At 40.8% G+C, this 144,179-nt stretch overlaps 1 protein-coding gene across 1 annotated transcript; it reads right to left on the bottom strand.

The window, feature by feature from the left end:
- Positions 1-37,589: 37,589 nt before the first annotated feature.
- On the bottom strand, positions 37,590-110,094 carry mindy4 (MINDY lysine 48 deubiquitinase 4). Its single transcript, XM_008112215.3, has 18 exons — positions 109,893-110,094; positions 108,177-108,296; positions 106,207-106,403; positions 98,339-98,570; positions 95,276-95,727; positions 76,778-76,830; positions 76,160-76,266; positions 74,513-74,629; positions 73,358-73,446; positions 67,890-67,991; positions 66,192-66,255; positions 65,482-65,547; positions 63,450-63,517; positions 55,018-55,081; positions 53,974-54,135; positions 47,249-47,429; positions 44,589-44,661; positions 37,590-39,064 (listed from the first exon to the last, which is right to left on the bottom strand). Exons 1-18 carry the CDS (start codon positions 109,953-109,955, stop codon positions 39,016-39,018), a joined length of 2,259 nt encoding a protein of 752 aa, XP_008110422.2. The 5' UTR covers positions 109,956-110,094; the 3' UTR covers positions 37,590-39,015.
- Between the last annotated feature and the right edge of the window lie 34,085 nt (positions 110,095-144,179).

The following is a 144,179-nucleotide window of genomic DNA, read 5'->3' as shown; positions in this document are numbered from 1 at the left end:
ACCTGCGCATTGACTTTTTAGGTGGGCTGAAGAAGCAATATACATAGCTTTACAGTAAGACTACCTCATCTTGCTAAATACATTTAAGGATCTCTAACTATAATTGATGATTGCAATGCTGAATGCCAGCCAATATTATATATCACAATCAGCCAACAATTTTGACTAGATCTTTGATTGGTTATTTGAACCCTGGCTGTGGCGCAAGCTGGTGAGCAGCCAGCTGCAGCCAGCTGAGACCAATCACTCTGACCAAGAGGTCATGAGTTTGAGGCCAGCTCGGAGCCTGCGTTTGTCTTTGTCTTTGTTCTATGTCATGGCATGGAATGTTTGCCTTATATGTGTAATGTGATCTGCCCTGAGTCCCCTTCGGGGTGAGAAGGGCAGAATATAAATACTGTAAATAAATAAATATGGGGAAGTTAGGAAGGTAAGAACAAGCTCATTGTTAACATCTTAGAGATGAGTCCTACAACACACACAGAATATAGGTTAAAAGGCTTTTGATGAACACACAAAGCAATCTACTCTAGCTCCATTATTAATGTTCCCCTGCATATAATGGAGAGATTGTCCATAGAAAATTGTAATGAAATGATCTCACTCAATTCTGGAAGGCTATGCACATAAGAGGATTTAGCAGGCTTTAATTAACTATATCAGAGGCTTTGGGCAAGTGATGGGTAAGCGAGGAGGTTAAGAGCACCCTAACAATATTATTCCAGGAAGGGCTACCTGTTAAATTAAATGTTGGCATGTACAGTATATGGAAAAAGCTGGGTTAAGGCACAATGTCTTTGCATCTCGATCGCACCACATTTCAGATAGATTTTTCCACTCATTATTCTTCAAATGTATCAAACTTGAAAGTTCCTTTTGTCATCTTATCACATTAACGGAGTAATTGGTTACATTTGATTGATTAAACTTTGAATTTGTACAGTTCACATTGACTGGAATCCTTTGGGTTACTACTGGCTAAAAGAGACTCAAAGAATCAACTATTGAATGATAAGTGAGCACATGTGTAAATCAAATAGATCCAATGAGTCTTCTCTAGACGGGAGAAATAGTGGAATTTGGGCCCTATTCGCTGTCTGTATGCACATGAAGCTTCCTGTGCTCTATAATAATAATAATAATAATAAAACTTTATTTATACCCCGCCACCATCTCCCCAATGGGGACTCGGGGCGGCTTACATGGGGCCACGCCCAAAACAATACAATGTAAACAGCATATAAAAGAACAGCACAACACAATACAATAAACAATACAGTAAATAATATCCATTACAAAATAAAACAAGGAGACAATAAAAACAAGGGCAGATCACATGAACATTAAGTTAAAACTCAGGGTGAGAAAGACATAAAAATAAAAACCACAGCGAACAGGGTCATAAGGGAGTGGGGTATTCTGGAGGATAGATATTAGGGGGAGCAACGGAAAAGAAATATAAAATGGTTACTCTCCAAAAGCGCAGCGAAAGAGCCATGTTTTCAAGTCTTTCTTGAAGGCTGCTAGTGTGGGGGCTTGCCTAATCTCCGCGGGCAGAGAATTCCACAATCGGGGGGCCACAGCAGAAAAGGCCCTCTCTCTTGTTCCCACAAGGCGGGTCTGGGATATCGGGAGTGGGGACTGGAGCCACAGCAGAACTGTGCCACCGAGCCCCATCCCAGAGAGCCTCCCCAGAAGGATACCATGGTCGATGGTATCGAAAGCCGCTGAGATGTCCAAGAGAACCAGCAGGGTCACACTCCCCCTGTCCAGTTCCCTGCGGAGGTCATCCACCAAGGCGACCAAAGCCAACTCGGTACTGTGCCCAGGCCTGAAGCCAGACTGCTAGCGGTCCAGAAAATCAGTGTCATCGAGGAACTCCTGGAGCTGCATGGCAACCACCCGCTCCAGAACCTTGCCCAAAAATGGGAGGTTGGAAATTGGTCTGTAGTTGTTACATACAGATGGGTCTAAAGAGGTCTTTTTTAGTAATGGTTTTACTACTGCCTGCTTAAAGCAGGATGGAACTGACCCCTGACCCAAGGAGGCATTTATAATAGCCACAAACCAATCCAACAACCCATCTTTGGCCAGCTTAACCAGCCAAGAAGGACAAGGATCCAGAGCGCAAGTGTTCGCCCTCACAGACCCAAGAATCCCCTCCACGTCATCAGGAAGAACAAGCCGGAAAGAATCCCACAAGATCGGACAGACAGGTACCTCGGTTACCTCCGCTGGAACTACAGTTAAGCTGGAGTCCAACTCACGGCGTATCTGAGCAACTTTGCCTGCAAAATGGTGCGCGAAATCGCTGCACCGAGTTGCCAAGTCATCAGGAAGCCCCTGGGTCTCGGGAGGCCGCAGGAGCTCCCCAACAACTCGGAACAACTCCGATGGCCTGTTGGCTGCAGACGCTATGCGGGCAGTCGTGAAAGCTTTCCTGGCTGCTCGCAGAGCCACGGAGTAAGCCTTAATAGCGGCTTTAGCCCGTGCTTGGTCAGACACATCCTGAGATTTCCTCCAGATGCACTCTAGTTCCCTCCTTGCACGCTTCATCACAGTCAGCTCCTCAGTGAACCAAGGAGTCGGCGTGACTCTACGAAGCGAGAGGGGACGTTCGGGAGCAATCGTGTCAAGTGCCCTAGCCAGCTCACTATTATAGCGATCAGCCAGGACATCAACAGGATCGCCAGTCTCCAGAACAGGAAGATCCCCAAGAGACCTCAGGAGTCCATCCGGATCCATCAGCCTCCTGGGGCGGACCATCTTAGTGGGTCCACCACCCCTGCGGAGGTTAGAAGACACGGCGAAACTTAAACAGATCAGATGATGGTCAGACCATGACAATGGAAGGATATTTTGCTCTTCCACTCTGACTGTCCCACCGTCCACAATAAAGACAAGGTCCAGCATGTGTCCTGCCTGATGTGTGGGCCCAGATATAACTTGAGTCAGCCCCATGGTCGTCATGGCAACCATGAAATCCTGAGCTGCACCTGTCAATGTGGTCTCGGCATGGATGTTAAAGTCTCCCAAAACTATGAGTTGTTGGGAGACCAGGGCCGAATTGGAGACCACTTCTGCTAGCTCAGACAGAGAGACTGCTGGGTCGCGGGGTGGACGGTACACCAGCAGAATCCCCAAGCTGTCTCGGGCTCCCACCTTCAAGAAGACACACTCGAACCTCGAAGATTGCGGAACGGCGCATCTGATCAGGGCGATGGACTGCCGAAAGATCACCGCGACTCCTCCTCCCCGCCCCCCAGCCCTGGCCTGCTGATGCACCCCGAAACCCGGTGGACACAGCTGGGTGAGATTCACTCCACCCAGCTCGTCCAACCACGTCTCGGTGATGCATGCCAGATCCGCCCCCTCATCCAGGATCAAATCCTGAATGACAGCTGTCTTACCGTTGACGGATCTGGCGTTCAAAAGCAGAACCTTAAGACCGGGGGGTCTGTCCTGGAAACTACCACACCTATTCCTCTCCAGGGTCGCAAGAACTCTGTTGCGCTCCCCAGTTCTTGATGCTTTACATATTTGAAGGCACGTTTAAAATTTAAGTCACTAACATTAACATCTACCCCTTGTCAAACAGGCAAATTTTCCACTCACCGAAAGTTCAAAGGGGAAGTCGTGACATAGATCAGAGGTAGGCACAGTGAAGTTGGTGGGACTGTTTTCAAAGCTCCTTCAAACATATCCTTATAACAGTGTTGGGTCATGGGGACAATTTTCTACCTCCTTTGTGTAAAACCCAAAACCATCTGAGAATCCATCTGCACCCTGTACTTTCCTATGGTCATGTAGTGGTTGGTGGAGAGTGAGGACAATGGACAAATATGTTGTCGAAGGCTTTCATGGCCGGGATCACAGGGTTGTTGTATGTCTTTCAGGCTGTGTGGCCATGTAGCGACTAGACTCCCAGTGTCCCATGTAGCGACTAGACTCCCAATTATGACATCAACTTCCAGGATCTCTGAAGGTCTCCCAGGTGGTCCCAGATCATTCCTTCATGATTAGGAGTCTATCTGGCTATAGCCATATAACCAGATTGCCATGTCTTTTGCCCGGAAGAGCCTTTTCATATGAAGGACAGAGTGAAAATGACAATCCACAGTTTGGATTCAGAGATGACTGTTCTGACAGTGCTGTCTTCCACGTGTCGCCAAGAGATTTGGAGGAGGAGACATAGACTGTGTTCCTTGTTCTCAGGCTTGCCATCTAAATAAGACAGGACTCATAAGGAAAAGATAAAGGGAATGGTGAAGGTAAGGGTAAGAGATTGGCTACTGTTCACTCTCTTAGAAAGCTAGATGGGATTATGATAGAGCTCTTCCAGCCAGCAAAAAATTTCCAGAGTGCTTCATCACTTCTTCTCAAGCCCAACCATCTTGGTTCCTTTAATAGAAGGTCAAATATTTGAGAAATGCACTTCTTAGGTTATCTGTTGTGGGAAGAGAAGAGCAACCATGATGATCCGAGTTCTGGACACTGAGCCTTATGTGGAATGTCTTAGGGAGTTGGGTATGTTTTACTTGGAGAAAGAAGACTGGAAAGCCACTTTTAAATACCTGAAGGGTATCATGGATTGAACTGACTTGTTTTATGCTGCTTCAGAGACTTGAACATGAAAAGAGATTCCAACAAAACAGTTAGAAAAACGTTTATATTATTATTGTAAGAGCTATTCAATAGAAAAGGTTGTGGGTTCTTTTCTTTGAAGGACTTTAAGCAGAGATTGGATGGGCATCTTTTAGGAATGCTCTAGTTGTATCTAAAGGTACCAAATCCCATCTGATCCAAAATCCTATCTAATCTCGGAAACAAAGCAAGGTCAGCTCTGGTTAGCATTTGGATGGATGACCATCATCAAATACCAGGTGCTGTAGGATATATTTCAGAAGAAGAAATCAACAAAACCAACTGTGTTGCCTTCTACTGTTTAACGGATTGCCATATGGATCTAACAGCCTAGGTGGAATTGCCACTAGAGAGGTTAGAGGGTATAGAATGACAGGGACCACACTTTCCTTCTAAAACAACTTTAGGCTTCAACAAACAAACCACACTAAACAAAATGTGCCAATTCTGATGACCGTCACCCCAGCTTTCAAATTGATTTAAAAAAACGCAGCAGAGAGTTCCGCCGGTCACCCACCAAAAGAACGGAGCGGGACCGCAACAGACTATTATTAAAAGACCTTTTTTTCTTCATTTTCCTCTTCCCTGAACTGTGTAACAAATCCCCCCAATAAAAGTAACATTTATTTTAACAGTAACACTCTCTATCTGGTTATTTTGTATCTTTTCTCTGACTCCCTCCTTTGCATGCAGTTTCTCTCCCTCCCGTCCCTTTAAATCCGGATGAGATTTCTCGGCCATAGATTAACATGGCGGTCGATATAAATTGGCTCATATCTCTATCAAAATTACCCCTAGAACGCTCCTCTTTTAGTCCTAACCCTTTCCAAGGCTCCTGACTCGAAGACAACCAGCAGAACCGGAATCGGTCCAGTTTTCAGCACCTCAACAGCTGACTGTCAAACGGGACCGACGGCTCCTTTCAAGCTAAACTGCTGCTTTATCCCGGGTTTTTCCTCTCCCCGCGACTCGCGGAATGGTTTTTAAGAGATCCCTAGCCCCTTTCTGTGAGTTGGGGATGGGGGGATCGCTCTCTCGCGGGGGAGACATAGTTCTCCAAGGACCCTCACCCTCTACAGCTGCCAAGGGGTGCCCGGACGGGTGCCCTCCACGCTTCATTCATACTTTTCATGATTTTTATGAAGGAGAAGAACACTCTTCCCCAAACCTACCCCTGGACTTATGGAAATCCTATGCTTCCAAAGACTGCAACCCCCATGCCATCTCTATGGATTCCTTATGAACTCTTTTCCTCATGTATTTGTGAATTTCCATATTCTATGTACTTGGACACTCTCATGACTCATTGTTGTATGAATTTCCATATCGGGTTCCCCAGATGTTGTGAACTTCGTCCTTATCAAATGTCTTCTATTGCTTATATCATTCATGATTCCCCTTTATGCAATGTCACCCACCTTTATGGATTCTCCTTCATTTCCTTAAAACCTATTTATCTGCCTATATGTATTTATACTCTTTGGGATCCCCGGAAAATATGTATTCTTCCCAGCAGGGTTTATGTTCCAACTTTATTTTAATTTTCATTTTATCCCATATAATTGTCAGAACATGAAATCAAATGGGAAATATTATGACCCCAACATGAACTCCAGCCCTATGACCCAGACCTCCCTTCCCAAAAACAAAAGGATAATCTGCCACAGTTTAATCCAATCTCATTCCGATCGCATGGACAATATAGGGCGAGCCACCAAATTCCTAAAGGTGACTCACCCCCAGGGCAAACATTGTCATATCCCAGGCCAGGACGCCGCAGGAAGGCACCCTGTGGGGCCGTCAATGACGGCTCATCACCAACCATCACCACTTCCCGTCTGATGCCCCAAAAGACATATCTAAAATCTGTGAACGTGACAGGACCCCGGACATCCTTGATGGGTGTCATAAATTCCTTTAGAAATTGGCTGGGCCAGAATTAATCTGACATTTCCTGTCCGGTCACCTCAATTGTCTCAATAGCTCCCGCCTCCTCCTCTCTGATTGGCCCGAATAGGGACAAAAAGCGGCTCCCCATTGGGCCAGCAGAGCAAGGCGGGAAACGAAAGCCCGCCTCGTTCAACCTCTCAGCCTATCCGCGATCAGATGGGCAGGGAAGCGGGGCGGGAAATTCAAAGGGCTGTCAGACCGAAACATTGTATAAATATGACTTTATTTGAAACATATGTTACGCTAGTAGATTGAATGATCACTATTAGCGTCCTTTTCAGCTGAATTGCTCAATAAAACCTCCTTGGCGGATTTTCCTTCAACTTGGCGGACCTTCTTCATTCCAGGCTTCAGGTTGTATTGCGGCTTATATTCTTCTTTTGGCTTCGCCAAGGTCCGTTCCCTCAGGACCGGATCGGCTTCCTTCTAAAGGGGCCCGATCCCCCAAACGCGGTCGATAACAATTCTATTCACAATTGAGACTAACTACAGTAGACTTAAGGGATTGATGGGATTTACTTATATTTTAATTCATAATTCAATAACTGATTCAACGGGTATATCCTTCTTGGAGCTAACCATTGAATCCTAGAATCCCAGGGCTGGAACAGACACTCAGGGCCATACAGTCCAACATCATTCTGTCATGCAGGAATACAAATTCCAAGCTCTCCTGACAGATGCCCATCCATCCTCTGTTAAAAAAAACCTCTAGAGCAGGAGACCCCACCATACTATCAGGCAGTATATTCCAGCCAATAGAATTCAGACTTTCTTGGAACCTTCTAATCTCAGATTTATCAAAATACAGATTTATCAAAATGTTTGGACTTTTCTTTAACAACTTGGGAAATTAACCAAAAAGCCATGTGGATGACATTAGATTTTAGTTGTTTACTGGTAATACTATATTATGTGGGTGGATAGAGTCATTCCATAGTTTAGTGGCTAGGTAACAATAGAGTTAGCAAATTCTGGGTGGAGTCAGGCATTTCCTATTGCTTCCCTGTTCTTGCATAAATGTGACAATAAAATTGTTGTCTGGTTTCTCATCCAGGATATCAAACTTTCCATGAACATGCTGAAACTGTAAAGTAGCTCATTTCCAATGATGTATAGATTTATTTATTTTATCCCATTGTTATACCAGTTTATTCTTTGACACATACATCTCATGTTTGTGCAAGGTTGTACTGGATGTTAGATATATAATAAATAAATAAATAAATAAATAAATAAATAAATAATATAGTAACATCACAAGGAGTCCAATCAATGATATGCCTTTAACACAGCAATTCTACTCTTCCAGCCTTTTCTTTGGACAGGAAAACTGATCCTGGGAGACACTCATAGGGGACATCTGTTAGATTGTTGAATGAAGTGTTGATAGAAGTGCTAATATTTTGTTGAAAAGAAATTAAGTCCTCAAAGAAATGACTCCGTGAGACTCGAACTGTCCTGTTTGCCTCTCTTGTGTTTTAGGAAGGAAATAAAATCTTTATCAAAAGAGTGGAAATTTGGAGAAGGCCCAGAGGAAATGTTATGTGTGTACTTTGGGTTCTGTTCAATGGGCAAGGTTCTGTTAAATGATCAGATGGAATGGAGTGGCGTTCGGGGAGAAATCTGTCAAGACAGATAATCCTGCCCTGAACTGATTTGAAAAATGAGTTGTCAGTTGCACTTTGCGAAATCAGAATGGTAAATAAGACTTAGCAAACTATATGAGAAGAGGTAACCAGAACTTTCCAGAGCTCTGAACATGACTCACAAGAGGAATCCCGACTTGCTATTTATTGTCTGCCTTCAAGTTGATTCCAACATATGACAATCTGAAGGTGAACCCTATCATGGGGCTTTCTGAGGCTGTGTGACTTGTCCCGAGTCACCCAGCGGGTTTACATGGCTGAACAGGAATTTGAACCTAGTCATTAAAGTCATAGTCCAACATTAAACCACTATGTTGTGGTTCAACCTGATGAAGATGAGGGGCTTGGGGTTTCAGGGCCTGCAAAAAAGTTGGGACCAGGTGCAGTTTCAAGGCCTGAGAGAATGCTGGAACCAGATGCAGCTGAGGAGGGGGGAAAGGAGGGGGTCTTAGGGCAAGATGCTGTCTCTGAGACTCCGCGTGAAAGTAGAGATGTTCTGGAATACAACAGCCAGAAGCAGTCCTGATAACATTAACTCAACCGAGAGAACAGTTGACTTAAATACAGATTCGAGACTGCTTCTGAGGAGACAGAAATTCAGGTGCAGAAGATCAGAAAGAATTTGTAGCGAGAGAGACAGAAGCGGGCCCCTCAAGGTCAGAGGAATGTGTTCATGTTTTGCAGTCCTTAAAGCAGAGAGAGCTCTGTTGGGATTTTAGATCAAGCAACGTTGCTATCCATGTGAAGTATTCCAGTCTCATTCCTTGTTCAGGCCTTAGCTCAAGACCCAAAATTCATGCTCATGTTTTGACTCCTTGTTTCATGGAATATTTTGGGATTCATATTCATGTTTTGCTCCTTTTCTGGATTTGTCTTGGGATTCATGTTTATGTTTTAAGCCTTGTTTCCTGGATTTATCCTGCCTTTGGATTGTTTTCCTGTCTACAGTTTGACCTGGCTTATTGCCTGTGAGATTTGCCTTGTATATTCACCCTTTACTTCCTTCATGGCGTTTTTCCCTTTTTATATGTGCGAGTTTTTTTTAATAAACTGTTTTGGCTATCACTTTGGTTTCTTGTTGGGTACTGTGAGCAAGGTGAAACCCCACTGAGGTGCAACACATTACACCACACTGGCTCTCTTTCCCACGCCATAAACATACCACATCAGAGGAACCCACATGGACCAGGCTTGCTAAAACAACTGGGCAATTTATGCCGAGGAGTACATAAACCAAAGCAACTCTTGATCCATTTGCTGCCTTATCTTATTCAGTGGCATACAGCATCTGAACATGGAAGTTGTGCTCTCAGCCATAATGGCAAGGACGGTGTTATGCTGCAAAGCTTTTAGAAAGCTGGTGGACAATGAAAAGATTACTGAATTGTGGGCAAAAGCAAAGCCGGCCCAATAAAGGAGACTTGATTAGAGTGACAAATTGTATATGCATTTACATGGAGGTAACACTCATGGAATGATTTTCTAAGAATGTGAGCATGGATTTAGCAATGCGGCTCAGACCAAAACCTACTCCAGCAGTCATTTGTGTACAAAGCTCTGCTCCAGAATTCCAGTGATGCTCCAGTGTATTCCCTGACTTTTATTAATGTGGTTCTAAACCAATTAACCCTGGGTTTACTGAGTGTTAAGGACTGGAGATCCCTAGGTGTCATCTGGACATACAAGAGCCACTTCTGGTCCATTTGGGGTTTTAAGACCTCCGTTGCTTCGACTGTAACCCAGCAAGCTCATAAGCCAATCCCCAAATCAGCACATCTCCCTGTTTTATTTTCGTTTTCCATTGCGGCTTTTCGGTGCCACTTGGCAGAAGACAAATCTCCAACTCTGCCTAACCATAAAAAAAGAATAAGTTTGTGAACTCAGAATTCCCACTCTGCTAAAAGCAGGATGGAATAATCTTCCATAAATAAACCCAATGACACACTCAGGTTTCCCAGTGGATTTTACTGGGTTTTTTTTCTCGTTTTGTTCTCAGCTGGATGAAGTTTCAATCAAATGTGAAGAAACAATTTGGACATGCTTTCGAGCACAGATACTGATTCAAAATTGTTAAGGGAGCTCAAAGAAAAGGGGCAAAGCTTGTTGAACTCAATGAAAGAAAGGTTTAGGGGATGTAGGTGCTGGATCCTAAAAGTTTTCTCTATGCAGAACTTGGAAAAATTACATTTTTGGACAGTGACAATTCCCAGCCATATCCGAACCATATTAAAAATATTACTTTGCTTTCAAAGTACTTTTACTTTGGAAATGTGATTTCATTATACTCTTGTTACCTGCAAACATTGGCAAATTGTGTTAAGAGAATTATTTCTATCTTTGTCCAGCTCAGTTCTGATTTTTGAGTTTTTCTCTTAATACATCTCTATATATATAAATGTAATGTAACCCTTTATTATGGAGTAAACAGCAAAACCACTGAACCCAATTACACCAAACAAGGATTCCCAAAAGAAGAAAACAGCCAGGCTTTGAGGCTGCAAGGCTATTCACTGCTATTCCACCTGGCCAACAAATGATTTCCATAAGCCACAGCAACGTGTGGCCGGGCACAGCTAGTGACACAATAAAACACTATCTCTTACATAAAATAGCAAAATCAAGCTTTGTTTGTTTTTATTTAAAAAATCCAAATTGAATTGGTAGAAACACAGCCCATGGATACGGAGGGCCAACGGTACTTCTTCACAAGGATGCATATTTATATAATAATAATAATAATAATAATAATAATAATAATAATAATAATAATAATAATAATAATAATAATAATAATAATTTTATTCCTACACCCCGCCTCATCTCCCCGAAGGGACTCGGGGCGGCTTACATGGGGCCAAGCCCGGACAGAACAATATAAAAACAAAACAATAAAACAAATCAATCAGACAATAAAAGCAAGTCATAAAAAACACATACAAGATAAAGTGATATTTATGCTTCTGCGCAGAATGGAGTAATTCAGCCTGAGCGGCTAAGAGATACTGAATCTTCACTCTCAGTTTATAAATCACATTGGTGGGGCAGGAGAAGCAAAATGAAGTCAAGCCTAGGCTGTTTAGAATCAGTCAGCCTGTTTGTGTTTAGCCTGATTAATTTGCAAAGCAGATGGAACTGTATTTCTCTCTCGGAGTTCAGCTTTCGTGACCCCACCTAATGCAACATGGCGAGCATCCCATCCCTGTCCCTGGGAAGAGGCCAAGACTCTCCTGACCAGACAAAGGTCTCCCCGGATCCATCAGTCTGGCTCTTGACATCTGTTTGGCAAGCGCTTGCTTGGAAATGCCGGAGATGCCTCTCCGAAAGCCCTCCGCCCCAAGGATCCCAAGTAAAAAAAACCAGGCAGGTTCGTGGCTTTTAAGGTTGCATAAGTGGGAACCTCTCCATGTTGTTTGGAGAGTTTAACCATTCAAATGAATAACATCATGCCAAGGTATTGAGCTTCATCAGCTCAGCAGAGAAATGCATGATGTTCCTGTTTCCTAAGGCGTGTTTGACATGTTTCCTGTACTTTCATATCTTGGGAAAATAGAGTGAAGCAGAATAAAAAAAGAAATGTTTAGTTCTTTGTATTGATATTTCCAAGAACCAGCATGGTGTTGTGGTTTGAGCGTTGGACTACGGCTCTGCATGTTTTTAACTATATGTGGCTTTACTTGTATTCCCTCTTCTATAAGACTTCTATTGAGTCTCACACTGGGGAGAAAAGCAGGACCTAAATAAAATCATCAATCAAACAAGGGGGAAGAATGTTGTCCTCTGTCAAAAGTAAACCATTGCAGGCTCTCCTGGCTTGTGAGTTCTTCCTTATTAATAACATTAGCCATAATGACTACTGTCTGTAGTTGTTTGGCCACATGTGGTTGGTTAGGTTTTAATCTGTGAAAAGTTGGCGGTATGAAAGTCCAGTTTGTCTATGGTTGAGACAGCCCTGCTCCAAGCTTACAGACATCGGAGAAGTGTTCAGCTGAAAGTGGGAAAAAATAAAAGCTGATACAGTTTTGTCCAGGATGGAGCAATAGCAGAGGAAGTGAGGGTCATTCTTCACCTTGTTGCACCCACACCTGGAAAATCCTATGACCACAGCACCACACACACACTGTGTCCAGTGTATAAGCAAACAGCATATTGTAAAAACACATCAAATATATGAAAAGTCAGGACAGAAGATGTATAATCCATGAAAGGGTCAGCAATAGGTTTTTTTCTTGTGTCAGGAGCAACTTGAGAAACTGCAAGTCGCTTTTGATTTGACAAAATTGGCCATCTGCAAAGATGTTACCCAGGGGATTCCTGGATGTTTTGATGTTTTTACTATTCTTGTGGGAGGCTTCTCTCATGTCCCTGCATGGAGCTGGAGCTGATAGAGGGAGCTCATCCATGCTCTCCCCAGGTTGGATTTGAACCAGCAACCTTCAGGTCAGCAACACAACCTTCAAGTCAGCAGTCCTGCCAGCACAAGAGTTTAACCCACTGCGCCATCGGGAGCTCAGCAATAGGTGATAACCAGGCAGTAATCTAAATGTTTCATGCGGTTCCCAAAGTTTTAGTCCAGGAATATCCAGAAAGTAACAAATATATCATAAATCCACAAGCAAAGGTATATTTAGTAAAACTTGACCAAGAATACAAAACAAGAACATAGAAAGCTTCCAGGATACTGGAATGCAAAACAAGAACCAGAGAACTCAGGCCTAGCTCCTCCCTGGAACGCTATGTTGCCTGAACTAACTCTTAAGAAAACAACTTGCTAATTAATAAGCAGCCATGAAGTCATTTTGTTTCCCATGAATTCTCTCCTCAGCTTTCCCACCTAGACTCTCTGACCAGAGATGTCTATTTTCTGCTCTAATCTGTAAGCAAAGTCTTTTGTTGACCTCCATAACTCCAGGTGTTTTTCCCTGGGTGCTTTCCTTATCGCTTAGTTCTTCACCTGACTCCTTATCTAATGTTGAAGTTTCTGGCTCCTCTGCCTGACCTTAGAGCCTTGTACTTTCTGGGTCAGGTTTTCCCCAGAGAGAACCATCACTTCTATTACAGTAGAGTCTCAGTTATCCAACACCTGCTTATCCAACGTTCTGGATTGTCCAACACATGTTTGTACTCAATGTTTTCAATACATCATGATATTTTGGTGCTAAATTCGTAAATACAGTAATTACTACATAGCATTACTGCGTATTGAACTACTTTTTCTGTCAAATTTGTTGTATAACACGATGTTTTGGTGCTTAATTTGTAAAACCATAACCTAATTCCATGTTTAATAGGCTTTTCCTTAATCCCTCCTTATTATCCAAGTTATTCGCTTATCCAAGCTTCTGCCGGCCCGTTTAGCTTGGATAAGTGAGACTCTACTGTACTTGAATTTTCATCACTTTGTGCCCCAGGAAATCTCACAAGAAATCCCACAATTCTCTCTAAATCATCAGTAAACCCATCAGCCTCAAGTTCAGGCTGTGCTACAACGCACCTCTCAAGTGACACACTAGTGTCCAATGCCACATATGGCATTGGCTCACTTCTGATTTTATTTCAGACTAATTTGTTGTCTTGTCTAGAATTTTTTCGGCTGTTGCATGGAATCTTGAGCACAATTTGCAGATGTCTTGAGTCACATTTTGCTAGTCAAAGCTGAGAATGGTCCATTAAATTGTTTTTATTTTTAAGGGGGGGAATGAAGGTGGCAACATGGAAATCCATGGGGTGTGTGTTGCCCAGATGGTGCTGTTTCCCCATGTGCCTGCATTATGGCAATCTTCCCTGGTGAAATGTGGGATGATATGATTTGCCTCCAAACACTAAGTGTGCAAATATTGTTCCTGTTGCAATCTTTTGTCCCCTTTACTTGCACACTTTAGAGTCTAGGATATTTTCTTCTTTCTCATTAGGACTCGAAGTTCTCTGATGTAAGCTGATGAAAGTCTTCTCAATAAAGTTTTTTTTTTTAAAGGCCTTTGAACCTGCTTTGTGCAGATCAGAGGCTTGAAACGTGCGCATCAAGGAAACTAATCGTATCCATTAATTGCCATTACCGACAGGCATCTTTGACGCATCAATATATCGAGTGGGCACTAAAAGCTTTGAAAAAACACAACACCAGTTGTGTTGGGGTGAGTGTTTTTGCACCCCTCCCCAAGGACGTCTGAGGCGAATCCACTATAGTTGTTGCTTAAATGTGTTGACAGTTGATCAGTTTTGGTTCCTCTGTGATTTCCTTCTCTCTCACTGTAATAATGCGATGCTGTGAAATGGGCTCTTTGGCCATTGCACTACTTATTGACTCATGGAGACCCTAGAAATGAGAGGTCAGATCTTGCAACCTACCGTATATACTCAAATATAAGCCAACCTGAATATAAGCCGAGGCACCTAATTTTATCACAAAACTGGGAAAACCTATTGACTCGAGTATAAGACGAGGGTGGGAAATGCAGCAGCTACTGGCAAATTTCAAAAATAAAAATAAAAATAGAAACTAATAAAATTACATTATTTGAGGCATCACTAGGTTAAATGTTTTTGAATGTTTACATAAAAATGTAATTTATGATAATAATAATAATAATAATAATAATAATAATAATAATAATAATACTTTAATAAGATAAGACTCTCTAAGTCTGGTTACCTATATACTTGAGTATAAGCCGACCTGAACATAAGCCAGCCAGGATCCTCACTCGAGTATAAGCCGAGGGGAGCTTTTTCGGCCCTAAAAAAGGACTGAAAAACTAGGCTTATACTCGAGTATATACAGTAAATCTTTTGCTTTCAGAGAACTGCTTCTTTACATTGGGAGAGTCAGTGTTACAGTAGAGTCTCACTTATCCAACACTTGCTTATCCAACATTCTGGATTATCCAACGCATTTTTGTAGTCAATGTTTTCAATACATCATGATATTTTGGTGCTAAATTCGTAAATACAGCAATTACTACATAGCATTACTGTGAATTGTACTACTTTTTCTGTCAAATTTGTTGTATAACATAATGTTTTGGTGCTTAATTTGTAAAATCATAACCTAATTTGATGTTTAATAGGCTTTTCCTTAATCTCTCCTTATTATCCAACACATTCGTTTATCCAACATTCTGCCGGCCTGTTTACGTTGGATAAGTGAGACTCTACTGTACTTAATTGGTGTCTAAAGCCAAAGGAAGGAAGGAAAGAAGGGGCAGGCTTCTCCAAGGTCTACAAAAAGCAAAGCTATCCATACTGTAGAATTAACCCAACTTGATACCACATTAACTGCCATGTCTCAATGGTATGGACTTCTGGGACATGTAGTTTGGTGAGCTATTTACCTTTCTTTGTCTAAGAGCTCTGGTGTCACAGCAAACCACAAATCCCAGGATTCCATGGAACAGAACCATGGCCATTTAAATATGATTGTAAAGGCATTGAGTGTTATCATTCTGTTGCGTGGATGGGAGGAATGAAGCCATGTTGCAACCAGTGCTCACTTGGTAGGCATTACTAAAACATAATTTTGCATCAAGTGCCTACCCAGTATCTCTGTATCTATGTGTAGAATAATAATAATAATAATAATAATAATAATAATAATAATAATAATAAACAACTTTATTTATCTACCGCTCCATTTCCTTGAGAGGACTCAGAGTGGTTTCCAACATGAATACAAAAAACATTCAATTATCAACAACATCATACAACAAACTTAAACATAGTAAGCATAATAAACAACATCATAAGACAGAAACCAAAACAATTCTATTAAAACAAACACAGTTACAACTCCAAATCAATATACTCCATCGATACTAATAGTTAAATTGTTGCTGTGTGGCTTCAGGGGATCTTTGACATAAGGTGAATTTATCATGGCTTTTATTTATGCAGAGGAGGTTTGCATATGATTTATGTAGAGGAGCCACAGAGGCCCTCTAGATTCCTTGGACCTTCTTCATTTGGTCCAAAAAGTGAATAAATAATTTTTGCATTCACAGTTAGGAAGTTCATCGTAATGTTCCACCTGAACATGAGAAAGAACTTCCTCACAGTGAGACCTGTTCAGCAGTGGAACTCTCTGCCTCGGAGTGTGGTGGAGGCTCCTTCTTTGGAGGCTTTTAAGCAGAGGCTGGATGGCCACCTGTTGGGGATGCTTTAAATGTGATTTTCCTGCTTCTTGATGGGGGTTGGACTGGATGGCCCATGGGGTCTCTTCCAACTCTATGGGGAGGAAAAAATCCCCGTTTTTCAAATGCAAGGGATTTGTGTCTTTTCACCCATTTTTGTCACTTTTGAGCTATCCCCGTGGACCACAGTGGCAGAAAAAATGCCTCCAAGGAATGCTGCAATTGCCCATCTCAGCCCATATGGAAATAGTTCATCAACCTGAACAATGGGCTAAAGAAAGCTTCTGTGGATCTTATTGTTGGATTCAAGGCCTGCGTTTGGTTCCGGCCTTTGGTCAAACACAATGCTTGTATGTGCAGATTCAAATGAATGCTAGGCCAGGCCTTAACTGATGGCCGACTTTCCATGCCTGGCAAGGATGGGAAGCACGTCCCTTGGTCCCTCGAGCGGTGAGTCTGTTTCTGCAGAGACTTCCTTCCCGATCCGTCCGCTAGAACAAGAGGCAGGTGACTCAGCTCAGCACGTGGATCACCTCTGTTTTTCTCCAAAACCGCTGGTTCCCCAGTGAATTGGCCATCGAACATTCCCAACCGACTTCGCCAAAGGGCTGATTTTAAAACAACAAAACTTTGCAAAAGGAGGAGGAATGGGAAGTGAGGCAGCAAAAATAGATCTCTCTCCCTCTTTTCCTTTTCTTCTTCTTGGGGAAAGAGAACATCATACACTCAAAATCAATTTAAAAACAACCTAAAACCTCTGCAGTGTTGTATGGAGTGGCAACTTTATCATCGGTGATGAAGCAAGTTTGGTGGTGAGATTCTAGGTGCAGCCACACTGCACAATTAACACAGTTTAAGCCCACTTTGCAATTACTATTTGGGTTAGGTAATTGGAATTCTCTGCCAGGAAGCTCCTAGACTTTATTCTGAGAAGAAAACTATAACTCTCTAGCAGAGAATTGTTTTATCAAATCCTAGAATTCCAAAGGATGAAGCCAGGATGTTCAGAGTGGAATCATAACAATATAATTCTGCAATTTAGATAGATAACTTCCCTGACTCCAATCCTGAGTTGCAGATCATATACTTGATATACCATGAGGTTCCCAGTTTGAGTATATTGCACTGAATGAAGCTTAACGTTCATGGATGTAACTTTTGCAAATTTGATTATTCCATCTATAAATAAGAAAAAAAAAACCTGGAGATTTATGGCTACTGCACAAAACAGCATGCCACCAGACTAGAAAATATAAAGATAACCTTTTAAATCTTTCCAAAGTCATAAAGTGTCCATGCTTTTGCCGTATATTATATAGCATTGTAAATAATTAACTATCATGAATAATACCAGATCACAAATGAGGCCAAAAGTGGGATCATGGGGAGGACAAATGAGGCTCAAGGCTGAACTTCTGTTAGAACAAATGAAGTCAAAATGAGCTTGTTTACTTTGGCCAAAAAACCCAGACTATTTGCAAATGGCAGTCTTCAAAACTCACAGGACCCTTGTACAAGGCTGTATAATCCAGTTTCTGAATCCAGATTATCTGCTTCGAACTGAATTATATGACAGTGTAGATTCATATAATCCAGTTCAAAATCTAGATTCAGAAACTGGGTTAAATAACAGTGTAGATCCAGCCAAAGTGACTACGGTGAGTATCCCAGGTTTTTCAGTTTCCCCGTATTAGTTGGGCAATACTCTGAAGTTTGCTTGAAATGCAGGGATATCTCAGGGCTTCACAGCAGTCTGGTCAGTTGGATTGATTTTGATTTGATCTGATCCTCTATCCACATGGATACTATTCCATCACCCTTTTCCATGCATGTTTCTTTTTGTGTCAGGAGTGATTTTGAGAAACTGCAAGTCACTTCTGGTGTGAGAGAATTGGTCGTCTGCAAAGACGTTGCCCAGGGGATGCTCGGGTGTTTTTGATGTTTTACCATCCTTGTGGCAGGTTTCTCTCATGTGCATGCATGGAGCTGGAGCAGACAGACGGCGCTCATCCGTGCTCTCCCTGGATTTGAACTGGCAACCTTCAGGTCAGCAGTCCTGCCAGCACAAGGGCACCACCGGAGGCACTATTTTCCATGCACTGATCAGAGCAGAGGAAAAGTATGGCCCATCCACACGTAGCCACTGTTGCTACTCATCATTGGCCATGGAGTTCTGTTTGAGTGTTAAACCATCTGCTGATTTTAGAACGAGATGTCTGAGCAACAAGAAAGAAGTAGGTGAGCCTGGCCTTCTCCTTCTTGCTCCATTCTGACATCCGTGGATGAGCAGGGACTCAGATGAATGACAAGGTGCTAGCCAGGGAGGCTGATGTGATCCTGACCCATCTAGACAATGACCATGATTCAGTACATACGTGATGGATGCAGGATTGCTCTTTACACCAGACTGACCTGCCCAGTGTAAACCAGCCCATGGAGTTAAAGGAGGAGGAGAGTTACAATCAAAAGAACAATACTGAAAGAAATCAAATTTGTTTGGAACAAGTGCTCCAAATCACTGAAACTAGAAAGAACTGTTTTGATTTTCATTATTCTTTGGCTCCGCTTTGCATGTTGGTCAGTGATGGATGATGTTCCTTGGACCTTTTCAGGACTTTTCACCCCATAACATCTCAGGGAAATATAGTGTTGTTTTGACAAGGGCTGGGTGTGTTCTTTTATGGATCAGATCATTCCAACCGAATGTTCACGGATAACCTTTCCTAGGAAGTTCACTCTGCAGGATATCTTTCGGAGCTTCGCCAGTGGATGCTGGGAGACGTCTTGAGTTGAAATTCCAGCGCCGCACGGATGTGCCAGAACTACTTTGAGATTGGAGTGGACCTAAGTGTTACCAGATGAAAGTGGACTTGGGAGAGAGAAATGCACTCATGTTTGGAATTACAAGCAAAGGGAGGCCTTATCAAGTCTACAGGTTTTCATCCAAGAATTTTCATTCAAGATAGCTGCAAAGCTCTGATACAAGAATCTGTGTAAAATCCTGTCAGAGTTGAAAGCAAGGCCATGGCCTCATTAAATCAGGACTGGGCAAAATAGGGTCTTTTGGGCCATCCGGGCAGTTATTGTCTGTGCCTCCAAATGTACACAATGGAGGCATCTCTGAGGACAAGAGTCTCTTCTCTTTTGGCTTTGCTGAACTTCCAGTAGGAAAGGAGATGATTTGTTATAAGAAGGAGGCATGCTATGGTTCAGGACAACATTCAAATGGCCTTTTCCACCATAAAGAGGAATACCAAGAGGAGATAAAATTGCCATATGATAGGAAAGGAGAAACTCTATGCTGCAGGAAGACACCAAGCTTCATCAGAGAAGTGCTGCAATTACTATCCAATTAGTATAGCAACTGGAACTGTGATGAACTGTGATTACAATTGAGTCTCCTTGTGGAGAGAAAAAGTGGCGTATAAATAAACATAATTCATCATCATCATCATCATCATCATCATCATCATCATCCGACCGCCATACTTTGGCAGTAATAGGGGGTGCATCTACACTGCTGAATGAATGCAGTTTGACACCACTTCGATTGTCATCTCACAATGGTATAAAGTTATGAGAGCTGCAGTTTGGTGAGGCTCCAGCTCTCTTTGCCAAAGAAGGCTAAAGACCTCATGATTCCATAGCATTCAGCCATGGCAGATAAAGGGGTGTAAAACTGCACTATTTCTTCAGTGTAGATGCACCCAGTGTGACTCATTGGGGAGTAGGGTCTACTGCGTATCTACCTTTATTCCCTCCCAATTGCACACTTCTGCATTACATGATTTCTGGAGGTTTGTGAATCCTATAATAACTGAAGGGAGAGGCTACTATTGACCTCCATGTTGGTGGGAATCCAAGCTTACCAGAACTATCCAAAGTGCTGAAATCTGTCCCTAAAACAAGTTGCGTCCCACTGACAGCGCTTTTAAAGTTCATGTCAGCAGCAAATTGAGAATACAGTTATAATGTATAGAAAAACCACAAGGTAAAGGTAAAGGTTTTCCCCTGACATTAAGTCTAGTTGTGTCCGACTCTAGAGGTTGGTGCTCATCTCCATTTCTAAGCCGAAGAGCTGGCGTTGTCCGTAGACACCTTCAAGGTCATGTGGCCAGCATGACTGCATGGAGCGCCGTTACCTTCCCGCTGGAGCAGTACCAATTGATCGAATCACATGTGTGTGTTTTCAAACTGCTAGGTTGGCAGAAGCTGGGGCTAACAGCGGGAGCTCACTCCACTCCACGGATTAGAACCTGTGACCTCTAAGTCAGCAAGTTCAGCAGCTCAGTGGTTTAACCCACTGCACCACCAGGGGCTCCTGTTTTCCTTTACTGAATAGCAACCAGCCCTGGTTTACGTTGCATGGCTACTAACCCTGGGTGCTTTCTTATATCAATTTGCTCTTGAGACCAAGGGATTCCCAGGTATTATGCTAAATTTCCTTTGACCAGAAGCTGGCCACTTGGAGTGCCTCTGGTGTTGCTATGAGAAGGTCCTCCATTGGGTGTGTGTCAGGGCTCGGGCTGCATTGTAGTAAGTGGTCTGTGGTTTGCTCTTCCTCACACTCTCATGTTGTGGACTCCACTTTGAATCCCCATTTCTTAAGGTTGGTTCTGCATCTCATGGTGTTAGAGCGTAGTCTGTTCAGTGCCTTCCAAGTCACCCAGTTTTCTGTGTGCCCAGGAGGGAGTTTTTCATCTGATCTCAGCCACTGATTGAGGTTCTGGGTTTTAGCCTGCCACTTTTGGACTCTTGCTTGCTGAGGTGTTCCTGTCAGTATCTTTGTAGATCTTAGGAAGCTATTTAGTGATTTAAGGCGTTGGCTTGCTGGCTGATATCTGAACAGAGGGTGGGCCGGAGATGTCAATGTCATGTGATAATGCATCATGTACATACTAAAACTCAGAGTATGGAAGGAGAATGAATACAAATTGACACCACTTTAATTGACATGGCCCCATGCCATGGAATCTAGGAATTGTAGTTTGGTGCTGCATCAGCACTCTTTGGAAGAGAAGGCTAAATATATGATGTAAAACTAGAACATCTAGCATTCCATAGTATTGAGCCATGGCAGATATAAAGCAATTGTACTTTCTGCCTTAAAAGCTTGCCTTTAGCTTAAACCCTTTGGTGTTTGTGGTAGCATCTTACCATCAAATTGTTAAATAAACTTTGCTTTGTTGACATTAAAGCCCTGAGTATTTTTTTTATTCCAACGTGGCACATTGCTTAATTTTTTAAAATGAATGGTCATGCTGGGAATATCATGTATAATTACTAAGAATGGCCAGCAAGAAGTAGGGTATGCAGAAAGGTTAATTGTTATGGAAACATTTCCCTGGTGTCGCTCAACAATTAAAAGAACACATTTTTGTCAGTATTATTGAAAGTCGTGACCCATTAAGGGCAATGGATTGGTTCTTAAGGAATCGTTTCCAAGCTATTTATGTTGCACAAAACACAATCATCTGTACATAAAAAAGTTGCTCCATTAAAATAATAAAGCAAAATTATCAAAGCAATGCAATGCAACCTGTGTCTACGCCAGGCATGGGCAAACTTTGTCCCTCCGGGTGTTTTGGACTTCAACTCCCACAATTCCTAACAGCCTACTGGCTGTTAGGAATTGTGGGAGTTGAAGTCCAAAACACCCGGAGGGACAAAGTTTGCCCATGCCTGGTCTACACTGTCTAATTAATTCAGTTTAACACCACTGTAATTTGTTAAAATGATTAGTCATGCTAGGAATATCATGTATAATTACTAAGAATGGCCAATGTGAAGTAGAGTAGTGAGAAAGGTTAATTGTTATGGAAACATTTGACAAACTGCATTAATTCAGCTGTGTAGATAGGAATTGGGCACACCATTCAGGAGCAAAACAGCAAATGAAATTATCAAGGGAATGCAAACATGTAGGTTCAAATTATTTTCAGCATCTCACCTTCTATATTGCCAGAAAATTGGAAAACTAGAGGAAAAATTAACTACCAGGAGACCTCTTATTTGGAGAGCATTGTCCCCATGCTATCCCTTCTAGCTGCATAAGTATTGTTAGCGTATAATGAAGACCAACACTAAGGGATTATGTTAAAGAAAAATCAATACAGTAGAGTCTCACTTATCCAACACTCACTTATCTAACGTTCTGGATTATCCAACGCATTTTTGGAGTCAATGTTTTCAATATATCGTGATATTTTGGTGCTAAATAATTCATAAATACAGTAATTACTACATAGCATTACTGCGTATTGAACTACTTTTTCTGTCAAATTTGTTGTATAACATGATGTTTTGGTGCTTAATTTGTAAAATCATAACCTAATTTGATGTTTAATAGGCTTTTCCTTAATGCCTCCTTATTATCCAACATATTCACTTATCCAACATTACATCTTGAAATGCTTACAAGGATTATGTAAGTTTATCACACTGTAAGATTTATGTTTTGATGCAACACTGCAAGCCTATGCGGTCGTTGTATGTTTTCCGGGCTTTATGGCCATGTTCCAGAAACATTCTCTCCTGACGTTTCACCCACATCTATGGCAGGCATCCTCAGAGGTTGTGAGGTATGCCTTACAACCTCTGAGGATGCCTGCCATAGATGTGGGCGAAACGTCAGGAGAGAATGCTTCAGGAACATGGCCATACAGCCTGGAAAACACACAACTACCCTGTGATTTTGGCCACGAAAGCCTTCAACAACATTGCAAGCTTATATTTGGACTCTGCTGTAAAGAGTAAAGTTTACTGCTTTTTTTCTTTTTGCAACTGTGCAAAATTATTGTGTCTTTGTTGGACTAGACTGAATTCCGCTTGAAGCGCAACAAGTATTGCCATTGACATTTTGTTGTGGGAAATCACAATGCTCCTTCTGCCAAATATAATCTTGGTGAAGAGGGTGCAAGAGGTGACCTGGAGTCAGACCTCCCCGGCAGACAAACGCCTGTATCCCCTTCACAAATGTTCCAATGCACCAGAACGATGTGTCCTCCAATACCTCTGTAGCTGAGTCCCAAACGTGGCACAAGACAGGGAGTCTCCTGTCAGCATTGAGATGCAACATTCAACACTGTTACCTTAAGGCTCTGTTTCTAAAGGAGAGCCTGCGGTTGGCAAAGGCTGGGAGAATCAGAGCATGAACTGTTCCAGCCGTAAAAGCGAGTTTGCAGGGTCCGGGAAGTGTGAAGAAATTGTTAATTACTGAATGTGGAAAGGAGGGAGAAGTCCTCTGGAGGTGCCAACCAATTAGCTCACGGTAATGAGTTTCCTTTTCAGAAAGAATGCGGCCAAAGCTGCATTTGTGGAAGAGAATGATGCCAGTGACAATTATTTACTCACAGTTTCAACCAATGGCTCTGTGTCTGTGTGTGAGAGAGGGAAAGATTGAGAAAGAAAAAAAAGGAATTCTTCCAGCACCAAAGCAATTGGAGTCCCCTCGGGGAGACAGGGAAGGCCACAAATAAAGATGTTTATTATTATTATTGTTATTATTATTATTATTAACAAAATGAAATGTCAGGAGAGAATACTTCTGGAACATGGCCATACAGCACGGAAAACATACAACAACCCTGTGATCCTGGTCATGAAAGCCTTTGACAACATATTATTATTATTATTATTATTATTATTATTATTATTATTATTATTATTATTATTATTATTTTATTATGACACAGCAAACAAGATAGATATGCTGGATTTCGTATCACAAAATCACAAATCGAACACTTCCCAAGTATTTAGGACTGTGTGATATATTTTCAGATGATGCATGCAGATCCCTGTAGGGTGGCCCTTTGCAGTTGGCAGATCGTAATTTTGTCAATGTCTATTGTTTCCAAATGCCGGCGGAGATCTTTTGGCACGGCACACAATGTGCCGATCACCACTGGGACCACCTGCTCTGGTTTCTGCCAGAGTCTTTGAAGTTCAATCTTGAGGTCCTGATAGCGGCTGAGTTTTTCCTGTTGTTTTTCGTCAATGTGACTGTCACCTGGGATGGTGACATCAATAATCCAAACCTTTATTATTATTATTATTATTATTATTATTATTATTATTATTATTATTATTATTTTATGACACAGTAAACAAGATAGATATGCTGGATTTCATATCACAAAATCACAAGTCGAACATTTCTCAAGTGTCTAGGACTGTGTGATGTATTTTCAGATGATGCGTGCAGATCCCAGCAGGGTGGCCCTTTGCAGTTGGCAGATCGAAATTTTGTCAATGTCTATTGTTTCCAAATGCCGGCTGAGATACACAACAAGATTCATACACAGCAAACAAGATCACTCTGCTGCCTGTTGTATTGGATCCCACATCAGACACTTCCCAAGTGTCTAGGACTCTGTGATGTATCAGCGAATAATGTATCATTTTGTATGGAATGTTAGGTTTTTTGTTTTGATCTTTGGTTGGACTCAAACATATTTCTGTACATTTCCCCAAAGAATGCATACTTAGCTCTGCGCATTTTCTGAAATGTAGACAAGGCTTTCTTGCAGGTTTTCCTCACTAGCCTTTCTAATGTCTGGATTTTCAAGGGAGAGTTTTCTTTAGATGTTCCCTTCTATTGGCAGCGTGAAGGGAAGCAAATTCTGCAAAGCAGGTTCTTGCGGATTGAAATGGAAATCCAGCAGATTTCTTCCCTGCTCCGATCCTATGAACAAAAGCACGCAACTTCCTTAGCCATCTTTCATTACAGTTCATGCAGGAAAAGGATTTATAGGTGCATTCTTTGGAAACCGAGGCTGGCGCCTTCCTCTGAAGTAAACAGGGGGGATAATGTATGCTGGAGGCTTCCTATGCGCATAGGAATGTATACAAATGCTGGTATTCCGAGAAAGAGTGCACGGAATTGTCCCCTAATGCTTTCACATAGCAGAGGTACATATTTGAAAATGGATTGCGTACATGACTGAGTTTGCATCTACATTGATCCCACTTGAACTGCTACGACTCAGTGCTATGTAATACTGGGATTTGTGGTTTTCCAAGGTCTTTAGCCTTCTTTTCCAGAATGCTGCTGCCTCACTAATGTGCAGCTCTCAGTATTGAGCCATGGCAGTTAAAGTGATGTTGAACTTCATTAATTTCTGTTTTAAGAGAGAAAAGTAGCCTATAATAATAATAATTCTCCTGCAAAGATCTACTAGAGTGGGATTGGACTGAATGGACCTTATGGTCTCTTCTATTATTCCGTTTTTTAGTATCATTCCATGATGTGCCCTTATGACAGAACATGTGCATTACTTCCAATTTCCTTCTGAGCTCGGCTCAAAATTTTTGGTTTTGATGTGCAAAGCCCTATCTTAAAAATCCCATTCAATGGTGAGGAGAAGCCAGTTAAACATGGCATGCAAATGTTTAAGTCTCGTTCTTTCCTATGTGAAATCTTTAATAATAATAATAATAATAAAACTTTATTTATACCCCGCCACCATCTCCCCAACGGGGACTCGGGGCGGCTTACATGGGGCCATGCCCAAGACAATACAATAAACCATAACATAATACAATTAAATAATACATTACATAAAATAAAACAGTACAACATAAGATCAAAACAGCAATATAACACGAGCGGGCCGCATGAATACTACATTTAAAAACTAGATTAAAAATTAAAACTCTGGGTGAGAAAGGGATCAGAATAAAACCTCGAGGGACGGGACATCAGATAGTGAACCAGTCTAGAGGATAAATATCGGGGGGGAGTAGCATAGAACATTTACTCTCCGAAAGCACACCGGAAGAGCCATGTTTTTAAATCTTTCCTGAAGGCTAAAAGGGTGGGGGCTTGCCTGATTTCAATGGGCAGCGAGTTCCACAAGCGAGGGGCCACCGCAGAGAAGGCCCTCTCCCTTGTTCCTACAAGGCGAGCCTGAGATATAGGTAGTGGCAGGAGCAGGAGCTGTCTGAGAAGCTGTCAGCTTTCCAAGACAATAAATATATTTTGTTTCTGGACCCTATTCAACATTTTGCAGCTGTGAAAACAGTGAGAGGGGGATAATGTGAGATTTACAAGCACACAGCTGCCTCCATACTCTAAAACCTTGCAGTATGTACATGTGGCATCAGAAATGATGGATAAATTTTACACTAAAACACCATGGCTTTACTGCAGTGATGGGAAATCTTCCTATTCTAATCTAGTCTAGGGTCCTCCAATGGCTTTTTCTACCAACCCTCCTTGGTCCTTACTTTTTTATACTTTGGAAAATAATAATAATAATAATAATAATAATAATAATAATAATAATAATAATAATTTTCTTACCTGCCCTCTCCAAGGTTCAAAGTGGGATACAACATGGATAAAAATGCACAAATCCATTTAAAGCACATAGGGTGCATCTACACAATACAATTAATATAGTTTAGCACTACTTTAACTGCTATATCTCAATGCTATGGAATCCTTGGAGTTGTAGTTTGTTGAGACACCAGCACTGTTTGGTAATGAAGGCTAAAGATCTTGTAAAACTACAGTTCCCAGGATTCCACAGCCCTGAGCCATGGTAGTTAATGTGGTGTCAACCTGCATTAATTCCATAGTATAGATGCACCCAAAGACATAGCTGTGTCAGTCTGGAATAGCAATGGGGCTGGGCTGTGGCGCAGGTTGGTTAGCAGCCAGCTGCAATAAATCACTCTGGCCAAGAGGTCATGAGTTCGTGGCCAGCCCATGTCGGGGTGAGCACCTGACAATTAAAATAAAAAAATAGCCCCAGCTCGTTGTTGACCTAAACAACCCAAAAGATAGTTGCATCTATCAAGTAGGAAATTTAGGTACCACTTATATGTGGGGAGGCTAATTTACGACACCATAAAAATCACCCAGCTGCCGTTGGAGTGAGGAAGTTGCCGTCGCAGTGGATGATGAAACAGCTGCTCCCCGTGGCCGGAATCAAGCATACCCTCAGGAAGCTGGAAGCTGGAGAAGGTTTAAATTGCCTCTGCATCTGTCTCTGTCTCTATGTTTATATGGCGTTGAATGTTTGCCTTATATGTGTACAATGTGATCCGCCCTGAGTCCCCTTCAGGGTGAGAAGGGCGGAATATAAATACTGTAAATAAATAAATAAAGTCTTCTTTTGTCCAAGATGGACACACAGCTCCCTAAACCATTCTTCATAGGGATTGGTTTCCAAACTTTGCAATATCGGGATTGCAGTAGAAGGACGTTATCACACAAGGAAGAGCAATAGAATAAAAGCAATATTGGATTCATTGATGGATTTCTTCTTTCAGTGAAAAGGGATGATCCGATCATGATTAAAATGTAATGTCAATCCAGGAAAGACATCATGTGGAACACTTCATCCAAATGGACATTTACCTTACTATGATTGCAATATATTCTCCTCCTGTGATAAAATCCTGGGGCCAATTGTGTCATAAATGAACAATTCAAAGCTGTGGTTATCAGTGACATGTTAACTTAAAAGGTAAAGGTTTCCCCTGACGTTAAGTCCAGTCATGTCTGACTCTGGGGGTTGGTGCTCATCTCCATTTCTAAGCCAAAGAGCCAGCATTATCCATAGACACCTCCAAGTTCATGTGGCCAGCATGGAGCGCCGTTACCTTCCTGCTGGAGCGGTGCCTATTGATCTACTCACATTGGCATGTTTTTGAACTGCTAGGTTAGCAGTTAAAGTTAATGTTAACTTAGTCTCTAGCAAAAAGGTTAGTATTTTTCCCTTGTAAAGAATAGAACTGTGAGGGGTCTTCTTTGCTTCCAATTTGCACATGTACACAATTTTTTCTCCCCCAGTCTTTCAAACAACATTCCAAGCAACCGAGCTCAAAACCTCTCTGTTGCATGGAATTTGGTTTGCACAAAAGAGAGGGCTGGTGAAGAGGAGCGGCAAGGCTGTAACCCCTTCTGAACATGGCTATTGTGTGCCCAGAGCATTCTCTGGCACGTGTTGAGCCGTGCCATGGAAAGGCGAATAGTGTTGCCAGAGGTTGTTTCCTACACCCTGGGCTCTGAATGTCCAAAAATGTCAGCAGGAAAAGGCCCCAGACCAAACCAACCGCCCCTTGTATAACCGTACAGCCGTTCCTCCAAATCCTGGAACAAGAAGTTCAGTCCTGTTCACTTGAAAGATGGAGTGGGGGCATGCGGGACTCTTTGAAGGTGTTTGAGAAAAGCAAAACAGAAAAAAGGAGGCATCCGTGATTTCACTCCCCTAAACGCTTAATTTTACAATCACCGCATCACAAAATCACAGACTTGGAGGGAAGCCCAGGGATCATCTAATTCCACCTCATGTCATGCAGGAATTTACAACTCATGATAAATAAATACTTAAGATGAAAGGTGTTTAATACAAGGAGTGGAATCCTGCTGGTGTTTAATCATCAACAGGATTCCACTCCTTGTATTAAACACCTTTCATCTTAAGTATTTATTTATCATCCTGTTGATGATTTAACACCAGCAGGAATCATCGGCTGGATCTACACTGCCATGTAATGCAGTTTGAATCTGCATATATGGTCAATGTAGAGACTCGTGTAATGCAGATTCAAGCTGCATTGAACTGCACTGTATGGGTCTACACTGACTATGTAATATAGATTCAAATTGCATTATATGTCAAGGCACTATAAATGGGGCCACAGAGCTTGAAGAGACCCCAAGAGCCATCCAATACAATTCTGCCATTCAGGAATCAAGGCTCTCACAACAGAAGACCATTCAACAATTTTGAGAGTTGTATTCCAAAGCAAAAACAACCATACATGTCATGAAAACTACCCTGAGTTCCCTGCTTTTATGCTCTGTTAGGTAAACCAACATTTTCCATTTCTGTCAACCACACATTAATGTTGTTGTTATAATAATTGATTCCTACTAGTCAAACAAATGTTTGTATACTGGTGAATAGCTACTATATAGACTTTTTAAAAGCTAAGTCCCCACTCTGAACTTGAATAAGTTACTTTGAGGACCATGTGTCCAAATGGGAGTTCAATACCAAAAAGTAACTGATGCAAAGCTGTATGGCTGGATGTAGTTGAGTTTTTGTGATGTTGTTTCCATGATGCAGTCCAACCTTCTGCCACTCTCCAAATATTTTGGACTACAGCTCCTATCAGCCCCAGCCAGCAAGATTAACATTTAATGTTAAGTCTTCATGGCAAACATTCTCTGGAATATTCTGGAATCACAGTGAACCCATCTATATTCTGTATAATACCCTGTCAATCATTGTTCTGCCTTTCCTCATAGAGCTGACTGAAGTTTCTGGAGAAAGTGTGTCAAATAAGTTCTGAAAATTCTAGAACATGGTTACCACTATCTCGGAGAAACATTCATTGTTGGTGGACAATCTGATTTACAAGAGTAAGCTCACATAACCCCAAAGCCAAAAGGAAACAGATTGTTGAAATGACAAAAAAGGGATTTAGTCTTTATAAACAAATCCCTGTCATGTTTATGTTAAAAGAAAGGTTTTTTTAAAATCTAAAAGGCAACGTGCGTACAACCCCCTCAGGAAGACGGGAGAGGCCAAACTTCCTAGAGAACAGTTGCCGAAATGTTGGAAATCTTTCGGGAAGGGCCCTGAAAAACACCAGCGCTTCATGATTAGGGTTTCCTAAATCAAACGTTGCTGGCATGACATGAAATGAACAATAAAGAGGAGGAAATACATTATGCTTTTGTCCCATCCAACTCCTGCCCAGTTATGTGTGAACACAATATGTCAAGCTGCAGGCACGCTTCTTCCTTCTCAGGTTAATCCCTGGCCTTGGGAGGTGGGAGTGAATCATGCAAAGAAAAGCACAAAAGCAGAGGGATCCCAAAATGCCACGACTGTAGAACTTTAGGTTCATAAACATTCCAACACAACAGTGGATTCTCTAAGTATTTTGGTTCATAGAAACATGGGGTAGATCCCAAGGGACATCCAGTTGTATTCAGGGCCGGCCCAAGGAAATTTTCAAGTGTAAGCGAAACAGGATTTTGGTCCCCCCCCCCCCAAAAAAAACCCCAATCACCGAGAAATAAAAGGTAGAAGGTAGAGGTGAATAGAATGGATAAAAGAGTTTACCTTACAACCAGAAGTTTATTAACAACATTATGTTCATATAGTAACATTACATAGAATTAACACCAATCTTGCATTTTAATAAATAAATATTTTAATAAACTTTGAAACAATTTTAATTTTTTTGTTATTTCTAGTCTACAAGTACTACACAAAGGTTTCCTGGTCATGATATCTCTTCAGAAGAATTTTCAGACTTCGGACTAGCTTCAGATCAGTTTTGTTTGGGAGAACGCAGCCCCAGGAGAATAGACACTTCCTTTCTCAGGAAGTGAACTCTTTTCCTTCAGAAGTGCCATGCCAGCGTGGACCATTGTAATGGGTGTAGCAAAGCAGGGGAAATCCAGTCATGAATCAATCAGGGCCAGCTAACACCTCCCAACAAAGTATTCCCATCATCAAAGTCTGGTAAATCCACTGTTTTCCAACGGCCACAGACGGCAGAAGCACATACCATATCGCAAAGAACACCACTCTGAAAACGGGAATTCCAGACAGGAAACAATCAGGGCCAGCTAACACCTCCCAACAAAAAATTCACTCAGAGAGGAAACAGCCTGGCTGTAAATCTGCAAAGCCATTACATCCTTATCATTTTTCCTAATTGCAGCATTCATACTTGCCTCTAACAGACAAAAAAAAACAATCAGAAATATTGTATATTCACAACCTTTAAGAAATAATATCCCCTGATGGCACAGCATGTGAAAGCACTGAGCTGCTGAAATTCTGGACCGAAAGGCTGCAGCAGGTTTGAATTGGGGGACCAGAGTGAGCCCTCACTGTTAGCCCCAGCTTCTGCCAACCCAGAAGTTCAAAAACATGCAAATGTGAGTGCATCAATAGGTACTGCTCCAGCGGGAAGGTAACGCCGCTCCATGCAGTCATCCCACATGACCTTGGAGGAGTCTATTGACAACGCTGGCTCTTTGGCTTAGAAATGGAGATGAGCACCAAACCCCAGAATCAGACATGACTGGACTTAATGTCAGGGGAAAAACATTTACCCTTTAGGGTTGTTGTATGTCTTTCGGGCTGCGTGGCCATGTACCAGAAGTATTCTCTCCTGACATTTCGCCCACATCTATGGCAGGCATCCTCAGAGGTTGTGAGGTATCCATACCTCACAACCTCTGAGGATGCCTGCCATAGATGTGGGCGAAACGTCAGAAGAGAATACTTCTGGAACATGGCCACACAGCCCGAAAGACATACAACAACCCTGTGATCCCGGCCATGAAAGCCTTCGACAACATGTTTACCCCTTTACCTTAACTACCACCAGTTCCTCAATACTTTATTTCCCATACCACCATACTTCGCCACAACAAAGCGTGGTCGGGCACAACTAGTATATATAATATATAATTATTAAAACTATAAATCCCAGCAACTACAACTCCCTACTCAATTAATTAATTAACAAAACATTCAGTCACCAACTACAACTCCCAAAACAAGGGATTAAACATTAAACATGTACAGTAGAGTTTCACTTATCCAACATAAGTAGGCCGGCAGAACGTTGGATAAGCAAATATGTTGGATAATAAGGAGAGATTAAGAAAAAGCCTATTGAACATCAAAATAGGTTATGATTTTACAAATTAAGCACCAAAACATCATGTTGGACAACAAATTTGACAGAAAAAGTAGTTCCATGCATAGTAATGCTATGTAGTAATTACAGTGGAGTCTCACTTATCCAACACTCGCTTATCCAATGTTCTGGATTATCCAACGCATTTTTGTAGTCAATGTTTTCAATATATCGTGAGAGGGCCAGCTAACACCTCCCAACAAAGTATTCCCATCATCAAAGTCTGGTAAATGCTCTGTTTTCTCAGGGCCACAGACGGCAGAAGCACATAACATATCGCATAGAACACCACTCTGAAAACAGGGGAATTCCATACAGGAAACAATCAGGCCCAGCTAACACCTCCCAACAAAAAATTCACTCAGGGAGGAAACAGCCAGGCTTTAAAGCTGCAAGGCCTTTACATCCTTATCATTTTTCCTAATTGCAGCATTCATACTTGCCTCTAACAGACAAAAAAAACAACAATCAGAAATATTGTATATTCACAACCTTTAGGAAATAATATCCCCTGATGGCACAGCGTGTGAAAGCGCTGAGCTGCTGAAATTCTGGACTGAAAGGCCGCAGCAGATTTGAATTGGGGGACCAGAGTGAGCCCTCACTGTTAGCCCCAGCTTCTGCCAACCCAGAAGTTCAAAAACATGCAAATGTGAGTGCATCAATAGGTACTGCTCCGGCGGGAAGGTAACGCCGCTCCATGCAGTCATCCCACATGACCTTGGAGGAGTCTATGGACAACGCTGGCTCTTTGGCTTAGAAATGGAGATGAGCACCAAACCCCAGAATCAGACATGACTGGACTTAATGTCAGGAGGAAAACATTTACCCTTTAGGGTTGTTGTATGTCTTTCGGGCTGCGTGGTCATGTTCCAGAAGTATTCTCTCCTGACGTTTCGCCCACATCTATGGCAGGCATCCTCAGAGGTTGTGAGGTCTGTTGGAAACTAAGCAAGAGAGGTTTATATATCTGTGGAAGGTCCAGGGTGGGAGAAAGAATTCTTGTCTGTTGGAGGCAAGTGTGAATGTTGCAATTAATCACCTTGATTAGCAGTGAAAAGCCTTGCAGCTTCAAGGTCTGGCTGATTCCTACCTGTGGGAATCCTTTGTTGGGAGGTGTTACCTGGTTGTTTCATGTCTGGAATTCCCGTTTTCAGAGTTTGTTTCTTTATTTACTATCCTGATTTTAGAGTTTTAAAATGCTGTTTGCCAGATTTTGTTCATTTTCATGGTTTCCTCCTTTCTGTTGATATTGTCCACTTGCCTCCTCCTTGCCCAATTCTCCCTTCCTGGACGCGGCCGCAGGTCGCCAGGGCGAGCTGCGGCCGCATCCAGGAACTAAGGGAGAATTGGGCAATCTCTGCTGTGGCGCTACGGGCTGCTGTCGACGCCTCGACAGCGCCCCTAGCGGCCAGCGCCCGAGGCCGCCGCTTCAGCAGCCTCATATGTCCAACCGGCCCTGGTTGTATTTTTCTGTACAATCTAAGCATTCCCAACCAATGGCCACCCAATTTTGGCTGACAAACTTCCAAAGGGATTCCAGCTAAACATAACGAAGAATGAGGTTAAGAGCAGTTCAACAGTGGAATGTGTTGATTTTCCACTATCAAACAACTCTTACTATCAGAAAGATCTTCCTCATGTTTAGGTGGAATCTCTCTTTCCTGTAGTTTGACATCATTGCTCCATATCCTAAATTCTGGAGAATCAGAAAAGAAGCTTGCTCCCTCCCCAATATGACATCCTTTCAAATACTTAAACATATATATCCCATCAACCTTCAGCCTGAACCTAACTAGCTCCCTAAGGATTTGTAGATTTTGGACCTATGGCCCTTTTAGTCTCCCTTCTCTGGACACGTTCCAGGTTGTCCATATTCTTTTTGAACTGGAATCCCTGGACATAGAACTATTCCAGGTGAGGTCTGACCAAAGCAGAATAGAGTGGGGCTATGACTTCCCTTGATCTAGACACTATGCTCCTATTGATGCAGCCTACAATCACATTGGCTTTTAAAGCTAACACATTGCAACATTCACCTTGTAGGAATAGGTCTTCACAATCATTTGTAGACCCACTACCAAGACTCTACCTCTGGAAGATAATCATACTGGACTACGCATGATTTCCCATGGTGGGAGTGCCAGTGCGGTGGTTTGAGTATTGGACCAGGGTTCAGGGTTCAAATCTCCACTCAGTTATGAAAATCTACTGGCTGGCCTTGGGCAAGCCACTCTCTCACCCTCATGGAAGCCTCATTTTGGCTCGGGTCACACAATCCCAATGGACACACTCTCATCCCTGAGTATTAGGGTATGGAGTATGGAAGGTGGTGGGGTAAGCATCTAGCCTTTCACTCAGGTGTTGTTCCTTACTTATACTGTACGTATACCCATATCTAGTCTTGAAATCAAAGTAGAGTTTGGATTTTGGTGAGCAAATGGTATAGGTAGAGAAATCAAACCAGATTCTTAATATTTCTATAACAATCTGTGTAGCCAATTCCAAAATTTCACACCAGAGTAAATATTGGAGCCTCCGGTGGCTCGGTGTGTTAAAGCGCTGAGCTGCTGAATTTGCAGACCGAAAGGTCCCAGGTTCAAATCCGGGGAGCAGAGTGAGCGCCCGCTGTTAGCCCCAGCTCCTGCGAACCTAGCAGTTTGAAAACATGCAAATGTGAGTAGATCAATAGGTACCGCTCAGGCGGGAAGGTAACGGCGTTCCATGCAGTCATGCCAGCCACATGACCTTGGAGGTGTCTACGGACAATGCCAGCTCTTTGGCTTAGAAATGGAGATGAGCACCAACCCCCAGAGTCAGACACAACTGGACTTAACATCAGGGGAAACCTTTACCCTTTACCTTTACTGAGTAAATATTTACAAGGGGCGATGTCAAACAAGGCTCTTCTATTTTGAACTGCAACTTGACACTGCTGTCCTGTGTTTCCGATGCAAAACTCTTTTATATGTGTGTGCAAGAAGCAATGTTCAATACGACCCCCACATCTATGGGGGATATATTCCAAGACAAATAGACCTACCCAGAACTGAAGCCATGATTAACACTAAATCCTCTATTTTGATTGTACTTGGGCAAGACCTGTACTATAGAATTGCACCAGAGAGAGTCCCATAGACACTTACTGGGAGAGGATATTTTTAGAGCACGGAAAATAAAGCCATGGTTATCAAATCCATGGATAAGAGGCTCATACTGTATTTTGTGCAAGAGACATGTGGCCTGCCATGAAAACTATTTTCTGCTTGTATTTTTTGCACAAATGAATTTTCCCCAGTAAAATCTGGAACTATTGTTAGTGTTCAAACATTTTTTGAGGAGAAAGGCAAAACGTTCTGATTCATTCTCCCATTCTTCCAGCCACACCTGCCTTCAGAATGACCACTTCCCATTAGCTTTGTAGTACTACCTGACCTTCCCAATTTTGCTGTTCAGATCCATCAAAACCTGGCCGCTAACTTCATCTGCTCCTCTTTGTATGCCAGGGCAGGTATTTTTGAAAATTACCAGCCTAAGTAATTATCAACAAGATTTAACCAAAGTCCGGAAGAAAGGATTAGGTTTCCTGGTCATAATTCAGGGAGCCTATTCTTTCTGTGTGTCTAGGGATGGCAGAAAGGGCAGTCTGTGTTTGCCCTATGCATTCTTCCATGGCATTTTGCAAACTAATAAATGCTTCTTGCAAAGCAGGGTGAGGGATGTCTGGCATATTTCCTCACTGGGGATTTGCAGGTCTGTGCCAAATGAGTTTAAGATGATTGGGCAACCGGCCCAACGCATAGCATATAAAATTGCACACTTGACATTCCTACATTTTGCCACCCTGCTCTCTTGAGAAGGCTTCAAGATTGCAAGGGAAAGGGCGTCTCCCACTTCTAAGGGTAACACAGAAGTTCAAAATTGCCACCTTGGCAAGAGGCCCAGATGTTGCTCCTAACTGGCTGATCAAGAGTGATTGGCAAGGGACTCAACCCCACTGCATTGACAAATGGCAGGGAAATCAGAAGAGGTTGGGATCGCCCAAGAGTTGTTTACCTCTGGCATAAAGCAACACATTCATGTAAACCTAAATACACATTTGGAGATTAAACATCTGGAACATCTTACCAAGAAAATCTGTGATAGGGTTGCTTTAGGGCTGCCCTAAATTGGAAATGTCTTCAAGGAATGCAGCCACAAAGCAATGCTCCTGTGGTTTTGTCAGAGTGTTTCGCTGGGGTGTTTTTGCTCACCTTGGGATTTTCTCAGTCCTGTTATATCCTCCCTTTTGTCTATTGGCTTCTCAGTGTAATTTTTAACAATAGAGAAGTAAGAATCAGAATGTGTACAGAGGATTATCTTTAGACTACAGTTCCCCAAATCCCCCAACCACTGAGTTCTGCTAAGTGGAGGCCATCGCAGAGATCTGTTTTCTTTAAATGCATGTCATCGATAAAGCTGAATATTCAACATCTGGAAGCCTGTATTTTCATCCTTGCTGTACTAGAATTTGAGTATTAGAAAGTGGTTATTGCGGATTACAATGCCCATAATCCCCCACCCCAAACAGCATGGTCAAGTGCCGATTAGATCCTTTCCCAAACAAATCATGAACTTCATTTTGTAATCCAACACAGATTGCTTCCTTATTTTGGTGATCGCAGCTGGAGGCTTTCAAAGAAAAATGAATATATACAAGACTGCTAATATGTAGGAAGTTCCTGTGCGCTGGAGCCAGCTGAGCCCATCATCCACGGTTTACACAGCCAACAGGAAGGCAGCATTGTATTTCGCAGTAGGAAGGATTGTTCTCTCCCTGGGAGTTGGCCTTGGTAGCAACTATTGTCAGCTCTCTCGACATTGAATAGAAGAATAAGGCAGCGAAGCGTCGACTAGTTGCAATATTAACTTGGAAAACAATGAGCTTTTGAGCTATATATGCACTAAGGAGTGAATGACACGCGTACACTATATAAATTGCAGTTTGAAGTAGTCTTAAAATAGATTTTTCTTCCATTATTTCATCATCGATTCCTGCTTTCCATTTGGTGGCAAAGATTTTTTTTTGGCCTGCCATTTTGATCATGTAACACCACTTTTGATAGCTCTTCATTGGTTGCCCATTGCAGTGTTTTCATTTTAACTTCTCCTATTTGACCTAACTCCCCTTTATCGTTCAGCCCTAATTTCTGTTTTATTTCTCCAATGTAGCGTATAGAGAAACGGTGGTGGCATAGGATGGAGGAAGAGCAAGTAAATGTTACCTCTGATGTTGTGGGAGATGTCCTTGGTCCCTATAATATTGCCCACAAAGGTAGATGTGGGGACAGAGTCGGCTGCTGGGCTTGTAGCAGGGTCTTGTTGTCCCTGCATTACGATCCATGTTGTGTGTAGTTGTTCAAGATGAATGTTTACTAGTGTATTTTATGGATTAATTCTGCAAATCACCTACATCCATCTTGAACACTACACTCAAGGGCAAAACTCAATCTCTTAATTTACCAGCAATGCAAAAACACACACAAATGCCCCACAATCCCTTTCAGGCCCACTTTTATTTACAAAATGACATTAAAAATACCCACCAAGTAGCTTCAAAGTTCCAAGGAGGCAGTGTCATACCAAATCACTATATTCCATTGCAAATATTACTCCTAAACAATGATACATTTCAGAAGGCATCTTTCAGTTCTAGGATCCTAAGGCACAAGTGAGGCACGGATAAGAAATGTGACACTTCTTGGCCCCTTTCTCCTGACCTCTTTCTTCCCAGCTGGGCATAATGCTAAAGGCAGAATATCAGCAGATATGAAGATTTTAGACCCAACTCTGCCTAGGACATGGATAGTCATGAACACAGGACTATGAACACATCTTGGAGCCACTGCTTTTGTAAACTTAGTTAATCTGACCAAACAAAGGAGAAACCACCCACCTGTGTCCTTCAGAGTGTATTCTGTATTGTCTTTATATATTAATTTCCAATGTATAAATTATTGGAAATGCGTCTCTGATGGACATCCAGTCTAGACATTTTAGTCATTGTAGAGATTGGTCTCCCCAGAGCAAATCCTCTCCCTGGACATATTTTCCGTTGTAACTGTTTCTTGAGTCAGGCATTTCACATAGTCTGTCTCCCTGCCTGGGATCTACATTCAGTATGTTTGGCAGCCAGGAAATACATTCACATGCAGTCATCTAATAATTGGAACCAATCACAATGGTTGTAGGGAAAGTATTGTGGAAGACCTGCTTGGTGATGAATGTCATTTCTGGACCAGCAAAAATGAATAGTTCTGAATCATAAAGTATCCTGTCCCAACACCAAGTGATCGATTTAGAGTATACCTTATAGTACCTCAGTTTCAATGGCTAGACCTCAGCTCTAAAATACTCATTGACAAACAATATCTTGACATAAGGTGGGCAACCCCTTTAAGTTTGGACCTTCCTATATTCAGAGGTCCAAACATAATGGAAGCAAATTATTAGCCACAACCTCCTTTCTTCTGGTGTTTTGGGTTGACACATAGGCACTAACTAAAGATAGGAATTACTCCATCTACACTTTGTGAGTGTATATCTTCTGTTTTCTTGATTTACAATAGAGGTGGTGGAAAAGAGCCATCACTAAAGCTCTGTCGGAAGGGTACCATCCATGTTGTGAAGTAGATACAATTGCAGGACGTGGGGGTGGATTCAGAAACCAGCATATTGACAGATTTACTGCTTCTTTCCTGCAGCCTGAATTTTGGCTGTCAGGGCAGGTTTTGCTGCTCTCCCACACTGTACATAGCAAAGGAAAGCAGGTTCACATGCACATGGCTAGTGTTTACACCAAAGAGTGACTAAGATGTAATCCCACTATCATCCAGTCCTATGGGAGGGTCCAACTGCATCTGCCCAGCTTCCTCCAAAGTGTGGGAACAAGTTTGCTCTCAGCTGATGATGGATCAGCTCACTCACAGGATGGGTTCTGTGCCGTTCCAGTCAACAACAGCTCCTTTCCACCTAAAGGCAAAACAGAAGGTTTTACTCCAATGAGGTTTCCATCATCTCATCTGCCCTACCTACTTCCTCTTGGAATTGCTGAGGTAGAAGTCCTATCGAAACCAGCAGAAGTCCATTATTGAGCAGGGCCAAGATCCTACAAAGTTTAGTTGCAGCAGAAGAGTTCTGAAAGTAGAAGTCCTCGATGGTTTCCCATCATCCACTCCAAGGCTCACAGCTTTACTATAATAGTCCCCCAAATGGCCATTCTGTGGCTTGGTGAGGAAGACTAGAGGATGATCTAGGTACAGATACATACTGAAAACATCTTCTGCCAGCAAAGACTTTTTGTATATATTTCAGATTTCAATATTAATGTCAAAAACATGTAGTATGATTTTACATAGAATTTGTGCTACATTAGAACAGTAAAAAAAATCACTTAAGTGAATAAACATTAAATATTAAATAATCAAAACAACAGGTATAAGATGTGCAATTTTGTTTTTTGGAACCATTAATTATTTGAATTTTACCAGAACTCTAGGAATCAGTGAGGTTATCTTGAGATAATATGAGATTTGCCAGTGTCTCCAGGTGTCCCAGTCCAACACTCAGCCCACTACACCACATTTACTCTCTGTAGTTTGGTTGTACTATTATATTGCTAAATGACAATTTTCATGCAGAGTTTGCAGATAAAATTCTGCTTGTGTGAAATCCTTTTCCAAAGAAAATCCATGCTAAAGATGTTAAAGAGTTCCATATGGCCCATGTTTTGAAGCTTTCTGATATTGTTTACATCTTTCATGTGGCAAAAAATGTGAGGGAAATATCCTTCCCACCTCCTCTTACTCTCAATTTTGCATTGTGTTTTCAGTTTTAAAAAGTCCATACAAATGAAATGTGTTATTTGTCCAAATTGCAAAATGCATACCTTAAAATAAAGTGCATGGAAAGTTTTGTTTCAGTTTCCCCAGGAAAGTGCAGATAACATGCAAGCAAGATGGAAGTAGCTTTTGAAACATCATTGCATGTGAAACTGAAATAGACTGAAAGCAGACTGATCTGATCTCCCCTAATCCATACTAACAACCATTTAAACAATAATATGGCAGAACATTATAATGATGTATGAGTATATTAAAAAGAGAATGTTGACTATGCCATTCCATTTTATTATGTTATTGATTCTAAGTACTTGTATATTGCCTTTCTGTAAAATGCTGGTGAGGTAATAAACTATTAATGCATTTAATAAACAAGGTTTTACAAAATGCCATAAGCATCAAGCCAGTATCATTAAAACATTAAAAACAACATTAATGCAACTTCTGAAAACAATGTTATGGAACTATGTAGTACTCAATGCTGTCTGACTTCTCTTTGTTATGATTCATGAGCTTTGCAATAATCTCAGAGCTGAATGCAGACAATTGACTAAACAAAAGTGGGTTTGGGTTGATTGGTCCTTATTATAACTATATATGGAAATCAAAAACACTCCTCTCATCAAAATGCATTTTAGGAGGATTTACTTGCAAACTATTTTCTCCTTGATGGTATTTGAGGTCATAGGATTAGCCTGTTTGGTGCCTGCATGCTCCTCCAAGACTCATGCATTCTAAATCTGAAGACTGATGAATCAATAAAGAAAATGTGGGAAAGGATTTGGTCAAGCAAATGCCCTAGTGGACACTGGAAGGTGGCTTGGTGCCCTGGGGGAGAAGAGCGGTATATATGCCATCTATGTCGCTCTTGATTATTGACTATGTTTTTTAGATTGTTGATCTTGTATTTTATACTTTGATATATTACTTGTTGTGTTTGGAATTGCTTTTTACTGTTGTATATTGTTGGGCCTAGTCCCCATGTGAGCCGCCCCAAGTCCCCTCGGGGAGATGGGGCGGGATACAAGAATAAAGTTGTTGTTGTTGTTGTTGTTGTTGTTGTTGTTGTTGTTGTTATTGTTGTTGTTGTTGTTATTAAAGGAGTCATTTAAGTTGATGGGAGGTACTTTGTAATAATTCATTTGATCCCTGAATAGCTCACACGTGGCCCAACAGCAATGGGATGGGCAAAGTGTGGACCTAGGATCTATCTGTATCAGAGAATAGCTTGAAAGAAGACAGGTCAATAGTGGTTTGCTGGTGAATTGGCTGGAAATCCACAAAAATATTTGAACTGCTTTGTGCTTTAAGTACACTTGTGTATATGTAAGGTATCTGTCTAAACAACAATCAACAGTGTTTTCTGAAAGCTTATTGTTTCTGAACTGGAGTTTGCCAATATATCACAGACTGCAATCCTATGTATGGAAGTAACCTTGTCCTGCCAATGGCCAGTTGCACTCATTATTGGCACATTTAAGAATGTACGTAATGGCACAGACATTTATTCTGCCCTAGTGGAAATGCAATGAATGAGATGCTCGGAGTCATTTCTACATTACTTTAGAAGGCTATCCTTATTGAGGGGAGTGAAGAACATCCCCCAGACTTCAAGCATGGTGCCAGATGACCAAAGTAAAAGAATCAATAGACAGGATAAGACCAAAGAGTTTGTCTTCCTATTGTAGGAACATGGAAACACAGGTTAAACATCTCTGATCTGAAATACTTGGGACTAGAAGTGTTCCCTATTTTGGATTGTTTTGGATTTTGGAACACTTGCATAAAAGTAATGAGAGATCATGGAGATGGGACCCAAGTCTAAACGTAACATTCATTTCTGTTTCAGATACACCTTAAATGCAGCCTAGGATGTAGCACACCATACCAGGTACTCTAATCATCAAATACCTTGCCTCCTGCAACTAATATTATATGCAGCCCTGTGGGCAATTTTGACTGAATATTCTAGTCAGATTGAAATAAGAGGCTTTGCATTCCACCCAGGTATGGCCCAAAGCAAGGCAAACGCTAGCAAAGGAAGGGTTTAGGGGCATAACAAAATACAGAGCTCAAGAAAGGAACAAAGGCTATCCCTTCCCACCACCTCAGGCAGAACTATCAAAGTTATTTCCTTTGGAGACAGAAAACAACAGAGGATTGGGACTGAGATATGAGTCTTGCTCATTTCCTTGGGGCCATGGAATCCATTAGGCCTCATGGCATTGGCCAAAAAGCTCACGAAACGCACATTCCTTTCAGCGCTTGGATTAGAGCATAGCTGCCTGCACAGATGTTTGGAAACACAAGTTGCAACGGATGGGTGGATGGATGCTTAGTTGGCAGTCTGAGGTTGGAAATGGCATGAAGAAAAGAAGCGGGTGGGTTGGTGGCTCTGTCTTTGATTAAGGTCTCGTAAAAGGTCAGGTAGAGATCAGCAGCTGGAATCTCCCTGGGACAAATCCGCCTTTCTGGGATAGGTTGGACCCCAACTTGGGGCAAAGGAAGGTACATTTTGGCAACTTAGCAACAACAAAACTTGGGAATGATTTCATTTGGGCCCCATTGCCAAACAAACTGACATAATTCACCCTTCCTAGATTCATTTATGGTTCAGAACATCATTATCTGGCTGTTAGACAACTGCCATGCCAAGTAGAAGCATCAAATAAAGGATATGTAAAGGACTAGGAGTCCTTCAAGGGGGGATTATTTACAGAGTTACTACTGAATGTCAGATTCTTGTGAGTCTGGGTTGTTACTAGTCAGGGCTTCTCAATGCCCCAAAAGCACATTTTTTCAATTATTTCAAAATATTTTTGAGTATTGTTCCCATCCTTTTTTTTCAGGGAACTGTAACTGGTTGATATACAAACAATCATTCCCTTCCTCTATCTTGCTATATTCCTTCTTGAAGCAGATTTTGCAAGAAACCTACCAAACCTCTGCACAAGATAAAGGCAGCTGTGGACTGCAAAATGATTTTCATCACATTGCTTTCAAGCTTCAAGAAAAAAGCTATCACCTGTGAGCAACAACATGAAATAAGACTAAAAGGGAAAGAGTGTTCATGACAAAAGGAATGGTGATGTTCCAACAAAGATTTTAATGATGGTGGAAACACAGTCCCTGAAAACGCATGAAACATAATGTCTGTGTGCAATTTAACTGCCAATGTTGAAGACAAGATGAAGGGAAGTTTGCTTGAAATTCCAGTCTTCATCTGACATTGCTTCCCAATGACATTTTGCAACAAAATATTTTCCCTATTCAAAACAGTGGCTCAGACAGTTTCTTCAGGAACTGTTACAGGGAGCTAGCCAAGGAAGATTGTACATGGCCTTCCTCTTGAGAAGGAAATGGGTCAGGAAAAACTTTTGTCAGGCCAACAGAAATGAGCTGGGAAATGACCACAGAGAGTAAATCTAACAGATTTACAGCTTGCATTCGAAAGGGCTGTGACCTTTTTAATAGACCTGGGGATCTGTGTCTTTAACAGCTGTCCAACAGACAGAAAACAACAGGCAAACATCCCCGAAACAGTGGAAGTAGTGAGGAAACACCCATTATAGCTTCGTGCCTATTAGGGATGGAAGCATATTTCCCATTTTTCAATACCTGGCAAAATAATGTCCTTCCCAATGCCCAGGAACTCCCCATTGGGAGTAGTAAGATTCTCTGCACTTTCCAAAGTCTTCTGAGATTTATTCTGATCAGAAAATGATTGGAGTTCTCCACACAGAATCTACTTCTTAGTACAAAAATGTATTCTGCATGCAGGAAACATATTTTTTAAATTTCTTTTAAAAAAACTAAACAAAATGTTGCTTATGTGTCTATTTTGAACTGTATGTAAATGCCTTTATGTCAAGTTGCTTTAAGTCTCCTTTGCAAGAGATAAAGAGTGATATAAGGAAGGCTGAGCGAAGGAAGATAGATGCTAGTCCATGAAGTCATGAAGAGTCGGAAGCAACTGAACGAATAAACAACAAATAACAACAACAGCAACAGCAGCAACAACATATTGTCTGTTCAAAAAGTATGAGCTATTTTTCCCTAAAGCATTAATTTCTCAAGTGGTTCCATACCATGTACAAAAGCATCTCAAGAACAGCATAAAAATATTTGTGGAGGTCCACCAGGGTCTTTTGAGCTGATATAAGAACTTTGTGTTTGGTTACAGGGACATAGCCAGACACTTCTGGAACCCCCTTCTCCCAATTTAAGAAACAAATTGACAAGGTTGAAGAGTTTCACCAGCTCTACAGGAGGTTTGCAGGATACAATTTTGATGGCTGCAAGTGGAAAAAGAGAATACCATCCTTCACAATGACCAAAAGTAGGCACGTGCAAGAATAGAATCCACTGACACGTGAATAGGTTAGGAAAGACTACCACCACCACACTGTTCTGGCAGGAAATGAAACATTTCCAACCTAAGATTATGGAAATGAACACAGAACTCCAAGGAATGAAAATTTGTGATGCCAGAATCTCCCTGGTTGTAGCACGTGTGACTTCTATAAACTGGAATTGATCATTTCTACCATGTAATTCTGAAAGAATATGCACATTGCAGAATTATTCTGTTAAGGAGACAGGGGTGTGGATTGGGGATAGGACTGTCTGCTTCATCAACAATGGTTTTGACTTACTTGGTGCGAATGCAGTGTTCAAGTGGAGGAACAAGATCATTCTCTTTGTCTTCAACATAGTGCTGTGATGTATCTGCAGAGAAAAGTCAGATATGAATGCACTGTCATCCCATAAACATGTGTTTGCCAAAATGCCTTGAGGTGGAATGTCCTAAGAATAGTCTATTCAACAGGTCAAAGGGAGAGGGTAAGTACTGAGAAAGATGTGCAGATAAGAAGAGAAGGGGTTATTTCCATCTACACCTGCTTTTCCTTCCTCTTACCAAACCAGGGACTATCTATTATTGCCTGAAACAGTTAATATTTTCACTTTTCATCCTGCTAAGCAAGATCAGGAGAGGTGTTTGAGCATTTTATGAATTATTGTTTAGAACTCTGGGATATTTATGAAAACCAAAAATGTGCAAATAATTTTTTTACACTTGTTTTGTTCTAGATATAGCTGCACACTGCCAGAAATCAACATCTAGCTGAAGAAAATTCCAGATCTCAGCACTGAATTCCACTCCTCCAAACCCTTTATTGTATATTTTACTAAATGACAGCTCTCAGTTTCAGAACACCCACTCCATTTCCCTTCGTAACCTTTATGAATAGCAGTTTCTCAGCTTTGGAGCACTAAGCTGTTGGAGGGGAGAGGATGATTAGACCTGTGGGAGTGTTATGAAAGCAAGAGAAGCAGTGGCTCAAGCACTACGTGGAAACCTGCAGGAGAATAAAAGGACTGGGAAGACATCAAGGCACTAACAGTGTTGGCTGGAGGTGGGTGGAAAAAGCCAAGGAGTTACAATTTCTTATAAAGGGAAACCCACACTTAAATACAGAGAGTCAACAGGGCAGAAATAAGGGAAAGTCATCTAGGAGTAAAGGCAAATGGCATTATATAATTAACTTGTTTAAAATAGGCTTTGAGAAATTTCATGATCACAAGTTATCCTAATTTGGGGAGGAAAAATTTATTTATTTATTTATTTACAGCATTTATATTCCACCCGTCTCACCCCGAAGGGGACTCAGGGCGGATCACATTACACATATAGGCAAACATTCAATGCCTTTTAACATAGAACAAAGACAAGACAAACATAGGCTCCGAGCGGGCCTTGAACTCATGACCTCCTGGTCAGAGTGATTCATTGCAGCTGGTTGCAGCTGGCTTGCTCTCCAGCCTGCGCCACAGCTTGAATTGTCATCTTTTTGTACTCCACTCAGCTCTCCATATCCATGGATTCTGCACCTGCAGAATTCAACTATCCACAGCTTGGAAATAAGTTTAAAAATCTAAATAAACAAGCCTTTATTTTTCCATTTTATATACGGGACCCATTTCACAATGCTATTGCATTTAATAGGACTTGAGCATCCTTAGATTTTGTATCCATGGGGGAACCAAATCCCAGTGGACACTGAGGGCACAACTGTATGTTCTTCTGCTCTTGATAAGGAAAAAGGTGACTTCCAGGATTGCCAAGGGAGGCCTTGACATTCCCTGGATAAAGCTATCTAAACTACAAGACAAGTGCTTCCATCTAAGCATTAGGAAGAATTTTTTGATGGTAAGAGCTGTTTGACAGTGGAATATGCTGCTGCCTCTCTAAGTGGTGAAGACTCCTTCTCAGAGGTTTTTAAACAGAGGCTGGATGGCCATCGTTCGGGAGGGCTTTGAATGTGTCCTCCTGTCTGGCAGAATGGGGTTGGACTGGGGGGCCCTTGGGGTCCCTTCCTACTCTATGACTTGATCAAACTCCTGGTGTGTCTGGGATTAGGAAGCTAGGACCCAATCAATCCACGTCCTTTATAACACCATGAGTCTACTTTTAACTACCATGGTTCCATCCTCCGGAACCCTTGGATGTTCAGTTGAGGATTCTCAGCAGCCTAGTTCTAGTGCCTCACCAAACAACAAATCCAAGAAGTCCAGAGAACCGAGTCATGACAAGTGATGTCAACATGCTCCAAATGGGTGGTGTGAAAAGGACTTAGGATCAAACTACAGTTCCAACATTTGGGTAGGAGGCTTTCTTGAGCTGCAGTTTGCTCTTGCCATGTGTTTTAGGCTCTGCATGTTCATGGAAGACAGACAGGGAGAAGGGAAAACATCATAGACCACAAGGACTATGTAGTCCAACCTGTTTCTATCATACAAGAAAACACAATCAAAGCACTCCCAACAGATGGCCACCCAACCTCTGCTTATAAATCTCCAGGGAAGGAAACTCCAGCAGACTCACAGGTAGCATATTTCACTGCTGAACAGCTTTTGTCATCTTGATGTTCTGTCTTATGTTTAGGTGGAATCTTCTTTCCTGCAGTTTGAATCCATGGCTCCATTGTGTCTCCAGAACAGCAGAAAATAAACTTGTCATCTCCTCTATGTAATCCCTTCAGATATTTAAACATAGCTATTATGTCCCCTCTCAGCCTTCTCTTCTCCAAGTTAACCTAACCAGCTCCCTAAGACGTTCCTCATAAGGTTTGGATTCCAAACCTTTGATCATTTTGGCCATCCTTCTGGACACCTCCCAGCTTCTCTTGCACTGTGGTGCCTAGAACTGGATATAGTGTTCCAGGTGAGGTCTGAAGAGAGTGCAACTGTGATCTGCACAATACCCACAAGGCAACAGGTTTCACAGAATCTTGAAAGAAGCTGGTCCCCATACCTATGGTCAGACAGATCTCCTCTTGTTGGTTGGCCAAGCCATCATAGTAATACAGGTCAAACCGCCGCTCTGTCCTCCAGTCCCCAAGTAAATCCTTCCTCAGGCAGAAAAGTATGCTGAAGTGGCTTTCACTGCACACAAGCCAAATGGGGAACTTGGGGGTCTTCAAATAACAACCAACCTAAGCAAAAGAGAGAAAGGGAGAAAAAATATGTAAATATGTTGATCATCAGTTAATATCTTGAAGATCAAATTAATACATTACGTCTCAAATATTACATTGGTAAAAGACTACCTGGATACTTTTCTTTCAATGTATTACTTAGATAACCATTTTCTATCTCTCTGGAAGGATCGACCATATTCTGCTTCCTTGCTTCATTATTTCCTATTTTTAAATCCATTGTCCCACACAATACTTTTTCTTTGTTTTTGTTTTGGATAAATTCTTGAATTGTGAACAAAGACCCAAAGTTATAAATATGCTGTCAGAGAAAGAGCAAAAGGTGGATTTCAATTGGGGGAAGATAATATCAGAAGGATTTCCTTTCTAAGCATATGCACATGGTAGCGTTTTGAAAAGTCATGGAAATTGTTTGCTTTTCTGCCTCACTTACACAGAAGAAATACATTCTTAAGAGTTGTCTTTTGATGTGAAATTAGAAACATAGCAACATCTTTCTCTGGAGTGAAACTACATAGATTGCCCAATTAAAGCAGTGGTTCTAAAACTTTATTTCTTTAGGGAAATTTTCCCATATTGCCTGGCCTTAAAAAAAAACCTCTCCCAACAATAATAAACCTTTTTCACCATCTTCAAATGCCTGCAAAACATTTTGGGAAATGGTTAAGGAAGAACTTGTGAGTCATATAGGACTCTGGCTAAAGATGCAATTTTTTCCTTATAGCATTCTTGCATGCAAGAACAAAGGATTTGAAAAATTTTCTCTCCACTGTCTGAGGTCACAAGAGGTTTTATGCAATTTATTTTTGATTTAGAGCCTATAAAATGTCCCCAAATATGACACCTGGCCATTTAAAAAGTATGTTGAAACACTCTTTTTATCACCAACAAGAAAAAATTCAAATATGTATTCAATTCTTACTCATTTTTCAGCTATATGACCCAATAGGGATCTTTACTGTACATCCAAAAAGAAATCTGACACACATCTGAATTGTACAGTACACTCAATAATGATGGACAAAACATATTTTAAGACAGAACTTATCTATGATAGGGTAGAAGTAGCCCTTTCAGTTCTCAGATATTATTACGAAGCTGTAGGTTTTAGTTGGTTAAAGAAGAGGATAAAGCTAGGAAACTGTACTTTACTCATTTTAGAGGGGCATAATCGAAGATTTGGTTGGCATGCCTACTAATGGTATGGGAAAGATAAAGCTAACAAAGATTTTAATAGACATCCGATAAGAACTAGCCTCGGAGCCCCCGGTGGCGTAGTGGGTTAAAGCTTTGTGACTTGAAGGTTGGGCTGCTGATCTGCAAGCTGCCAGGTTCGAATCCCACCCGGGGAGAGCGTGGATGAGCTCCCTCTATCAGCTCCAGCTCCTTCCGGGGACATGAGAGAAGCCTCCCACAAGGATGGTAAAACATCAAAACATCCGGGCGTCCCCTGGGCAACGTCCTTGCAGACGGCCAATTCTCTCACTCCAGAAGCGACTTGCAATTTCTCAAGTTGCTCCTGACACACAAAAAAGCACTAGCCTTTTAATGTTATGGAAAAGATGTAAGGAAGGGATGGAGTCAAAGACCCCATAATGGCTACAGCTTTGGAAGCAGTACTAAAACCAACATATAATGAGGAATGTCTACCTAATGGAAGGAGTAGTTATAAATCCCAAAATTCATGAAGGCTAGTTCAGAGAGCATGAAACCATTGTTTCTTATTATGATTGAAATGACAGTGTGTATGTGTGTGTGTGTATTGTCAGCTTTCGATAATTAGCGTGGATAATTATACAGAACTACAAGAACAAATGAGTTCTGAAATGAAAACTCAGAATATATTAATTTTCCCCAAAAATATATAGATTCTGAATCCTCACCCCAATTATCAGATACACATTATATGTTTGGCTACACTAGAAACATCATCAACGTCTTGCTTCCTTTTGATTGTTTCTGACATTTTCCCAGAAGTTCACAGCTGGGCAAAGATGGCAGACCCTGCAGATTTCAGTGTCCGTTTTAATATAGAACCTTTTTTCATGCATCTCAGTTGTGATTTTCATTTTTGTGCAAAATGTCAACCCATTTCGAAAGGGGGAGACTAATTTTCAACTCCTCGGGGGGGTCAACTAGAGGTGTTTCTACACATGTTTGGCTTTGTTTCATCTTCCCATGGTGGTAAAATTGATTTCCTTCAAAGCTGGGATGACCCGATCATTTCCAGCATGGCAGTTCATAACTTCTAAGCCCATTTCACACCTTGAGAAGAGTGGCGAGATTTTCCCTGCAGCTACTCAAAAAGTAGCAAAAATGAAAGACAGACCCTGCTCTTGGCACAGACGAGGGCTGCAAAATATGAAATGAAATAAATCTGTCCACAATTCCATTCATCAAGTTTGAAGGAAGAGGTAGGAGAAAATAGCAAGCAAGCTGATCAAAACTGTGCAAAGACAACTATCTGATTTATAAAATTCCTTATTTTAATTCTTGTGTGCTTTCAAGTCCTTTCAACCCTAAACGTATATGACTCGCCCAAGGGCACAAAGTGATACATTAGGGATACTGTTGCAGCCCAGCCGCCTACTTGATCCCTTTTTTTCACCCAAACACCACATTGATGAACAAGAATAATAAGTTTATTAAGGAAAGAGTATATAATATAAAAATAGCTTCAAAATACATCCATGAGTTAGATTTCCAGAAACTTAACAAAAGCATGATGCTGGGGAAAATGGAAGGAAAAAGGAAGAGAGGCCGACCAAGGGCAAGATGGATGGACGGTATCCTTGAAGTTACTGGCATGAACTTGAAGGAACTGGGGGCGGCGACAGACGACAGGGAGCTCTGGCGCAGACTGGTCCATGAGGTAATGAAGAGTTGGAAACGACTGACCGAATAAAGAAGAACAAAAGCAATGTCCAACTCTGAACAGAAATTCCAAAAATCACTTAAGGCAAAAGCAAGAAACTGAAATCTAAGGTTTGTTACACTTAAACTAAAATTATATCCAAAAGCCTGAAAGCATGAACATAATCCAGAGACTTGATATTTGAACTTAACTATAATCCTCAATGCTTGAAACTTGAAACAAGATTTGTAATCCAAATAGGAGGCATGGAACGTAAACAAGAAACAGAACAGAACTCCTAATTCAGAGCTCTCACCACCTGAGGAAGACTACACAGTCAAAACCGGTCGTGGATGGTGACTAACCTTGGACTTGTTTAAAACATTGGATTTCATAAAAGGATTCGCTTACTTGGACGTTTAAATTTGGACTCACAATTGGTGACTTATACAGTCCTTCATGTGGAACATGAACTCTGGTGGGCATTGGACTCACAAACTCTGAATATAAAATTTCACTTTCTATGAATGTATGTGTGTTGGTAACACATGGATTATATTTTGGTTTAATTACTGTTTTATAATTCATATTATTGGATTACATTTCTAGCTATAGTGGCCTCCTGCCTGTGCATTGCAGGGAATCCTTTCTTTGTATTCCAATACTCAGACCACAATGTCATGCTGACTTCATTTCTTATCTATACAAAATTTTCTTCTGAAAATCTTATCAGAAATTATAAAGAGGATGGAGAAGAAGGGGAAGAGGAGGAGAAGAAAAGGAGGAAATGAGAAGAAGAGGAAAAATAGGAGGAGGAGGTAACAGTAGAAGAAAATGGTCAAAGAAATAGGAGGATGGATGGAAGAAGGAGGGCAATTAAAATAGAAGGAGGAGATGAAGAAGAGGAGGTGAAGATGGCGAAAGGAAGAAAAGAGAAGAAAAATCAGAGGAGGCAGAAGAAAACAAGGGAGGAGGCGCAGGCTGGTGAGCAGCCAGCCAGCTGCAACCAGCTGTAACAAATTACTCTGACCAAGAGGTCATGAGTTCAAGGCCAGCTCAGAGCCTATGTTTGTCTTGTCTTTGTTCTATGTTAAAGGCATTGAATGTTTGCCTTATATGTGTAATGTGATCCGCCCTGAGTCCCCTTCGGGGTGAGAAGGGCAGAATATAAATACTGTAAATAAATAAATAAATAAATAAAGGAGGATAAATTTAAAAAGAAGGAGATGGCGAGGAGAAATTCAAATAAAATTGAACTTCCAGGGTATTTACTCTCTTCAGCAGGAAAGTCTATCTGCCCTCTCTTCACCTGACTATTTTCCTCCCTGTCTCTAATCCAGGACGGATGTGTAAGAGAAGCAAAGCCAATGCCAGCCTTGGTTATAAAAGGTTACACTCCTGGGAGAGATGTTCCAGAGGGCAAGTGGATGTGCCAAGAGCTAGGAGGAAAAAAAAACACCAGGTGGAATTGAGAATCAAGAAAGCTTTGGCAGAGCAAAATTTTTAAATTGCTGGCAACTTCAAAGAGGATGAAGGATTTGCCATTAATAAATCACACTACCCACATGAATTGGCCACATTTGAAAATAAAGAAAAGGATTAGACCCTTTTATGACCACTTGCGAAATTCAGGAGAGATAAAGAAAGGAATGAAAGGTAGCAAAGAATGCCAATAACATAGAAAAATGCAAATAGTTAAAGTAAGGCGTAACACATCAAGGAACATTGGCCTGAAAGTTATTGTTGATCCCATTAGAGTAGACCCATTGGCTCAAACAGAAAAATCGGTAAAAAAATATTCAGGGTGAGAGTCCAGAGACTCTTGGTCCCACAATAAATCACAGTGTCTTTCTAGAGATTGTAAGAAGAAGAAAGTAATTTTGATGTTTACCAATCTGATTATTGCTTGTATTGACCTAGGAAAAGGACCAGTACGGTGGGTCCCTTCGTTCTGCTTTGCAGACACACAAGGCTCCACATACCATTCTTGTTCTCTCATAAGACTCACTAAACTCTGCCTTTTTATTGATTAATCTCCATATCTACAGGACCGTTACCCAGTTTCATGTATCCACTTCTGGCCAAATATGCTTTCTCCAGGCACTTTCAAGGTCCTCCAGAGCAGCTCTATGGTATTCTTAGTCCAGAAGTATGGCCACCGCAGGACTAGTATTCTGGTTTGATGTATCCACAATGGACCAAATATGTGTCCTCTTCAGGCATTTTCCAGGTCTTCAGGCATGTCTGTATGGTACTTTTGGACTTCATGGCAATAGGGTTCATTTTTATCCACAGTTTCATGTATACACACAAAGTCTGGGAACAAATCCCCTGCAGATATGGGCACTGCATTGTATGCATCTATCTATCCATCCAACTATCCTTATCATTTTACCAATAGATCTTCTTGATGGTTGTGCATGGGCTTTGGAATGTGTTTCTTAGATAAGCTAGATTACTGACCACCTTCTTACCATTCTTGTAGGAAACTGAAGACCTTGTTTCAACAGACGTTTAGAAACTAACTACTCATAAGGTCTTTAATACTTTGATATATTTGATATTTTAATAATCATGATTTTAAATAGCTTTTTATTCAAATGATACTATACTTTTTGTATGCCTTTAGTCACATTAATTTATCTGTGTTTATTTTAACTCTGATAAGCACCTTGAGTCCTAGAGCCAGGGAATAAGTGGAAAATAAGTAATTTACCTATCGACCTACTCAATCCTAGGAACTCCAAATAATAAAACCCAAAAGCCAGATGATCTCTAGGACAGAATGACAGGCACACAAAATAGTGTAAATGTGTTGAAATGAATGAGGAACGTTTTCTGGAGAATACGATGGACATTCTTCCACGGTGCACTCTCTGTTCTGCATTCAGGCCTACTCATGGTACTCTCTACTTATTTTCTACACCTGGTTTCCATTACTACAAGCTAATCAAGTGTGGGCTGAGTCTATCTAAACTGAAATGCCAGAGAAGTGAAGTGTTTGTGTGTGCAGTTACAGCTCCAAAGACTTGGATTCATTTTTTCCTGACAAGCCAATATCAACATAGATTGGTCAAAAAGGGTATTATAGAGCTTCTTTGTGTTTACACAGCGGTGGTTGAAAGGAGACAGCCTTTTCCTCTCCCTTCTTAGCTTCAGAACCAAGCCATGGAAGAAATAAGCCCACTTTGGCTTTTTGTTGTCTTCCCCATGTGCTATAGGCATACTTGAACTCCATATGTTCTTAATAAGTCAGCCTTTTTCATTCTGGGAGTTTCATTACAGACAGTAGTCAAGACTGATTTGTCCTTTGGATTGCTGCAGTTCATTATGTCACTTACCTGAAGTCAAGTTTGCCCAGATGATGCACTTTAATACCATATTGAAAAAGAGTTACATACAAAATAATGGTACTTCATTAGCTGATTTGAAGTCATTTGGATTCAGGATCCTAAACTAGAGGGACTTGAAGCCCCAAAAGATTTGCCCCTTGAATCAACTGCTAAATGGTATGTCAAAACTTAGTAACATTTCATTGTTTCAATGGGTCTAGTAATTAAACTTAGACCAGAAAGTGGCTGAAGTATATCCTTTTTAGGCTACAACTTGCATGGGTGTCCTAATAGTTAAGTACTGAGTAAGAAATCATTAGAAACATTTTTTTCAGCTTCCATTGATATTAAGTACCTGACAGACGTCATAATGCTCAAAAAGAGACAGCAAGCCAACATCACTGCGGCCCCCGATGCCTTTTAAAACCATGATGTTGCCATTTCCAGAGTCCAGCTCCATCACGTCATTGAAAACATTGGACATGGCCATTCCAGTCAGAAGCAGGTTGACCAGTTCCTAGTTTAAGCAGAATAAAGAAGCGTTGGGATTAATATGGTCCTGGGAGTAAATCAGAACAGTGCAATCCTTTGTTAGAGGAGATCCCCAGATGTTACTGAACCACCATTTCATTGTTTTTAATGATCCACCAAGCAGACTGGGGGTAATGGGAATTGCAACACAACAGCTCTAAGGTTGGGGAAAGGGCAAAGGACATTTTAAGACAAGTTTCATATCTACAAGCCTTGTGTCTCAATTCAAACTGCAGCCTTCCAGATGTTACTGTATTACAACTCCCAACAGCTCTAATGATGTCTAATAATGAGGATCAGAGATGTTGTAGTCCAGCATCTGGGGGGCTACATCAAATGACATGGTGGGATGGATTCATGGGCCTTGAGTTTAACCCATGTGCTCTAAGCAAAAGCAAGCCCCTTAAACAAATCTTACCAAGAAAATCTTTTGATAGGTTCCCCTTAAGGTCCTCATAAGTCAGAGATTAAAGATACACCAAACCAATAATACAACATAAAGCGCTAGTAGACAGCAAGTGGAACACTTCCCTTGCATACTCTTTTCTTCCCACCAGCCATCATGAGCGGCATAGATTCCTTTAGAGCAGTGGTTCCCAACCTTTGGGCCTCCAGGTGTTTTGGGCTTCAACTCCCAGAAAACTCAGTCCTGTTAGGAAGTGTGGGAGCTGAAGTCCAAAACATCTGGAAGTCCAATGGTCAGGAACAATTGCTTTATAGGTAGATGCAGGTGTTTAGTTTAAACTCTGTGACAAAGTGAACCTCTGCTTCCCATGATCTGCTTATTTTACAACACTGTTGTTCCCTAACAGATAGTTTAATGAAACAACTCCTTTTGAGAGTGTATTGAGCCCTCTCCTGTATTTACCTGTGAACAGTATCCATGTATACCAATCAATTGGTTTGTGATGACATCAAAATCCCCACGAACTCTGGAAGAGAAAGGGGTGGGAGAAGTGAAATTTAAGAAAGCCATGCAGATTACTGTGTCTGCAGTAATCTTTGCACCTAGAAACACAAAGTTTGTCACTGTCTCCATATTTTCTCCCTCTGTTTGCCAGTTATCAATCAATCTGATTGCTATAATCTCATTTTTGTTTTGTTTTTTGATGTTTGACTGAAACTCAGCTTTTGCACTTTCTTCTTTCACCTTGGTTATAAGGCTCCTCAGCCTTTAATATTTTTCATGAAAACCTAATGTCGAAAAGGCATAGGAACATTAACCCATGTAGGGCTTTGGAAATAATGTCCAACAATGTCATGTGCCCCAAACGCTTCTAACTGACAAGACAATGTACAAAACCTGTTGAGATATATGATACCCCAAACCATTCACATAAGTAGAAGACCCCCATTGAAAAATATATCCAGTTCTTTCTTGTCCATGATATGTGACATTCTATAAAAGATACCACATTTTTGCTGTGAAATATGATCTACATTTTGATTTGCCTTGTCGCCTCAACCCTATTATTTCATCTCTGCTTAAAAAGAAATGAAAACAAATTTTATACATGTGCAATAATTAAGTCAAGACTGCAGAGAGATATGCAGTATTTAAGTGGGATTTGACTGAAAATCTGCTTGCAGAGTTGAATATTAAAATTGATTTTTTTCCTGGGTTTTATTTAAGAAAATCTAATCCCAGGAATAAGACCAGAGGATCATCAAAATGAAATGCAAGTGTTTTAGGTCGATTTAAATGTATATCGTGCAGCTAGTAAAAAATGACATCTCCATTTAGCCAACCCTTCTGCCTGTTGAAAATATTACAGAAAGATTGTGGGGAGGTGGATTGTAATACAAAAAGCCAAAGGAGTTGATGGGATTCCTGGAAAAAATAGGAAAAAAAGCTTGAGTGCAGTCTTAGGTTCTCAAAACTTTGCTCATAGGTGGTAATGCTCTGAGACCCTTAGCAAATGCCTTCAAAATCCTTAGCAGTTGCCACAAAAAACCTTTGGTCAAGCCTTGAGAAATACAGTGCAGGCATCCAAAGAAAAAGGGAAGGGAAAGGACCAAAGTATGAATGTTTAAAGGTGCCTGGTTCTTTACAATGCCAGAAATGTGGAGACAGATGAAATATTTCATTTGGGGGGGTTCAATACTTTTTGAGGCAATGCCTTCATTTTGTCCGATTCTGCACTAGCTGCACTCAGATCAATCTTATCCATACCCACATCTTAATGCTGATTAGATGAATGAATATTTCAAAGTATTTTCAAGAATTATTTGAATATGAATAGTGGAATATCCTAGGTATTATTGTTCCAGCCAGAATCATCTTTGGCCCCTGGCCATTTCTTAGCTCCAGGAACATTCACACCGTGGAAATCCCATAAGCTTTGCTCGAGACAACCTGACTGGTGCAACATGCGTCAATTAGGGGCTGTGGGACACAAAACCTGCACAATAGAAGGAAGTTCTAATTCCATCCTTGGGTTCAATGGGTATGGGAATGTTGCGTTTTGCCCAAGATGACGTTTCAAGGAGAAGCAACATCTGTGGTTCGCATCATGAGGAAGTGGCCATAAAGGACATGGCTGGAAGATTTATAGCCAGCTTGGCTTGGACTGAAACCCCCCACTTCTTCCAGGGTAAATACCATTGCATGCACACAACCTGGAAAAACAGGCACCCCCTCTAGAAAGCTGCGTGGGAACTGATAACTAATGATACACCTTAGACGGGAGCATTAGTCCATCCAAATAAGTACAGTACGACCCCCATAGCCAGACAGGACAAATTCCTGGATTTCACATGGATATGTGAAACCATGGATAATCCAAACCCTATTATTTTCACTGGGATGAACAACAGAGGAAAGGAGACTTGGGTGTAGCTTGTACAAGAGCCCCTAAGTGAATAAGTGAAACCATGGATAAGTGAAACCACATATACTGGTTCCGCAGATATGAGGATCTTACTCTACTACCCATTTTCTAGCAGTGGCACACTTGTGTCTTAGCTAACTTTCTTATCCTACCCATCTCTACTCAGCAAGGCTGACCCAAGGATCTTTAAATCAGCTTTTCCCAACCTTGCATTCCCCTATGTTGCAGGACTACAACTCCCATCGCTCTTGGTTGGTGGGGATGATCAGAGTTGCATGCATAAATATAATGCATTGAAGTCATAGACCAGCCTTTGCATAAATATTCCAAGATATCTACACAAGAAAAATAAAAATGTTTTCAGTGGGGGTAATTTTTAGGGCCTACATGTCCTGATATAACACAGAGATGATTTAACAAATTAATTCCAGGTAAGGCATACTGAAACCCACAAAATTGCCAATTTAAGGGTAATTTCACTAATAGAGATTGACAGAAGGGAAGGATGATTATGAGAATTGTATCCTGACAAGATCTGGAGACTTGAGGTTGCAGGAAAACCCGCTGTTCACATCTGCCGTTGGCACATCTGCCCTTACAGCCATTTTAACAGGTATCTGCTCATGGTTTTCATATAGACAACACAGAAGGATCTGTAGCTTTCGCTGGGGTGTAGTTATGTCGGAAGGCAAAATGAGGATATTCTCCCTCCATTCAGAATTCTGTCCCTCAGTGAATTTTAACTTCAGTCTAAAAAGGAATTGCAGTAACTGAGATCTTCAGTTGGGAATTAAGAAATATGGTTGAGGCATCCAAAGAAAAGAGGCAGGCATAGTGACCAAGAGAATGGCAATGTAACAAATAAAAGAGCCCTTCCAATGCTAGAAAATTTAAGGATTGAAAGGAAATTGTATTAGCAAGGCAGAAATATATGGAGGAGTTCCATAGTGACACCACTGAACATTTGGAACCAATGTTTCCCATAGCTTCTTTTTCGTTCCATAGTATGAACAAAAAATACAAGATTGGCATTTTCTTCTGCATACAGTGCCAACATACACATGCACAAGAAAGGCGATTTGCCCCTTTGTTTACTGTAAATTTTGCTCCTGTTTGCCATTAATAAAAATAAAAGTCGCATTGTGTGTTTAAAACGAGGTGGTGAGGTTTGGCACTTTCACAGCCTCTGTCCATGGGGTGAAAACGGCAATACTCCATGGCTGACCTCACACTCTTTCTTCATGGCAACAGACTGTTAAACATTAACAAAACACACAATTATGGGTCAGGAACCGAAATAGAACATGGGTTGGTACAGAGGAAAAAGATCTGAAATAATTACAAGGGAAATTTTTAAGCCAGTGCAGTCAAAATTAGAGAAGGAATGTTCCGTTTTGACATCCGTCCTTGCCACCAAGAACCGACCGTTGTTTGGCACCAAAGGCAAAAAGGTACAATGTATAAATGAAGGTGACCTTATAGGAATGAGGGCTGTTTGAGATGTTACATTCCTATCTGGCATCTTCACGATACCTTCCTGCCAACTCTAGCATCTGTCAGAAATGTGTTGGGTGAACTCAGCTCAGACTTCAGCCAAATGCTTAATTTTGGTATTTGCTTTCAAAGTAGCACATATGAAGTGGCTCAACAGATTATTTGGGAGAGGGAACTCATATCAGACATTCAGATTCCTTTTAAAGTATGTGTCCATATTTTTTCCAACCCAACTCATCCCTTCAAACAGAAAAGGAGCACATCTGGGTGAAGCATTCTAGTCCAACCATCTGTCCTCTCCAGGGCTGGTTGTCTTGAAATCTGAAGTGGCAAAATCCATTCCATCATCTGACGTTTCCTTGCCATCTTCTCACGTCATGCATCTCCATGCTACACATTTCTAGTGGGTTATTGGTATCTGCTTGGGTTTGGTTCCAGGACTCCCTGTAGATACCAAAATCCATGGATACTCAAAATCCATGGATGAATAACAAGGGTTGACTGTATAGTTTTAAGTTCTACGTTAATTGCCATGGTTTCATTCTATGTAATCCTAGGATTTGCAAGTATAATTGAGAGAATTTATAATTTGAAGCCACTGCCTCACTAAACTACAAATCCCTGCTCTGAGTCCCTCTGGGGAAAGAGGGCAGGTTAAAAATAAAAGTTTTAATACAGTAGAGTCTCACTTATCCAAGCTAAACGGGCCAGCATAAGCGAATATCTTGGATAATAAGGAGGGATTAAGGAAAAGCCTATTAAACATCAAATTAGGTTATGATTTTACAAATTAAGCACTAAAACATCATGTTATACAACAAATTTGACAGAAATAGTAGTTCAATACGCAGTAATGTTATGTTGTAATTACTGTATTTACAAATTTAGCACCAAAATATCACGATATATTGGAAACATTGACTACAAAAATGCCTTGGATAATCCGGATCTTGGATAAGTGAGTCTTGGATAAGTGAGACTCTACTGTATATTATTATTATTCTATAGGATGGAACCGGGCAGTTAAAGTGAAATAATAGCACTACTTCTTGTGCAGTGTGACTTGATCCCTGATCCCCCACTTTGTATGCAATGTGAAGATCTATTCAGAAAATATCTGGACTACTGAAGTCCTAACATCATTTGGATGAAGAAGGTTGCACCTTACATCTTAAGGAATGCACCAAAACTGAGCATATGCTGGAATGCAAACACTAAGAGAAACATAGTTCTGTTTAGAAGGGAGCCAGAAGCATTTTCAGGAAGGTAAGAGTAGTTGCAGAGGCACAATGACTTGAGTACTGAGACCGGGGTAACGTGACGGATGAGACAGAATCATATTTTCCATGGATTAGAATAGAGTTGGTTTAATGGACCAAGCAGCTTTTCTTGCTGACCTTCAGTGTTCCTGAGACTTGAAGCAGTTTTCTTGATGCTATTGTTTTCTTTTCTGAGCTTTTAAAAAAAGATGCACCCACTTTTCTTAATTAAACACAAAAATACCCCACCACACATTGTTTTCTTCATCCTTTGAGAAAAGTAATTCACGACAGAAGAAGAAAAATTTAAAAGTTTCAAGAAATCTTTGGAATTCTAAGCAGAGATGGTTATTTTTGCTCCACAGGCGACACATGGGGTCAGGAGAAATTTCTCATGTCACACATTCAGTGCCACCTTTGAACCATCTCAGTCCAAAAGGTGAAGTGGACTTGTTCTGTTGTTGCTTTATAGGGCAGGATAGAAGTGAATTGGAGGAAGCAGCAGGCAATCAGAATTTGGCAACAAACAACTTGTTTGCTCCTGGAGATGGTGGGCTCATCTTCTTTTGGAGGTATTTAAGTCGAGGTTGTGTGACCATTTGCCACTTCAGTTATATCTTCCATTCATATCTTGATTTCTCTTAAGTCCCACCTGATATTCTTGCAAGCAAGTTTATAAAATATGGGGTAGGGCAACACTACTGTTAGGTGGTTGGCCAATTGAATAACAGTGTCTACTAATGGTTCCTGGAGAGAAGTTTGAGGAGGAGCCCAATGGGTGCCATAGGGTTCGGTCCTGGGCCCTCTGATATTTCAACATCTTTATCCATTACTCGGATGATGGAATAAAGGGAATGCTTATCAAATTTGCAAATGACTTCAAATACACTAGAGGACAGGATCAGTTTTCAAAGTGACCTTGACAGATGGGCCAAACCCAACATAATTATTACAACAAACATTTTTAGGAGGTATGATAGGACCCAAAACGTATTGTGGAAAGGCATGAAACATGTTTGATCATATCATATGCTATTGCTAAGAAATCTTAAAAGATAATTCAGAGGTTGATGCAAAATATTTTTACAGCAAGGATACAGCTGAAGCCAGAGTTCTTTCTGTTGGGGATAGCTAATGAATAATTCAATAATGTGAAATTTAGGGTGATTCACTACATGATATTAGCTGCAAGATTGCTATATGAGCAGAAATGGAAATCTAAATGTCTCTCTACAAAAAAAAAGATTGGATTCTGAACATCTTTGAAATGGACAAATTATCTGATTTGATGAGAGAAGTTGTAAGATTTTTAAAGAGCACGGAGCTCCTCTTGTAAAGAAGGAAGGAAGATAAGATTGTGATTTTTTTGGATTTTGGAATATCTGCATATACGTTGTGAGATATATTGGGAATGAAAACCAAGTCTAAACACAAAATTCATTTATGTCTCGTATACACTTTACACATATAGCCTGAAAGTAATTTTATACATTTTACATAATTCTGTACTTGAAAGAAAGTTTATGTACATTGAACCATCAGAAAGAAAGATATTACTATCTCAGCCACCCATGGAAACAACTCTGGATTTTGGGGTATTTCAAAAGTCCAGATAAGGAACATTCAAACTGCATTTGTATTATTTATTATGTGTTTTTCGCTAAAATAAAACAAACATTATATATCAATAAATAAAGCCGAATTCTTTCTTGGATGTCCAGGCAACATTGATTTGGCCTTCATGTGAACCCACCTGCAAACACTCCAAGGGCTTTTCAGCACCCTTTCCAAACTATGCCAGCTATGTCTGATTCCTACCCCTCACTCCAGCTGTACCAGAAACTCAGTGGTACACATTTTTTCATGCAAGAAAAAGTGAAAAAAAATCTATCTTCCATCAGTTCTCTAACGTGAAGGGAAGATTATACTATGTGCAATTAAAAGACACTTAAGAAAGTACGGCTTGCTCCTTCCAGGGCTGGCCAGGCTCTTTGAAAAACAGCATTTTGTTCTCCTGAGTGAGAAGGGGAAATCTCATTAAACTTTCTTAATGTAAACAACAGATAAGGCCTGGAGTAGGTTTCTTCCCCTGTTTTTGCCCTCAAAATGCCAGAGTCATTTCCCAGGTATCTTTTCTTTTGCTACCATTTTCTCTGAAGGCAATATCTGGAGTCCTAGGGGTGCATCTACACTGTAGATCCCCCAAGCTACAACTCCCACGATTGCATAGCATTGAACCATCACAATTAAAGTGATGCCAAATGGTAATCATTCTACAGTGTAGATGTGCCCTTAGCCACAAAACATGCTAACTGGACATAAAATGAGTGCTGTTCTCTCTCAGCCATGCCCCAGTCCCGCTGTCTGTAATGAGGACTTTGAAAATATTTACTTGCTATCCCTGTTCTCAGTGTGGTAGTGATAATGAGTTCAAGACCTAATCCATGAGCATGAAAGGACCCATAGCATAGTAACCATGATGGGCCAGACACAGGTCATTAGTGATCTGTGTGAGGTTATTAAAGGATCACATAGAACAGCCTCTGTTGTTATAGCTACATATTCATTTTAGCCACTTTGGTCCCCTTTAAATTATTTCAAATTATGCACTTTGTCATCACTTTTATCACCATGACTCCACTAGGTACAAACTACAAATATGTCAGGATGAAGCGCTACAGATCTTCTGCAGAGAATTCCAAATTCCTCATGAATCTACAAATCCCACTATTTGTTAAGATGGTGGTATGAGAGTGCAACAAATACATGCTGAAGAACTGCAATAAAAAGTTCATAACCTAATGATGTGAATAACTTAATGTTTTCATATGAAAGTAAAAACACATCCTGATCTTGGTGTAGATGTATACTGCATATATTTGAAGATGTTGTTGCTGCTGCTGTTGTTATTGGATGCTTTGCAGTTTATTTATTTACAGTATTTACAACATTTTTACCCCGCCTTTCTCACCCGAGGGGACTCAGTTGTATCAATTATGATGTTTCTTCAGGAGAGGGACAATGAGAATATCATTGAAGCTCCATTTTGATCACAATTAATCCATTACAAAAATGTGCCCAAAATGATACACATATTCTTTGGAGGCTTTTAAGCAGAGGCTGGATGGCCATCTGTCGGGGGGTGCTCTGAATGAGATTTTCCTGCTTCTTGCAGGGGGTTGGACTGGATGGCCCATGAGGTCTCTTCCAACTCTATGATTCTATGATTCTATATTTGAGAATGCACATATGTGTGTATGTTTGAATTTTATGAAACAACTACATTTCCTACTTATAACAATACATACATTTAAAGTAGAGATCCGGAAAGTTTTGTGAACTACAAGGTTCAGAATTCCCCAGTGAAAAAAGCAACTGGCCATGATGATTGAGGAATTCTGGGACTTGTGGTCCAAAAGGACCCCCCCCCCCCCCCCGCCCACACACACACACATCTGTGATTTGGAACATGCACAAAAAAGCAGAGATTGGAAGGAAAATACACATTATTGGTATGCATCTGAGACCACAAATGCAGACATGCCCAGGAGGAAGGTCTAGGACAATCTGTTTTCTGAAAAGCCTGGCCTAAAGAATTCTGTCTATGGTGATCTGGAACATACATTGACACATCAGCCATGCCATCTATCTCCCCATTACATCCCAGAGGCTTAGGAGCCCATGACACCTGTCAGAAGAAATGCAAATATACTCACCGATCGATGGATCTTGACAATATCACAGACAACGTCAGAAGGATGCACCCGTATGGACCGGCTTCAAACTGGAAAGCAGGGAGTGGGGAGGAATGATATGGTGGTCAAGATACATTTCAAACCAAACTACCAACAGTCGATGTATTGATAATTTTAATTTTAAATAATATTTCACCATCATCCTTCAAATAAAAAAGCACCTAAGATATGCTGTAAATGATCGACTGTTTTCAGTATCACTTATCGCAATGTAGGGAAAACAAACAAGACATTTTGCTGGACTACAACTCCCATATACCTCCCCCCCAGGAGGCCATGTTGTTTGGAGCTCAAACTTAACAACTAGAAGGTGAAAGGCTTCCTGTCCTCTGGTTAAAGGCTTGTCTAGTGCCTCAAAGTATTTAATACAGATGTCTAATTTCTATTAAGGCCCTATATTTAGAAATGCAGAAAATTAAGGGCAAAACAGCTTTCCTCACCTGTTGGGGATTAGTGCACAGGGCCCCATGAATTGCATAGGGTTTTCTTAGGCAAGGAGGACTCAGAGTGGTCTTTCCAATTCTTTCCTCTAAAATATAGCCTATCGCACCTGGTTTCAAATGGTAGTCTCTCATCCAAGTATAACCAGGGCTGATCGTGCTGAGCTTCAAAGATCTGGTGTCTTTAGGGCATTTAGTAGACTTGGGCTCAAATCCTGTTTCATCTGTTTTTTTTTTGTGTTTTTGTACCATTCTGTCCATTTGGATGTCATGGAATGATACAACCCCCTCTGGAATGAAAGAAGCAGTGAAACGGAAATAAGGGGGAATGGTAGCTGTTTGATCGGCTGTTTTTCGGTGCTTGGCTGTAGGCTCTGGCGAGCAGGGCCTACAGCCGAGCGCCAGGCCCACTCGGATGTTGGCCCTGGCTGGCAGGCCCTGGCTGGTAAGCCAGAAAAATCTTTTGTTTTTTTAGACCTTGGATGGAAAAGCTCATTTGTATAGGCACCCATTTCCGTAAGTGGTGGATGGAAATGGGAAGTGATTCCATACAAATGCACAAGACTAGCATTTAGAGCCGATCCCAAATGAGTCCATCTATATACTGAAATGGCATGTGAAGAGCCTTCTTTGTATGTTTCCACCATCAGAGCACAGCCAGGTACTAATGCTATGATCTACTCTTTACTGACATCCTGTTTATGTGCTTCTTTGCTTAGACGACCTTTTAAACATGTATGTTTTAATCTGGTTTGATTTTTTAATGTTCAAGTTTGTTTTAACTTGCATACCTGTAGAATTATTTTAACAACGTCTTTTTAGATTGTAAACTGCTTTGAGCCCTAAAAGCAGTGGGACAGAAATAAAGCAACGTCACCCAGCATGGTGCAGTTGTTTGAGCATTGGGTTACACCTCTGGAAATAGGATTCAAATCCCTGTTTGTCAAAGAAAGCACACTGGGAGTCACATACTTTCAAACCCAGAAATCCCCGCAATATGTTTTCCTTAGGGTCACTATACATCAGAAATAATTTTAAGGCATAACAACACCAACACCAACAACAACAAGCAGCTTTTCCTATTTTTGGCAACATAAGGATTACTTGCTTCTTAAGAGCTTTTAATGGAGTTTGTTGAATGATGTTTGGTTACAGCAGCTGTGAAAAATTATTTCTTAACATTAATAGTCTCTGTTACAATTTTTATTATGTTCTGTTCTTTCATTATTTTACTTTTGGCTTTTACAGCTTAGTTCTGTAAGCTGTCATATAACTTTAGCTTATAAAGGATTAAAAGCAAGGAATAAACAGTTGAAATAAGCAAACAGAACAAAATGCTTTTGCACAAAATGCTTTTGCACTTTGTTCTGGTGAGGGCAAGACATGAGAACCTTACTTATATGGATGACAGAGATGCTATAATTTCTCTGCAAGCATGGTCAGTGACTTCCAAATTCTGAAAGCCACATTCCCCAATAATATCTTTTCTAGGTTGTGGGCAAAGTTATCAGAGAACTGAAAGAAGAGGCCCATTTCCTGGTTGGGTTCCATACCTGATGAGTATTTTGTTGCAGAAATGCCAGGAGGTCTTCATATCTTGTGAGAGTGTACAGCAGGAGCTGTGAAGGAAGATTTGGGAGATGAAATTTGTGGTGGGAAAAATGAAACGTGAAGATATAGATAGCAGCCCTTTTTTAAAAAGAGAGGCTGGATTAGCATGTCTTGCGGTAAAAATTCCTGTTGGCATTCACTATGATATAGTGGGCAACTGGTATCTGTTTCAACCAGACAGCAGCCACTTAATTTGAATGGGATTAACCACACCTTGATTACAAATAAGCATGGCAGTGTCACAATCTCAACATTTTGGGGGGGAGAGAAAGACAATCTGCCATTGTTCCATTACATAATGTGCAGCTGGAGAGAAAAGTGGTCAAATTCCTTTAGGAATGGCACTGTGAGATCCACCAACAGATGCCTATGCATGCACTAGGAATAACAGGAAATTGGGTAAGTCTGAAGACCTGTGGAAATGCCACCTAGCTTCTCACCATTTGCCAGATCTCTTACATTCCCTAGTTCTTCTTTGATCATTAAGGACTGGAAACATGCTTGCTTCGTTTGATGGATGGATGAGGTTCTGGGACGCAAGAGATAACAAATCCCACCCACTCTGAGTGAGAAGAAGAGCACCCCCGTCTCTGGTGTTTACGCGTACGTGAGAAACGGTTAAAACATATTCAAATAATGTGTTGAACTATACCGTTTCCAAGATGCCGTCTGTTTTGTATTTTCCTGCAGGGGTGAACTGTTGCATTCCTGAGCACCTACATGGATAAAGAAAACAGATGTAGAAAGCCATGAGCATCTGGTGGGTCCATCTCCTCTCCTCTCGATGACCAGAGATTTCAACAGGAATAGACCCCACCCTTAGTTTTCAGCATGCTCTCATGTGGCCCTGAGCCTTCTCATTTCCTCAAAACAGGGCTCTTAAGTCAAAAGGCTTTGCTTAAAATCTTAAAGATCTTCTAGAACACAGCCAACATGTGTGTCCAAAGGCCTGTTGACTTATATGGACCCTATGAATTTTATAGGGTTTTCTTAGGCAAGAAACATTGAAAAGTGGTTTTCTCAATTCCTTCCTATGAAATGTACGAAGTAATTGAGAAAATGATGGCCTTCTATCTAAGTACTAAGTACTTTGCTTCATAACATCAGGTGCAATCTGGTGCCTTTAGGGCCAGTTTACCAACTGTTGGGATTTCTGGGAGTTGAAAGCGAAAACATCTGGGGACCCACAGGTTGAGAACCACTGCTTTAGGGTCTTAGGTCCTTACACATCCCATTGCAAATCCTTTTTGCTCTCAACCCAGCACAGCTGCAACTAAATCAGCAACAATTTCTACAGCCAACACTTAGATGCACATTGCTAAAATTGCAGTGATTTGGGATGGGTGCACCTTTTGTTTCTTATACTATTACAATATACTATTATAGTACAATATATCAATATATAATGCTTATATTGTGCTATGTTAATAATATAATAGATTTATCTAAGTATAACTTGTAGACCGCCCTGAGTCCCCTTCGGGGTGAGAAGGATGGGATAGAAATGTTGCTAATAAAAAATAAGTCTAAGACTGATAGTCTCCTTTCACTTCAATGTTGTCTTCCTGAATATCACATTGATTCTGAGATGCTCTGTTAACAATATCACTTATCTATCCATCCAACCATCCTAAATATGATAACAAAAGATATATTCTATGTCAGTGAGTTGGACACTTGACGGGGTGAAAGATGGTATAGAAATCATATATATAATACAACAGCCATATCCACCTCAGGTATGTTTTTAATGTAGTACCCAAGTGATCCAACTTGGCATCAAGGTGGTGTTATAGATTAACAGCAAACTCTGGGGCAGTGGATTGGGGAAGGAGAATTTATTTTACAGAGGATTGCCTTGTGTATATGGGAAAACTTCAAACTTTCTTATTGACTGCAACCCCAATGAAATGCATCTCTGTTTTACCTACTCTGCCTCCAATTCCTTAGCCCTATAAGAGGTTTACTCCTGAGATTAAAAGTAGCTTGTGTGCCACTGGGTGTAGGGAATAATAGCTATTTTAACCTTGAGTAAACATGCATCTGGCAGTATAAAAGAAAGACAATAATAGGAGGAAGCTATCCTTGGAGGACACTTAACTATCAAGTCCTATTAGGTATTTTAAAATAGAAGCTACGTCATCACCAAGAGAAATGGCACAGTGGCATATTTCCTGCATTGGCAACAGTTGGCTGGACTGGATGGCCTTTGAAGATCAATTTAACTGTGCCATTCTTAGCCTGGAAAACAAGTTGACTGCAATGGGGGCTATGGGGCTTTCCCTGGAAAGTCCGCTAAGTGTGTGAAATATATACATTACATATACGTATAAATGCACCTTTTACTCACAAGGTAACGACTGCTTTCTCATTGCCACCAGCACGCCATAAAATGGCAGCGAGAGCCAAAGCGAGGCATCTGGTCCTTTGTCCATCTGAAGGCTGAAGGCTCCTGGTGGTTCAAGAAAAAAGAAAGAAAACATAATACAGATTAAGTATCCCTTGTCCAAAATTTACCATATTTACAATAATTTGCACATTTTTCAACTTTGACATAAATGAAATTAATTTTAAAAAGAAAAGTTCGGGCGGATGAACTGGGAGAAACCAGAACACATTTGTCAAGCCAAGGATGGGAATCGTGGCCCTCCAGATGTTCTTAGACAATAGCTTCTAGGATGAATTGTCCTGCTACACATCTGGAGAACATTTGGTGGGTTGTATAACTCCCACCCCTGTATTTGTATTTTTAACTATGTGTGTAATACTATAAATATTATGATGCACTTTGTTTTATGAGGGCTATGTTCTAGGTATGTACTGTACTTGTAAAACGTGCAGAGGGTATTGGCTTAACATGAATAAATTTGGTTTCACTTGACTTAAACTGTGTTTCTGCTGAGTTCTAACAGTCTCTGTTTTACCTCCAGACACCTAACATTTTGCAGCAGCTTGGCACACAAGTAGAACATGAGTTGCTATGAGTTTTCTGGGCTGTCTGGCCATGTTCCAGAAGCATTCTCTCGTGACGTTTCACCCACATCTATGACAGGCATCCTCAGCGGTTGTGAGGTCCGTTGGAAACTAGGCAAGTGTGGATTATATATGCGTGGAATGTCCAGGGTGGTAAAAAGAACTTGTCTGCCCGAGGCAGGTGTGAATGGTGTAATTGTGATTAAAATGGAATGGCCTTGCAGCATCAAAGGCTGCTTCCTGCCTGGGGTAATCCTTTGTTGGGAGATGTTAGCTGGCCCTGATTGTTTACTATCTGGAATTCCCCTGTTTTCTGAGTGTTGTTCTTTATTTACTGTCCTGATTTTAGAATTTTTTTTTTAATACTACCGGTAGTAGCCAGATTTTGTTCATGTTCATGGCTTCCTCCTTTCTGTTGGAATTGTCCACATGCTTGTGGATTTCTATGGCTTCTCTGTGTAGCCTGATATGGTGATTGTGAGAGTGGTCCAGCATTTCTGTGTTCTCAAATAATATGCTCTTTCCAGGTTGATTCATTAAGTGCTTTGCTAAGGCTTAATAGAACATGATCCTCAGTGTGTTGATTTCTTTTTACCATTTTTGAAGATTTTAAATTTTCCCAATTCTTTTTTAAAAAATGAAATACAAGAGGAAGCAAAACTTTTCAGATTTGACTATCTCCATCCCGTGAAAAAAGATTAAATTTTAGTTAGGCAGAAAGAAATGCTCCCAAAGATATTGAAATGTTCTCTTCCAGGCAGCTATGAAAGGTACAAGGGCCCTACCCTCCTCTGAGCCAGGAAACTATATCCTTAATGCCCTTTCTATTTTGGAGTTCCAGTTCAAAGAACAACACTTTGTTTTTCTATAAGCCCAATTGATTTCTACAAAGGACAAAGAAATCAGAGCAAGTGGAAAAAAAGGGTACACCAGGGTGGGGATAAACACTGTCTGTAAATAGCCAATGAGTCCAAATGAGAAAGGAAAGGAAGTGTTTAGCGTGTCCTAAAGGTTAAAAGCAGAAATAATAGGATGACATTAGGGGAGGGCCATTTCAAATGCCAGGAAATAACACAGCCTTGGACAGCGAGTTCTGTAGGATGTGGAAGCATGCGCTTGGGCTGTGGCAAAAAAGCTACATTACAAGAAGAGAGGTCTACATTCTGCAGGCAGGTTGTGGGGAAATAAATGGGCATTAATGGAAATGTTGGCCTGCTAGGTTTTGTATATCTCCACAAGCCTGTCTGTGGAGTAATTTAACAGACCTCTCAATACAGAGCGAGTGACACTAAAACTGAAGAACTCTGCACAGATTTACATTAGTCCATGATAAAACATGAGCTGTGACCTTACACCTTGTAGGTACAGATCGTGGATATGGGCTTCATACTCTCCTGCTCCCCCTTACTCCAAGCAGATGAGGGATGGAGAGCTTCTTATCCCATGGTTTCTTGTTCCCATAACCTTTGTGTAACATGGCATGGATCAATAAATCAGGTAGACTTGATTATTAAGCATTTAGTGAAACTTGAGGACTACTAATGACAACTGAGATCTACTCAGACCAGCCAAGACCTTCTTATGCCAATTACCAAAACCTGAAACTTTTAGCTGCCTCGCCACTGCCGCCTAGCCAACCAATGCCATGTTTTCCTTCCACACAGGTAATAGTAGGGTTGGGCAGGCACCATGGAAATTAGAGATGAGTGAAATATGGATTTGTTGGGCAGCTGGGTCTTCCCGTCATTCCCTGCGTTGTAATTCAGCCACAGCAGGCAGGGGGTGATGGTTCACTGATGATTTAGAATCAGATGGGATTGTGGGTTTTCCACAATCTGATGCAGGTCCTGGGATTCGTTCTCATTCAGAAGGCCATTCTCATGCAGAGCAAGAAAGTGAAACAGGCACAGATGGGCCTGAGAATATAATTTCTTCTGATTCTCCAGGCCATCAAGACCATTCATGGAAGTTGGAATCATCCTCTCCAGATAAGGAGTCTAGCAAAGAGGAATTAATGAGAAATTCTAATGGGAACACACCTGGTGACATTGACCTAAGCCAGGAGGTGGCTCGCCTGCAAATTTGAGCAGATAGCCAGCTTCATAGCTCAACACGCCTCTCAACACGCCTCCGTGAGAAGTGGAAGTTCCAGGGGAGTAGTAATGCTTTCATGTCTGTATATTAGCAGCTACAGGCTCTTCTTCAGATCAGGCAGTGTGGCTTTCAAGTTACAGTCAGGCCTGGGTTGTTTGGTTCTTGTCTTGGTTTTGGGATTCAAGTATTTTAGGAGTTTTTCCATGTTCTTGTTGTGTAACCTTGTTCAAGTTTTGCTTGTGGACTCAAGTTGCTTTTAGATTTTCGGATTGTTCTTTAACTGCCTTTCTTTTGAATTTACAAGAGACTACTGTAATTTTGTAAGAGATTACTGTATTTTTGGATTTTATACCTTTTTTTCCTTATTTCTGCTTATTGCTATATATCTTGTGTGTGCTTTTACAATAAACTGCTTGCCTTTATTCTGGACTACTGTCTGATGCTCTGGTCATAGATGGCTTCAGGTCTAGGGTGCAACACCCTAAGCCTGCAGAAGTTATTTGGACTTTTCCTCCCTGGCACCTACTATTTATAGGGAATTTTGTGTAATTAGCAGCAGAATGTAAAGTCCCCCCCTTCCCTTCCTTGCATCAAATGTATGTCTATGGTGGAGTGATAGCTCCTGTATGGGGAACTAACCCCTGTACCTACCAAGCCTGATTATTTTGTAATTCCATCTTTCAACCAGCAACTTCCCAGTGATGTAGAACACAGGGTAAGAATAGGCAACTGTCATATTCCAGATATTGAACTTTAGATCTCACCATTTCTCATCTAGTGGCTAAGCTGACTAAGGAGGACAAGAGCCAAGAACAACTGGAGAGCCACAGTTATCCACCCTGGTGTAAGACCATAGATCCCACCTTTTGCTTCTCCCAATGTACTGGACTTCCATCCTTCGGGATTCTGACAAATGCACCCCAACAACATCAGGAGAGGCCATCTTTGCTGCTGGCGGGGGGGGGGGGGGGGGGACAGAGACTTGGCCTGTAGAGCTCTTGACATGTGACACCTGATACTATAGATATAAATGTCCTCCTGAGGCATCAAGTTTAACACTGGGTGGTGCAGGATTTGGCTTCCTCTTACATTTGCCCAAACATCCAATGCCCTTCAAAGGAGGAGGAAGAAACTTCTCATTGCACCAAAGGCAGATGAATCAGACCAGAGTCTTTTCTTTCATGTCCATCGCTTTGATTTGATGTTTAGTCTTCTTAAATCATTAGATCTTTTAAGGCCTGCGGTGGGAACAGTGAGCAGCTTTACATCTCAGGCTGACGCACCCTATTGTCTGAGGTTCGCGTGGCGTCTTCATCGAAAGGAGCAAAGTCTCCAGTTTAGGACAAGGTACAAGGGAAACGTTTTGCAAGTCTGTACTTTTTGGCTCCAATCTTCCTTTTTTGTGTAACTGTATTGAATGGCATTTGGCATTGTTCTGCACTGTCCCAGTGTTTATCTCTGCATGTGTCTCTCTCATTCCTGATCAGCGGCTATATTTGAAAGGCAGCAAATCAGGGCAGGATAGTTTCCATACCCAAATCCTTAAAATAATGTGTGGTAAAGTTCACTTATCACAGATGTGAGTTTGCAGATAATTGGATAAGTAGGCATTGCTCCATGATAGGGATGTAATTATGCACTCATTCCATTCTTAAATGTAAGAAATGAAGGTTTTCTCCATCTGGGCTGAGAATATAAAAATATTCGCTCATTTTTGTGACTTTTCTGGCACGGCAGAACTTTTTGGTGAATATTTAATTTGCATTAAAATCCCCTTGATTTTGTATGAAACACAGAGCACAACACTCAACTGCAAGGAAATATAACACAAGCTGGCTGAGTTGGAAGCGGCAGAGATTTTGCTGACAACATGGATCACACAACTTCCTAGTAGTAACAACTCAGCTGGTAGCCCATTCGTTTCCAAGAACAATTCAAAGTTGTTGTGATGACCTATAAACCCCCGCATGGCTGAAGTTTAGGTTATCAGAAGAATTGTATTCACCCATATGAGCTTTCCCATATTTGGAGATCTCTATCCCACTACACGAGTGGTTCACAACCTGTGGTCTGTGGACCACCAGTGGTCTGCAAGAACCAAAATATGGCCTTAAAAGTTTCACAAAACTCTGAAAAGCAAAACCTTGATTTTGCTTTTTTATACAAGGGACACCAATTTCAGTTTCCATAGATTTTGGTATCCAATGAGGACCTGGATCCAACCTAATCAGCTACCATGGGCCTACTGTATATGCTTTCATTTTTATAAGCTACCCTGATTTCTGAAGTGGAAGGAAGAGGACACAATAACATCAGTAAGACAGACATAGTGATATTGTAGACTGAATGTTGGACTAGGACTTTCTGAGACCAGGATTCAAATCCCCACTTTGCCTTGGAAAGGAAATCTTGGGTATCACGCTCTCTCAGCTTCAGAGAAAGGCAAGAGTAAACTCTCAACTGAACAAATCTGACCAAGAAACCTCTGTGATAGGTCCATATTATATTGTTTATCATATGTATTATATAGGTTATTGTGTACAGCTTTTCATATTTGCAAACAATGAAATGGCATCAGAGTATTTCGAGGACTGGCGTCCATTTGCTTCCCGGTCCACGTGATCCCGTCAATTTGCAGTTTACCTCCCTTCAATGAGGTCAAGATCAGGAAGACCCCCTTTTCCCTTCACAACAATGGAGGGGGAGTTTTTTGTTCAATTTGAGAATTGGCCCTTGGAACTGTTGACTTACCGTGTATCACTGTTCCTGTTCCTGTCTCCGAAGATAAGGTGCTGCAGGACGCAGGCTTGAACCGCTGCCAGTACCCCGCACGGCCCACCCTGGAGGGTATCAGAAGGCAAAAGAGGTGAAGAAAACAACAACGCTGTTTCTTGCTGGTGGGAGAGGTGTCTGAAACCTTTATGTTCCAGACTGCTCCTCAACCTGTTTTGCTTTGCTTTGTTTTCCGCTGAAACTGTGACACTGCAGATAAAACAAGTGGCTGAAAATGTTGTGCTTCCAACAACATGTTGGTCCCTGATATGTTGTCGAAGGCTTTCACAGATGGAATCACTGGGTTGCTGTTAGTTTTCCGGGCTGTGTGGCCATGTTCCAGAAGCATTGTCTCCTGACATTTTGCCCACACCTATAGCAGGCATCCTCAGAGGTTGTGAGGTCTGTTGGAAGCTAGGCAAGTGGGGTTTATATATCTGTGGAATAATATCCAGAGTGGGGAAAAGAACTCTTGTTTGTTTGAGGCAAGTGTGAATGGTGCAGTTGGCCACCTTGATTACCATTAAATGGCCTTGCAGCTTCACAGTCTGTCTGCTTCCTGTCTGTGGGAATCCTTTGTTGGGAGGTGTTAACTGGTCCTGATTGTCTGGAATTCCCCGTCTTCTGAGTGTTAAGAACACAGAAATGCTGGATCACTCTAACAACCACCATGTCAGACTATACAGAGTAGCCATGAAATCCACAAGCATGTGGACAATTTCAACAGAAAAGGAGAAACCATGAAAATGAACAAAATCTGGTTACCAGTATTTTTTAAAAAACTCTTAAATCAAGGCAGTAAATAAAGAACAACACTCTGAAAACAAGGGAATTCCAGACATGAAACAATCAGGGTCAGCTAACACCTCAACTTTAGGAAACTCAGACTAGGAGAATCCTAAAATGATGTGATTTTTAGCAGTTAGGGGCCCATTCTGCACAAAAGGCACATATAACTTCTATTCTTCCCATCTCCCCTCATAAAATAGCATTTTAATGAGAGTATTGACAAACTCATATATTTAATTAAAGGACATATGAACCATCCATGCGCAGGTGACTAGGGGTCCAATCCAATGGGATGTTCTCTCATACACTACACAGACATCCAGGGATAGAAACACTTTTCTTTACCTTTTTTTGCACAATCCCATATTTCAGCAAAGGGTTATCACTAAAGGTAAAACTCTGGATTCGCCATTCTTCACTGAAGCAGCCAAGGCTGGAGCCAAACAGCAGAATCTTTAGGTCCTGAAGGAGGAAGAAAAGAAAAAATAAAGAAAAAATACAACCCAGGATAAAGTTGAGGTGAAAAACTAGAATGCAGTTTCCATTCTGTAATCAAACACTATAGTGTGCCTGTCTGTCTGTCTGCCTATCAATAATCTATCCATCCATATACAGAAGGAGGAAAGGGGTGTCTCAGTGCCCAGGCTGTCTAGATACCCTTTTAATTTCTGTTTTATAAATACTGGATCTACTTATTCACCCAGGGAATCATTTTTTCCTCCCCTTGCAATGTTCCCTTGGCATTAATGGTTATGTTTCACTGCAACAGAGTATGGGTTTGGCTACAGATCCATTGCGGCTCCAATCATCTTTAATCATTTGCAGGAAAGCTGTTGTCAAGTCCAACTTTATTGCTGCATAGGAATAGAAAATGAACCTAAAACTGCAAAACATACTCTTAAGTATGTTGCTAAACAACACCTCCCTCAGAACCACATATGCTTTCTGCTTCACTGTTGTTGTTTTTTTTAAAAAAAGACAGACAGAGAGATGCAGGTCTTAGAAAGTTACTTTTAAAAGTGATTAGTTGTTACAAGAAGGGCAGACACCTCTGGATTAAGGAGATAAAAACTGAATTACAGTTATTCTTTTTTCTTTTTTTAATCCAAAATGGGAGATATGTCTGAATTAGGCATAGTTGGAAAACAGTGGATAAGGAGGTGCTTTCTCCTCTCTCAAAAGAATTAGAAAAATACAGGTATACGTCAGTTACCAAAGTAGTACTCCTCTATGTAACAGTGACATTGTTCCATACGACTACTCTATAAAGGTGCCAAAGTGTGCTGATTCTCGCATATGTGAAGGCAAGATATACAGGAGAGTCTCACTTATCCAACATAAACGGGCCAGCAGAAAGTTGGATAAGCGAACATGTTGGATAATAAGGAGAGATTAAGGAAAAGCCTATTAAACATCAAATTTGGTTATGACTTTACAAATTAAGCACCAAAACATCATGTTATACAACAAATTTGACAGAAAAAGTAGTTCAATACTCAATAATGCTATGTAGTAATTACTGTATTTACGATTTTAGCACCAAAATATCATGAAATATTGAAAACATTGACTACTGCATTGGATAATCCAGAACGTTGGATAAGTGAATGTTGGATAAGTGAGACTTTATTGTATGAGCAGATCCTCCACCTCTCTGCCCAATCATTGAATTGAAAGATAGCAAGGTTGCTAAGCTTTGGCTGATTTGAACAATGTTAGATTTGACTGAGCCAATGTTTCTTTGAGATTAGCACTGTTGTGAGTTTGCTTATCTCCTGTCAGCCCAAACCTAGGCCATGAAATAGGATGAAACCTCTGAAGTAGATGTTTTCTTTTCTCAATTGTCTCCAGAATATACTGGGATAAAGTGAAGTTGCTGTAACTTGACAGACATTAAAGAAGAAGCAATACTCATCATATGCATGATTCAAACAACCACCTTGGTCTGCTTTCAATCTTTTTGATACAATGTTTTGACAAAGTGTCCCTTACCCTTGCGAGGAAGAAATCAATGGGCTTTGATGTAACTTTGAAAACAGGTAGAGATGAGTCCGGGATCTTGTATGCTTCCTCCAGTGTTTCTTCATCCTCAACATCAACTAAAGTGAGTAAAATGACTATTAAACATCTGAAACAAACACTGAGAAATTACTGCAAAAAGAGAACATGCCTCTCTCATTTTTAAGGCTACATTTTTTCATTTTTCAACAGAGAAGCCATACTTGCAATATCAAACTTTTTTCAAGCTTTTGTCGGCTACTTTTTTGGCAAATTTGAAAATATTGGGATGGAAGGAAGAAACATTATTTTCAGGGCACAGGAGAAAGTGGGAGACACTTTCAGATAGGAGGTGGGAGTTAATGATTATGGCAGTGGATATTTATTTATTTATTTATTTCACCAAAATGCTGATTTTTAAAAAATCCTCATGGAGCATGCTGCACAGGGATGGTGAGGTAGGTGGTCCAATACACCAGGATGTTTGGGAAAGGATAGTCCCTTATCCCATTTGACATATTTATTCTTCCAAATAATTTTTAAATACGAGTACAAAAATAAAATAAAATGAGGAAGACAAAATCAATGAAGACATTGCTGAGCTGGACCTACCTAGTTCCAACGCATCTCTGAGCATGCAATCTTTAGTGGATCCTGGAGTGTTTCTGCATTGAAGGAAAGTAAAAATGCACAAGTTAATAAATCACTGTTTCCCCAGTGAGGCTGCTATGTTATTTATTATTCTATTATTGTATTTATTTATATCCCACTTTTTCTCTCTACAAACAAGACTCAAAACAGCTTACAATACAACCAACTAAATACAATTTAAAACCCCAAAATATACAAACATTACAATAGAATTAAATATTAATGCTATTACAAATAAACAGTTTAAACCCTTAACACTGATTCAGAGCTAAAATCATGGCAGCTCCTGACTTGATCTTAAAAGCCTACTTCTTGAAAAGCCTGCAGGAATAAAAAGGCTTTATCCTGCTCCTGGAAGGACAGCAAGGACAGGGCCATTCCGGCTTGATCGCTGTTGCCCGTTTTTGGTCAAACATTATTTAGCCACTTGTGTTCCCTCTCATTCCACTCCCGGGATTTGAACCTGGAACGTTTCGGTCTGCACATTCAGCAGCTCAGTGCTTTAACACACTTCGCCACCTATTTGTATCTGTTTTATACTCACTTATGCAATGCTTTTGGCATGAAATAAATAAATACACCTCATTCTATAGGAGAAAGGAGAACCCAATCTCTCCTCCAGAATATTCCAAGGAGTGAGAATGAGTGGAGTACCAAATAACACCCTACAGAAATTCTTTCAAACAACAGCCAAGTTCTTCTCCTCTAAGCCCCCGAAATCAATACCCCATGATCTGATTTGTGGTAAGGAGGTTGCTCAAGTAGCTGCTTTATTCACAGAAGGTCCTATCAAAGCAATGTGACCAAGAACAGATGTGGATGATAACATGGCAGCTGCTAGTTCATGGACACTAAGAGAAACTCCATTGGAGGATAGTGGAAAAAGTTGCCCAAAATGACTCTCCTTTGCTGCCAAATGGGGTTCAGGTTGAGACCTGGATCAGGGTGGGCAACAACATTAGCAGATTGGGAGAAATTTCTCCCCTGCATACCCACACATTAGACATCATGTCATTTTATTCCTGGCAATTAACACTGGTCAAAAAAACGTCTAGGAGGAAAGTTTTAGAGAATTTGGAAAGGCCTGAAAATTGTGCTAGAACTTTTTTTGGAAAGGTTTTGTCATTTTTTGGAAGATTGAGGGATTACCATGGTCTTCAGTAGAGGCATGAATAGGATCTGAGGGGGCTACATCCAGTCCATAGGGATGGCCAACCTTTGGCCACCTCAATAATGCCTTTTGTATCTGGCAGCAAATTCCCAATTCTTATTTTGAATTTCTAAGAAATTCTTGTGTTCTTGATTGCATGCATCTATAGCTCTTCCATCCTGTATAATGACAGCAACAATACTATTTTAACTGTCCCAGCTCCATTCTATGGAAACCTGAAATTTGTAATTTGGCGAGATGCTAGAACTCTCTAGCTAAAAAAATGCTAAATATCAACTACAAATCCCTAGATCCCAGAGAACGGAGCCATAATAAGCAAGGGAGGACGAAGGTGCTATAACAATATAGTGTAAAAGAGACTCACCAGACTTAGTGATTTTTTAGTTTGCTTTGGATGGGGGATAATAATTGATATCCTGTAGCTAAACCCCAGCAGATTTGATTAATATCCATTATTGGCATCTGTTTGTCCCTTGGGAAAAAATGCCATCTCAGCCTTTACTGTAATGAAAGCTAATGTCTGCTATCTGGGACAGGAGGTACCATATGTTCAGAGGGTACAATGGTGTGACATCAGTAGTTGTTGACTTAACAATACCCTTCCTGTGTGTAAATTTCCTCTCCCAGGCTTTTGGCATGAGCTGTCCAAGAAGGAACACCTCTATGGCATTTCAGAGCTTCCTCATCTGAAGATGGCACTTGGTAAACCTTCGGTCTTCCAAGGACATAAAGCACTGGAGACCTTGTTTCCATTATAACAGAATGTGACTCAGTTGGCACACGGGGCTACACATGTGGGTATATGCTGGAGTGGAAAATGAATCACTGGTATTAGGGATGAGTCAAGACAGAAATGTGCCAACATCAACTATCAACTCATTCAAAAACTAGGTGTCATGGAAGTAAGAGGGTTAGAAATAAATACAAATTATCTTAAAATTACCTTTTATGATATACAGCACCTAAATACACACTCCCACAGTCTGGGAATGCAATTCTTTGCTAAATTGGTCCTTTTTTTCATGTCAGAAGCAACCAGAGTTGCTTCTGGAGTGAGGGAATTGGCCGTCTGCAAGGATGTTGCCCAGGGGACGCCCGGATGTTTTTGATGTTTTACCATCCTTGTGGGAGGCTTCTCTCTTTTTGCCCACATCTATGGCAGGCATCCTCAGAGGTTGTGAGGATGCCTGCCATAGATGTGGGCGAAACATCAGGAGAGAATACTCCTGGAACATGGCCATACAGCCCGGAAAACATACAACAACCCTGTGATCCCAGCCATGGAAACCTTCAACAACATATTTGATATAAGTTATCTTTTTAAACATCAGCAGTGTCATAATAGTACTAGAGTTTATAAGGCTGGTGTATCAGGACACGTTGAGAAGAATATATTACTATAATCTGCCACCATCTAGTTTATTTCCATACCTTCTCGTTCCCTTTGAGCTTAAGCTGAAATTTTTACTGTAATGTTGTGGGAAATAGATTTTTCTAATAACAAAATATTCTCGTGAACTGGTTCTGTAGCAACACAAAATATTTTGGGGCAGTTTGGCCTTCTATACATAATTATCAACTAGTTTTCCAAAAGCACTCCTTCTGCAGAAGAGAGCTACTAGAAAAGGTTGGTGGATCAATGCAATTGCCAACATTTTCGGGGAGCTACAAGGACTATCAAAAGGAACACAGGTTGGCACACAAAACGACAGGCAACAAGTCACAGGTGTTGGCACTCAACAAAGTTGGGGAACAAACTTGTTTAACCATCCGGAGACCGTTTGGGGAATTTTTACTGCTGTTCTCACTTGTAAAAGACCAATCACGCAACGCTAGTTCCTGTATATGTCGAACGAAAAGACATGACTCAAGCATGCTGGGAGAAGGAAACAATCTATCACGCTAGGAAAATGGGACAGGAAGAAAATCGGACTCATTATAAGTAAACCATACAGAGCTCTCTCCAAACCCTCAAGCCTTCGCCTTTGATCTCCAAGCATCGTGGACTCCAAGTTTACACAAATGGCAAAGCATGGAGAGAAAGTCCCTCTTCTCAAACAATAATGCACGCTTCCTCTACTGCTTCCTGTTTACAAGCACCCATGCTATATGACAAATGAACAAAGGGGTTTTAAAATAAGCAGCAGTCACCAGCCACTTCACAATAACAAAGTGTATTCTTTTATTACAGGAGAAACAGCCCCGTCATGTCTAGGCTCAGAAGCAGATGAAAGGCCTTCCTCCCAACTGCCACTGCCCTGGCCTTGGAGGGAGAAAAGAGGAGGGAAAGCTCTATCATGTATATCCCCTGAAGAAGATGAAAAGTCTCTTCCAAATTAACTGCCTAAAGCTTGATGCAAAGAAAATGCATTCCCTCCATCTCCACTGTCACGTCTCCGGAGGAAGAGAAGAAGAGCCAGGCACAGTTCCAGGCTGCCTTAGCCCAGAAGCAAACAAAAGATCTTCCTTCCATCCCAACTGTCACTGCCCTAGTTTCAGAGGAAGAGAAAAAGAGACGGGGATAGCTCTATCATGCCTGGGGTCAGAAGCAGAGGAACCTCCATCCATCCAAACGGCCATTGCCCTGAGAGCAGAAGGGGAGAAGATTCTCCAGATAAATAAGCCTGCTTTCTCCTCAATTTGACAGCCTTTCAAATATTTAAACATGGCTAGCATGTAATCTTTTAAACCCTTCTTCTCAGGCTAAACATACTGTTGCACACTAGCACTGAAACACCTTTTCACCCAGCACCACACCCGAGTCCAGAAATTCTATCTAAAAATGTTTATTAAAGAAAGCAGATAAAAAGGGAAAAAATGACAATTCCAAAAAGGTCATTAGAACAAAAAATGCAAAGTACAGTAGAGTCTCACTTTATCCAACATAAACGGGCCGGCAGAATGTTGGATAAGCAAATATGTTGGATAATAAGGAGGCATTAAGGAAAAGCCTATTAAACATCAAATTAGGTTATGATTTTACAAATGAAGCACCAAAACCTCATGTTAGACAACAAATTTGGCAGAAAAAGTAGTTCAATACGCAGTAATGCTATGTAGTAATTACTGTATTTATGAATTTAGCACCAAAATATCACGATATATTGAAAACATTGACTACAAAAATGTGTTGGATAATCCAGAATGTTGGATAAGCGAATGTTGGATAAGTGAGACTCTACTGTAGTAGTAATCCAAAAATGACATAGAGCATAAAATCACAAGAATCAAAATCCACGGCAGTATTTCAAACATAAATCCATAAACATGAAAACAGGAACTTTTCCAAGGTAAATCTTCCAAGGAAAAAAAGGCATGAACTAGAACAGGAAACCTGAGAATAGTTGAATCATGAATCATGAAGTAGACACAGGAGAGCCATCTTCTATGGCAACGTTGTCTCCTCTGAGAGTCTGGAAGCCAAATCACTTAATTTAAGCCCGTCCAGGCACCCATGAGATCATACCGAAAACACTGGACTTCAAGCTATTATCTCGGACTCTTTGAGAATATCTAGTTTGTCTATTTTTCATTCCTTGCATTCTCAGGCCTAATCTAGTTTCCTGGGAAAACTCCCCATCTGCCCAAGGTGTTTTCTCAAGGGAATTTTTACTTTCCCCTGTTGCCTGGGAACAAGCACAGGAATCCAAAACATCAGCCTCATCCGCCTGCAATTCTCTCCATTCATTCACAGACTCTTCACTTTGAAACCTACGTTGAAACCCATCACCTTCCTCATCTTCTGAACCACTGTCAAAAAAATCTTCTGACACTTCCTGAGCTACAACACATATCCAGCTCCCCAATTTACTCCTCAAAGAGATTCATGATTTCTAGACCTCTGATCATTTTGGTCACTGTCCTTTAGGCACATTCCATCTTATCTATCTTTTTTCTGAACTGGGTAGAGATCACTAAGAAATGGTAAGTGACATTTTGGTTTGTGAGACTGAAAATCCAAACGTATCCCCCCCCCCCCCCCAGCCGCCCAGCCGCCAGTTATGGCAAACATACCCATTAATCTGAATAAATTGGTAATTTTAGGGGTACTTTGTGCCCATGTGGTCTCTTCCAAATCTATTATTCTATAATTCTATGATTCTATGAAAAACACATTGGTGGCACTCCTGAATCTTGGACTTAACAATGCAGCCAGCCTGGAGCGATATTTATTTATTTATTTGCGACATTTATATACCGCCCTTCTCACCCCGAAGGGGACTCAGGGCGGTTTACAAGTATATTTACATACAATATATTATATTACACAACTATATCGCAATATTATTAGTAATATTGCATGTAATATAAATATACAATTATAATAGTCAATTATAATTATTATTACATTGTATTACATCATAATATTATTATTAATATTACATGTATATACAATGTATTATAATATTAGTATAGTATAATATTATTATATATCATATGACTGAGTGAGGCTTTAGAACTGAGCCAGCTAGTTTTAAGGAAAGACTTAAACTGCGGAATAGATAGGAACAGGTCTGCCCCAACTATATCAATGGTTAGGTTAAAAACCGCATGCAGCCTTTGATGCTGGTGGAATTTCTTTGTAGGAAAAAAGAAGCTCATGAAAAGCAAGCTTTTACTGGCAAGACCAAATAAGATTTTGTTTGAAGAGCTGGGAATACAGGCAGAGATGGGAAGCATTAGAAAGGCATTAGAGGGCTGGGTTTGGTGCCAAAGCCATGGCAGGACCACCTTCTCGAAAGAGAATGGATTTCATGTTTCTTCCATAAAGAGTAGCAGCTTTATGATAAATGCAGGGGAGTTTAGGAGATGCCAGAAATACAAACTCAATGGGACAGCTACCTCCATGTGGTTTGGTGATACACTCAGTTTAAGTCCAAATAAGATTTGTCTACCATCCAGAAAGCACATCTGCACATTTGGGCTCTCTCTGCATCTACAAGATGGGCATTTTGTTCCACTATCGGTGACATTTTCCTTTTAGACCATGCATGTATTCTTAGTATCCTTTCTCTGGTTATATATAAGGGGCTGGGCTCTGGTGCAGCTGGTTAGGAGCCAGTTGCAATAAATCACTCCTGACCGAGAGATCATGAGTTCGAAGCCTGGGTCAGATTAAATGCCCGACCATTAAATAGCCATAGCTCGTTGTTTACCTGAGCAATCTGAAAGACAGTTGCATCTCTCAAGTAGGAAATTTAGGGGCTGCTTATGCAGGGAGGCTAATTTAACTAATTTATGTCACCATAAAAATGTCCAGCAGCATGCATCCTGGAAGATGAGGAAATACTCCATCAAGGACTCAGTGTCACAGTGGATGATGAAGCAGCAGCTCCCCCATGGCTGGAATCTAGCATAACTTCAGGAAGCCAGAAGCTGGAGAATGTTAAATAGCCTCTATGTCTTTGTCTGTGTATGTCGTATGTCTAATGGCATTGAATGTTTGCCATGTATATGTGCATTGTGATCCACCTTGAGTCCTCTATGGGGTGAGAAGGGCGGAATAGAAATACTGTAAATAAATAAATAAATGCTGTAAATATACTCCATCGTTATACAGAAAGAAATGGAGACAACAGGGAACAAAAATGCAAATTCTGCTAGAGAAAAACATGTGTCATGACAAACATCTTCCACCATTTGGGGCAGCATCCCTTCTATAAAGTATGCTGTATGTATGGTCTAGATTGCCTCTAAGGGGCACAGATCAATTAATTTGCAAAGGGGTATTAGCAAATACTGGTTTTCTCAAACTTTCCCGTCTCCTTCATCTGGGTGTAGGAGATGTCACTCTGCCCAGAAATAATTATGTCAGGTCACATATATGACTCAGATTTTAGTTTGGATAAACCCAAGGATGCTCCAGAAATAGAAAGGGCTCTCCCTTCCCAAAGAAAATTATATCCAGGAATGAAACATGTGTGAAAGTGGAAAGAAAGTTGATATATATCTATATCTATGAATTTATGCCTTACGCTTTCTTCCTTAAATGGTCTCTATGGAAACCAGTGTGTCATCCACCCACACAGACAAAAGGACAGGCACACCCCAAAAATTGGACGTAGGGGAGCGATTTGTGTATACTACACAGCACGTTTTGCATTTCATCAAGAAGCAGCTGCATCTAAGCCTAGTTGGAGGGGAAAAACTGCTTTCTCAAGTAAATTAGTGTTTGATCCGACAAAACCCGGATGTCTCTTGGTTTCTATAAGATGTCTAGTGGGCGTGGGAGACAATTTCTCCGGGCTCTACCCTCTGTGCTGTTTTTGGTTCTAAGCAATACATTCCACATAGCCAACTCCCAAACACATATGGAGAAAGGATGCATCTACACGGTAGAATTAATGCTGTTCGACACTTAAACTGACATGGCTCAGTGTCATGGAATCCTGGAAGCTGTAGTTTGGTGAAGCACCAGCTCTCTGGCAGAAAAAGCAAAAGACCATGTTAATACCAGAACTCACATATTTCCACTGAATTTTTTTTAGTGTCTAGAGTGACTTGAGAAACTGCAAGTCGCTTCTGGTGTAAGAGAATTGGCTGTATGCAAAGACGTTGCCCAGGGGACACCTAGATGTTTTACTATCCTGTGGGAGGCTTCTCTCATGTCCCCGTATGGGAAGCTGGAGCTGACAAACGGAAGCTCACCCCGCTCCTTGGATTCGAACCACCAACCTTTTGATCAGCAATCCTGCCAGCACAAGGGTTTAACCCACTGTGCCACCGGGGGCTCTTCCGCTGAATTGAGCCATTGCAGTTAAAGTGGTGTCAAACTGCATGATTTCTGCAGTGTAGATGCACCTGGTTTCTGATAATTCTTCTATGGTCTCAAGTCTTCGTTTATGGTCCTAGAGAGAAACACCAATTGGATTAAAAAGACCCTGCTAGAAAAGCTTGAAAAATACTGGAAGGCACATTTCATGTGTCTGTCAAATGGAGATTCACAAGTTATCCCCACTGGTCTATTGCACCAGGAAAAAGAGATGTCCAAACCAAAAATGGCAGTGTCCAAAATGGTAGATAAGAGGGCTGATAACAACAAAAAATATCATGCTAAAAGATCTGAATGAAAAATCAATTGCTAAAGCCTGTACTATTCAAGTTTCAGAGGCTTTGAAAATGCTGCAGAGTTGTGAACTATAGTGGAATGGCTTTAATACATGAAAAGACATGTGAAAATTTATGATTAAACATCAAAGAAAACATTCAAATCAATCTGAAAATCTACTTAGAATATGGCTTATTTTCCTAAGGGAAGTGGTTAAAAATCCTGCCACAAGAGTCATCTGAGATGGACAATGCTCTGGAAAATCCTGCTCAAGCAAATATTCTCTGTACATTACAACACACACACACACACACACACGGGCACCAAGATGTACGTTTGTTCACAACCCAGAATAATTTACTTGGGAACAAAATGGCTGAAATCTCTCTTTTTTAATGATGATTCTATGAAATATGACTAATTTTCCAATAAAGGCTTTTTAAGAGTCTACGGCAATTTATGGTTGCCCTGTATAGATGTGGATGGACGTCATAGCTCAAAAACAATCCATTATCGACTAATGAGGTTTGCTGTGGCATTTCAGAAGCTATTAAAAAGCATTTGTGGGGAAGAGTGGTCGAATCATCAGGAGAAAGGCAAAATGTGCCATGCTGACAAATGCATGTTGGGCCAAGGTGTTTATTTCTCTTGTATTGAAGTTTTCAGGTGGGAGGCAGGGTCATCTTGGGACACCCCTTACATCTAAATTGGTCAACCAGACTGACCTTTGGATTGAGATACTTGAGGTATGAATTCTATGCTAAACAGGCATTGGAAGAATGTATCTGAATTCCATATCAATTTCACATTAGGGTTGCCAGATTGAAAACCAGATGTTGCTCCTCTTCCTCTAATGCAGTGGTTCTCAACCTATGGGTCCACAGATGTTTTGGCCAATAACTCCCAGAAATCCTAACAACTGGTAAACTGGCTGGGATTTCTGGGAATTGTAGGCCAAAATACCTGGGGACCCACAAGTTGAGAACCACTACTCTAATGGTTATGTAGGAGAAGTTGAGCAAGTGTTGCTTGTAATGCAACCAGGAAACCAGAAAGACCTGCTGTATTCTACATGAAAGTTCAGGAGCAGTCTCCAGTTTTAATTCTGGCATCTTGAGTTCTTAGAAGCCCCTTGATATAGGAACACAATGCCACATTTGTGAGAAATGATTCCTTTTGGACCTCTGAGTTCTGTTAAATTATAGAATCTATATGACTGTTGTGACTCAGCCAGAGTCTCAGAGTGACTCTGATGGGGATTGTGGGATTCAGGTTCCAGATGTTCAAGATGATGGGATTCAGGTGCAAGATGACTCTGATGGGAATTATGGGATTCAGGTTCAGAGTGTCCCTGTTGTGAGAGATGAGGAGCAGGGAGGCATTCCCACAGCAGGGAATGGTGTTGATGATACCGAGGCTAGGCAGGTGCAAAGGGAGGACAGAAAGCGGACAGAGGCTACTGCTAAGGAGCTATCTGGCCTTGACGGAACGGCATCTCTGGATCGAGCTGGCCGTTTGGAATTTCGGGTTCGCAGGAGTGTCAGAATAGCAAACAAAAAAAGAGAAAGAGGTCAGACGGCAAAGAAATGCATTCATGCTGTGCAGAGAATATTAAAGGGTGTGCTGAGAGAGAAACCTTTGTCAAAAGCAACGTCTCGTTTGAGTTAGAAGCAGCTCTTGCTTTCTTGGATTATCCTGTAATCAAGTTCATAGGACTATGTCATGTATTATTGGAACCTTGTTTTATGCCTAAGATTTTCTTGGATTATTCTGTATAGCCTTGGTTTTGCAACAATCTTTTGGATCTTTACTTTTGCTTTTTAAGAACTATTTATTTCCTATTTCCTAATAAACTACAAAAGACTTCAACCTGTGTACAGCCTGGTGTGTTCAGCAAGGTGAAGCTATCCTGAGGTGCGACAATGACAATAGTAGATTGTAGATCCCGTATGGGCATTTGCATGACTTAGAATAATTAAAAACAACAACAACAACAACAACATAATTTTTGTACCCCACCTCCATCTCCCCGAAGGAACTCAGGGAGACTTACATGTGGACAAGCCCAATCAACATAGTTAAAATACTAAGTACATACTAAGTACATAGACAATAGCATAAACAGAATAAAACAGAAACATTATAACAAAATATAAAACAAGCATCAAACCAACCAATAAACCTGAAATAACTGTCAGTTCCTGAGCGTGGGTGAACGAACTGATGCAAATCAGAGCAGAGTTTGGAGTGAAGGGAAATGTAAAACAGAGCTTAATATCTTTGAGAAGAGAATAGTAATAAAGAGCAAGGATAAGATTTTACATCCTAGTTGGGGTTAAGTTGTCTGGGGTATTGTCAAGTCACAAGCACAGCGGAACATCAGCGTTTTTAAATCTTTCCCGAAGATGGACAAGGTGGGCACTAGCCTAATTTCCCTGGGAGGGAGTTCCAGAGTTGGGGGGCCACCACCGAAAAGGCTCTCTCTCTTGTCCGCACCAACCGCGCCTGTGACGGTGGTGGGGGCGAGAGAAGAGCCTCCCCAAAGGATCTTAGAGACCGTGCAGGTTCATAAGGGAAGATGTGATCACGAAGATAGGCAGATTCCAAATTGGGTAGTTCTGTAAGCAGTGTGGTATAGTGGTTTGAATACTGGACCACAACTTTGGAGATCAGGGTTCAAATTCCCTGTTAAGCCATGAAAACCACTGGGTGTCCTTAGGTGAGTCACATATACTCATCCCCAGAAAACCCATCATGAAGTGGGGTGGCAGTACTGCAGTAGTTCTCAACCTGTGGGTCCCTCCCCAGGTGTTTTGGCCTATCACTCCCAGAAATCCCAGCCAGTTTACCAACTGTTAGGATTTCTGGGAATTGAAGGCCAAAACATCTGGGGACCCACAGGTTGACAACCACTGCAGTACTGGAACGTGCTGAGGTTGTGAAATATCCTGTGACCCAAGAAGTGTGGAATGAAGTTGCCATTTTCACTGGCTAAGCTTGGATTTGTATTTTTAAGAATAGACCACCACATTTGTGTGGGATTTTTTTCTAACCCAATATACTCCAGGTTATGCCAACCCACTAACTCTACAGAGTTAGATGTCCTCCATTAACTCCCTCAAACACAAAGTGAAATAAAGGTAAGAAGGAAAAAATACATTTTTTGTATTGTAGACTAATTCACAAACTCAGTGAATCCATCCAAGAAGTCCCTATTCCAAAATGTTTCTGCACTAAAGAGTCATTATTTAGCCTTTGGCTAATCATTCTCTGCTCTCCCAATACTGGGATAATAATACTATCCTATCTCTCGAGGCTACTGTAAAAAAAAGGAAGATACAGGCTGAGGATCTCTAATCCAGAATTCCAAAATCTGAAATACTCCAAAATCTCAAGACTGTCACATGGTGGATGAAACAGTGATACCTTTGCTTTCTGACTGTTCACTGTACACACATTTTTGTTTTATGCATAAAATTATTTAAAATGTGGATCAGGCTATGTGTATAAATTGTCTGTGAAACATCGATGCATTTCGTGTTTAAACCAGAGTCCCGTCTCCATGAGATTGCATTATATACTTATGTGCAAATATGTATTCCAAAACTCAGAAAAAAATCCAAAATCCAAACATGTCTACTTCTCAACATTTCAGATAATACTCAACGTGTATTATATTTGAAGTAATTTTAATATTTTCAAGCACTTCAAACATTACTTTCTAAAGCTCTCCAGTGTAATTACTATCTACCGATGATATTAGCAGACATTTAACATTTAATCCCTTGTTGACTTTATATTACTGTGTGGATGTGCGGAAGCACCAGCAGAGAAGGTAAGGAGCCCTGTTTAAAAGGAAGCGAGGGTGTGAGCATCCTACTTGCAAAACACTGATTAAGAGTTGAGTTCACGCCTTCTGAAAATGTACTTAAGCGAAAAAATGCCTTGCCTTAACAATGCCACCTCCTAATTTTGTCTTATTCCCTGCGTTGCCTGATTAGATGTTATCGGACTGGTTCCACTAATCAGCTTTGGGAAACCTGGCTCTAAAATCATGCCTCCTTCATCTTGCCTACAGTCTGTGCCTGCTACATAATTCAACACCTATTACCTTCAACCAGCAATTTCAGTGGCAAGAGAATTGTAGTGCAAAGTAGTGGGAAGACGCTAGGCTGGAGGAAGGCTGCTACATAAATAAAAATAGTGTGGGTTGGTGTCTTTGTTGCTCCACTGGAAGCTTCCATCATTAAACAACTTTTCCCGGCAAAGTCCCCCTTGATGACCTAGATGAGCAGGTCTCAAATATTTTAAGTAGAAGGCCGGTTCATGGTCCCCCAAACTGTTGGGAGTGAACTATAGTTTGGAAAAAACATGAATGCATTCCTACACAGACTGCACATATTTTGTTTGGCGTGGAAAAAACCCCCATAGAAAAACAACACAATATTAAAAATGAAGAACAATTTTGGTTTGTTGTGAGTTTTCCGGGCTGTCTGGCCATGTTCCAGAAGCATTATCTTATGCTGTTTCGCCTACATCTATGGCAGGCATCCTTAGAGGTTGTGAGGTCTGTTGAAAACTAGGCAAGTGGGGTTTATATATCTGTGAAATGTCCAGGGTGGAAGAAAGAACTCTTGTCTGCTTGAGGCAAGTGTGAATGTTGCAATTGGCCACCTTGATTAGCACTGAATAGTCTTGCAGCCTCAAAGCCTGGTTGCTTACTGCCTGGGGGAATCCTTTGTTAGGAGGTGTTCACTGGCCCTGATTGTTTCTTGTTTGGACGTCCACTGCTTTCAGAGTATGTTATTTATTTACTGTCCTAATTTTAGAGTTTTTTAATACTGGCAGCCAGATTTTATCCATTTTGATGGTTTCCTTTTTTCTGTTGAAATTCTCCACCTGCTTATGGATTTCAATGGCTTCTCTGTGCAGTCTGATACTGTAGTTGTTCGAGGGGTCCAGCATTTCTGTGATCTCAAATCATATGCTGTGTCCAGGTTGGTTCATCAAGTGCTCAGCTATGGCTGACTTCTCTGGTTGAATTAGTCTGCAGTGCCTTTCATGTTGCAACATTCACACTTGCCTCAAACAGACAGGAGTCCTTTCTCCCACTCTGGACATTATTCCATAGATAATAAACCCCACTTGCCTAGTTTCCAACAGATTTCACAACCTCTGAGGATGCTTGTCATAGATGCGGGCGAAACGTCAGAAGAGAATGCTTCTGGAACATAGCCATAGAGCCTGGAAAACTCACAGCAACCCAGTGATTCTGGCCATGAAAGCTTTCAACAACACAAAGAATCATTTTAACCAACACAAACTTACCAGTATTTCAGTGGGAAGTATGGGCCTGCTTTTGGCTGATGAGAGAGTCAAGTTAATTAGGATTGTTGTTGTAGTGTGCCTTCAAGTTGTTTCAGGCTTAAGACGGGAGCCGGGCATGGAGGGCCACATCTGGTCCATGAACCTTAGTTTGAGGACCCCTGACCTAGAGATTCCTGGAGTGGAGTATTCCCATTGGTTTGAAAAAGTGCTTTTTGGGAACATCAGTTTTCCCAAGTTTGTGGTGTTCCTGAGTTCTAACCCTTGCAAACGTGTAGGGGCCTGATTTTGGAAATATTATCCGCTCATATCAAGGACACAGTTAGCCCTTGATTATTTGCTGTGTGCTCCCTTTCCTTCCTCAGTCTTTTTCTTTCTTTGAATTTACACTCTTAAAAATCTGATGAAATTCAGGAATCCCATTAAAACAGCTTTACAATCCATCACCTTCCTTTTCAAAATGTAAGTTGGGCACACCCTCGTGACCCACAAAATCATGTGTTACAGTCCCGATGTGACATTTAAGGTGTTGCTTGCTGACACCGAAAGGAATACTATATTGTGTTAAACTTTTCCTTTGCCCTAATAAATCAACAGAGCTTTCTGTTTTTCTGGCAGGCTTAAAGGAACGAAAAAAGGGAGAAGTCCCACTCCGCTCTCTCACACGGATGGCGCATAGGGGCTGGGATCCAAGCTATCCTTTTGATGTATCCTTGCGGTCCTCCGTCTTATTCCCTTTCGCCAGACAGCAAGCACAGGCAAAAAAACTGAAATTAAAACAAGGTGCCCGGGGCTGCGGCTGGATAACTGGCGGGTGCTTTTGAAAATGTCAAACCGCGGCTTTAAAAACATAAACAAGCTTAACCGGAATGAGAAGAACGAGAAAAAGAATGTCTCGAATTGGCTTGCACAGCAGGAAGGGGTTTATGGCAGGAGAGGGGGGGGAAATGGCTCGTGGTCATCCCGGCTGCCACTGGGCAACAGGAAGGTATGTGCCAACAGCGCTGGCCCATCTTGTCCAGTTATGGGGCTCTGGAAGCCTATGGTAAAAACCTTTGCCCCCATTGCCAGAAAATACTCCCGCCTTGTTGGAAATGTTTTTCTCCGCTGCACATTCTCCTGTCAATCCATGAAATTGGATTACCATAAATTGTAATATTATATGAAGAAATGGGGAAAATGTTTCTATACCATATAGAACTTGTGGGTTCTCAACTTACTCAGCTTGTGTTGTCGAAGGCTTTCATGGCCAGAATCACTGGGTGGTTGTGCATTTCAGGGCTATATGGCCATATTCCAGAACATAACCATACATGTTCCATGTTCTGGAACATAGCCATACGGCCTGGAAAATGCACAACAACAACAACCCAGTTACTCAACTTGGTTTCTAAAGAAGCATGTTCTATTCCTTGAAGAGCCAGCACAGTATAGTGGTTCAAGCATAGGACTGCAACTCTGGAGCATAGGACCTACAAGCAAACATAAATACAGTAGAGTCACACTTATCCAAGACTCGCTTATCCAAGGTTCTGGATTATCCAAGGCATTTTTGTAGTCAATGTTTTCAATATATCGTGATATTTTGGTGCTAAATTCGTAAATACAGTAATTCCAACATAACATTACTGCGTATTGAACTACTTTTCTGTCAAATTTATTGTATAACATGATGTTTTGGTGCTTAATTTGTAAAATCATAACCCAATTTGATGTTTAATAGGCTTTTCCTTAATCCTTCCTTATTATCCAAGATATTCGCTTATCCAAGGTTCTGCTGGTCCGTTTAGCTTGGATAAGTGAGACTCTACTGTACCTTTGCAGAAGCATATGAAAAGCTTTGCCTCTCACGAAACACTGAGAAAACAAAAGTGCTCTACCAGCAAAAGGCATCATCCAATCCCTTTGCAAAGCCAGCAATAAAGCTTAATGGTGTAATGCTATAAAATGGTGACCACTTCCACTACCTAAGCAACCACCTCTCCACAAAAGTCAACAACACTGAAATACAATACGGTCTGAGCGAGTGCAGCATTTTTCCGTTGCCAAATGCCCAGGGAGTGTCTGAGGATCAGGACATTTGTAGGGATACCAAGACGCTTGCTTATAAAGCTATTGTTCTTCCAAATCTACTGTACGTCTGAGAAACATGGACTGTTTACAAACATCATTCTCCACTTCTGGAAAGATTCTATCAACGTTGCCTTCGAAAAATCCTGAAAATCTCTTGGGAAGAAGACAGGCAGAAAAACGTCAGCATTCTAGAAAAAGCAAAGACCACCAGCCTGGAAGTTATTATTCTCCATTAACTTCACTGGAGCAGTTACATTGTTTGAATGCCCCATCATTGACTCCCAAAGCAGCTACTTTATTAGCTAGAGCCCAGAGTTTTTTCTCCCACCCTGGACCTTCCACAGATATACAAACCTCACTAGCCTATAGTTTCCAATATACAGCAGAATCTCACTTATCCAAGCCTCGCTTATCCAAGCTTCTGGATTATCCAAGCCATTTTTGTAGTCAATGTTTTTAATATATCATGGTATTCTGGTGCTAAATTCGTAAATACAGTAATTACAACATAACATTACTGCATATTGAACTACTTTTTCTGTCAAATTTGTTGTATAATATGATGTTTTGGTGCTTAATTTCTAAAATCATAACCTAATTTGATGTTTAATAGGCTTTTCCTTAATCCCTCCTTATTATCCAAGATATTCGCTTATCCAAGCTTCTGCCGGCCCGTTTAGCTTGGATAAGTGAGACTCTACTGTACTTCAAAACCTCTGAGGATGTCTGCCACAGATGTGGGTGAAACGTCAGGAGAAAATGCTTCTGGAACATGGCCATACAGCCCGAAAAACTCACAACAACCCAGCTACTTTATTCTCAGTTCAAGAATGAAAAATGGAATGTCAGTGGACAGCAACATAGATGTAAAGTTGACCTTAAAAAATGTGGAAAAAACACCAAGATCTGGGAAGCCCTGGCTCTCAAACCTCTAACTAGAGGTCAGTTGTTACCAGCAGTGGGTTCTGAAGAGGCACAAATGGAAGGCAAGAGAGAGAAACATGTCAAGAGAAAGAAAGTGCCTCAAACAAACCCTTGTTGGGACCGCTTTCCACCTGGAAATGTATGTCCTTGCTGCCAAAGGCCATGCTGATCCACAATCGGACTCTACAGTCACTTACCACCAAGACCCATCACCAAGATTCAACTCTTGGAAGACAATCAGACTCGGCCACGAGGGATTGCTAACTTAACTTTGGAGACCAGGGTTCGAACCCCCACTTGGTCATGGGAAACTTGGGCAAATTACAGACTCTCAGCCTCAAGAAGATGGCAAAAGCAAATCCCCTCTGAACAGATATTGCGAAGAAAACCCTGCAATGGCATTGCTAGAAGATAAAACTTGAATGCACACAACAACAAATTATACTGATTAGAAAATGTTACAACTCCTCTATTGGTGCTCAAACCAAACTTTCTTCAACAGGAGCTTCTCCTCCATTCGTAGGGCAGCATCCTTATATATTTCAGCTCTTGCATCAAAACACTTTGGTAGTAAATCTTATAGGAGTTTGCCACAGAATGAACTATCCTATACACCAGGGGTCCTCAAACTTTTAAAGCAGAGGGCCGGTCCACAATCCTTCAGATTGTTGAGGAGCCGAATTATCATTTAAAAAAAAAACGAACAAATTCCTATACACACTGCATATGTCTTATTTGTAGTGCAAAAACAACAACAACAACAACAACAACAACAACGAAATAAAAATACAATATTTAAAAATAAAAACAATTTTAACCAACACAAACCGATCAGGATTTCAATGGGAAGTGTGGACCTGCTTCTGGCCAACGAGATAGTCAAGTTAATTAGGATTGTTGTTGCTGTGTGCCTTCAAGTCATTTCAGATTTTGGGCAAGCCTAAGTCAAAATTTTATTATTTATTTATTTTTTACTACATTTATATCCTACCCTTCTCACCCCGAAGGGGACTCAGAGTGGCTTACAATTGATATGTACATACAATATATTATACTATTAGCATAGAACAATATTAGGATTATATATTACTACATTGAACTATACCACTATACTGTAATATTATTAGTAATATTACATGTAATATATAATACATAATTAATATTATTATATGGTATTATTATTGGTATTATATTGCATTACATTATAATATTACTATCAATATTATAGGTATATACAATATTATATTATAAAACTGAGGGTGGGGGCCAGGTAAATGACCTTGGAGGGCCGCATCCGGCCCAAGGGCCTTAGTTTGGGGACCCCTGCTATACATTCATGCATAAGTCTAGAAATTTTAGTATAAACAAAAATCAACTCCGAAAAGGTGAGTCAACATATCCATGGGTCAATGTGATCACGATACCTTAACTTTATAGAAAAAAGAACCATCTTCTTCACTGAGTAGAGTGGCAGGAACTTAGTTTGTCCAGAGATAACCTTTTAAAAAGCACCAACCCCCCTACTCTCTTTCCCGCAGTGCCACTTCTGGCCTTTTTAAATGCCTTGATAGGAAAATTGTGGTGGTAGCCAGCGATGTAACATTGATGCTTTCTCCTCTCTGCAGAATAACCCTTGATTTATCCATGGGTTATCTCAAAATCCATCATTTGGCCCCAAACCTGCCCTCTACATATGCACGAAGTTGACTTATACACATGAGTATATATTATCAGGCAATCACAAATAAGCTAGTCATAGGAACCATTGTTTTTACAGGAGCGCACTCTAGTGGTGTTTTAAACACACGACTGATTGAAAGGCACCACAGTGTAGAAATAAAAAGATTTAAAACGCATTTTGGTGTGTAGGTGCTTGGGGTGGTATTTGGAAAAAGAACACAATATAAACAGGTCCTACCTGCATTCCGAAACCCGAATGTCACTGTTTTTCAGTGATCTTCCTCTTTTTTCACTTCCCATAGATATCTGCTGCTGAAAAAGGTTTAAGCGAGTGCTTTTTTTGTTCTTTTCGATGCCGTGATTGGACATGGGCTTGCTTTCTTCAAGTTGATGTTCTGACAACAAATTGGCCAACAGTTCCCCTCTGCCACTGGTTGAATTTCTAGCTGTTTCATCCAATGTTTTTGCAAGCGGTCTGACTGATGTCATGGATGAAGGGTCGCTGTTTACATCCAGCAAAGGGGCATTGCATGAAGACACATCACTTGATGTTTGCTTGGCAATTCTCAGGCTCTCCAGTGAATCCTCCATTGGTGCAGTCAAAGAGGTGTTTGCATCCCCTTCCTCTCCATGTTGTGCTGGGCTGGCGATTCCGGAAAGCCTCTTGTGATGCCTTCTTTTTGAGGAATCCTAAAACCAAGGGACAAAATAGAAGGCAAAACATTAAAGTTTTGACACGTAACTCTAAAGCCATGTGCCAGACTGTGCATTTCCATCACATCGATCTCATTTTAACCGCTGTGGTTTAATTCTATGGAATCATACAATTTCTAGTTTAATGGGAACTTTGACTTATTTAGTGTCCTCTAAACTGAGAGAGTTTTCTTGCAAAGAATTCTAAACCTTTCCTCAAACTATACACCCCAGGATTCCATTATAGGTGCATCTAGACTGCAGTAGTAATACAGTTTGCCACTACTTTAACTGCCATAGATAAAGCTTTTCCCCTGACATTAAGTCTAGTCATGTCCGACCCTGGGGGTTGGTGCTCATCTCCATTTCTAAGCCGAAGAACCAGCATTGTCCGTAGACACCTCCAAGATGATGTGGCTGCCATGATCTCATGGAGCGCCATTACCTTCCAGCCGGAGCAGTACCTGTTGATCTACTCACATTTACATGTTTTCGAACTGCTAGGTTGGCAGAAGCTGGGGCTAATAGGGGGAGCTCACCCTGATCCCCGGATTCGAACCACCGACCTTTTGGTCAGCAAGTTCAGCAGCTCAGTGGTTTAACCCGCTGTGCCACCGGAGGCTCCTGAACTGCCATAGCCCCATGTTATGGAATCATGAGAGTTATGGTTTGGTGAGGCAACAGCCCATTTTAGCAGAGAAGACAGAAAGCCTCGTAAAACTAGCATTGAGCCATAGCAATTAACGCGGGGTCAGTCTGCATTAGTTCTACAGTGTAAATGCACCCAGAGAACCATGGCAGTTCAAGTGGGATCAAAAGATTTTCAATTGCATAGTGAATACCCCAACAGGTATGTTGTCATCTTCTGCCATCACTGTGCAGTACTAGTGTAGACTCTGACGAAACTACTCTTACAATTGCGAGAATCCACCAATCAACAAGGAAGATTCTAGAGCAGTGGTTCTCAACCTGGGGTCCCCAGGTGTTTCAGCCATGAAAACCACTGGGTATGTTTAGGTGAGGGAGCCCCTGATGGCGCAGCGTGTTAAGGCACTGAGCTGCTGAACTTGCAGAACGAAAGGTTGCAGGTTCGAATCTGGAAAGCTGAGTGAGCGCTTGCTGTTAACCCTAGCTTCTGCCAACCTAGCAGTTTAACAAGATGCAAATGCAAGTAGATCGATAGGTACCACTCCAGTGGGAAGGTAATGGCGCATCATGCAATCATGCCGGCCACATGACCTTGGAGGTGTTTACGGACAACGCCGGCTCTTCGGCTTAGAAATGGAGATGAGCACCAACCCCCAGAGTCGGATATGACTGGACTTAAGGTCGGGAAAACCTTTACCTTTACCTTATGTTTAAGTGAGTTACAAACACTCATCCCCAGAAAACCCATGATGAAGTGTAGCGGCAGTACTGCAATGGTTCTCAACCTGTGGGTTCCCAGGTGTTTTGACCTACAACTCCCAGAAATCCCAGCCGGTTTACCAGCTTGAGAACCATTGTTCTAGGGGTTATGATCTAGAAAAGTACATTTCCCATGCTCTAGGCCAGGGGTCCTCAAACTTTTTAAGTGGAGGGCCGATTCACAGTCCTTCAGACTGTTGGGGGGCCGGACTAGGATGAAATAGTCCAAAATTAGGATTGTTGTTGTTGTGTGCCTTCAAGTCATTTCAGACTTAGGTCAACCCTAAGTCTAAAGTGTAGGACAGAGGCCAGGTCAATGACCTTGGAGGACTTTAGTTTGGGAACCCCTGATCTAGACGATCTCATAAGACCATAGGTAAGCAATGAGACCTCCAAAGACCATCTAGATGGTCTCATAAGACCATAGATAAGGAAAGGGATCCTCAAAGACCATCTAAATGGTCTCAAAGGATGATAAGTAAGGAAAGTGACCTCCAAAAGCCATCTTGATGGTCTCATAAGGGCGTAGCTAAGCAAAGAGACCTTCAAAGACCATCTAGACGATCTCATAAGGCCATAGGTAAGCAAAGAGACCTCCAAAGACGAGGTAGATTTAGGTCAACCCTAAGTCTAAATTTTAGGACAGGGGCCAGGTCAATGACTTTGGAGGGCCGCATCTGGCCCCCGGGCCTTAGTTTGAGGACCCCTGCTCTAGGCTAAAGTATATTCAGTGTACATCAGATCTGTAAGATGGCCACTGTCTTACTACGACTTCATTGGAAGAAGAATGCACATTTTTGACGTAGTGTGCATCTACAACAGCCATGGGCAAATTTCAGCCCTCCAGGTGTTTTGGACTTCAACTCCCACCATTCCTAACAGCCGATAGGCTGTTAGGAATGGTGAGAGTTGAAGTCCAAAACACCCAGAGGGCCAAAATTTGCCCATGCCTAATCTAGAGTGTAGAATATATTCAGTTTGACACCACTTTAACTGCCATGGCCCAATGCTGTGGAATCATAGAAGCTGTAGTTTGATGAGGAACCAACACTCTTTGGCAGAGAAGGCTGAAGACCTTGGAAAACAACAACTCTTATGATTCCATAGCCAAGAGCCATGGAAGTTCAAGTAGTGTTGAAGTGCATTAATGCTACGGTGCAGATGCAATAAATCAAACAAAACAAATATGAAAAGGAAGAACCTCTTCAAAACTGGCAAGGAGATCGCTTGATCTGGTTTGGAGTTTCTCTCTCATTGCTGTTCTTGTCTCCACTGTTTGAAAATCCTCACTGTGATGAATGGCTTTCTTTGAGCCAGGATTCAGCAAGTGGCTGCTACTGAGCAATTTTTCGCTCTTGCTTTTCTCACTCTTCTTGTGCGAATGCCGTCTGAGTTGACCAGCTGGGTGGATGGGTTCTTCTTCAAATTCATAGCTAAAAAAAGGAAACAAGAGAGATTAAGTATCCCTTATCCAAAAGGCTTGGGAGCACACATGTATTGGATATTTAATTTCATTGGATTTTATTTAATTTTCACACTTTTGTACCATAAGAGTGAGAGGAAAGGCCAAGGAAAGTATAATAAATTCATTATGGAGTTTTTTTTCATAAGCTAGGCCTATCCATAAGTCTATACTTATACATTGCATTTTCTATTTCCCTGTGTTAGTAATGCCTGTATATACTCGTATATTCGTTAGCTTTGTCCATCATCTATCAATCAGTCTCTCTCTCTATATATATATACAGTAGAGTGTCACTTATCCAAGCCTTGCTTATCCAAATTTCTGGATTATCCAAGCCATTTTTGTAGTCAATGTTTTCAGTATATCGTGATATTTTGGTGCTAAATTCGTAAATACAGTAATTACAACATAACATTACTGCGTATTGAACTGCTTTTTCTGTCAAATTTGTTGTAAAACATGATGTTTTGGTGCTTAATTTGTAAAATCATAATAGGCATGTTTAATAGGCATTTCCTTAATCCCTCCTTATTATCCAAGATATTCACTTATCCAAGCTTCTGCCGGCCCGTTTAGCTTGGATAAGTGAGACTCTACTGTGTATATACACACACACACACACACACACACACACACACACACACACATTCAGGTATATATGTACTTCTATAATTTCTATAACTAGAAATTATTAGAATTTAGAATACCAGTATTTCAATATATGTACACAATGAAACATCTTGGAGATGAGATCCTAAAGACAAAGTTCCTTTAGATTTCATATCATACATAGTCTGGGGGTAATTTGATATGCATTATTTGTCGTAATTTTGCGTCAGAAAAAAAAGGAGTCACTCTCTTAGTCACACCTGGAGGCTCTGGTTAATAATAATAATAATAATAATAATAATAATAATAATAATAATAATGGGGTGTTGTGAGTTTTCCAGGCTGTTTGGCCATGTTCCAGAAGCATTCTCTTCTGACATTTTGCCCACATCTATGGCAGGCATCCTCAGAGGTGGTGCGGTCTGTTGGAAACTAGGCAAGTCGGGTTTATATATGTCCAAGGTAGGAAAAAGAACTCTTGTCTGTTTGAGGCAAGTGTGAATGGTACAATTGGCCACCTTGATTAGCATTAAATGGCCTTACAGCTTCAAGGCCTGGCTGCTTCCTGCCTGGGGGAATCCTTTGTTGGGAGGTGTTAGCTGGCCCTGATTGTTTCAAGTCTGGAATTCCCCTGTCTTCTGAGTGTTGAGAACATAGAAATGCTGGACCACTCTAACACAAAGGCGGAAACCATGAAAATGAACAAAATCGGGCTACCAGTATTACAACAACTCTAAAATCAGGGCAGTAAATAAAGAACAACACTCAATGGAAACCTCACTGGGAAAAAAAAGGTAATTACTCTCTTGTACAGGCATGGGCAAACTCAGGCCCTCGCTCCAGGTGTTTTAGACTTCAACTCCCACAGTTCCTAACAGCTGTTAGGAATTGTGGGAGTTGAAGTCCAAAACACCTGGAGGAAGGGCCCAAGTTTGCCCATGCCTTCTGACCCCTGTTTATGTATTTACATAACTTATTGCTTTATTTTGCTCTCTCCTTTGTCTCTTTAGATGTTTGAAAGTCAATACAGTAGAGTCTTGCTTATCCAATGTCCTGGATTATCCAACGCAGTCTGCCTCCTGCTGATCCACAGCTCTTTCTCTAGGCAGCAAGGACTGAACTTTTTACAGATTTAATTTCCAACAATGTTGTTACTATAAGTTCATTTTATGCAATTCTATCTTTATTTGTAGTTAATTTTAGTAGTTAATATTTTTGTACTCAATGTTTATAATACATTGTGATGTTTTGGTGCTAAATTTGTAAATACAGTAATAATTACTGCAAAACGTTACTGTGTTATTGAACTGCTTTTTCTGTTCATTTGTTGTAAAACATGATGTTTTGGTGCTTAATTTGTAAAATCATAACGTACAGTAGAGTCTCACTTATCCAACACTCGCTTATCCAATGTTCTGGATTATCCAATGCATTTTTGTAGTCAATGTTTTCAATATATCATGATATTGTGGTGCTAAATTCGTAAATACAGTAATTACTACATAGCATTACTGCATATTGATCTACTTTTTCTGTCAAATTTGTTGTATAGCATGATGTTTTGGTGTTTAATTTGTAAAATCATAACCTAATTTGATGTTTAATAGGCTTTTCCTTAATCCCTCCGTATTATCCAACATATTCGCTTATCCAACATTCTGCCGGGCCATTTATGTTGGATAAGTGAGACTCTACTGTAATTTGACGTTTAATAGGCTTTTCCTTAATCCCTCCTTATTATCCAACATTTGGATATGTTGGATAAGTGAGACTCTACTATAGTATCACACTAAGGTGTTTGAGGCTTTGGGGAGTTGCAATCCAAAAAGCCTGCAGCACAAGAGTTTAAGTATCGCTAATGTAATAGCAATTGCTCTCAAGCTGGGACCTTCTAACTGTTTTAGACTCCATTTCCCAGAAGTCTCGGCCTGCAGAGCCAATAGCCAGGAATTGTGGGAGTTGAAGTCCAAAGGGCTATGGTACTGAACATTAGCTTCTCTTCTGCATCTGCGCAGAAGGGCTCCAGCTTTCCTTCCTCTTCCCAATCAGCGGAGAGCCTTTTCCCTTCCTCGCCTCCCATTGGTTGGCTGGGAACAGGCTTGAAACAAAGCCAAGGAGAAAAAAAAAAAGAGAGCGTATGGAGGCAAGTGCGCATGCGTAGACTTTCTATAAATACAAGGCTCCCCACGAGGTTTTTGGCTATTTTGCTTTGCACTTGGGGGTTGTGCTGGAGGGATCTTTTGCAGCAAAGCTTTTAAATGGGAGGGGGGTGGAAGGGGTTGCATCATAAAGTAGGGCAGAAAGTGGTAATTACAAGTACAGTTTTAACCAGACAGGCTCTTAAAGGCTCACTAGCAGTGAAGGCTTAATAAGGGCTTAATAATTATGAAGGTGTTTTCCATCATATATGCAGGGAAAGGGAATGTAAAGCCAAATAATAGCAAATGCCACACCTGAAATGCAATGCAAGGCATCTTTAAGGGCTTCATAATGAAGTATATTTGCAGGAAAGGGAATGTAAAGACAAAGAAACAGTTTATAGCAAATGCCGCACCTGAAATGCAATGCAATATGTTTTAAAGGGCTTAATAATTATGAAGGTGTTTTCCATCATATATGCAGGAAAGGGAATGTGAAGTCAAAGAATAGCAAATGCCACACCTGAAATGCAATGCAATGCATCTTTAAGGGCTTCATAATGAAGTATATTTGCAGGAAAGGGAATGTAAAGACAAAGAAACAGTTTATAGCAAATGCCGCACCTGAAATGCAATGCAATATGTTTTAAAGGGCTTAATAATTATGAAGGTGTTTTCCATCATACATGCAGGAAAGGGAATGTGAAGTCAAAGAATAGCAAATGCCACACCTGAAATGCAATGCAAGGCATCTTTAAGGGCTCAATAATTATTAAGGTATTTTCCATATATGCAGGAAAAGGAATGTTAAAAACAGTTTATAGTAAATACTACACCTGAAAAGAAATGCAATACTTCTTTAAGGGCTTAATAATGAAGTATATATGCAGGAAAGGGAATGTAAAGCCACGTAATGGCAAATGCCACACCTGAAATGCAATGCAAGGCATCTTCAAGGGCTTCATAATGAAGTATATTTGCAGGAAAGGGAATGTAAAGACAAAGAAACAGTTTACAGCAAATGCTGCACCTGAAATGCAATGCAATACGTTTTTAAGGGCTTAATAATTATGAAGGTGTTTTCCATCATATATGCAGGAAAGGGAATGTAAAGTCAAATAATAGCAAATGCCACACCTGAAATGCAATGCAAGGCACCTTTAAGGGCTCAATAATTATGAAGGTATTTTCCATATATGCAGGAAAAGGAATGTTAAAAACAGTTTATAGTAAATACTACACCTGAAATGAAATGCAATACTTCTTTAAGGGATAATAATGAAGTATATATGCAGGAAATGGAATGTAAACTCAAATAGTTACAGCAATTATCACTTGTGAAATGCAATATGTGTCTTTTAAGGGGTTAATATTTATGAAGGCATTTTCCATCATATATGCAAGAAAACAAATGTAAAATCAAACAATTTACAGCAAATACCACACCTGAAATGAAATGCAATACTTCTTTAAGGGCATAATAATGAAGTATATGCAGGAAAGGGCGTGTAAAGTCAAAGAAACAGGTTATAGCAAATATCACATCTGAAATGCAATGCAATGTGTTTTAAGGGCTTAATAATTAAGAAGTTTTTCCCCATCATTTATGCAAGGAAGGGAATGTAAGTCAAAGAATAGCAAATGCCACACCTGAAATGCAATGTAATACATCTTTAAAGGCTTAGTAATTAAGTATATTTGCAGGAAAGGGAATGTAAAGTAAAAGGAACAATTTATAGCAGATACCACACCTGAAATGCCATGCAATATATCTTTTAAGGGCTTAGTAATTATGAAGGTATTTTCCATCATATATCCAGGAAAGGGAATGCAAAAAAAGTTTATAGGAAATATACCACATCTGAAATGTAATGCAGAGCTTTAAAGGCTCAATAATGAAGTATCTATGCAGGAAAGGGCATGTAAAGTCAAAGAAACAGTTTATAGCAAATATCACATCTGAAATGAAATGCAATGCATCTTTAAGGGCTTAATAATGATGAAAGGAAATGTAAAGCAAAAATTTATAGCAAATATCACATCAGAAAGGAAAATGAGGGGTTGAAGTTTCTTTTAGTTTGCAGTAACTTAAGAATAACAAGATTTTACTTGTTACCTGGCTCTTCACATAGCTTGAGGCGGGGGCACAACACAGTTGGTTAAAACACCCAAATAAAATATACCTTGAAATACAAATATTTAAAACACAATACTTAATAGAATGTAAATTTAAAGTTCATAGTTTGAAACTGACTTGCGTAAACTTGGCCTTAAATAATAAGTTTTGAGCTTGAAAGTGCTCCTAAAAAGCTGGCTTTCCCTTCTCTCTCTTTTTAAAAAAGTTCTACAAAAGGGCTGATTTTCAACAGTTCTTGTTCTTTCGATCTAAAGATACTCATCATTGATTTCTCTTTTGCACAGCGTTCAGTGACATGAGCTGCTGCTGCTGCTTATACAGGATCTCCCAAAAATAAATACATCCTTAACTGTTGGCATTCCTTCCCAATACTGTATGTATATGCATCCTTAAATGGGATTAAAGATCACAATAGTGAAGAATTGTGAATTTAGAAGATGAAAACTTCTAAGTGGCATTTGCAATTCTACTTTTAATAAGGCAGGAAAGCAGTGCATTGCTGATTAGGGATGGCAATTTAAACACTTTATGTGGAGTTGCAATTTAAGATGGAATTTGTAAATGACTAAGCTGCTATAGTGGCACCCCACCCCTTCAATATAGGTGCATTTCACTTGGTTTTCTAATCATTAAAGTGACTATCAGTTGCTGAAAGATGCCATTTTTGGTACACTCCTTCTAGATAAGACTTGATTCTTCCCTGGCAATAAAAAGTATTAGGTACTTCCTTTAAAGCTGCTTTTTGCAAGCAAATAATTGAATAATAAAAGCTTGATTACTGTCACAATATAATTAGACTGTTGAAACACCCCAGTGACTTCTCTTTGTTTTAGTTGGGGTTTGTGATTTAGGGGATGGCTTGGAATATTACCAAGAATAGATTACTTTTCATCCTAATGTGTATTTCCCTAAGAAGTATAAAATGAGTTTCTTGAAAAATTATGAAAAATATAGCTAATAATTTTAGAGAGAAAAAGCAGGCGGGAATTTAGAAAAGCAATTGGAATGTTGCTGTTCACTATGGTAGCTCATAGTATAAATTGGAAGTAGCTGTGTTAATGGCTAAAAAAAGTATGTATGTAGACTGAGATTTCCAGAGAACAAATGTTGACCCTCCTTCCTAAGCCACCCTAGGCATTAGGGTTTGTCTAATATTCAGAATTGTTAAAGCTTGGGGGTCTATAAGAAGAGGGTGTATTTCTAGTCCTTACAGGAAAAGATGCAAAGATTAGTAGCATTTATTGTCCAGCAGCTACTTCAAAGTCATTTTCTTAAATGATGCTGATTTAAAGTGTGCCTTAGTTGTGCGTACTTGCACAGTGTTATAGAATCATAGAATAGTAGAGTTGGAAGAGACCTCATGGGCCATCCAGTCCAACCCCCTGCTAAGAAGCAGGAAATCGCATTCATAGCACCCCCGACAGATGGCCATCCAGCCTCTGCTTAAAAGCCTCCAAGGAAGGAGCCTCCACCACAGCCCGGGGGAGAGAGTTCCACTGTCGAACAGCCCTCACAATGAGGAAGTTCTTCCTGATGTTCAGGTGGAATCTCCTTTCTTTCCTGTAGTTTGAAGCCATTGTTCCGTGTCTTAGTCTGCAGGGCAGCAGAAAACAAGCTTGCTCCCTCCTCCCTATGACTTCCCTTCACATATTTGTACATGGCTATCATGTCTCCTCTCAGCCTTCTCTTCTGCAGGCTAAACATGCCCAGCTCTTTAAGCCGCTCCACATAAGGCTTGTTCTCCAGACCTTTGATCATTTTACTTGCCCTCCTCTGGACGCTTTCCAGCTTGTCAACATCTCCCTTCAACTTCGGTGCCCAAAATTGGACACAGTGTGATTCCAGGTGTGGTCTGACCAAGGCAGAATAGAATAAGGGGGAGCAGGACTTCCCTGGATCTAGACGCTATTCCCCTATTGATGCAGGCCAGAATCCCGTTGGCTTTTTTAGCTGCCGCATCACATTGTTGGCTCATGTTTAACTTGTTGTCCACGAGGACTCCAAGGTCTTTTTCGCACACACTGCTGTCAAGCCAGGCATCTCCCATTCTGTATCTTTGCATTCCATTTTTTCTGCCAAAGTGAAGTATCTTGCATTTGTCCCTGTTGAACTTCATTTTGTTAGTTTCGGCCCATCTCTCTAGTCTGTCAAGATCGTTTTGAATTCTGCTCCTGTCTTCTGGAGTGTTGGCTATCCCTCCCAGTTTGGTGTCATCTGCAAACTTGATGATCGTGCCTTCTAACCCTTCCTCCATAGCTCAGAATCAAGGGATAAATGGTTTAGATATTTCAAAGTAATACACTTGATTAAATATAATGAATTTGTGCTGGCCTTATTATTTTGAAATGAAATCAAATTGTATTGGAAGGAATATCTGGAGGGTCCCAATTCTTTGCTAGTGTAATTGGGCCTAGAGAAAAATAAGGGCAACGGTGATGGGCAGGTACAACTTAAAACTTTTTGGGAAACCGTAAAAATCCCATAAAATGGAAGATTGTATTTTGACCAGATAAAATTCTTCACAATGAAATAATTGGAACAGTCATATGGCACTTTCATATTTTGCTCCTTGTAGAAATTACTGAATTTCAAAATGAGAACCAGAACTGAATTTGTTAATAATATTAACAGAATTTTGAAATAGGTGTGTGTGTTTTCAGCACCTTGAGAAGGTCAAAAAACAGCTTTTAGAAATTGAGAGTTAAAGTATGCTTTTGTACCTGTAGGCTTCAGTTTTGTTTTTTTCAGGCAGTTCACGCGTAACTTCATCAGACTGTGATTTCTTCAACACAGAGGTCTCTGCACCTCTAGGCTGCTGGTTTTGTGGGGCCGGTGGACTCGCCTTCATGGTGCTGGTGAGCTCCAGAAAATAGTTGGTCATGATTTCAAGAATGGTTTTTAGGGGGTTCTCCTTCGCCTGCAATGCAAAGGATTCGGTAAACAAAACCCTTAAAAGGTGTTGAGTACAGTAGAGTCTCGCTTATCCAACATTCTGTCTTAGCCAACGCACTCTGCCTTTTAGTAGTCAATGTTTTGTGTACTAAATGTGATATTTTGCTGCTAAATACGTAAATACAGTAATTACTACATAACGTTACTGTGTATTGAACTGCTTTTTCTGTCAAGTTGTTGTAAAACACAATGTTTTGCTCCTTAATTTGTAAAATCATATTGTAATTTTATGTTTAATAGGCTTTTCCTTAATCCCTCCTTATTATCCAACATTTCCACTTATTCAACGTTCTGCCAGCCCGCTTATGTTTGATAAGCGAGACTCTATTGTACTTGAAATCCCCTTTGTAGAAGCAGGCTATTATATCACCTTGGCATATTTGAAGTGTAATTCTTGGCCCAATGATCAGTCATGATGTCCTAGAAATAATCTGTTAGATTACATACCAGTTCTAATAACTTATGGGTTGTTACCAGAAAATTTTTGAATTTAGAAATGATGCCTCTGATTTACAATTACAGTAGATATTTCACCCTAGAAGGACCTACCCAAGGGAGATGCAGTAATTTACCAAAGCATTGTTTTCTGGTAAATGCAGGGAAATGGTCCACAATAATGTAAAGAAATAGATGATAGCGAAAAGTACAAGATTTTATAGTAAAACACCCCTTTGGCTCTCGCCCACCACAAAAGGGAGATTCCAAGAGAATTAGTATACCCACAAACACCTATTGATAAAACAGAATATGTGGTCTCTAAAAACTGTAGAAGAATTGAGAACAGAAGGCAGTAAGTTGATCTGGTTCCAATACATGCAAATTAAGGACAGTTACCAGGAAGACAGGAAACACGACTTTGTACCTCAAGAACAAATATGGGATGTAATAATGTGCAAAGAGAAGAAATAATAAGTATGTTATACCAGAAACTCCTAGAGTGGAACACAGCAACGGGACTGATCAAAGAAAACATGATTAAGTGGGCCTCGGATATAGGCCACTCCATCTTATTAGATGACTGGGAAAAAGTACGGAAAACTAAAATAAAATATTCTAGATCAATAAAAGTAATACAAAATTCGTACAAAATGTTTTATCGATGGCATCTCACACCTCAGCGACTGGCAAAGTTTTACAAAAATCAAAGTAATAAATATTGGAAATGCGGTGAGGAAGTGGGAACTTTCTTCCACTCATGGTGGGCTTGCAAACCAATAAAAAATATTGGAAAGTAATACGTGAGCACTCCCAGAAAATATTAAAGTTGAAGTTTGAATTTAAACTGGAATATTACTAAACATCCTTGACTTTGAGATAGAGAAAAATAAAGATAAAATATTGTACTATCTGACTTCAGCAACTAGAACTCTACTAGCCCAGAAATGCCACATAAAAGAAATTCGACTCTAGATACTTGGATTATTAAAATAATGGACTTTATGGAAATGGACTCCCTAACCTTTTTATTGCAGGACCAGAAAACCAGATGCCGAATGGACTGGTCAACTTATAAAGAATTTCTCCAGGAAAGAAAAATCAACATGGCAATAGATTAACTCAACCATAACAGAGCTTAACTATGTATATGTGAGCCTTACTTTTTCAACAGGGATGTGCTTGTGTCATGGCCACAAACGCACAATAAAGAAATGTAAGACACAAGCTATATCTTTACAGTTCTCCTGTTAAACTGCCTGCTTTTTATGGCATCTTGCAAAAGAGGGGAATCTGCATTTACCTTGTTCAATTTGTACAAAGATTGCAGGTGTAAAATGTTACGAAGCTCATTTCTGTTGTTGATGCTGAGAGCTGTGCGCGGGAACTCCTCGTCCATTGCCGTGCTTGTCTTTTTCAAGCCCTGTGGGGAGGAGAACAATTTAAATGTAACAAAACAGGCAAAGATAACCCCAGTTCTTCAGAATTTGATTATAAACATGGTTAGGATTCTTCAGTGTTGGTCATATGCAACACAAATGGACAGAACGGTTAAGTTTCTGTGTTGTCGACGGCACAGCCCAGAAAACATACAACAACCCCGTTTAAGTTTCTCTTATCTGAATTCGGGATAGAAGTTCGCAGTACTAAAAAACCCCAGAAGACTTGGGCAATAACAGACAAGCAAAGCTATATTATCTTTGGGAAATACAGAAAATTTGACAAGTAATCTCAAGTTGGCAGTTTCATAGGATTTGTTCCTCTTTAAGGGTATAAGAAAGCAACAATTCAATTTTCACAACTCAATTTCAGAGTCAACATCACATCCAGAGAGAAGCTGAAGTAAATGTGGGAGGGGGAGGTGTTTTTACTACCCTTGGGGGACTTTTAAAAGACTGATTGCTTTATTAGTAGCATATCTGACATTAGAAGTCTCAGGCTCTGTTCTTTCTCAATTCATCAGATCATTCCTGCATTTTTCAATAAGTACAATACAATTGGTTATCATTATCATTAGGTAAAGGTAAAGGTTTTCCCCTGACATTAAGTCCAGTCGTGTTTGACGGGGGGTTGGTGCTCAACTCCATTACTAAGCCGAAGAGCCGGCATTGTCCATAGACACCTCCAAGGTCATGTGGCCAGTAGGACTGCATGAAGCGCCATTATTTTCCTGCCGGAACGGGTACCTATTGGATCTACTCACATTTGCATGTTTCCAACTGCTAGGTTGGCAGAAGCTGGGGCTAATAGCAGGAGCTCACCCCGGTCCTAGGATTTGAACCGGCGACCTTTTGGTCAGCAAGTTCTGCAGCTCAGCGGTTTAACCCGCTGCACCATCAGGGGCTCCTTTTACCATTGTTTATTTATATCCTGCTTTTTCTCTCCATACAGAGACTCAAAGCGGCTCACAAATTAAAAGCACTGCAATGCAACTTACAGAAATATTAAAACAGTGTTAAACATCATTAATATTTTAAAAAATTGGTTAAATCCGAAAAAGCATAGGAAGCATATAAAATGACAGCAGGGTTGGATTAGATGGCCTATGGTGATCTCTTCCAACTTAGTATTATATGACCAGTGAGAGTTCTTTGATTGTCTACGTAGATATTATCTGAGAGTAAAATTCTGTCCTAATGATGTGGTCCGATGGGCCAGACAAACACTGCTAATGAAGCATTGACTGTCCCACAAAGAATCCTAAAGCACTGAAACGTTGCCGTCATATGCGGGGAAGGGGGATCTCTGAGTGAAATAGGGATGTGCTTCCTGCATTCCTTGTGATCAAAAATGCATTGTGGGAAATGTAGTTATTGGAGGAGGCGGCAGGCAAGCTGGAACAAAAGGCTAAAAATGCTAGCTGCAAAAGCTAGTAGGATCCCTACTTCTAATCATGGCAAAATTTAACAGGGCAAAGGATTCAGGCTTATTTTTGTTATAGCAAAATGCATTCGTTTGAAAGGAACAGTTTTACAGATGCACTTAAGTATCTTGAAGCAAAAAAAGGAGGCTTGTTTACCTTTTTGCTGAGAAATTCTCTCACCAAAGATGCAGCCACCTCTTCCACAATGGCATTTTCCATCTTTCCCCTGCTGCCTTTTAAAAAATAAAATGATAGGTGAGCTGGCTGATGTTGTGATGTTTTTCCTGCTGTTCAGGCAGTTGGCTGCTGCCTTCCTGGGCTCGGATTTCACACTGCCCTCCCATTCCGTCAGTCAGTTACTACGTTGTCGTTGATACGTTGCCATGGCAGTTTCGTCATGAGATGAGAATGTGCTTCCCATTGTGTTCCCACCTCCCTTTGTGGGTTGTGCAGTGGAAGAGTATGTGTGTGTGTGTGTAGATATACACACTTAAAGATAATCTTAATTTGCTGGGGCAAGTGTTTAAAAGACCAGTTTTCATTCTCTGGAGAATATTAAATGAATGCAGAGGTGGTGGTAGTTGCCAAAGGTGCTGGTCTTACGTTTTATATAGAATCATAAAATCATAGAGTTGGAAGAGACCTCATGGGCCATCCAGCCCAATCCCATTCTGCCAAGAAGCAGGAAAATCACATTCAAAGCACCCTCGGCAATGGCCATCCAGCCTCTGCTTAAAAGCCTCCAAAGAAGGAGCCGCCACTGAGAGAGAGAAATGAAGAAATGATACCCTGCCATATTAAAGTGCAGTGTTAGAAAGCAGAAAAAGCCTGCAACATGGTTTATTCAGCTTGCTTGCACTATATCCAGATCGCCACATATTCAGATGTGACTAAACTTGCCTAGCAACATTTCCTCAATAGCTATATAAAGAATATGTGGAAATAAGGAAGAAAACTAGTCAGACAAGGCTAGACAACAGGCATATATGACAAATAAGAGGGACGTGGACAACAGGGAGATGTGACACATAGGAATATACAAGAAACAGGGATGAACTGGTCAAGGGATACACGTGGACAATGCATGGACATAGATAGGGAACCAATCAGATAATGCCTGCACACTGTATGGGACCAATGGTTGTAGAGATCAATGTATGGGAATGAGAAAAGAAAATGTTTAAAAAGGTCACCTATTGCCACGTTGGGCACGGCAATCTTTCGAAGCCCACTCCGGTGGTATGATTGACCGTCTTCTCACTGATCAGTCAGAATAAAGAAGCCTTGTTGTACCTGATGACAGACTCCATGTTTCCTTCAGCAATTTGGTAAGCATAACCCTGAACCCTATAGTCTGTTACACCACCACTGTCCAGGGGAGAGAGTTCCACTGCCGAACAGCTATTACAGTGAGGAAGTTCCTCCTAATGTTCAGGTGGAATCTCCTTTCTTATAGTTTGAATCCATTGTTCCACATCCTAGTCTCCAGGGCAGCAGAAACCATATAGTTACTTACCTGTAACTGTGTTTCTTTGAGAGGTGTTCTGTGGAATTTGCACATATATGGGACTTTGTCATGCACCTGCGCAGCAATTCGGAACCTTCTAGAATGCCAAATGAAACATTTTGGTGGAAGCCCTGCCCACACACCCCAGTATAATATATATAGTCCAGTGGGTGGTGCTAGCCTCAGTTCTCAGCCACCAGGAAGCAGCTGGAGCACCGTGGCATGAGCACTGCAGGGAGGATAGACGGGTTGTGCGAATTCCACAGAACACCACTTGAAGAAACACAGTTACCGGTAAGCAACTATATCTTCTTCGTGGTGCTTCTGTAGAAATCACACATATGGGAGACTAACAAGCTACTCACCCATGATGGCAGGTCATGCCACACATGAGAAGAGAACAGCTCTCCTGAACGCTGCATCCCTCTTTGCCAGGATGTCCAATTTGTAATGAACAGAGAAGGTAAGCAACGAAGACGACATCGTGGCTCTGTATATGTCCTCCAAGGGAACTCCTCTGAGGAACACCTGGGAGACTGCAAGGGCCCTTGTAGGAGTGGGCCACCACATGCTGGGGAGGATCTTGACCTGCCGACTTGTATGCTAGTCAGATGGTAGACACAATCCAGGACACTAGGTGCTGGGAGGAAACTGGGGTACCGAGAGCATCAGCCCGATTCTTCAAAAATAGCCAAGGTGATTTTCTATAATCCGATGTTCGCTGGACGTAAAATGCCAGCACTCTTCTCACATCCAGAGTGCAACTCCTCCTCTAAAGGCGAGGATAGGTTTTGGAAAAACGGCAGCAGCGAAATGTCTTGGCACATGTTAAAGCTGGAGACCACTTTGGATAAAAAGGTGACATCTGTCCATAAAACTACCTTATCATTAGGGCGGACCCGCCATACCTGTGTTTTCATAAGGGCACAGAACTCACTAGCCCTTCTTGCTGATGTCACAGCCACCAAGAAGGCCGTCTTCCAGGACAGGTAACAGATCTCACTGGAGGCCATCGGTTCAAATGGTGGTTTTGAAAGCTGTGAGAGAACTAGCTCTAGACTCCATGCAGGGGACGGGGGTGTTGCTGGAGGGTGCAGGTTCTTAAAACCCCTCAGAATGAGCTTGATCAAGGAGTCCTGAAAACAGGATTGTCCCAGGGGCCCCTTTCTGTACCAAGACAGGGCGGCTACATAACACTTGAATGAAGCAAGAAAGACCCAACCTAGAGAGGTGGACTAGGAAATCCAGAATCACTGATGTTTGGGCAGAGATAGGGTCCAACCCTCTGGAATCCGCAAACTCCTTAAACCTAGCCCACTTGTATCTATATGCCTGTTTCGCTGAAGACTTCTGGGCTGCTTGGAAGATGGCCCTCACAAGAGAGGAGAGATCTCACGATGTCTGATTCTCCACCCCGTGAGGGGCAGCAACTCTATGTCCAGGTGTCTGACACGGCCCTGGTGGAGCGCAAGTAGATCTGGGGAGGTCCCGTGTCGAAGGAAGTCACCCCTGGCAGCCTTCCACAGCGGTGCAAACCAAGGTTGGCGTGGCCACCATGGAGTCACCAAAATGCAGTCCGCGTTGTCCAGTAATATCTTTGCGATTGTCCTGCCTATCAGCGGAAGAGGAGGGAACGCATATAGGAGATCCCCCATCCACGTGAAATTGAACGCGTCCCCCAGGCACCTTTGGGATGCGTGTGTTCGGAGATGGGTGCAGAAGTCAGGACACTGGGCATTCTCCAGGGACGCAAAGAGATCTATTGCTGGCCAACTCCAGTGGTGCGCTAGGAGCCAAAACTCCCTGGTGTTCAACTGCCACTCGTGGTTGGTTGAAGATGACCTGCTTAGAGCATCTGCCAGGACATTGTCTTTTCCTGGGAGATGAACGGCTTGGAGCCTTATGTGGTTTCTCACACACCACTCCCAGATCCATTAACGTGAGGTGAAGTAGTCTCCTCGAGTGTGTCCTGCCCTGCTTGTTCAAGTAATACTTCATTGTCATGTTGTCGATCACTAGATAAACATTCCCCCTCGGAGGAGACTCTCAAAGGCATGTAGGGCTTTCTCGGCAGCCAGCAGCTCCAAAAGTTTGATGTGCAGGGCTCGACAATGCTTTGCCCACCTTCCGTTGACTGTGAGACCTTCAAGATGTGCCCCCCAGCCCTCCTGGGAAGCATCCGTTGTCAGTTCATGTGATGGTATCGAGGGATGGAAGGGCATACCGGCAAGAAGATTGTGTCATTTTGCCCACCACGTTAGAGTCCGTAGAACATCAGCTGGGGGCCACAGCAACATCCGTTGACGGTCGCAGCGTGGGTTGAAGGCCACCAGAAACCAGTTCTGTAGAGACCTCATTCTGAGCCTTACAGGGTCTATAAGAGCCGTAATTGAAGCCATATGGCCCAAGTTAGATTGGATGTGCCACGCCAAAGCATGCCCTTTTGTACAAAGGTCCAAGACGATCACACGGATAGTATGGAAGCTATCCTCTGGCAAATAGGCCCTTTCGGTGGATGAATCTATCACAGCTCCGATAAACTGAATCTTTTGTGTAGGCTCCGCGTAGGACTTTTCTTCATTCACGACTAGACCGACTGTCTGCAAGAGAGATAAGGTGAATGACACATCAGTTTGGAGATGGGATTTGGAGTCAGATGATAAAAGCCAATCATCGATGTAGGGGAAAAGCATAATGCCTCTCTGCCTCAGGAATGCAGCCACTATGGACATGCACTTCGTAAAGACTCATTGCTGGAAGTAACATTGGCGTTTGGAGCTCTGACCTTGAACTGTTGCTTTTCTTGGGAGTCATGAATTTTGGACTTATCCTTGGGCTTGGGTTTTTGGGTTGACCTTGGCCTCTGACGCATGGATTTGACTTCAGATCTTGGAATGGACTCTTGGCTTCTCTGGTGTCTTACCCTTCTGTAGTTGCCTCCTGGCTGGACCGTTTGCCTTGAACTTGGACCATTCGTTTACTTCCTGCTTGTAAACTGGGTCTCAAGGCTCATGACAACCAGCACTGGTTTCTGTGGACTCAAGAACAAACACATTTCTCTCTAATCAAGCTTACCATCTACTTGGTAAATAGTAAGCCAAGGAGTCAGTCGGTGAGATGTGGGACCATTTTTCCCATACATGCAGGAGGGTTGACTTTCAAGCTGTGCCACATGTATTATTACTGTCCTTTTTTTTTTGTAAAGCCCCTTTTGCAACAGAGTTTTTCAAACAAGGGCAAAGCTACAGACAAATCTGCATATAGGATTGCTGGAAAGTAGCTGATGGGTAGAAGGTAGCAACTTGCTGCTCTCCCTGCTATAAGGCTTGCCAGTTGCAGTCTCAATTGGCACAGTGGGGGGCGGTAATGTATTGAGGCTTCAGGGGCCAATGAGACCCGCTCTGGGGCTGAGCCCTGGGGCAGCCACCGCACTGGCTCTATATGGCTGAAGACCAGGCTGAAGTGGGATGACTGTAAGCCAGTTCCAGGCAATGTGCTGGTCACACCCATGCTAAATGTCTTTATTGTTAATGTGTCCAGACTTTTCTATCAGTTTGAGGAGTGCTGGATTGCCTTCCTGTTTAAGCAAGAAACCCCGTAGAATTGATGTCCACACTATTGCTTTCAAGAAACAAGAACGATTTATTAATTGGTCTGTGGCCTATCCATCCAGGCACTATCTTGATACAACCAAGTCCTTACTTAAAGTTTGAAGGTAACTGGTTGTTCTTGAAGTTGCTAGTCGTGGATGATTCCAGAGACAAAGAACAGATAAAAGTTTCCCTTGCTCACTTTCTCTGGGAGAAGGGCCTCTGGGGCGCCTAATGCCCAAGGTAGTCAAGCTTGAAGTAGAGAGAGCAGGTCCCTCCTATTGAGGTCTGGCACCTTATTGAAGGCGCTGGAAATTCCACAGACTGTCACTGACCAGTTAGGCCAGTATATCTGGATGAGTTCCCAGATTAGTTAGTTATTAGCTTGAAATGGCTTGTCCAAGCCTGGATCTCTAGGACCAACTACAGATGCGTCTTGCTTCCAAGATTCCCTGGTGGCAATAATTTTAAACTAAAGATGGCTCTCATTCCCTGGGCAAAAAGGGGCAGGCAAACTTATTGATCCAGACCAGGAGGGGTTTCTTTAAGCTCCAACCTTCGTAAAGCAAAAAAAGTAACTATTCTCAAACTGTGGGTGGGGCAGCCTAACAAGAGGAGCTGGGACTTACACCATTCCATCTAACTTTATCTCATTTTAATTTTTGCCCTGTTATATCCTCCATCACTTTTCTGATTTTGGTGTAATAATTCTCTCTTTTTTTTCAGTCCCACCACATATGAGAATGAAGTGCCTCCCACATTTATGGCATCAATTGTTGGAAGTGTTTCCATTACATATGCTAATTGCAGGGGGGGGGGATTCTATACCATTTGGAGATTATTTTCCATTGGATTCTTTGATCCTATTTTTTTATTTCCTGAATGTTGTTGATATAGGGCCTAATTAATTTCTCACTAAAATTTATTTCTTGTTTCAACTCTGTTAAGAGTGTTTTTTGTGTTGTACGATAGGGAGGTTAATTTCTTATACATTGTCCCGACAATTCCTTTGTCTTTCTACTTTCCTTTTAATTATTCTATCTAGTGGGACATCTATTACCGCTCTTCTTTTCATAGCCTGAACTCTACTAGACAGGCAAGTTGGACAGGAATCATTTTAAACTTAAAATTTTAAGCTTAAGCAAGTTAGACAGTAGTAGTGGCAACCTGCTTGGAGAAATAACAGTGGCCAGTAGGCCTTTTTTACTAGCTGAGAAGCAAAGAAAAAGTCCAAGTGATTTGTAGAACAAAGCCAACTGAGACATCAATATCCTCTGAAGGTGTCAAGCTAGAAGCATGGCTTTGCAACAGGGCAAAAAACTTTTCATTTTGTCTTCTAAAAGTTTTAAAACAAAATTAAAAATATTTCATTCCACTAGATGGCACTGGAAGTTGTACAAAAAAGTGGTGGTTAGTTGCCAAAGGAACAACAGTTACTCTGAGGATGGCTTTTAGTGGCTGACAAATTCATATGTCCCTTTGGAAATATGGGGAAAGACCATTTTTATGTGAGGGGCTTCCATTGTATACAATCCATTGACATACACACACACACACACACATACATATATATATATATATATATATATATATATATATATATATATATATAATGGTTGGAACACATAGAAGTGCTCTGCACATGCGCAGAGGAGCCCTTGGAGTAAAGCAATGCCCATGCACAGAGGACGTGACCCTGATTGTTTCCTGTATGAAATTCCCATTTTCAGTGTTGTTCTATGCCCACATGTGAATACTTTTGGGTATGGAGGGGATTTGAGTTGGAGTTGCTGTGCGAGAGCGCCCCGAAGCTGAGCACCACCATGCAGCCACCTAGCATGAGCTGGAGGAGCCCCAGGGAGAGCAGGGGCCCGGCTGACAGGAGGAGAAGCATAAGCGGGCCCAGGGGCAGGGAGGCCTCGGCTGGGCAGAATGGGGCCTGCGGTGTTGACAGGGCGGAGAAGGAGGCTCCGAGCAGGAGAGGGAGGGCGCCAATGCCAGCAGTCGGGACACGGGACAGCAGGAATGAGTCTGGAGGCTGTACTGTTACTCCAGCCGCCTGCAGGGGACACTCAGAAGAGTGTGGGTATAGCCACACTTTAGATCTTGGTCTAATACTGATTTTAAAGCATCTAAATAGATGGAGAGAGTAAAATAAACCAAGAAATTATGCTCTACCTTTCATTTCTTTATTGCTTGCCTTTCTCATCCAGTTGTTCCCAATCTTTTTTCCTAACTTCTCAATGTAATAATGAGAATATATCGACATACTCACACTTTTATATTTTATCAATGGTTCCCTGAGTAAGGTGATCTCCTAGCAGGATGGCCGAGTAGGCTTGCAAGGTGGGCTGTTGTCCCACCAAGCCCTGCCAGTAAACCTGCAATGGCACCACCTAATGAAACCTAATGCTGATGTTGGGGCAACCAAAGCATTTCCAACAGAAAGTGACCCAGGGCCTGCTACCGAGCTTGGTTTTGTGCCTATTTCTGTGGGAATCAAGGGCATAACACTTACATAAGGAGGGGCCTGAGGCACAGTTGATACCATCTGATAAATTGCGTTTTTCAAGATGTAGGAGCCTGGGGCACTGATAATGCTGCTGGTAGAGTCCATTGTGACCGAAAAGGTAGGCGCATGAGGCACCGCCGGTGCCACCTGAGAATAGGTAGAAGTCTGGGGGCACTGGTGATAGTACTGCAGAAGTTATAGTGCTAGAAATGACAGGAGCCTGTGGCACCATTGGTGCAATCCCTCGAGATGGCTTCCCACTGGACCAAAGGTTCTCCCTCTAGCTCTATCAACCCCAGTTGTCCCGGGGTTCCCTGATGTTTCTTACCTGTTGATAATGTTGGCTGTTCCACAGTCTGTGGAGTAACCCCCATACCGACCAATGAAGGCACTGCTTGACCAGGCTGGGTAGAAACACCTGATGTTGACAGACCTGCAACACCTTACTCACAATCTGGCATGTCCTCCATCACGAATGATGTCAATGGTAATTGATTTTGTCTCCAGCAATCCACTGGGGCCCCTAGGTGAGACAAAACCATTTTGTTAAATGCCTCCGCCACAGTTAAATCAGACACCTTGGCTCAAAGCCTGAGGAGGGATACTACTTTCAGATTCTCCCACTTGTAAATATAAGAGCCCTCTCACTGGTAGCTGTGGCCTCCTCAAATGTCTCTTGTGGAAGAGGCTGTTCAGGCATTTCCCTCTCGACAGACCCTTTATCCTTCAGTCCTCCCTGTCCCTTCCTGGAAGCCATACTACATTAGGAAAAAAGAGATAAAGAAGCCAAACCCAGAAGCCAGGTGTGAAAGTGAATTGTCATATTTGTCTCCTTCAACCCCCCCCCCCCCCATTCAAGATCCCTCGGTTTATTTTTTTTTATTTTTTGCATTTATAAGAGACACAGGCCAGAGAAATTACATATTTTGTCCTTCGATGGTCTCTCAGGAACCAAATGCCCTGCTTCTGCTTCAGGGGGATATTATCCAAAATGATTGTAACTGGTATAATGGTTTGGGCCCAGTAAGGCATTAAAGTCTCCTGTCAAAATCAATGAAGCTTCTGGGTACATGGCAGTCATTTTGTTTATGAATTCTATTAATTTAAGCGCATGTATCAGATTATTTTACCTAATATAGTTCTGTGCACAAAACAAGCTATTTGAACCGTCAGAATGCAAATTTCAACCACTCATAGACTGTCACAGACAGAACGCCAGCGAGTAAAACAAAACTCAGTTTATTGAGGTTACAGAACTAAAAACGCCCGTAGGAAACAAAGAACAGGGCAAACACTTGACTTCAGTGTGATAAGTAACAAAAAACAGCTCAGTTTGAGCTTAAACGGTTCAAAGGGATAAACCGGGTTAAACAGAAGTATAATCCGGATTAAATCAAAAGTGCTTACTTCAGCCTGGCAAACAATGCAAACAAAAGAGGATCAACAGGAGTCAGAATGTAAACAACAGACTGGTAGCAGATTCCTCTCAGCTACTCAGAAACAGCAGGAGAATAAACCAGGCTTGTTTATTCCTTCCTGCAGCGAACGAAAAGCGTGGTCGTAGTCAGGATTCAGTTTAAGGTTCAGCGGCCAACGATATCCAGGTCCAGGCACAGCAGTCAGGGTAACAGCAGTCAGCAGGGTCCCAATCCGGTCCAGAGGTCAATAGCCAAGCGTAGTCGTCTAGAAATCCAAAGGTCTCACCGATAGCCAGCAGAAGGGATAATCCGGAATCGAAGTCAGTCAGTCCAGCGTCAATCCAGTGCGAGTAGATATTGCCCGTCAAAAAGACGACGGAGGTCCAAGCTATCGAGATTAAACACAAGTTGCACAGAGAAAAACCCTGCACAGTTCCTCCCGCCGTCGATGCCCAGTGTCCTTGGTAAACTTACGTATCCAGTAACGAATCACACCCGTCTTCAGGAAGTTCCCCAACAAAAGCCCAAGCGTCCGTCCAGATTACCTTGCCCAACGCAATTAGACATTGGTCCCAAACCCCAATTTATCCCAGTTCAAGCTCATCATCGCTGTCAGCTGCCATCCCAATTCCAGGTGCCCCAACATCATCATCCTCATCAGAGCTTAAGCACCTTTGACTACGCCCCACAGCATCCCCAGCTGTGGATCCCGCTCCATCCCTCCAGCCAGTCCATGGGTCTGATCCTGCAACCTGCCAATCACCTCCCATGCTTTCATTGCCTGTTTCCCCAACACCCAAATCCTCCCTCACACGAGTCCATTCCATGTCGTCCTCCTCCGAGCTGGCCATCTCTTCCTCCAAACCCTCAGAAAAACCCTCAAATGAGTCCTCATCTGTCGGGTCTGTAAACAAATCCCGGAGCCGTTTTCTTTCACGCTCCTCGAAAGAGTCTGACTCTCGAGGAGTCTTATGACCCCTTCTTCTATTACCAGAGCCCGAAGGCTCAACCATAACATAGACAATTTTAAGAGTATATTTCTGATTTTTGGAAGTATGGAATAAGGATGCTCACACCTGTATTAGAATTGTGCTATAAAAAGAAGGCCTTAAATCATGTTCTTTTTGTTTTTATCAATACCTTTCCCTTCCCAATTTGCTAGTTTCTGTAGTATTCTTTGTATAGTATTCTTTACTACAGAATCCTGTAGTAAAGGTGTTTATTCAAGCACTAGGAAGGCTACTACTAAGGCTTTGGCTGCACAAGCATTATATCCCAACCATCAGTAGTTTAAATACATTGCAGGTGTAACAACCAGAGAGTGTGGCTTAAAGGCACAGTATACAACAGTTTACCAAGTTTGGCTGCTTTCACTTACATAAATAATTTTCATTTCCCCGGGAAATGGCAAAAAAAGTTGTGTCTATAGTTCAAAATCTTTTTGTTTTAATCTCCCAATCTTTTATGGAATTGTTAGGCATTAGGCAGGACAAACAGCCTCTATGTCTATCTTGTAGAAGAAGGAACCAGATGTCATTCAGAATGATGGCATTATACTTCACCATATTGCCAAAATGGCAAAAGTAATCAACATGGAAGAACATCTAAACCAGGAGAGGCTGCAGCACTTGGTTCTTGCCAAAGCTTGCCAGGAAAGAATTGCAAAGTAAACTACTTTTCTCCTTTGAGCACAAATTGCAACATGTGATGTAAGATGAGGGCAAAGTAAGTGGGTGAAGGAAGAGAAAATAGCTGGGACATTTTAAATGCAGCTTTAAAAGTGGGTTAATCAGGACTGCCCTTGCAAAATTGGGACTTTTGAAGAATGTAACTGTCAGTCTGGAAGATCTATCTTTTGCTAAACCTTCCAAAATGCAGATATGTGTATGATTTGGTTGCAAACTTTCCAGCTCAACACTTCAGCCATTTCATCACCAGGTGGTGCAACATACATTTTTCTTTCAACTTTCCCCCCTTACTATATTGTCCTTGCTTTCTGAGGCTCTACCTGTTTTCAGATCTGTGGCATGAGGATCAGACAAACCTACCATTTCTGGGTGCCAGCAGTTCAACATGGATTGCAATAGGAGAGGAGAAAGTCAGTTCCAGTCAGTTGGCCGGAATCTATCCATGTGTGTAGGTTTTCTGTAAACTGTGTGGCCCAATTGTTGATTGGGTTTGCGAAGGACCAGAACATCTAGAAATGGCTGTTTCCTTCATTTTCCTTTTTAGTGGTGAATTGGATGTTTACGTGGATGCCTGTTGAGGTGGTCCAGGAATTTGTTGAGTTGTTCTCCATGGCTCCAAATGGTGAAGGTGTCATTCACATATCTGAACCATATAGTAGACTATTTGGTGCTGTTTCTAGGGCTTGTTTTTCAAAGTGTTGCATATAGAAATTTGCTACTACTAGACTGAGAGGGCTCCCCATGGCCAGTCCATCTTTCTGTTCATAGAATTCATTGTCCCATTGAAAGAGCTTGTAGTGAGGCAATGGTGAAACAGGGCTATGATGTCTTCTGGGAAATTCTGGTTGATAAGTATGATGGTGTCTGCTACTAGGACCTTGGCAAATAGAGACACCACATTGAAGCTGATCAGTATGTCCTTGGTGCTGAGCTTGAGGTTGCTGATTTTTTCTATGAAGTGTGTTGAGTCCTTGATATAGTTCGTGGTGAGCCCAATATGGGTTTGCAGCTGTCCAGCCAGAAATTTTGCCGGGTTGTATGTGGGGAATCCAATGGCACTCACAATGGGTCTGAGCGGGTTGGAGTCCTTATGGATTTTTGAGCGTCTATAAAGCCTAGGTGGGAGAGCTTCCAATTTGCACAGTTGTTGCAAGGTTAATGTTGAGGTTAATGAGGAGTTTTTGATCAGAGTGTTAGTTTTTATGGTGATTTTGTTGGTTGAACCAAGATTGACTGCTATCACTTACATAAATCTCCTAGATTTTAGCAGGTGGGTGGGCAAATTCTCAACCCCAGTTAAAATACTAAACATTGAAATTATCAAATCTGCATTAAAAATATTAAAAATTTGCAAAACAGCAATGTTCTACACTGATAATAAGAGCCCTCAACAATTTGTACAGCCTAGGTGGAGCAGAAGTATTTATCTGCTACTGAAGTAGAGCAAGGATGGGGTCACCCGGGTCTTTCTAGGTGGCAAAGTCTGGGGAGAGTCACTGAGAATTCCTCCATTTTTCCCATTAATCAAGCTTGAGAAGATGGTTAGACAAGGAGAAGGGCCTCTTGGAGTCTAATGCTCAGACTGCCAACTCCTAGTAGTTCCAGCTGGCCTAACCAACGGGGAGGAATTATTCAGTCTGACAACATCTGGAGGCATGCATGAATTGGACCTCTTGGTTTATACAGCCATGGAACTGAAATAGTGCACAAGCCATGTAATTACAATATTGCTAAAGAAGCAGCCACATTTTCATGAGGTAATCCTCTACATCAGATTTCCCCCCAGTTACTCCTATTTTCTTCTGGTTTTTCACCCAGCTACAACTCTGCTCATAATAAAAAAAATCATCAGGAAGAACTATATAATACCAAGTGTCTTGTAAAGACATTTTGGGGAAAAAGGATGAAGGGACTGATTCTAAAGATGGTATCCAATTCATTTGAGTTTGAGGCATTTTCCTCTGGCTCCATAAAACATGGAAGTATCTCAGGAAAGCCAAGAGGAGTCACCAACCAGCTTTAGAGAAACTGGTGTCTTGATATAGTTTCAATTTGTTTGCTGTTATCCAGTCCATTACTGATGAAAGATACTGGTTTAGGATTGGACAGCTTCCTTGCTTTGTAAGGAGCAATAGAGTGGGGTGTCCATCTGCATATTGATGGTACCGTGCTACAGCGAGGGGGGTGATGGAGACGGCGGCAGTGGCAACGGGGTCTGCCGCGGCCAAATGTCGAGACCAAACAGCTGGAGACAAGCCCTGGAGCCAACAAGGACTCAATCTACACAGGTGCCAACTAAGCAGATTTCCATTTGGTCACTGCTTTAAATATACCCATCTCCAATATGTACCGATAAGGCTCAATGCTTCATCAACATTGCTAGCAAAATGCAGTTCGAATGAGCATCCAACTTCCTGCCTTTTATTTAAATTGTGATATTCACACCAATAAAACTTGCCTGTGGCATTTAAATGGAAAGCACTCCAAAGGTAATTGGATTATGGTGGAAAGAATTAATTAGCACGATTTCGAGCTAAAGGGCACCCCACAGTGCTGGGTGGCTTTTCCATTTGTCATTTGTGACCCCTGGTTTGGAACAGCTGGCCTTCACTTTTCCCTTCAGATGAATAATCTCTCTCAATCTCGCAACAATAAAAGAAAGTTTAACTGGATAAAAAAGGCATCACAGGGGGGAAGAAAAGGTCTCTTTGCAGAGATGTTGGAATAAAGGCAGAGAATGAATTTATCCCTAATTAATGAAGTGCTACATATTAGCCCAAGGCAATTTGATAATTAAAAAGAAGTTTTATGCAGTTAAGGAAGGAGTGGTACCGCTCTCATACACAAACACTTGTGCTAAACAAGTGACATTGGATCTCATCCTAGCTTGCCTCCTTCTTTCCACTCATTTTATTTTTCAGTCGTGGTATGAATATGATGTATTTGTCTTTTTTGCCTCCCATGGTTGTTCTTAACTGCTGTCTAGGGTTGCTCCATGATTGACAGATCTCCAAGTCACCCCATCCCAAAAGTCCTTCCCATGTCTTGCAGATTCAAGGACAACTAATTGAGTTTATCCATCTGTAATATGGTCCTCCATTTTACAACTGCTCTTCTTGATTCCATGCATTACTATCATTTATTGGTGATCTGTTCAGTCTTCAACAGCCACAATTTAATCATCTTGACTTCTAAGAAGAGATCAGCCTTGATTTGCTCTAGAGCCCTTTAATCTGGTTTTTTTTAGTGGTCCATGATAAACATCAAATTCCTTTCCACCCTCACAGTGAGTTGATTTTCTTGCCAGCTTTCTTCACTGCCCAGCTTTCACAATCGTAGATAGAAGAGGGGGATATGATTAGTATTTGACATGTCATGATCTTGTCTAGTTCTTTCACATCTGCCCTTCCAAGTCCCTTTCTCCATATTTCTTGCCAGCAGCCTCCATTCTGATAAATGGCAGAGCCAAGGAAAATCTTGAACTATTTCAGTGTCTCCATCATCTCATACCTGACAAGATTAGCTTTCAGGACCAGGAACACTGGGGAATGTCATGACCACAGTGTTCCTGATGCCTAGTATCACTACAGGATGTTGGGGGGAGGGGGATGGTTTTTGGTCTACCTTGATGTGTTTGGAAGAAGACATGAGTGCAGGCAGACTGAAATTTGCAGGAGAGGTGGGCAAGAAAGAAAGAGGAGATAGATTATGCTGTGGCTCAGGTTAATGTCCAAGCCTAGGACCTTGGGGAAGCATAAAATATTTGTTACTAGGTGCTTTCAAATTGACTGAGTTATGGAAGTCCTGTTGTAGTACTGTCATTTCATTCCTCCATGAGAAAGAGTAATACTTGCCCAAGATCAAGCAGCAAGTTCATAACTGAGTGGACATTTGGACTCTAGTTTTCTAGTCTGTATCAATTGCCTGCTTGGCTATTGGAAGCCCATTTTCAGCCAACCCACAAAATACATTCACCTTAAAATCACGGTAAGTCAAAAATGACTTGAAGTTACACCATAACTCCAAAAACTAAAACAGTTATGATACACTGGCTGTTGTAGAACTAAAACACCAGGCTTAATATTTGAGGTTTATGGCATGAGTCTAGAAGGTTTTCATGCTGAGCTGCAAAATTTCTCACCTTTGCTTTTAATATAAATCACGATTAAAAGAGATTAAAGAGTATTCAGAAGAATAAAAGTTTACTATCACTTCTGGCTGATGAATTATGCAGATGAAATATACAGCTGGAAGGCAGATGCAATTCTCTTCAGTAGTAAATATGCAAAATTCAACACAACAGTATATATCAAGCTTTATGTACTTGAACTGTGTATAGCTTCTATTGACAAATCCATCTCGTGGAGCGCATCATTATATTGCTACCCCATGCAGGCCAAACTCTTGGCATTTTCTTGCAGCGCTAGTAGCTGCGTTTAATGAGCCTGGTGTATGATTGATTCGCTTTGGTAGCTTGCCCTATCACATGCCCTCGTGCCTGCGGCATCATAAAGAAGGGCAAGATCCCCATGTGAGCCCACAACCTTTGTGAAAGTCAGCATGGTTGAAATGAAGGATGGTCTGCACCAACTTCATGCAGGCAAATATCAGTGAATGAATCTAAAAGCATGGGAGAGTTTAGAAGAGCTCAGATTACCTGGCAAGGTATCCATTTTTGTTGGCCTCGGTCAATTGCTGAAGCTTCCTTTTACATTTTTGGTGTAGCTGGGCATTTTAATAAAATTTGAACTTGTTAATATCAGCATGCTGCCCATATGTTCTACACAGCATTGAGAAGAACACGGTATTCTACACAGACAGCCGTTCTTAATTTTATTTCAGCGGGTTTTGTTTGTTGGTTCAAGTAGGTTTGGTGCCTACTGAATCAGTCATCTTAAATATTGTCTTAGTAGTGTGTAACTTTTTTTTAATTAAAGTTTATTATTAGAAAGAACAAAGAAAAAAACGAACAGATAATCAAACATGTAGCATAAGTAAATAACTTGCAGACATATCAATGTGCAGAAAATATAACAGACAAAAAACAAGAGCAAAAAAAAAAACGAAAAACAAACAAAAAAAACCCCCAGAAACCCTAGGTTGAATCTTCCTAGCAGACACAACGTCTATACACCAACAATACAGTTACATTAAAATTGACTTCCTTCTATTGTCCGGTGCTTTGAAAATTGATCTTTTTATATCCATTGTACTTTTGTCTATCTAATTGTTTATTTTCTCCTTATTTACATGATCTGGGGTGGCCCATTCAGTCATTCTTTACTAAACTATTTTCATATTATTATCTTGCATTTTTCTTTTTTTAAATAATTTTTAATTGGTTCCCAATTTGTTTGTTTTCTCGATTTGCCTTGGGTGTTTGATAGTAGATATGTTAATTTATCCATATTCATTATTTCAAAAACTTTATTGTACCATAATTTTATATCTGGGCTATTTTTATCCCTCCATTTTTTGGCATAAGTCAGTCTCGCAGCTGTAATTAAGTAATTGTACAAAATTTCTTTATTTTTTATCTTTTTCGATGTCGTACATCCCTAGAATGAGGAGCTTGGGATCTAAATTGACTTTAATATGTAACGTATTCTGAATTCCTTGTTGTATTTCCTTTCAGAATTTGTTGGCCTTCTCGCAAGTCCACCAGCAGTGGTAATAAGTGCCCTCCTGTTCCCCACACTTCCAACATTTGTTTGATATATCCTTATAGCATTTTGATAATATTTGGGGCGTCAAGTACCATCGATAAAATGTTTTTACCCAATTTTCTTGGAGGTCTGCTGAGTATGTGAGTTTTAATCTGTAATTCCAAGCTTTTTTCCCATTCTTCTAATTTGATTGGTTTCCCTATATTCCTTGCCCATTTTGTCATGCAATCCTTAATTAAATCCTGTTCTGTAGACCATTCTAATAGTTTTTATAGATTTTAGTTATAATTTTGGAGTCTGATTGTAATATTTTATCCCAAAATGTCTCTTCCTCCTCAAAACATTTCTTTTTGTCCAAATGAAAATGGTCCTTTAGTTGTATATATTGAAACCAACCTATATTCTTAAATTTTTGACTTACATTTTCTTGAGTTTTTAGATTGTATTCTCCTTTTTCCTTTGTTAAAATGGCTTTGTATTTTGTCCAATTTGAACCTCCTAGTTCTCTCCTCTGACAAGCTTCTAGGGGCGATACCCAAAGTGGAGTCTTATTAAATAATCTTCTTTTATATTTTTCCCACGTTTTCATTATAGATGAGCGGATGAAATGGTCCCCGAAATTTTTTTCAATTTTTTTCTTCTCATACCATATATAGGCATGCCAGCCTGCTCTGAGGTCTATTTATTTATTTATTTATTATTTATTTCATTTATATACCGCTTTTCTCACCCCTGGGGGACTCAAAGCGGTTCACATCAAATAAATGGCAAAAATTCAATGCCTCACATACGATTAAAAACAGTATTATCACACATCTAAAACAAAAACATAGGACTATAAATTAAATCATTAAAACTATAAACCATCAAACATAAACATATTACGCAATATTTACATAAAGTTCATGATGAAGGTTTGGGAATTAGGTATTTTCAATATGCTAAGAGCAGGTTATCTTTGCCACCTGAGTCAGAAGTGTTTCAATAATATTTGGGAACAATAAAAAAGACTGGGTGAAATTCAATTGAGACATACCAGAGGCACTGTTGGTAGATCACTTGCCTATCCGGGAAGGTAAACATTAGGGAGAGAAATGTTACTCTCCATTTTGTCCATTTTGTCTACCCCTTCTAGTGTTAATAATTTGGTTTTTTGTATTGATGTCCACTCTTGGGCCCACATTAGGCAGCACGCCTCGTGATAAAGTTGTAAATTTGGTAATGCTAGACCCCCTCTCTTCTTTTCATCTGTCATATATATTCTTTTAATTCTTGGTTTTTTATTTGACCAAACAATTTTATATATATCCCGATTCCATTTTTTAAATCTCTGTACGCTTCTGATCACTGGGATATTTTGAAAAAGAAAAAGCATTTTGGGTAAAACACTCATTTTGATCGCCGCTATTCTTCCTAATAGTGATATTTTAAGCTGGTTCCAATTCTCTAAATCATGCTGAATTTCCCTCCATTTGTTATCATAATTATTCTCTACCAATTGTGAGTTTTTTGCTGTGATTGTTATTCCTAAATACCGTATCTTTTTGCTAATTTGAATTCCTGAGACTTCTCCTAATTTGTTTTGTCTTTCTTGTGTCATATTTTTTGTTAATAGCATGGTTTTGTCCATGTTTATTTTGAGTCCAGATATCTTTCCAAATTTTTCAAATTTATCTAGCCAAATTTTTATAGTTTTAATTGGTTCTTCAATTATGCAAATCACGTCATCCGCGTAAGCTCTAATCTTATAGTTTTCTTTTCTTATTTTAGCTCCTCTCAGTTGAGTGTCTTCTCTTATCATATTTAGCAATATTTCTAATGAGAAAATAAATAAAAGTGGGGAGAGCAGGCAACCCTGTCTAGTTCCTTTTGATATCTTGACATATTTAGATTCTAATGTGTTTATCTTTATTTTTGCTTCTTGTTTGTCATAGATTCTATTAATTGCATTTGTGAATTTGAAGCCCATGTCTAATTCTCTAATTAATAATTTAAAGAAATCCCAATTTAAGTGGTCGAATGCCTTTTCCATATCCACTGTTAATAATGCTGTTTCCTCCTTACTACTTTTCTCATAATATTCAATAATATTGATAATTTCTCTTACATTGTCTTTCAAGTATCTCCCTGGTAAAAAGCCGACTTGTTCCTCTTTAATCCATTCTTTCAAAAATTCTTTCATTCTATCTGCCAATATTCCTGTAAAAATTTTGTAGTCTTGGTTTAAGAGTGATATGGGTCTGTAATTTTTAACAGAACGGGGGTCCCGACCTTCTTTATGGATCATCGTTATAGTGGCATACCTCTGTGTTTCGGGCATTTCTTGATTTTCTAGAATTCTATTCATTATTTTTTTAAGGTATGGGGTTAATTCCTCTATGAAAACTTTATAGTAGGTGCCGGTCAGACCGTCTGGGCCTGGAGCCTTGTTTCCATCGATCTTTTTGATTATTTTTCTTATTTCTTTCTCTGAAATTTCTTTGTTCAATATTTCTCTTTGTTGTTCAAATATTTTATCTAATTTTAGTTTGCCCAAAAAGAATGATATATCTTCTTTTTTAATTTGGTCTTTTGAGTAGAGTTTACTATAAAATTTGTTGAATTGATTAGCTATTTCATGTTCTGTAGTGAATTGCTTTCCCTCTGCACGTATTTCTGTTATATGTTGTGACTGTCTCTTCTTCCTGATCCTCCATGCTAGCCACCTGCCTGGCTGGTTCGCATTCTGAAATTGGTTTTGTTTAATGAATCTTAATTGTTTCTCTAATTCTTCTGCTTCTAAAAAGATCTTTTGTTTTGTTAATAATTCTAATTCTTGTTTTATCTTCTCATCACCTGGATTTGTTTTTAATTTCCTTTCTGCCAATTTAATTTCATCTAATACCAAGTTTAAAGTTTCTCTTCTTTTTTTGTTTTTTTGAGCATTTTGCTGTATGAAGTGACCCCTCATAACAGCCTTGCTAGAGTCCCAGACAATTTGAGGTGGCATCCCGTTAGAATCATTTATATTGAAATATTCCTTTAATATCTCTTTGTTTCTTTTTATATCTTCCTCTGATTTTATTAAATTCCCATTTAGTCTCCATGTGTATACTTTTTGGGTTTTATTTATTGTGAACATTAGAGGACTGTGATCTGAATTATTTCTGGGTAGAATCTCAATTTTGGATGTTTTTGGGATTAATGTTTTTGATAACCATGCCATATCAATTCTGGACCATGATCCGCGACGGTTCGAAAAAAAGGTGAAGTCTCTTTCGTCCGCGTGGTGCATTCGCCATGCATCTTTTAAGTCCCAATTTTGTAAAATTTTGGTAAAGTTTTGTGGTAATTTTCCTGTTTTTGTTTTCTTTTTTAATTTTGAGTTTAATTTTGGGTTTTCCTTTTTATCTATTTTTGGGTCTATTGCCCCATTGAAATTGCTCAGAATGATTAATTCATCAAATTCCTGTGTTCTGATTTTTTCTTCTACTGATTTTGTGAAAGCTGTCTTTGGCCCGTTTGGGGCATAAATATTACATATTAGTAATATTTTATTATTTATTTTTGCTCTTATGCCAATTGTTCTGCCTTCTTCATCTTTGAAGGCTAATTCCGGATTTAATTTAGGGTTTATGTACGTTACCACACCTTTTTTTTTCCATCGCCGATGCTATAAATTCAATGCCAATGTTCTTATTGACTAAAAAGGCTATGTGTCTTTGCGAAATATGGGTTTCTTGCAAGGCTACCACATCAAATTTACACTTTTTTAAGTAATTGGATACTCTTTCTTTTATTAGGGGAGTCTAGACGATTTATATTATTTGAAAAACACTTAATTTTCATAATTTATCCTTGATTTTCACCTTTTTCCTCTAGACTTCCCAAGTCTATTAGTGGTAATTTAGTCCATGTTTCTATTTTTTCAGGAGAGATGGTTCTCGCTCTTTTTTTCCTTTCCCTCTCCTTTTCCTGCTCAGTTTGTTCTTGTTTCTCTGTCTCTTTCGTCAGTCTTTTGTACAATTCTTTTGCTTTTTCTTCTGACGTAATCCAATGTCTTTCTTGCTTGTAAGTTGCCATCAACACTTCCTTTCTTTCCCATCTGAACCGAATGTCTCTCTTCTCCAGCTCTTCCATTAAGAGGTATTTTCTCCTCTTTTGTATGGTGCTTGGGGGGTGTTCTTTTAAGATTGTAATTTTGGTTCCTTTGTACCTAATTGAGCTTTTGTTACTACTTTTTAGAACTTCTTCTCTGTGACTTCTCCTGGTGAACTGCACAATCGTATCTCTTGCCACCTGATTCTTCCTAGAGAAGTTTGTTGTAATCCTGAAAGTTCTCTCAATGTTTTCCTCCATTTCTTCGTCTGGTACTTGAACCACGTCTGCCAAGAGTTGAGTTACAGTGAGGGAGAACAGGAAGGCAGAAGAGGAAACAGACAGAGAAGAGGAAATAGGCAGACAAAAGAAAAGGATAAGAGAAAAATCTCCAGAAGATATATTAGACTTAATGATCTTCGAGAAAGGATCGTTGAGTAAGGATAATGAGGTTAAAGATGATGGCGGCGCAAAGATTTAAAATATATTCCAATAACGTCAATGGTCTAAATTCACCCAATAAAAGAAGAAAAGTATGGCACCAAATGAAAAAGGAAAATATGAGGTGATCTGTTTGCAAGAAACACACATCTCAAATAGACATGTTGCACACCTATCACAAAAAAGTTTAGGGAAAACATACTTCGCATCTAGTGCGGAAAAAAAGGGGGTGGTAACTTACGTCAATGAGAAAATTCCGTCGGAATAAATGTTCAATGATCAAGATGGAAGGATGTTAGGGGTCAGGATAGAGACAGAGGGGAAAAAATTTTTAATCTGCAATGTATATGCACCAAATGGAAGCAAAGCAAAATTTATAGAGGCCCTATACCAAAAAATTTTAGAGCAGGAATACAACGGTCTCCTGATAATGGGAGACTTTAATGGGGTAATAAACAACAAACTAGACAAATCGGATCACGGGAAGAGAAAAAAAGGAAAGGTTGCAGGAGAACTTCCAAAGAAATTCAAACAACTAAAGGAAGATTTAGGTTTAAAAGACATATGGAGACAGTATCATGAGGACGAAAGAGACTATACGTACTTTTCAAATAGACACTTGACCTGGTCCCGAATAGACATGATATGGGGCACTAAGTCAATAATGAACCAAGTAAACAAAATTAAAATCATGCCAAGATTAAACTCAGATCACACACCAATGGAGATGATAATAGAGAGTAGAGGTAAGAGAGATAGAGAATTTAGGTGGAAACTTGATGACTCACTCTTGAAAAAGGTATCGGATCAAAATAAGCTCAGGGAAAAGATAGAGGAATACTTTACATTTAACAAAGAGGAAAACACGCCGATTGATGTTGTATGGGACGCAAGTAAGGCGTATATAAGAGGACTTAAGATTCAGCAGAAGGCAAGAGCGAAGAGGTCAAAACAATTAAGACACGCTTGGACCCTCGAGGAAGTGGACAGATTAGAATCAAAACTAAAGGCGAAACCAAAGGATAAAGAAATCAAATTCAGGCTAGATGTTGCTAAAAAAGAACTAGAAGCATTGCAGGTGGAAGAGATAGGAAAAAAACTGAAATTTATCAAACAGCACCACTTTGAAAATGCAAATAAAGTAGGCAGATGGTTGGCGAGGAGGCTAACTAAAAAGAGACAGGCAAACATAATTAACAAAATTCAAGAGGGGGGGAGAAGCTACTACAATAATGAGGACATAGAAAAACAATTCACAAAGTATTACAAAAAACTTTATTCGGAAGACGAAATCTCAAGAGATAAGGTAACACAATATTTGGGAAAACAAGGTATCCCAAAGATCATGGAAAACCAGAGGGAGATTCTAAACAAAAAGGTAACATGTGAAGAAATAAGCAGGGCCATTAAGAGACCCCCACCCAATAAGGCGCCAGGGCCTGACGGATTTACAATGCTGTACTACAAAACATTCCAGGATTCATTAATAGCACCCTTACAACAGGTAATGAACAAAATTCTAGAAGAAGGCAAAGTCCCGGCAACATGGAAAAACGCAAACATAACATTACTTCCAAAAGATAAAACAGAGGTGACTAATGTAAAGAGCTATAGATCAATATCACTACTGAATGCAGATTATAAAATTTTTACAAGCATTTTAGCTGCAAGACTTAAAGAGGTATTAAAGGACAGAATAAAAGAAGATCAAACGGGTTTCTTGCCGGGCAGGCACATGAAAGAAAATATTAGAAATATTGTTACCACGATAGAATATTACGACAAGAATCCACAAAAAGAAATAGCTTTCCTATTTTTGGATGCCGAAAAAGCATTCAATAACATCAATTGGTTTTGCATGTTAGAAATTCTTAGAGAAATGGATGCTGGCTACTTTTTCAGAAATGCAATTAAAGCAATTTATTCTCAGCAAACGGCAAAAATAATAACAAACGGGAAATTATCGAGTAATATAAACATAAATAAAGGTACGAGACGGGTGCCCACTCTCCCCGTTATTGTTTATTATGACATTGGAAATACTATTAGAGGCAATCAGAAAAAACAAGGATTTGAAAGGACTCAGAGTCAGGAATAACAGCTATAAGATACGCGCCTTTGCTGATGATCTAGTTTGTTTGATAGAGAACCCTTTAGAACAATATGGACTATGGTGGGAAACCATTCTAAACTTCGGAGAAGTGGCAGGGTTGAAGATAAACCGGGAAAAAACAAAAATTTTAATAAAAAATATGTCACAGGAAAAGAAAGAGAGTCTACAAAGAAAAACGGGAATAGAGATAGTTAAAAAGATAAGGTATTTAGGGATAGAGCTAACGGCAAGTAATGCCCAGCTCCAAAAAAACAACTACGAAAAGAAATGGAAGGAGATGAAAGAAAAAATGAAAAGATGGGGTGCACTAAAACTATCCCTTTTAGGGAAAATAGCAACAGTGAAAATGAAGATCCTACCTGAGGTTCTGTTCCTATTTCAGAACATACCAATTCTGAGGAATAAAAGATTGGCAAAAAGAAATTAGCAAATTTTTATGGGAGGGCAAAAAGGCCAGAATTGCCTTCAAGTATTTAAGAGATGATGTGAGGAGAGGAGGTCTTGGCCTCCCAGATCTTCTACTATATTATGAGGCAGCGAGCTTAAGTTGAGTCAGGGACTGGGCGAACTTGAAGGAAAAGAAAACACTAGATTTGGAAGGGTACAACCTAAATAAAGGATGGCATAGTTACTTGTGGAGAGAGAAGAATAAAAAAGAAAAGAATTTTAAAAATCACTACTTAAGAGCAGCGTTGATAGAAACATGGGAGAAATATAAAAGAAGATTTTATACCAAGGTTCCGATGTGGCTCTCACCAACGGAGGTGGATCACATGAGGGAAATACCCAGGGGACAATGGTTAACATACAGACAGTTGTTAAATGTAGGTCAAGAAATTACTTTAAAAAAATACAAAGAAGTCAAACAACTAGAACCATCAATGACATGGCTAAATTATTGGCAGATAAAAGAAAGTTTTAAGGAGGATCAGAAAACAGGGTTCAAAAAGAGAGACACATGCTGGGATAGATTGATGAATTTATTTTATTTATTTATTTCTCACATTTATATCCCGCCCTTCTCACCCGAAGGGACTCAGGGCGGCTTACAACAGTGGCAACAATTAGATGCCCATACAAACCAATATAAAACAGCACATAAAACAGTTAAAACTATTAAAATACATTATGAATTAAAAATATACATTTCAAACATAAAATCAGATCCGTTCTTCCTCATGCTTTGCCTATAGTTCAGTCAGTGTCATTTTCACCATTTATTGATTAAAAGCCTGGGTACACAGCCATGTTTTTAAGGCTTTTCTGAAGCCCAACAGGGTTGGAATTTGACGCATCTCTCTTGGGAGGGTGTTCCACAGCCAATTGAACCAATACATCAACTACAATTCATGCCAGTCTTAACTGGTGTGCTTCAGATGTGTTATGCTAAGACAGTTATAACCTGTGTCCATATATGAGTGTGTGGCCAAATGTTCGAACGCTACTCCCAACAGCCCTTAACCAGCATTGCTAGTGGTGAGTGATATTGGGAAGAGTTATCCAAAAGCGCTGGAAGAGCCACAAATTATTCAGAAGAAAAGGGCGGGCACATATAAGTTTGTGAAGTTAAAAACTTTCAGAAGCTGGTCTTAACTGCAATTGAAAGAATCAAAACTTCTTTTAGTCAGGTAAATAAATCCATGCAACAAGGTTGTCTTGGGACCACCATAAATTGGAAAAAACTTCAAGGAACATAACAAGATGATCATACAGTGATAAAATAACTTTTATTTAAAAAGTAGTATTCCAGAGAAATGTTAATAAATCCTTAGAAGACAGTTTTGAAAGAGAATGTACATGGGAGGAAAAGGCACTAAAGTCATTCACTTCAATGAAACTAGACAAGAAAATAATAAAAATGTTATATCAGCAATTATTGATTTGGGTAACAGAAGAAGTACAGGTCAAAGAAGTGATGACAAAATGGGCAAGAGAGGTGGGCCGTACGATAAGCATGTCAGAATGGGAAAGAATATGGAATAGAAAGCTCAAATATACGTACGCGGTTGAAATAAAAGAAAACTGGTATAAAATCTTCTACAGGTGGTACCTCTCCCCGGACAAGCTTGCCAAAATGAATAAAAGTAAAGGGGATGACAAATGCTGGAAATGTCGGAAACACATAGGTGATTTTATGCATATGTGGTGGAGGTGTAAGAAAGTCAAAAATTACTGGCAGATGATACATAAGGAAATGGTGAAGATAACCCAAAAGAAATTTGATATGAAACCAGAATATTTCCTATTAGGAATAACGGACTTTCGGATGGACCCAAATATGGAAAAGCTTTACACATATATGGTGACGGCAGCCAGGATATGTCTGGCAAAACTATGGAAAACACAAGAAATGCCATCGAGGGAAAATTGGCTGTTAAGACTTTTAGAAATTAAAAATATGGACTTGTTGACTCAATATATAAAACAGGATGATGCCACAGGGCAAGAGACAAATTGGTCTCTATTGAGAGATTATATGAGTGAAGAAAATATGAACTACATGCAAGTATAATAAGAAACTAACTTAGGATTTAAATGCACCTAAGTGCGCCGCAGAAACAGATGTTCCTGGGAAAAGGTGTTGTAATGCAAAAGGGCCGGAAGGCGAAATGTGGGGGTTGTTCGGTAGGAGTGTGATTTCCCTCTTTTCTTTTCTCTTCTTATTGTTTTTCCTTTATTTATTTTATTTTATTTTATTTTTCTCCCCCTCCCCCATGTTTGTATGGAATTGTATTTTATGTACTATAAAACTTATAAATCAAAAAAAAAGAGTTGAGTTACAGTTACACATGTTTAAGGAACAACTGACGACTATGAAAAAAGATTTGTCCAAAGAACTCTCAGAAATGAAAAAGGAAATAAACGATCTCCAAGTGGACATCAAGGAGATTAGAGACGATAAACGTAAGATGGATGAGACACAAGAGAAATTCGAAAGAAAATTGGAACTTCTCGAAATAAAAAACGCAAAATTAGAAGCAAGGCAAGAAAAAATAGAGCAGAAAGAATTAGAATTCCAGATCCGAATGAGGAATATCCCAGAAGAACCCAAAGAAAATTTAAAAGTAGTGTGTAACTTTTTAATGAGCTGTTTCCAATGTTTTTAATTATTTGTGGCCTATCTCCTGTCAATGTTCTATGCCTGTGTGATTTCCATCATGCATGCAATTGTACCTTTTTGGCCAATGTGAAATAGATGTGTGTTCAGTACACCATTGTATAAGTGACTTTGCTAAGTATAAATTTTTCACAAAGGTTCTGTTGATAATCTCAACTAGAGGAAAGCCACTGAAATTGCTTATATATGTGAGTTTACTATTCAACAGTTGGGCCAGTGGGTCTTCTCTAGTTGGGAGAATGGCCACTTCATAAATCTTGGTGTCATCTCCATGGGCCTCCTCCTGGACTATACTAAACCACAGTATTGTAGCTAAAATATCAGAACATTTGACAAAATTGGTGACTACTAGAAAATTGGTGCTGGAGGAAAATCCTGAGAATGCCTTGGGCTGCAAGAAGATCTAACCAGTCCATCCTCCAAGAAATAATGCCCGGCTGCTCACTGGAGGCAATGATATTAGAGGCAAAGATGAAGTACTTTGGCCACATCATGAGAAGACAGGAAAGCTTGGAAAAGATCATGATGCTGGGGGAAAAGGAAGGGAAAGGGAAGAGAGGCCGACCAAGGATAAGATGGATGGATGATATCCGTGAAATGATTGGCTTGACCTTGAGGGAACTGAGGGCGATGGCCGATAGGGAGCTCTGGCGTGGACTAGTCCATGAGGTCATGAAGAGTCGGAAACAACTGCGCAAAAGAAGAAGAAAAACACTTCATGAGAACAGGAGTGCATACTTAGCATGCAAATGAAGCCAAGTGAGTCAAAACATCATTCTAACTGGATAAGGACAGGTTGCTTACCTGTTATTGTGTGTGTGTGGGGGGGGGGGGGTAGTGGTCCTCTGTGAATTCACACAATTGGGTTTGACTGTGCCTGTGCAGGCTAAACTGAAACTTTCTTATTGCTTCTTGGCAGGGGGTTGGACTGGATGGCCCATGAGGTCTCTTCCAACTCTACTATTCTATGATTCTGTGATCTTTAGCTCACATTTTGATAGTAACCCCGCCCACTCCTCCAGGGCATAAAAGGGTGCCCTGGCCAGCAGCTCCCCAGTTCCTAGGCCACAGCTGCAGCTAGAAAGGGGGGCGGGGTTGCATGATAGAGGGGTGGAACAGCAAATTTGTGTGAATTTACAGAGGACCACTCAAAGAAACACTATTACAGGCAAACACCCCGACCTCCTTCGTGCTCTCTGTGAATCACACAATTGGAGGCTAGCAAGCAAAAGTGAAGGTTGGCAGGAATGGCAAACCAACTCAAGTGTAGTGCAAAAGACATATGTCACATTTATTGAACATAACATATCAGGGTAAATCTGCAGAAAGGTGAAAGTGGCTTGTATGGGACAATATAATATCTTGTTATCAACTGAGATGGCCATTGAGATAGGAGTAATGAAGCACATGGCTAGCAACAGGTTCAATTTTTCTTTGAAAGAAAGGCGGAAAAGTGGGAGAGCTTATAGGCGTACGATCTCTCCATTGCTGGCTTAAGGGCTGCTCACAGTATGGCCTGTACGTTAGCCTGTCCGTCAGCTAGAGGGTTTTCCTCCAAGCTGTGAGGTGGAGAGAGCTGAGGTCTGGATGGCAAACCTGAACAATGTGTTGTTAACAATGTGTTCCAGGGTGTTTTCTGGGTCTAACGCAGTGGTTCTCAACCTGTGAGTCCCCAGATGTTTTGGCCCTCAACTCCCAGAAATCCTAACAGCTGGTAAACTGGCTGGAATTTCTGGGAGTTGTAGGCCAAAACACCTGGGGACCCACAGGTTGAAATCCACTGGTCTAACATGTGATTCACCAAAGATAACCCAGTTGCTATGGCTGAATGGGTGGAATGAAATTCTGGTTTCCAGCATCATAGATCTACAATCTTTCAAACGGTGAAGCTGTGTGGGGCTTGATAGGCCATTCATAGTTTTTTGCTATAAAACATGCCGCAACAGTTATACACCTTCATCAGCATTGTCATCTCATTTTCCTCACTCTCAATCTGTCTTGACCGATCAAGCTCAGATCAGTACAAATCATGCCTGACATTTCCCATCTCCAAAAAAGTCACAAATAGTTATTGTTGCTCTGCAAAACTATTTTCAGTCTTTGCAAGCCAGAAATGGCCCTTCAATGTTTCCTATCCAGGAATGAACATTATGTTCCAGTTGAGGTGGTAAAATAGCTTTGCATAATCGTCTCATCTAATTTTAAAGCAATACTTATCCCTGCAGCATTCCTAGCGGGCCTGAAGTGTTTGGGAACAGATCAGGGGTACCTTGAAGAAAAGACCTGTTAACGATTGGAAATTTGCCCAGAACAGTAATTGTCCTTTGAAAGCTGCATTAGCAAGTCATTAGGGTATATCACATCGTTATAAATAATGTACAGGTTGCTTTCCACATGGAGTGGCATGAGGATTGCAGGACCCAGCGAGGGTGGAAAACCTGCCATTAAAAAACACTAAAGTGTCTCTGTTGTCTACTGCAATACTATGATCAATTTTTATAAAGAGTTGCTCAGATCTAGAGACTATTTTAATCAAATCTTCAAAAGGTAAGCCAACAAAGGGGGGAAGTCCAACTGCCATAGGAGGTTTTGGTTCAGAGATGCAAGACCATGATGTAAAGTTGAAAAGAAAAGAAGGAGCCATTGTCTACATCCTTAAACAGAAGAACAAGAAGTATACCTTGGTGATCAAAGCAAGTACCGTATATACTCAAGTATAATCTGTCCCAAATATAAGCTGAGACACCTAATTTTACCACAAAAAATTGGGAAAACTGATTGACTTGAGTATAAGACAAGGATGGGAAATGCAGCAGCTACTAGTAAATTTCAAAAGTAAAAATAGATACCAATAAAATTGCATTAATTGAGGCATCAATAGATTAAATGTTTTTGAATATTTACATAAAACTAATTTAAAATAAAACTGTCCAACTCTGATTACCTATATACTCGAGAATAAGCCAACTCGAATATAAGCTGGCCAGGACCCTCACTGGAGTATAAGCTGAAGGGGGCTTTTTCAGCCCTAAAAAAGGGGGCTGAAAAACTCAGCTTATAATTGAGTATATACATTATGTTCCTGCCTGTTGATGTTTTCAACAGAAATGTTGGTACTGGAATCTGAAATAGCAAGTCAAGTATAAGGATAAATTCCTATACCGCAGACTAGAGCACACGTTCAGCCTGTTTTCAGCAAATCTTTATTAAAAACAAGTGCAAACACCCAAGCCAGGTAAAGCTTATGAAAATAAGCAATGGATTTTTGTGCCTTTGATCCTACACACACACAACTTTAGCTATCAATTTTGGTATGATTTCTACTCTAGTATTGGTTAGATTTTTGCTGCTTCATTTTTTTAATTTCTGAGAGCTAGTGAGACTAAGGTGGAAGGAACCGTAGGGGCCATCTAGCCTCATCGCCTTGCCATGCAATAATCCATAGGTACAGTTGCCAGCACTTTCGATCAGGGAGTTTCTCAAAAGATTTGACAGGGAATTCTTCCCAAACTTAGGTTACAAATACATCACGATCCTGCTTCGTGCATGGAAACATCAGGGTTAGTTTTCCATGAATGCAGAACTTGTGAGCATGAAAGGCCAACTGCACTTAAATGTAGCTGAGAAATTCCCTTTGGTCTGGGGAAATGCGTGAGTTTATTGTGCATATAATTACTGGCACATCTGCCTGATTGTCGTAGGATTTGCACACTGTTGTGGAGCGACAATAAAACCTAATCTCTGGGGGGAGTTGAACACTTACATTTTTTTAAAAAAAGGAGGAAGGAACTTGTTATAAATGGAGATGAGCATTAAAATGTTCTGCCTTGGGCAATGGCAGGTGATTATGAAGGTTGATTATTGCTACCAGATGTTTAATTTAGACCTCTAGGGAGCCGGCATTAGAGACATGCCTGATTGGAATTAGTCTGAGCTTTGAAGGCGGCCCATGGGCCAGATGCAGCCTGTCAGGGCTCTTTTTCCTACCACTTGCCCTAAACCTTAAAACTCTCGGCTGCCGCAATTCACATCCCGTCACCCTCTCCTTGCTCTTTAACTCTTGTTCCTTTCCTCTCCTTTCCTTTCTTCTCCATTTCCCCCCAAAATGGGGAGATCCTCTGCACCCTCTTGTTGTTCCTTAGCTCTTCTCTCCTTTTCTCTTTCTATCTCCTTCCAAAACGGAGGAAAAGAGAAAGAAAGAAAAGGAGGGAAGAAGAAAAGGAAGAAAGAGCATTGAAGTTTTAGGAAGATAATATTCAAAAAGACAGATAATCTTAATCCTGGAGTTTCACAGGATGCTACAGAAACAAAACCACAGGCATTTGCATTTGTGAGGCATTGAATAATGCAGGAAGTTGCAACACAAATCAGTTTATGAAGAAGTTGGTTGGAACTACAGTAGAGTCTCACTTATCCAAGCTAAATGGGCCAGCAGAAGCTTGGATAAGCAAATATCTTGGATAATAAGGAGGAATTAAGGAAAAGCCTATTAAACATCAAATTAGGTTATGATTTTACAAATTAAGCACCAAGACATCATGTTATACAACAAATTTGACAGAAAAGTAGTTCAATACACAGTAATGCTATGTAGTGATTAGTGAGCTTGACAGAAAGAAAGTGATATATCAGCAGAGAAGAGAAAGGGAGGTTTCCAGGCACAGCAAGAGAAAGAATAATGAACAGACTTCCCACGGGAAGAGGCCTTGAGTTCACCCTTAAGAGGAGTTGCTTCTGTGAGAGATTCAGAGGTGGTAACTTTGCTCATCAAGAGAGAAGTCTCTCTGTTTCATGCTTCAAGAATACTGTTCCATGTTCCTGTGGACTTTCATACCAGTTTATACAGCCTCGTGCCTTGAGTTTTGTTCTAGTCTTTGTCCGTGCTCTTGGGGATTTTTGGATTATCCAGTTATTGTTCCTGTAAGTTTGCAGTTTGGATTTCTTGCTCCAGTTAAGATCCTTCCTTGTATTCCAGTATTGATCCTATTCCTTGGACTAATCTTGGTGCCTAGATTCCTGCGTCCCAGTTTGATCCTGTGCCTTGGACTAATTTTGAGACCTTGTTTGGACTTTCATAGACTCTTGCTTCAAGATTCTCAAGTATTTTAAACCTTGTGGACTTAAGCCTTATTTCATTGACTTTGAACTCTGAATTGCTATTGCATGTAATCTTCAATAAACAGCTTGCTTTGCTTATATTCTGGGGCTCCAGTGTGGTTTTGAAGTGCCTCTGGAGCCTAGGGGTGCAACAGTCAAGGTGATGAGGATTGTTGTTGTGTGCCTTGAAGTTGTTTCATGCTTAGGGTGACCCTAAGTCCAAAGTTTAGGACAAGGACCTTGGAGGGTCGCATTTGGCCCAAGGGTCGTAGTTTGGGGACCCTTGTTCTAGACCAGTGGTTCCCAAAGGTATTTGGCCTGCCGCCCCCTTTCCAGAAAAAATATGACTCAGCGCCCCCTGGAATGGCAGTTAAAATGGAGGCACAGTGCTACAATGGTTCCCTAGTCTCATCACTTTCACAACATGCCATGAAATGGCATTTGATCCATTCTTGTTCCGACTCATTTCCCCCCTCAGCTTCACTATAATTGGTAAGGATTAGGCCCCAAAAAGACGGTCCCCTTGTGGCCTCCTCCACTTGCTGAAAAACAAAACGGTCTCCAAGGCAAGAATCTGGGCCCTTCCACACTGCCATATAACCCAGAACATCAAGGCAGAGAATCCATAATGTTTGCTTTGAACTGGGTTATCCGAGTCCACACTGCCACGTAACCGAGTTCAAAATAGAAAAGGTGGGATTTTATTCAGCTGTGAGTATGGGGCCTGTGTTTCATAGTAGCATTTGACCTCTAATAAATATCAAGTGGTTGAAATCTCCAATTACCTATTTAAATATAAAAGAGTGATGGAATCAGGGCACCGGACAAAACAACCAAACTTCACACCCCCCAACCTCGAAATTTGACCACACAACCCATCATCCACGGCTCTTGGTTGATACAACCAAAAGAAAAGAAAAATGAAGTCCTAATTAGAGGGAAAGAGCTGCCAGTTAGAGGGCTAAGCCCCACCCACTTGGTCTCCTAGCAACCCGCTCAGCCCAAGGCCTCAGTTTCGCTGTTTAATTTAAATTAGAAATGGTCAGAACATTAGAGACTCATCTCTGGTTGCTTGAGAGTTTGTATTAATGCTATGACAGTCGACTCATTTAACCGGCACCCGTGGGGAGCGGTCGATGCCGGATAACTGAGAGTCGTCTCTGGTTGCTTGAGAGTTTGTATTAATGGCATGACAGTCGACTCATTTAACCGGCACCCATGGGGAGCGGTCGATGCCGGATAAGTGAGAGTCGTCTCTGGTTGCTTGAGTGTTTGTATTAATGCTATGCCCCATAGTATGCCATCACATAACCTTGTATGGACTAGACCAGGGGTCCTCAAACTTTTTAAGTGGAGGGCCGGTTCATGGTCCCTCAGATTGTTGAGGGGCCGAATTATCATTTAAAAAAAAAAAAACCAAATTCCTATGCACACTGCACATATCTTATTTGTAGTGTAAACGCCCCCCCCCAACAACAATTATTTATTTATTTGCTACATTTATACCCCACCTTCTCTCACCCCGAAGGGGACTCAGAGCGCCTTACAAGTTGTATGTACATACAATATATTATATTATTAGCATAGTACAATATTAGCATTATATATTAATATATTGTACTATACCACTATACTGTAATATTATTCGTAATATTACAGTACATTTAATATATAATATATAATTTATATTATTATATTATACAATATTATTGTATTGTATTATTATTATTAGCCGCCCTGAGTCCCCTATTGGGTGAGAAGGGCGGGGGTAGAAATACTGTAATAAATAAATAAGTTATTATCAATATTATATGTATACACAATATATTATATTATTACCATAGCACAATATTCGTAAATGAAAGGAAAATACAATATTTTGAAATAAAAACAGTTTTAACCAGCATACTGTAAATCTTTCAGGATTTCAATGGGAAGTGTGGGCCTGCTTCTGGCCAATGAGATAGTCAAGTTAAGTAGGATTGTTGTTGTGTGCCTTCAAGTCATTTCAGACTTGGGGTGAGTCTAAGTGTAAAACTGAGGGTGGGGGCCGGGTAAATGACCTTGGAGGGCCGCATCCGGCCCCTGGGCCTTAGTTTGGGGACCCCTGGACTAGACCTTAATACTGAAATGCAGCCATTTAAAGCAAATATAAGACCAATGGAGTTCAGACTGAATTATATGGTCAGCATAGAGCCATGTAAAGCAGTCCAAGGCCGTTCCAACCGCATTATATAATAATAATGATAATAATAATAGTAAGAAGAAGGCGGCAGTGTAGCCCCATATAACCCAACCCAATGAGATGCAGTGCAGGAGCCAACCCAGCCAATTTGGTATCCTCGCGGGGTTTGGAGGGGGTTGGGTTTGCGATCCAGGAGTTGTACTTTGCCCGTATCCAGAGAGCACTGAAGACAGCCAACGTCAGATCTGGACCAAACTGGGCACACCGACCCAACATGCCCAACTGTGAAGACTGGCACAGTTTGGGGGTCTGGGAATTGTAGTTCACCTGTATTCAGAGAACACTGAACCCAGCAAGTGATGGATCTCGACCAAACTTGGCACACAGACCCAACACGGCCAACTGTGAATATTGGGGAAGTTTTGGGGGAATGGAGCCAAGATTTTTGGGGAAATGGTAGTCCACCCCCATCCTTCATATTATTACTAAACATCATGGCTATTGATTACAGCAGCCTGGGGAGGCGCCTTCCACCGAGCCCTGTCTTCTGCTTGTCCTTCTTCAACTCCCTGCACAGGACAGGAAGGGAGGGGGTTCCATCAGGGCCAGCTAGCACCTCCAAACAAAGGATTCCCCCAGGGAGGAGGAGGCAGCCAGGCTTTGAAGCTGCAAGGCCATTGCATGCTAATCAAGGTCACTCATAACAGCAGGCATACCTGCTACACAGAGACTATTCAGTGTATTCCAGCTCACCAAACTAGGATCACAACAGGAAGAAAACGGCCACACTTTGCGGCTGCAAGGCTATTCACTGCTCATCCACCTGGGCAACAAACAAATCCAAAAAGCCACAGCAACACATGGCCGGGCACAGCTAGTTGCGTACCTCTAAATCCTTTTAAAACAAAAAAAACTGTTCTAAGAATGTATCATCCAAATGTTTGGTCTGCCTTGGAGAGCTGTAATAGACTCATACAATGATGTAACCGTTGCTGCCCTTCCTTTAATTTAACCCAAAGCTCTCTCAATCT

This window comes from Anolis carolinensis, chromosome 6, assembly GCF_035594765.1.
Source record: "Anolis carolinensis isolate JA03-04 chromosome 6, rAnoCar3.1.pri, whole genome shotgun sequence".
NCBI lineage: Eukaryota > Metazoa > Chordata > Lepidosauria > Squamata > Dactyloidae > Anolis > Anolis carolinensis.
Note: the sequence above shows the minus strand (reverse complement) of the source record. Positions and strands in the feature narration are given on the sequence as shown.

Coding starts and splice junctions, on each gene's coding strand:
- mindy4 (XM_008112215.3), bottom strand. CDS start 109,955: ATGGAAAATGCCATTGTGGAAGAGGTGGCTGCATCTTTGGTGAGAGAA. Junction 76,831..95,275: donor ATTCGGGTTTCGGAATGCAG/GTAGGACCTGTT, acceptor CCTTCAATGCAG/AAACACTCCAGGATCCACTA. Junction 66,256..67,889: donor GAGAAAGCAGTCGTTACCTT/GTGAGTAAAAGG, acceptor TTATCCATGTAG/GTGCTCAGGAATGCAACAGT.